We start from the raw sequence: 144179 nt of genomic DNA on the forward strand, positions 1-144179 counted from the left end.
TCACTGAAATTGCCAAAGCCCAGGTTCGCCAACAAGAGAACCAAGAACCTCAACTACATATTGGTGCACACGAGACCAAAAACAACAATTAAAATCAACAGCATAACGACAGCATGGAACCTCAGCCCCATTGTCGGACATTACCCCTGTGGAGGATGCTCCGTTTGCAAACTAACCAAAGTAACAAAGAACCTCCAACTACTACCCATCTTCAATTGGGAATTACGCAACCACACAAACTGCAAAACTACACATGTAGTGTACATGATCCTCTGCCCCTGCAACTTAAAGTATATAGGGACGACCTGCCGCAAGGTGAAACATCGGATAATTGAGCACAGAAGTAACATCTTGTGCAAAAAAGCCACAACAAAGATGAGCATACATTTCATTGAGAAAAATCATTCCACGGAGGACATCAACTGGGTGGTCATTGAAACCCTCGGAGTCAAAAACCACAATGCAGAACGAATACTTTTTGAAAGAGAACAACGTTGGATACACCCTCTGAAGACTGATAAAGAGGGAATGAATGATAACATTCCCTGGCACTCATTGGCCAAGGACACAGGAACTAAAGACAACTACACTAATGACCACCAATCAGTATAATCAGACTGAGTCGTCCCCTCAGAACGACTAAATATAGCCACGAGATATAATTTACAGCGTTGGACACACCAACGTCATGTGATTAGTCATTTGAGTTTAAAAAAATTTACTCAGGACTTCTTGGTATACCATCCGCAATGCCAACCATGAGTCTATCCTCACTGTCAACTATTTCCAAACTGGCCCCTTAATAACAATAACTATTGAAATCTATCGCATTTATTATGCAGGAAACTACACATCTGCCAGAACTCAGATAAAGATTACTCATTGCACTGGTTTAACTAGTGTAAAACCTGAGTCTATCCTCACTGTCAACTTTTTCCCCCACAATATGGGCCCCTAAGCGCAGGCAGTAGAATAAGAAAAATAACCTTCTTTTTCCGCAAATAAATCCACGAATATAAATTACAATGGTTAGAACTAGCAAGGCATTTTTTCACCTTCTTTTGCACTTCTTTTAACTTCTGCCAACCATCGTGCCAACCGCCAGTCCCTTGTTCATTTCAACTAGCGCAGCGTAACAAAAACTGGTTACAAGCGGCTGCCCGACACACGAGGAGCTGAGTCAGAACAAGTTGCCGTAAATGGCAACGCCGGTAAGAACCATGCAGATCGTTTAGAGAGAAGGCAAAAAACTGTAAGTAAACAAGAGTCTGACATATATCTGTTTCACCCTCAACAACAGAAAAAGGCATGCTGAGCTGACCCGATCCTTCGATTCCAACTTGAAAGTCAACAAACGAGGAAATCGATAACATGAACGTTACCGCGCTGACACTTGATCCAGCGCCCCTAATGAAAAACTGTCTCAACAACACTACCCAACACCACAATATTTACCATTAATAATAAATCACTCAGAAAGGCCCATAAACCAACGAGACACATTTTTGGACGACTGAATCATGTGACCTAATTGATCTGAACTACTCACAAACTATTTACATATTTATATACAACTGCAGTTTGACATTTCTCACCATGGTTTTAAACATTTATCATTTAAATTAAGTCACGTAAGCAAATGGATCTACTGATGGTAACTAGACCATGAATAAACAAGACCAGCTTGTCGTTTCAAAATCTAATTTTATTAAACTTTATTATTCAAGAAAGAGCATTTTAATTGAAATCTTTATTTTATTAGCATTAAGTAAGCAGCTTTAATAAAGGAAATTGATTTAATAGACTGACATTTCAAAGCAAATCAGTAAGCATGAATATAAAGCAAAATAACAGTTTCCATTCCCTCAAACTATTTCCCTGACTATTCTCTCTCCACCTAGAAGGGAAAAACAAATTAAGACTGCTACCCTTACGTGCTATCCTTACGTGAGTCAAAAGTCCGACAGCATGTCACGTCAATCAGGAATCGGAAAGCGAGCAGCGCCCTCCTGCCCAAGGTTTTATACCTTTCTATCTAGCTAAACTGACTACATTTTACATTTCTCCAAGCAAATCCAGACTCTCCATTGGCTGTTTTATGTCAGCCCACATTAAGTCACCTCCGTTTCATCACCAAAAACAGGCTCTTCTTAAGCCCTATTGTCCTCAGCTTTCGTGTCATTTGGCTTCCTCAAATGAGAAACATTTCTTTTGAGTTACAGTCCACAACTTCCTTGCCTTAGCAATCTTGCCGGTTTCCTGTCCTTGAGCCATTCTCCAAGAGCACGTTTAGCACCATTTAATAAACTGCATTTTTCTGACAAAAATGTCAAAGTGGCAAAAGTTTTCCACTTCTGAATATGTGCAGGGCTCCTCTCTGGACAGGATTCGTAACACCATTTCTTTAGCATGCCTTAGGCCTCACTCGGAAACTATTATTCAAACAAACACAAGACATCAATTAATTAGAGAATTGAGACCCATTCTGTTACCCACCCCCTTTGCTAAATAATAACCCATTAATTTATGTTACCTAGCTGAGCACACAAAGCAGCATTTATATCTACCTTCTTCTTTTAGGCCGCAAGGATTCTCCACGAGCTTTTGTCACAGAAAAGACATAACATAAGCACACAAATAAGCACATGCCATTAGTTATACAGCCGCATTTAATTCTGACAAAGACAATAGACAAGGTTAGTTTATTATTTTCCTTTGCATATGCAGCATAGAGCACATTAGTTCCCACGTGTTTCCAAATGAATGCATTTTAAAACTAAGTTGATAAATAATTTCACCACATGCTTGTAAATACTGTTACATATATTATGGAAGTTTAACTTTGCGAGATTGAACAAAATCTTATTCATTACCTCGCTCCGTCAACTCCCTCATCTGGTGATTTCAAAATCACCAAACACACCCAAAATTTAGTAAATTTTCAACCCTTGAACATGTTTTGGAGTTTCTTAATATTAGTATTTCTAAACTTTTGATTCAGCTGTTTGTTTGCAACTCTCATATTGAGATCTACGAATCTCTTCTAATTCTATTTCTTTTTCTTTTTCTTTTCTGAGTTGATAAATTCTGTTCTTTTCCTTTAGATAGTTCTTTCTCTTGTGTAACATGCAACTAATTGTTAACAAAAGTATCACTATGACTATGACTATTAAAGTATTTTACCTAAAATTGAACTACCAATTTCTTGAAACCAGTTTCTGATTGCTGCAAATCTTTTGCTCAAACGTTCTGAAAAAATGTCATCTTCTAAAGGTTCAATCTAAGCATGTAATTCTGTTATATTCTTAATATACATTTCTATATTCTGACTCTTGTCTGGAATATATGTACAGCAATGCTGGACATGTAAAATTCCACAAACTCCTCCTTCCTTAGCTAGCAGAATGTCTAATGCAAGACGGTTCTGCATTACCATCGTTCTCATGGCAATAAGTTCTGTATTTACTAATTGAAACCCACTAGCAGTATCAGTTGACAATCTATCAACAATTGTAGAAATTTTTCTGATTTTAACTGCATTCAGGGTTATACCCACCATAGGTATTACTGCACCAAATATGTCTCCCACTATTTCTGAAAAACGTTCCCTTTTGAATCTATTCAGGTGTTTGCCAATTTCAAATGAACCCTTTACATTTCTATCTACATGAAAAATCTTTGGAAAAACTAAACCTATATAACAAGTGCCATACCAGTGATCGGGAAGATTATAATAAGCTTTGTTCCCACACACAAAATATATTCCAGGAAAAATTGGATCTTTACCTCCCTTAAATCCCCAACCCCCCAGGATTTGATAAGTATCTTCACATTGACTGGCACCTACAAAGTAATTATCAAATAGAGTATTATCTCTTCTAATACAAAGCTTTCCACTAACAGGTTTATCTATATGAATTGCAACATTCTCAATTCTACCATTGAGCTTTTCATCTTCAATCTGCCAAAACTTAGATTTGGTTTGTTTCAGCATCTCATTTCGCTTATAAATTGCACTTCTCTCTTCAACCATATTCAGAAATGATTTTCCTTCCGAACTCAACTTACATGTTAAATTGTTTCTAAAAGCATACTCATAAGTAAGTTAATTAGTTACTATGAAAAATTCCCTCATCTGTTTAGCATGTTTATGCCTATTCAAGCTATTATCAACTTTTACATTTGCAAATATTTCATCGAAATTTGAGTAGTAATACTCTAAACGACCTGTTTGATAAAACAAACTAGCTATTACACTACATGAGATGCCATAAGTAAGAGGAAGCATATTATATGTCACCCCTTCAGAGACAGAAGTAGGTAACTTCACACAAATGTAACAATCTTTCACATCCATTACCTTAACATATTCAGATAAAAGTCTTGAAAAGGTATTACTAGAAAAATCTCCAACAGATCTATCTTGGTGAATCTCCGTTTTATGCTCAATGATTTTATTAGTCTTGCCTACTATATAATGGTTGTCTTGTTTAGCCACAGCTTTACTACTCATGTTACTTTTATATTCTTCTTTGTCAATCCCTAAAGGAAAAATTACAGCTAAAATTAACCAAACCAAGATTATTAGGATTACACATATAGAAGACATTTTACAACATCTTCTTAAAATAGAACATCTCAAATTACTATTAGTAGAACGCATCTTTACTTAGAAACAAGAGCCTTTCAAAACAAAAAACAATTTTTTTAAAATTACTATATACACCCCTTTTTTACTTTTTTTTTTTTTTAGAAAACCCTAATGTCTAACAGCTTTTCTTCGACCTTATGTCTTACCTTCAGAGCTCTCCTTAGTCGGGAGTACTAGGGCTGCGAGCCAACTTGTGTTCAGTCATCAATTCTGCTGTATTACAGAGCTGGAAATAGCGATTTTTTAACCATTTAAAACTTATATGTGCTAAATTTCTTGGGGGCTTTTAATTAGAGTGTTTTTAAAAGGGAATTGAGATTAGGCATACTGACACCTCTTCACGCTTCAATCCTCTTCTCTTTGCCTCGCCTAGCCGCTTTTGTTTTCGCGGAAGCCGGCGGCGGGCGCCATCTTGGGTGTGGGCTGGGGCTGCGCTCTAGTCGCGCCGGCCTCCCGCCCTCCCTGACTATTTAGCTGGGAAATTCTTGCCGCTCGCTGCCTTCAGAGCTCTACTTAGTCGGGAGTACTAGGGCTGCGAGCCAACTTGTGTTCAGTCATCAATTCTGCTGTATTACAGAGCTGGAAATAGCGATTTTTTAACCATTTAAAACTTTTATGTGCTAATTTTCTTGGGGGCTTTTAATTAGAGTGTTTTTAAAAGGGAATTGAGATTAGGCATACTGACACCTCTTCACGCTTCAATCCTCTTCTCTTTGCCTCGCCTAGCCGCTTTTGTTTTCGCGGAAGCCGGCGGCGGGCGCCATCTTGGGTGTGGGCTGGGGCTGCGCTCTAGTCGCGCCGGTCTCCCGCCCTCCCTGACTATTTAGCTGGGAAATTCTTGCCGCTCGCTGCCTTCAGAGCTCTCCTTAGTCGGGAGTACTAGGGCTGCGAGCCAACTTGTGTTCAGTCATCAATTCTGCTGTATTACAGAGCTGGAAATAGCGATTTTTTAACCATTTAAAACTTTTATGTGCTAATTTTCTTGGGGGCTTTTAATTAGAGTGTTTTTAAAAGGGAATTGAGATTAGGCATACTGACACTTCTTCACGCTTCAATCCTCTTCTCTTTGCCTCGCCTAGCCGCTTTTGTTTTCGCGGAAGCCGGCGGCGGGCGCCATCTTGGGTGTGGGCTGGGGCTGCGCTCTAGTCGCGCCGGCCTCCCGCCCTCCCTGACTATTTAGCTGGGAAATTCTTGCCGCTCGCTGCCTTCAGAGCTCTCCTTAGTCGGGAGTACTAGGGCTGCGAGCCAACTTGTGTTCAGTCATCAATTCTGCTGTATTACAGAGCTGGAAATAGCGATTTTTTAACCATTTAAAACTTTTATGTGCTAATTTTCTTGGGGGCTTTTAATTAGAGTGTTTTTAAAAGGGAATTGAGATTAGGCATACTGACACCTCTTCACGCTTCAATCCTCTTCTCTTTGCCTCGCCTAGCCGCTTTTGTTTTCGCGGAAGCCGGCGGCGGGCGCCATCTTGGGTGTGGGCTGGGGCTGCGCTCTAGTCGCGCCGGCCTTACCACCCTCCTCACGCTCTATATATTGAGTACCATGTCTGGACGGCGCAGCGGGCTGGCGCAGCGGGCGCGCGCCGAAGCCGCGCCAAAGCCAAGCCCGTCTGCGCCCGTCCGCGACCGGACACGGCCCAGGGCCACAACCCCTGGTCCCCGACTGCTGTACTCATCCCGGTATTTAAAAGAGCTGAATTCTGGTAAGATTTGTCAGACCTGTACTACCGCTTCTCTGACTGTTGCGATGGGCACTCGCCCCTTTACGTGCCCAGGCTGTAGCTATCAATTTCCTCAACCTTGTCTACCAGCCCACCTAGAACTAAAGTATGACACACCACATGTCTTAGAGAACACTCTTTCGCATGGCTGTCGAGCTGCGCTTATCAATACACGCTTACTCCCATGTCATAGCTTTCACATTAACGAGTTTATCGTCACCCATGATCTGGATCTATTATTTGCTACTGAGACCTGGGCAGATGCCGGGTCAGGTCCGGATTTTTGCGATGCTACCCCGGATGGATATAGCGTCGCTAGACATGATAGGCCTATAGGAAGAGGTGGGGGCCTTGCAATTATTTACAAGGATAAATATCGCACCACACTCGACCCTATAAACTCGGCCAATTGTGAATCAGCTGCCTTTGCTATTAGCATTAACCCCAAGCAGGCACTAAAGGGTACAATACTTTATCGACCCCCTGGCCCCCGTAATTCTTTTCTCTCCACTCTTTCTGACCTGAATGACAATGTCATATGTTCAGATAAATATACTATATTGGGAGATTTTAATTTTTATTTGGAAGAGCAGGACAACTCTGATACCACCCAACTTTTGGCTGACGTTTCCAATTTAGGATTGCACCAATTAGTCAAGGGTATTACACATCAAGCCGGACACACCCTTGATGGTCTGTTCACTAATGATCCTGACATCTCTGTGCTGGACATTATTCCTATCACGTGGTCAGACCACAGGGCTATTATCTTTCAGTTAGATATACGGTCCGTGGCCCCTTCACTTTCCAGGCCCCGAACTAGGATGGGGACTCGCGCTTGGAAAAACGCAGACTTTCCTCAGATGCTAGATTCCCTGGCCTCCTCCTGCCCTCGGGGAGAAAATACTCCGGCACTATCGGCTTCAGATTTTCAGGACTGGATCCGAAGTGCCGCTGATCTAGTGGCCCCAGAGAAATTCACGAAACCTAATAGAGTATCTCCTTCGCCCCCTGGTACAATGAAGATCTCCGATTACATCGCCAACACTGCAGGAATCTAGAAAGGCGCTGGAGGAAAGCCTATTGTCCTAAAGCCAGACAAATTTATAAAGATGCCCTTATGATTTACAAAAAGGCGATTTTGGCTCGAAAAACGGTCTTTTTCTCAGCACAAATTAAGACCGCTGCTAATTCTGCTAGAGAACTGTTCTCCGTTGTTACCACTTTGTCCACCCCCCCCTCTGGCCCTGGAGTTGAGCCCTCACAGACTTTCTGTAATGAATTAGCCACTTTCTTTACCACAAAGGTTGCAGATATATATGCTTCATTTGAAGATGATATCAGAACTGAACACAGAGGTGGTAATGGGAATGAAGTATTGTCCCACCACAATCATGATTCTTTTCCATGTTTTTTACCCGCCTTACATGACGATGTGATTAAAATCATTTCCACCATTAAATCGGGCTCTCCCCTGGACCCTTGCCCTCCATCTGTGATGCTAAAACTCACAGAAGTGATCTCCCGTCCCCTTATGGAGATCTGCAATAATGCATTTCTGACAGGCCAATTTCCTAGTATATGGAAGAAGGCGGTTATAAAACCCCTTTTAAAAAAACCTTCCTTAGATCCTACAGCCGTCGCAAGTTATAGACCGATTGCTTGCCTGCCCTTTCCTGCCAAAGTATGCGAATACCTGATGAACAGACAGCTCTCAGAGTTCGTCGAGACTCACCAACTTCTCGACGAAACGCAGTTTGGTTTTAGGAAAGGGCATGGAACAGAGACTGCCTTGATAAAGGCCTCTGATGAGATCAGGGCGATTATGGATCAGGGAGGGGCGGCTGTCCTTATCCTTTTGGATTTGTCAGCAGCCTTTGACACGGTCGACCATGCCACTCTAGTCGACCGTGTCACAGCTTTGGGGATAAACGGTCTGGCCAAGGACTTCATTTCATCTTTCCTGGCAAACCGTACTCAAACAGTAAGGCTGGGTGATTTCTATTCTCCCATCTCTGCACTCCCTTGTGGAGTCCCACAAGGCTCCTCGCTAAGTCCTATGCTTTTCAACATCTATGTAGCGGACTTAGCGAGGATAATAAAGGCCTATGGGATACAGCTTACATCGTATGCAGATGATACCCAGCTGGTGCTGGGTATCCACAAGGACGGCCTTACTGTAGCGGCCAACTTCCAGAAAGCTATGCTTGAGGTCAGTACCTGGATGGCCTCGAATTGTCTTAGGCTCAACTCGGACAAGACCGAGGTTATGACCTTCGGAAGACTCTCCCCTGAATGGTCTCCTGGCTGGTGGCCGGAAAAGCTTGGCCATCCACCTGTCCCAGTGGAAAAAGCCAGAAATTTGGGAGTAATTTTCGACAGCAAGCTGGTTTTTGACCTCCATACTAATAAGGTCGTGTCGTCATCATTTTTCATTCTGAAAAAAATTAAGAAGCTGCTACCTTATCTCCCTTCTTCAGCTGGGAAGACCCTGGTTTCTACCTTAGTCTTCTCTAAAATAGACTATGGGAACGCTCTCTTTCTTCATACCCAGAAGCGTGTCATAACGAAGCTGCAATCCATTCAGAATGCGGCTGCCAGGATTCTTCTTAACATCCCTCGCCGCAAATCCACCACTCTTGGTATACGTCAGCTTCACTGGCTGAGAGTTGAGAGCCGTGTTAAATTCAAGGCCCTCTGTATTGCATATAAGGCTGTACATGGCACAGGACCTAGGTTCCTGACTGAAGCCTTTCAGCTGTACACTCCCAGAAGGCAATTAAGATCGGCCAATACCAGTCTCCTCCCTGTGCCACGCACAAGATCGGTCACCTGGGGAGACAGGCGCTTTCTTGTGGCCACTCCAAAACTTTGGAACCTCTTGCCACCTGCCATTAAAGCCGCCCCGAACCTGATGAGTTTTCGCAGGCTTTTGAAAACATGGCTGTTTGACCAGTAAGAGGACGGCAGGATGGCGGACTCCAGTTGCTCCACAGCGCCGAGACACCTTCGGGTATTTGTTGCGCTATAAAAATCACGTAAATAAATAAATAAATAAATACATTAATGTGTTTTTCCAGCTAACACAAATTCTTCGACCTTGTGTCACCTAACACAGTTTCTTCAACCTTGTGTCAGAATAAAATCAATCATTATCACTTGTATCATCTAAATCTTCTTGACTACTTCTATTCACCTCCACCACTGGTGGGATGATGATGTACATCCACTCAGGTGACTTGTACTTTTGATTGGGCTTTATTACTCTCTTTGCTCTACTGCTAATCACTTCAATTTTCTTTCCTGCTTGATTTTTCTTATCTGAGTCTCCTTCATTCTGACTTGAGACCTCATTAATTTGTTCTTTTGATCTGTTCACCAATTTGAATTTTAGACTCTCATTTTCATCTGGCCAATTATCTCCTTTTCTTCATAATTTCTTCTTTGGTTCAGATTGATTACACTCCACTCTCCAAGCTCTTTTCCTTGATCTTTTTATTTTGGATTCATCATCACTTTCATCTGATTCGCTTTCTGTGATATCAGCTCTAGATCCAGGTGCTTCTTTACTCGGCAGTTTCACTCTGTTAGGAACATCATCTTTATAGCTGGTACTCGGAATTTCGTCTTCTTCTTCTTCAATTACTGCCAACTTCCCAGTTTCAGAATTTTCGTTCCTTCTTCCAGAGCTTCCAATCTGCTTTTCAATACTCTCCTGGTCTTGAATCACCTGTTTTTCAGCTTCTTTTTCTGCTACTTGATTTAGCAGATCTTCATCATTTTCAGAGTCTTGTATCACGATTTCTTCATTTTCTTCATTCAATGCCTCATTTGCAATTGAACTTTCCAGATGTCGACTCTCCTGTCGATCTTCAAGATCTGGATTTCTTTCAGGTTCTTCTTCAGAATCTGAATCAGCTGTAGTTGCACCTTCGTCAGGATTTTCAGGCACTGGCACACGTATGGTGTGACTAGCAAGAATCCATCTCTTCAATCCTCTACACTTTACTGCATTTGTTGTGACAAGTATCACCTGTCTTGCCTTCTGTCACCTGGGTACTAGGCAATTTCTTCTTCGGTGTACCTTTGTTCTCACCCAGTCTCCTGGTAACAAATCATGAGCTTGTTCCTTTTCCTTTGTTATCACTTCAGTTCCCACCTGATGGAACACAGAAGTCACCACGTCAGATAGATTCTTGCAGTACTCCAATATGATGCTATAATTAATGCTCAATAGTTTATCAACTGGAACAAATGCTTGTCTCATGACTCTGCCCATGAGGATCTCGTGGGGGCTCAAACCTGTTTTTCTATCTGGAGTACTTCTCAAAGACATCAAAACAAGTGGAAGTGCATCAGTCCACTTCATTCCTGTAGCTAAACACATTTTTGCTATTCTGTTTTTGATTGTGCCATTTACTTGCTCAACAACACCTGATGTTTCTGGTCTGTATGCACAGTGAAGCTTTTGCTTTATGTCCAGTGCTTCACAAATCAATTTTAGCAATCTGTTTTTGAAATGTGTGCCACAATCAGTCCCGACCGTCACTGGAAATCCATACCTTGGTATGATTTCTCTCATAAGCAATTTTGCCACAGTAACTGAATCATTGTGACGTGTTGGGAATGCTTCCACCCATCTCGAAAACAGACAAATTATCACCAGAACGTATCTTAACTTGTTATGAGGTGGCATGTCAATGAAATCAAGCTGTAATCTGGTAAAAGGACCACCCTCCTGTCCTATGGTTCCCATGCTCACAACTGTTTTTCTGTTTTTATTAATCTGCTGGCAGATTAAGCATCTCTGACAAAAAGATTCTGCAATTAACCTGAACTTTGGATTGTACCATGTCTGCCTAAATAATCTAATTATTGAATCTCTTCCAATGTGTCCTGGACCATGATACATTCGAGCCATATCAGCAATCATGCTGTCTGGCATTACGTAATACGGTCCTATGATATACGACACCCACACACTTAGGGTAAAATACCAGCATTATGGGACATGTTTGATCCACACTTATAGTAATCACGCACCCCGGCATCGCCTCGGCTAACATTAACGTTTTTAAAAGTCCTTTGACTTTTTTTCCTACGCCCATTGATGCTCCCCCTGTATCTAGGAATACGATTCATCTAATTTCCCTGCACTGTGCCGCATTAACTCGGTCTAGCGTCCCTCGGGCGGCGCATGCGCTCCTCACTCTCCACTGAGCCGCGCAGCAGCCAGCGGCGGCACCGCGAGGTGCTCGGTCACGCCCCTTGGAGACGCGCCCTGGATACGTCTGTTACTTCCACAGGCAGACGCGCGCTGCGAGCTGTCACTGTGGTATACACGGCAGCGGTTCCCTCAGGTAAGCTCGTTCTGCTCCCTCTGTGCTATCGATCTCCATGCTTTGAGCACCCCAGGCGGCACAACCTTGATAATTTTTTAAACAACCACTTGACAATAACCAGTCGAGGAATTACGCTATCCTGACTTTTTCTGGCACTATACCGCTGGATGTTTTTGCTCAGCCATACCCACAGGTATGTAGAAACAATCCCCGTGTGTGTAATTGATTTCCACTTCGAGGAGTCACGCTCCTAATAGCGCGACCTCGTATTTATCGATCTCCATGCTTTGAGCACCCCAGGCGGCACAACCTTGATAATTATTTAAACAACCTCTTGACATTAACCAGTCGAGGAATTACGCTATCCTGACTTTTTCTGGCACTATACCGCCGGATGTTTTTGCTCAGCCATACCCACAGGTATGCAGAAACAATCCCCGTGTGTGTAATTGATTTCCACTTCGAGGAGTCACGCTCCTAATAGCGCGACCTCGTATTTTTCCCCGCCTTTACGAGACCGACCACCATTGACGGCTGTTCAGCATTGTTTGCCTCATATACCACATAGGTGGGATGCTACCCAGGGCCGTTTATTCTTAAGCGCACGACCTCGGGCTATGGGCCCCCACCCCCTGCCTTTGTTCTAGTCTACCACATAGAGTGGTCGCACCAAGGAATACATTTTCCCTATTCCTCTATTTTTCCTTTAGATTGTGTAACTAATCTACACGTTCGACTGGACCGCCCGCTGATTGAAGGACGCTTGCCTCGCCCACAGCTAGACCGGTACCAGTATCGCCTTCCACTGCACGGGCGAACTGAGTAAGTCGCTGTTAATCTGCGTTTTCCAGATTATTAAAAGCCTGCCCTCATTATCCTTCCTAACCGTGATTCATTTTCCTCAGAAAACTACGTCACAGGCACGAGTCCCAACACAGATGGGTCATCACTCGATCGCCGGCACATGTAGGTACATCTCCACTCTGGGCCTTGTTTTTTAGATTTTAATTGACTACACCCAGTGACACACACTTTTTTGTTTTCCCAGGTGCTCACTGTCATTGTTTTTAATTGTCCTGAGGAAGACCCCGAACTGAGGACCCACTTGCCCTGTATTTGGGGGTCGAAACGTCGACATTATGACCTACACATACACACTTTACCGGAAAATGAGCCATATTCAACTAATGTGTATAGTGTATATTGTGGCAACAAATTGTGATCTATGACATGATTTGAAATGTTTTGTTGAATAAGAGTGAATTGTTTAAAGGACACAATTCCTTTTCTTTGTCCCTTATTCTTTTCCAAACACACCCTACCCTTCTTTGAATCCTTTTCTTTATCTGACAATCACCGAGCACGAATTAGTGAATATAGTTGAATTTACCATGTATTGTATGAATTTGAAATATAATACATGTACAAATGCAGTAAATCACTGCAAACGGCTGGATTAAATGCAATCTAAATGAGACTTACTCAATTGATGTACCTTTCTTCATTAGTAATGAGATGTCTAACTGTTTTGTAATCGACCACCCTTTTTATATAACAAGGTCTGGCATTACTGGTCTGTCATCTTTGTAATCCAAATCTCATCTTCCTCTCCCTGTCTGCAACCTGCTTTCAACCATGTGTCTTTCTCCTCATCATCTGCTTCATCTTGTAAATCTTTTACTCCTTTCCATGTCTCAACTACAGATGTTAGCAAAAGTGAGTTCAAAACATGTTCATTGTCTTTTTCCCGATTAATGGACTTAGTATTCTTTGCACAAAATGTTGCTATTGTGTCAGCATATGTATTTCCTCTTGTCATGTAATCATTTCCTTTTTGTGTGCTGTGCATTTTACAACAGCAATTTTCTCTGGTAGCTGAATACCATCGATCAACCTTTTAATCAATTTCGCATTTCTGATAGGAGTTCCCGCAGAAGTTAAATAACCTCTTTGAGACCAGAGCTGGCCATAGTCATGGACTACGCCATATCCATACTGACTATAAGTCACTATGGTAATTTTTAACTCTTTCCCTCTTTCACATGCACGAATCAAAGCAATCAATTCTGCTACTTGAGCAGAACGAATTCCTTTGAGACAGGAGGCTTCAATTACATCTGCAACTGTGCAAACAGAGTATGCTGCACTCAGAACACCTTCATCTGTCCTTAAGCATGAACCATCAACAAATAGAACATAATCTGATTCAGATAATGGAACATCTTTAATGTCTTGCCTGGGTTTAGTGCAATATCCTAATACATCCAAGCATTCATGATCAATATCATTTTCATTTTTGATTTCTGTTACAGCACCATCAGGTAATAATGTGGAAGGATTTAAATTCACACATCTTGCAATCGATACATTATCTGATCCAAGGATAAGTTTTTCATATTTTGTTAACCTGTTACTTGTCAAATGCTGTGTTTTGCTCCTAGTGAGGAGAATTTCAACTGAATGGGGTACATATACTTTTACAGGAAATCCCATTACTATCCCTTCACTTTGTTCCAAACCTACACTTGTTGCAGCTACTGCTTTTAAGCAGCCTGGTAATGCTTTTGCAACAGGATCAAGAACAGCTGAGAAATATGCTATTGGCTTTCTCAGTCTTCCATGTCTTTGAATCAAAACTGATAAGGCACATCCTTCTCTTTCACTGCAATATAGCTCAAAATCCTTCTCATAGTCTGGCATTCCCAATGCTGGAGCTTCACACAAACTTTTCTTTAACTGCTCAAAAGCTTCTAACTCAGTATCTGTTAGGGTAATCGGGTCTTTTATGTCTGTTTTTGTCAATCTCTGCAGTGGTTTTGCAATTACTGAAAATCCACTAATCCATTGGCGACAATAACCTACCATTCCTAGAAACATTCTGACCTGTCTGTGTTTTTGGGGGTTGCATTGCCTGAATCATTTTAATTCTCTCTGTTGTTACTTGCCTAATTCCTTTTGCAATTCTGTGACCAAGATATTTTACTTCTTGTTTGCAAAATTGTAATTTTGCAGGAGACACTTTATGTCCCTCATCTGCCAGATGATTTAAAAGAGTAATGGTATCTGTCACACAATTATCTCGAGTTTTTGCAGCCACATGGAGATCATCAATATACTGCACTAACGTTGATTTTCCAGGTAAATCTAAATTTTCCAAGGATTTCTTTAGCAACTGATTCAAACTGGATGGACTCTCAGTGTACCCTTGAGGGATACGACACCATGCTAGGATACGCTCTTGGAACCTGAACGCAAAAATTTGTTGGCTTTCTGGATGCAATGGAACAGTAAAGAATGCATTGCAAAGATCTATACCTGTATACCATTCTGCATCATGTGGAATCTGATATAAAATTACCGCTGGGTTTGGCACAACAGGGCAACATGGAACAACTATTTTGTTAATCTTTCTCAGGTCTTGAACAATTCTGAAAGTTCCATTTGGCTTTTTTATTCCCATAATCGGTGAATTACATGGACTGCTTTCAATTTCTTTTAAAACACCTTGTTTTATGAAATTTATCAATTACAGGAATGACACCTTCAATGACTTCTGCTTTCATTTTATACTGAGGAATATTTGGAAAATCTACTCCTTGTTTTACTGTTATTTTTACTGGGTCTACATTTTTCATCAAACCCATTTCATTTCCTGATAAATCCCAAATTTCAGCATTGACTGTCTCTTTTAGTTCTTCAGGTAGATTATTTTTATCAAATACAGGAAATAATTTACTTTCTTCTGCTTCAACCATTAACATTGTTAACTTGTAAAGCCCATCTTCTCTTGAGTTTGGAGCTCAATATCATCCGGTGAGCAATATATTTTACAGTTCATTTTACAAAGAATATCCCTTCCTAACAGGTTTACAGGACTGCTGTCACAGACTACAAATCTATGCATGTCCTTAAATTTGCCAATTTCAACTTCAACTGGTTCTGTTAAATCTGTTTTAATTTGTTGATTAGCTACACCAACTACTTGGATCTTTTCACCAGAGAGTGGCAGGTTTTCTATTTCCACTGATCTAACAGTAGAACGGGTAGCACCTGTGTCCACTAGAAAAGTGATTTCTACATCATTCACTTTACCATTTACAAATGGACCAGCCTGATCTACCTCAAGAGTGGCTCCAAGCACACACTCTTTCTGCTCTCTCAGGCACCGTCATAAATAATACTCTGAATCACTCCCTCCATTTTCTTTTAGCCAATACTGTTGAGAAACATTTGACACATTCACTCTTAGCGATCTGTTTACCTGTTCACCTCCGCAGAATCCTGTTTCTGTATTGTATCTCTGCACATTTACACAATTTGGAAGTGGCGGTTGTGGTATCTGACTTTGCTGATTCACTACCTGTCACTGCAGCTGTTGCTGCAGATTTATCTCATTCTGCATCTGTGGATTTAATGATGCATTTTTAAAATTTCTGGGCGGATTCTTACATTCGCGCTTCCAGTGTCCAATTTCGCCGCAATTAAAACATGGGAGTTTTTGCTTTAATTCTTCAATATTTCCCATCAATCTTGGCTTCTTAAAATTACCTTTAAATTTCCCTTGACTCTGATTAACATTTTTATTTTCTAAAGTTGCTATTTGCTGTTCAGCCACTTTCACCTGTGCCCACATAGCCTTTTCTTTTAGCTTCTTTTGTTTAGCATCTAATTCATCACTACAGTATTTTGCTTTTCTCAAAATGTCGTCTACTGAGAGCGATTGCCAGCCAACTATTCCAGATCTTATCATTTCACCAATTTCAGGTCTTAAGCCATAAACAAATCTGTATATGAAATGGCTCATGTCCTTTTCACTCAATTTTTCATAACCACTATATTGTTTAAATACCAGCAGTAATCTTTCATAAAATGAATGTACTGATTCTTTTGGTTCTTGATTTGTTCTATCTATTTTAACCCAATCTACTTCTTTTGGGGGAATCTTATTTTTCAACCACGCAATTACCTTTTCGTACAGATTCATAACATCTGATGAAGGAGTACCTGTTACTTTATCTCGAGCAGGTTCTTCTTTAGGCCAATCTATAGAAGTTTTACATTCTGTCCATAGATCTGACGGGACAACTATGTCAAAGAATCCATCAAGATCAATCCACAGAACTTTTGAAACTTTCACAAATCTGTCTACTTGTCGATACCACTCCACAGGTTTTTCTCTCAGCCGAGGAAAATCATTTTTAAACAGTAAAATGTCCTGTCTTGTCCAAGGAACATGCACATACCCTCCTCCTGGTATTTCTCTCTTTGGAAACTCATTTACTACTTCTCCTCTTTCTCTTTTGTCTTCCTCTCTTTTCTTAGTCCATTTTACTCTCCATTCACTTAATTCACCTAATCTTTTCAAAAACACAATTAAATCTTTTATATGAATAATTCTTCCTGTGGTATTCATGTTTTCAATGTCTTTTTCAGAGAAATCCACTCTGTAATATTTTTGCAAATTTTTCTGTCTACTTAAATCTACTTCTAATTCAGCAGCCATTTCCTTTAATTGATCATATTTAGATTTCGTTTTCCATTGTATGCTTTTACAAATAAATCTTAATTTATCAACCTGATATAGCTTCAAACTGTCAGTTCCAATTGTACCAATAATCAATTCCTCCAAATCTGCTTTCAATTTAGCAACATCAAGTAACTTAAATTCTGGGCTTTGTGGGGATTCTGTTAAGTCTATTTTATTTATGCTCTTTTCCGGAGTTCCAGAATCAGATTCGGCACCAAATGGAGTCTTATTTGACAAACTTTGATTAAGTGTTAAATCAGGCATCATTGTTTTCTCTCGGTGAATTTCAGATAAATCTGAATAAAAATTTGTAGCCACTTTCTGAATTTCTGCATTTAATGGAACAGTTAAAGCTGAATGTCTAACTTCTTTTTGATCAAATACTGGAAGAACAGGTCCAATCGTTACTGGTACTGTTACTGCTTCCATGCTTTTAGTTAACTGCTGTATTAATTCATCTGTTGATCAAAAATATTCTGAGGTATTTGGTAATTCCTCACATCTTTCTGTCCTCATTACATTTCTTGGAATTTCATTTCTTTGAACTGGGGTCTCAGCATAATTTCTATTCTCCCCAGATATACTATAATTAGATCTTGTATCTACTCTTTCAGGAGTTTTTTCATTATTCGGATTCAATCTAGGTGATGCCTCATCAATAATTTCTCTTGGCGGAGCACTTGGGGAAGTTCCCGGTGGAACTCTTGGGGAAGACCATGAACAAACTGGTTGATAAGGTGGCGGTTTCGGTTTTGTAATATAAATCTCTTCTAAAACTGCATCTTCTAAATCACTTTCTTCAACATTATTATTTTTCTTTTGAGCACCCTTTTGATCAGTTGCCTCACCAAATCTCGCTGGATACAGACCATCACACATTTCTGCACGTCTCCATCGACGCATTCTATCTTCATGAGTTTCCCTATTAATGTCTAATCTAGTACCTCTTGTCACACCTCTACTTTCTCGTTCCAATTCAAACATTTCATCCTCCTATTCAGCTAAAGCTTCAAATTGAGTAGGTCTTGGTCTTGGTACAAGAGTCGTCAATTTTTCTCTCAAGTTTTTCAAAACCTTAATGTTAAATGATCCATCTTCCGGCCATGCTAATACACCATCATTTTTGGTATATTCCACCCAGTTCTCAATCCAAAGACAAGTATGATAACCATATTCACCTAACATATAAGCTGCAGGTGTTTTGTACTTATGAAGTAATCTTCCACATCGCATTTCAATTTTCTTGTCAGGTTTCAATTTATTTTTCAATTTCTGAAACCAAGAAAGTTTCTTTTTTTCTTTTATATAATAATAATCCATGTTTTTAAAACAATTCCGCTTACTTCATAATAAATCGTAATTATTTCCTTGTTGTTCCGAAGAACCAACCAATCCGTGCGCGAAACTCACTAACAAGCCAATCAGGTTAAGCTTCGTCACTGCTTTGCTCAACCAATAGAATTTCTGCTTTCCTGAATATGCCAATCAGCTGTAAGCCTGCCTAGTTACACAAGCCAATCAGTGTGCGTTTACTGTGACTTATGTTAGCCAATCACAGCGCGACACTAGTGACGTATACTGCCGCTGCAGCTTCTCTGTCCTCGCTCCGCTCTGACACTAACACCTCCTTTACAATATATTTTCACAGCGCCATATTTTACAAATCTTTCAATGGAATTCAGTTAGTAACTTCACATAAACAAACCATTTATCTGTTTCGCTAAATAAAGTGAAAGCTTTTCAGTCATTCAGATATTCTTTTGCGTGAAATAGACAACACTATTTTCACAGAATATTTAAATTCATTGATAAAGTAAGGCTACTCTACCCTTCTAGCAAGTAATAACAAACTTGTTATTCTCTGAATGGACATATAGTAGCAATTCAAAGTTTTCACTCGATCGTATATTACAAAATCATTTACGCACATTCAAACGGAAAAATCCTTAACCATACATACACGAATCTTGGTAGGACTTTAACCCACCATAGAAATCCTCACTCGCCAGTAAGATAAACAAGGCTTTCTTACCCTTCACTCAAGCTTGGATAAATTCTACTACTCTTTTCACAGTGAGTTTTAAAACGGGACACCAGTCCCTATACTCGAAAGCTACAATTTCATAGACAATCCTCACTATACATTCTAACTTACACACCTAAAATCCCTAAACTCGTGCTGTACGTCCACAACACCAGTGATATATGACAATACCACTATTTTGAAACAGAACAAATGCACTGTGCAACTTCACCTGTTACACTTCTCTTGCCGGCACAACTAGGAATTTTCACACTACTGGAAAAAACCTTTCGACTACATATAACAACTGAACAAACTTAACAAATGTTAAACATCGATCCTATGTAATTACCATGTAGCATGTCAGTTACCATAGTAACCATCCCCTGCTACCAAGAAATTGATCCAGCGCCCCTAAGAAAAACTGTCTCAACAACACTACCCAACACCACAATATTTACCATTAATAATAAATCACTCAGACAGGCCCATAAACCAACGAGACACATTTTTGTACCACTGAATCATGTGACCTAATTGATCTGAACTACACACAAACTGTTTACATATTTATATACAACTGCAGTTTGACATTTCTCACCATGGTTTTAAACATTTATCATTTAAATTAAGTCACATAAGCAAATGGATCTACTGATGGGAACTAGACCATGAATAAACAAGACCAGCTTGTCGTTTCAAAATCTAATTTTATTAAACGTTATTATTCGAGAAAGAGCATTTTAATTGAAATCTTTATTTTATTAGCATTAAGTAAGCAGCTTTAATAAAGGAAATGTATTTAATAGACTGACATTTCAAAGCAAATCAGTAAGCATGAATATAAAGCAAAATAACAGTTTCCATTCCCTCAAACTATTTCCCTGACTATTCTCTCTCCACCTAGAAGGGAAAAACAAATTAAGACTGCTATCCTTATGTGCTATCCTTACGTGAGTCAAAAGTCCGACAGCATGTCATGTCAATCAGGAATCGGAAAACTAGCAGCGCCCTCCTGCCCATGAGGTCAGGTTTTATACCTTTCTATCTAGCTAAACTGACTACATTTTACATTTCTCCAAGCAAATCCAGACTCTCCATTGGCTGTTTTATGTCAGTCCACATTAAGTCATCTCCGTTTCATCACCAAGAACAGGCTCTTCTTAAGCCCTATTGTCCTCAGCTTTCGTGTCACTTGGCTTCCTCAAAAGAGAAACATTTCTTTCGAGTTACAGTCCACAACTTCCTTGCCTAAGCAATCTTGCTGGTTTCCTGTCCTTGAGCCATTCTCCAAGAGCACGTTTAGCACCATTTAATAAACTGCATTTTTCTGACAAAAATGTCAACGTGGCAAAAGTTTTCCACTTCTGAATATGTGCAAGGCTCCTCTCTGGACAGGATTCGTAATGCCGTTTCTTTAGCATGCCTTAGGCCTCACTCGGAAACTATTATTCATACAAACACAAGACATCAATTAATTAGAGAATTGAGACCCATTCTGTTACCTGCCCCCTTTGCTAAATAATAACCCATTAATTTATGTTACCTAGCTGAGCACACATAGCAGCATTTATATCTACCTTCTTCTTTTAGGCCTAAAGGATTCTCCACGAGCTTTTGTCACAGAAAAGACATAACATAAGCACACAAATAAGCACATGCCATTAGTTATACAGCCGCATTTAATTCTGACAAAGACAATAGACAAGGTTAGTGTATTATTTTCCTTCGCATATGCAACATAGAGCACATTAGTTCCCACGTGTTTCCAAATGAATGCATTTTAAAACTAAGTTGATTAATAATTTCACCACATGCTTGTAAATACTGTTACATATATTATGGAAGTTTAACTTTGCGAGTTTGAACAAAATCTTATTCAAACCTCGCTCCATCACACTTTAATAGAGTCTTCCAGCCTACCGCTGCACTTATGAAGACCCCAAATGTTAAAATAGACAGCGTCTGACTATCTCCACGACATATTGCTCTTTAACTTCCTCACCAGTAGACCTTAAATTCCCGGCACTGAAAGTAATACGCACAACATTTTTTTTTTTTAAATGATCATGAACCTCAATAATTAGACCTAACGTTTTGAAAAAACGAAAACCTAAACCGTATGATAGAAAGTATGTATTTTTATCACATCAGATTACGAAAATTTACTCCCTTCACTATGATGTATAGTTTTTAATACCTACCTTAATTCACACATTTTCCCTAACCTTAATACGCACTACATCAATAAACGTATCAAGTCACTAAACAGTATCACAATTCATATCGTACATGCTATGAGACCAATGTTACATAACTATGTAACTATTGCCACTCATCTCTTTTCCTTGCAGATCAATTATCTTCGTTTTAGATGTTAAAGTGGTGAGTGTGCCACTTCATGCAATTTTGAGAGTCAATTTTGCTCTTAAATATTCTGGTGCTGACGAAAGCCTCTAGAGATGCCAGGAGTCTGAAACATGTTGACCCCTTTTTTCACAAGTGCGGAGGCTAGTAACTAGGCCTTAACACGCACACCTCTGTTTTTATTTTTCTATACCTATACTCTACAGAATAAAAAAAATTGAGAATAGATATAAGGAATTTTAAATCACATTTACAGGGACACATTGACGCCACTCTTTCTCTTACATAAAGGCCAACCCCTCAAATTAGATTATAAAGTTTTAATTCTAATTTGTTTATTTAAAACATGCAATCACAATCAACTCTGGGATGGGGGGTTTGGGGGGAGCCGAGTGCAGGGAGGACTACCATCCCGGGCAGATTGGGGGGGGCGGGGTTAGCCTGGCCGCCCATTTTGTAGTTATTTGGGTTGTTTTGGGGTTTGGGCTGTTTTTGGGCTACAGCCCATTTATAGCCCAATTGTATAAGGGGTTCACTCTCGATTTCCCAGCCACCATTTTAGGTTTTGGTGTCCTGGTGGCTGAGAGATGGGTAGGGTTTGAAAAAAAGTTCCCGCCCTCCCGTCCCTGTGGTTTACGAAATTAGGGTTCCTGGGTGGTTTGTCTTTCTTTTTCGTGGGGCCGCATTTGTTGAGGACAGGGGTATACGTGGCAATTTATGTACGCTGTCGCTTAGAATAGGTGCTTGTGGGGTTTTGAAAAGTTGGCCAGGGTTGGCAGAGGTTTTTGGTTCAGTGTTGGAAGTTTGTGAGCAGGGGCAGGGAAAGGTAGACAGGTAGTCTAACCTTCATGGTAGACGTTTGCTAGGTACAGTTGCAGAAATGTAGGTTTGGGAGATAGTTTCCTATTGTAGAGCATACAATTTTAACTGCAATACGGTGTAATGTTGTTGTTTATGTAAATGGCAGAGTGGGGGATCGTAGTTGCGGGGTGGGAGGTATCAGGGGTCAGTTATTAAATGTATAGCAAGGTTTTAGTTTTGTAAGGCAGTTGCCAGGTTTGGAATTTGTTCTATGCACCTGTTTCAATAAAGCAGCCTTTTTCAAACACAAATTGTTGTTGTTCTAGCTTGCCCCCTCCCTCCCAATTTGCACAAAGGAGTTAAGGGCAGACAGATGAATGACCATTTTTTGTTGTTGTTGGCACGCAACATTTTAGAGTACGTTGAAGGCTGTAGCGTGGTCCCCGCTAGGCATTAAGGGGGTTCATCCTTCTTATTTAAAGGCTAACTCATCAAACCAGAATTAAAAGTTTACTTTTTACTCGTCTTATTTAACACACAACCACGAGTACCGCTGCGAATTTGCACAAACGTGTAAAGGTCAAAGGCAGATCACGAGGACGAAAACAGTGAGGGGGAGGGAAGGGGGTAGTGGGGGATTATTTTAACAATGTTTTCTCTTCTTCAATTACTGTAATGATTTTAATTAGTTGAACAGTTAATAAACTCACAAAAGTGCTAAATATTGCCTTGTATTCAATCAATCAAGCATTCAGTAGATTTGTAGAGCGCTACTTGGCACCAGTGAGGGTATCCAGGCGCTATTATATTAATAATGTGACAAAGATACCAGCAGCCTTATTTAATGAAGGTCCCCGGGGCACACACATTGGTGTAAATACCGGCACACAAACACACACTTTCAACAATCTGAGAAGCTCCGGATACGTTCGGGTCTTCGATATATCTTCATTATGTGCCCGTCCTCGGGCTTTGGCGCATCGTTGCCTCCTTGATGGCCTGACTGGGACTTGTTGGCTGACAGTATTCCCACAGACGGTAATGTCGGGCTCATCTGCTGACCGGCATCCGGCTGAAAGCGAGCGCGGAATCCCCAGTGCACCGGCCAGCAGGATGAGCAGATTGTACGGAGGCCTCAGTGGTTCAAAAAACGTCCTCACTGCTGGGCGTCAAGTGCAAAAAAAGCGCAGCAACCTAAACCCCTGCTCCCACGAACAGCTAGCTATTCGCAGCCTTGTGAAGCTGTTCATACTACAGAAAAGAACGCTGCACTTTGGAAAAGCGAACACTGTGAGCTCTCTACGCAAAAAATGTCTGCAATGAGGTGCGACTATTTCTTGATATAGGGCCGTATTTAGAGGTTGGCAGACAGCCCTCCGTGCATATGGACGGATATAAATGCCACCTTCTTCTGCGTGGTGACTAGCCCCATGTCAAACCAAGACCAATTGACGTAACTGCTGTAAATGCAGTAATTACAGTCTCTGCATATTGTACTGTAATTACAGTTTCTGCTTATTGTACCTTTATATTACATGATATGAGGTGCACAGAAAAGAGAGCAAACCATACCTGCTTTCTTCTTCTGTTTTTTATGCTATTCGAGCAGGTGCACATTCACGCTACTTTACATAATTTTAGTAGGTTAAGCTTCATGCTGTAATAATGGGTGTTTTGCTTTGTTCATATCCTAACTACCAACCTATAGACATTACAGAAGGTTTGATGCTAATTGTTGCAAAGTGTTTTTGGCACAATACTCACATTAACCTTTGGTGCTTAAACACTCCAGCATTCGAAAGTTGTTCAAAGTAGCCATTTGTACCCCCAAGCAGCATAAAGCACCACTTAGCATTGGTTAATTACCTACACTCTGCAAATTAAATCTGAAAACTAGTACCTTATACTTGAACAACTGACAATGTGATGTAAAGTTGTATTCAATGGACAAGTAGGGGCACCTCCAAAAAGAACAGTAGCAGCCAAGCATAGTGAAAGAAATCGAAGTGTTATTTAATGGAGACGAGACTCCACACCTCAAGTAATGATCACCAAACGTGTGAGACTGAACCACTACAGTCACGAAATAAACGTGCTCAACTCTCTGCTAGCGTGGCACAAAGCAGTCAGGTTCAACCTAAAGGCAATGTGTAAGGTATCTAGGCAGCACTCAAACTATAACAACATGACAACACAATGAAGAAAACCCCCAATCCAATTAAAGAAACCGAGAATATTTTAGGAAGAAAAAAACACCAAAATTACAGCAATTTAAAAAGCAGAACCAGGGATATGAATGTTTGAAATTTGAAGTAAAAAAAATCAAAAAAGAGCCTACTATGGTCATTTGGTACTGTTAAGGCTGTCCACACGTAGAGGGCACAGGTTTAGCCCGTAGAAAGTTTACACCCTGACTTAGAAACTATTATGGAGAAAAAATGATAATCGACCAATAGTTAGTGGGGCAAGCAGCAAGCTGGATCTGAACCGGGGCTTGACAACAGCGATTTGCTGAAGAGTGGGGGTCTTGGTTTAGCCATCATCGAAGGCAGTAATACTCCCAGGCAAACTTCAGACAGTGTGCCCAGCAAGGCCTCAATGTCAATCTTATGCTGCTTGGAGTCAATCTCTTTGAAGTCATTGGCAAAGGTTTTCTTCAATGTTCGGGTGCTGCTTGGCGTTGATTATGCTGAAGCTGTCAATTGGGTGCTGCTTGGCGACGATGCTTGGCATCAAATTGAGTACAGCTTGCAGTTAGGGATGGAGGAGTTACACTCTGAGGACAAACAAGGTTCCAGGACTTTGGGTACAGTACTTGGGGGTCGGGATTCATTCCCCCAGAGGCCAGCAGAGGGGACCAGGGCAGGTCAAGTGGGGACTGGACAGCTGGAAAGCAGGAAAAGGCCTCTGGAAATGTGTTGTCTCCCTGTACCTCAAACAGGAACACTGGTAGTTTAAATGCATCACGGTCAAGAAAATACCATTCTCATTCCACTGTAGCCTTTTAAAATGCATCCTTATAGAGACGCCCTTGTTTATTGAGTTGTCATCTTTTGACATCTCACGATAACACACACAGAATAAGCAGAGAATGTGCAGCAACAGAATATAACACCACAATATGATTCATTTTCACATAATCACAAAAGGTAGCAGCTAGACATAGGTAACAATAGTGGATGCTTCCTTTGCATGCATAAGCAATAAGTGCAACATAGAACACAGTATTGCATACCTCCTCAGAAACACACAACAGTTAATTCAAACTTCTGGTATAAAGTATGTATCGCATGCACAACATATGTGCAAAGTACCCTTATAGTTGTAAGCAAGGTACAGCTCGATCAGCATAGTGAAACAATCATTTGATGCATGTAAGAAATAAGTACAACACTGCCAACAGTAGCCCAAGCTTTAATCACTGACAACATTCATTTTAGCTGGTCTCCTTTGATTAATAGGTGGTGGACTAGGACAGTGTCAACAGGAAAAGGATAAGATGATTAATGATAATAATGCTTGCAGATAGTGTCACTATTTTCAGCAGAAGTCCTGCTTATTAATGGCATCACCCAATGGGTGGTGGACTACCTGCGAGGAGGCATTGCCTTTTGTCACTTTTCCTAATATGTATTCTAGATCTTTAATGTCTGGTGTCCGGGCACCTTGGCACCTCGGCCCCCAAACCTGGCACCTCGACCCCCAAACCTGGGACCAAGCACTCTTTTAGCACCTGACTCTGAGAGCAGCAAAGCAGAGCAATACAAGTATAGCTTGGGGCAGTGCTGTGGGCTAGGAACTCAGAACTCATAACACACACACCATCTTTCAATAAAGCATTGCCCAGTCAGCGGTGTTTCTTTAAAAAGTAAAAGTATTTTAATATACATTTAATTAAATATTGTGCACAGAATTACAAATATTTACAAGGTTATGGATGGAACCGCAAATTGCAATAATAAAGAGGTCTTACAGACTAATCAGGGTGCATCTCACATACCCTAAACTAGGTCTCAGGGGCCAATTAGACCCTTAAATTGAGCCTGTTCCCATTAAGGTATCAGGAAAAAAATATCAATCCCGCTCTATATGCCTATTACTAGAAACAAATACATGCCTATTAGCATCGTCAAAGACATTAAAAAACAATAGACTTTCAGCAATACAAACAGTAAACCCATGGGTCCTAACATGGAATAAAAAAACACACATTTTTCATTATACATAAGCCAAGCATAGTGGCTGTAAAATACACTTTCCATTATGCATAGACAAGCCCTACAACCTTAAATATGAACTTTCTTTTGACACATGTTGCCTAGAAACTATTCCCGATGCCCAAAAACACGAGTGATCAGCTCCTTTAACGCCTTCTAAAAGGCCCCACTTGCCACATTTCCCTTCCTATGATGTCACTGCAGGCTTTGTGTTTATTTTTTCAGGTCTCGCGCCTAGCGTTGCAGTGCGTAGCAGTGCACGCGCAGCGCGAGACCTATTGTACGAGGTTCTGAAAGCTGACCACACGCTTGTGCGTGCGGTTTTGTTTTCCCCGGCTGCCATTGGCTTTAGCGTGTTTAAAAAAACAAAAATAAGGCATAAGGAATAAAGGCCGTAAACTGAATTTTCTTTCTAAGAAATCACTGCTCTGAACCAAGACAGTAACTTGGGATTTTCCGGCATATCGCGTGCAAAAAATATTACTAAACTCCTGGAGCGCTGATTTCTAGCTGCGTTATAATTGCATGGCCATCGTCGCTGTGTAACATACTCTGCCGGGGAGAGAGTTTTTCCACAGTCCCTGGGAAGGTGTATTGTACTAGTAAACTGAAAGTGGTGCAGGAGCTCTGAGTGTTGAGGCTGCCGAAGAGGAAGTGAGCGGATACAACACCGCTGCCGGTGTCCAGGGATCAGGTGCTGCTGACGAAGAGCGGATCTGTAACAGTTAGCGGGCCAGATGTCAGGTCAACATCCATCAGGGAGGAGATGATGGTAGCTTATCCAGTTAATACGCTTTACTCAAGCTATCAGAATATATATTTTTGTTGTAGTTTTACATAGCACAAACTTTACTCGGAGGTATTGGAGTGCTTTAGATAAGCACCAACCAGTTACATCACACGAGGAAACGTACTGTGGACTCCCACTAAATCATTACTGGATTCCGAGCCCCAGCACGTGTCATTATTGTAAGCTCAGGACCCCAGACTTAGGCAATTTCTATGACTTGAACTCAAAACAATATACAACAAGCATTTTTTTTAAATCATAAGTCCCAGTCAGTTGACGTTAAGCATCCAGAGTCTGTGCATCCCATTTTCACTGTGCCTCCTTCCTCTGTGCCATCTCTCCACCCTCTCATTGCCTCGCTCTGTACCCTGCACCCCCATGCGGACACAGCTTTTTATACAGAGGCACGGTTTGATCATGGCGTCTTCGGCTCCACCACCCTTGTGCTCCAATATTGCATAATGAGGAATACGTTCCCTCTGAGGAATTACTAAGTTATTAAACCGTATCTGCGTCCCGTGCCCCACTGTCCATCTTTTGCCCCCATCTCCTCCCGCCCCTGGTTTCCTGCCTAGGCCCTCCACTCTCTCAGCCTTATCTTCTTCCCTCCCACGCTGCCTCTTTCCTCCTGGACATCTTTCCTGTGATCGCCCCTCTCACCTCTCATGCTTTTCGCCATCTACTGCTGCTTTCCGCTCAGGCTACTGCGCTACCTACCCCTCCCTGCCTTTTTCCCACCCTTCTCAGTTACCCTCTGCTTCTAGACTTCCCTCCCTCCCACCCCACTTTTCTCACTCTCTCTAACTCCCATCGCACTTGCTTTTGGCCATCTATCGTCTGAGCTTCTCGTGTGCCCCCTCCCCCTTCTAGTAGCCCACCTGTCTCTCCTTCTTAATTATCTTTGCCTCATCCAACATTGCCTTTAATTGTTTTCTAGATTCATTCTCTGCCCTCTCCACCCCGCCGCCACCTCCATTGCGCTCTAGTCCTGGAGCACACGACCCTTCAAAAACGGCAAGCCAAGCGCACGCGCAGCGGACAATCGCAGCGGGCGCGCCAAAGGCAAGCCAGTCTGCGCCCGTCCGCACCCTGCAGCGCCCAGGGACCAGTCCCCCTGCTCAATCTATGGAGGAACCACCTACTCTGATAAGGTATGCCCCTGACCTGTTAAAAAAACTTATGCCCCAACCAGAGGCTCCCTGTCGCCACTCCATATGCCCTAATTCACTCGTTAACCCCTTCGGCGCTGATGACGAGCTCAGCTCGTCATCAGTTGCGCCACTCGCACGCTGATGACGAGCTGAGCTCGTCATGTAACGCAGCTTTTTGAAAAAAGCCGCGTAGCGCAAAAATAGCCGCAGCGCGCATGCGGTTAAAAAGTGCCCCATTGTCATTATGAACTATGGCCTCCACCGGAGCAGTCCGAGACTGTCGAACCCCCTTTTAAAATGTTTCTCCTAAACTGTCGCTCTCTGACCAAACACGCGGTAGAAATGTCAATCCTCCTTGAGGATATCAACCCTGACGCAGTATTCTCAACAGAAACCTGGTTAAGGGAGGAAGTTGACCCAGACATTATCGCCATACTTCAAAAGGGATACGGACTACAAAGGGTCGACAGGGTAGAGGGTAGAGGAGGAGGATTAGGCATACTTTTTAAGGATTGCTACCAATGCAGAACCAGCCCTGCGACAATTCCTAACTGCGAAAGTATGAACTTCGCATTAGACCTATCCCCCACCTTAACCTTTTCTGGCCTACTTATTTATCGCCCCCAGGCCAAATTGGAGATTTTATGAACTTTCTTCCCTCCAAGGTCGCTGAATCAGCCATCTCTTTGCCGCATTTCACGATACTAGGCGACATAAATATCCATTTAGACGACCCCATGGATCCTTTAGCCACCACCTTTTTAAACAATCTTGCAGCTCTACAAATTGTTCAGAAGGGTTTTGAACCCACGCACAACAAAGGTCACCTGTTAGATGCAGTCTTAAGCAATGATCACAGACTTAAGACAGGGAACCCAGCTCCCCTCCCATGGACCGACCATTTTCTGGTCCCACTACTCTGGCATATTCCAAACCCCCCTTCTGCGCCCACTCGAGCTTCATTAAGAGGGAGGGACTGGGCAAAACTATCCACAGACCAGTGGGCTGTTTCCCTCTCCTCCACCCCTCGACAGACTGGGGTTGACACAGATACACTTTACAACCACTACGCCAATTGGCTACAGACCACCCTACACACAATTGCGCCTCAGAAACCCCTCAAAGGGAAAACCAAGTCCAAAGAATCACCTTGGTTTGCCCCCAAGCTAAAAGAGCTAAAACAAAACTGCCGGAAGCTTGAGAGGACTTGGAGACGCACCCTCAAGGCACAGGACAGAAGTAGCCATCGAATCAAAAAATATAAAGCTGAAATCACACTAACAAAGGCTTTATTTTACGAGGAAAAAATCAAATCGTCTGCCAATACCCCGAGAGAATTATTCCGGATAGCAAAATCCTTGATTAGTACCCCCCAACTCTGCAGGATCCCCGTGAAGCACAGACTCGCTGTGATCGACAGGCAGAGTACTTCTATCAAAAAATTCAAGCCATTTCCTCATCATTTGACCCGGTCAGTCAACTCCCAGTCGGAACAGATACCCTCCCCCCAACCACGGTCTGCCAGCTAGCTGAATTCCCACTGCTTGAAGAAGACTCTCTAAATACCCTTATGTTGAAAGTTACATCAGGTTCCCCTTCCGACCCCGCTCCCCCGCGCCATCTTTTGAAAGTTAGACCTGCAATTCTAAATATTGTAAACACGTCAATCACCACAGGGAGAGTACCAGAAACTTGGAAATGTGCACAAGTCAGGGCTTTGCTGAAAAAACCCAATCTTGACCCAGAAAAAATGACCAACTACCGCCCCATCTCACTCCTCCCCTGGGTAAGTAAGCTGCTTGGGAAACATATCAACACCAGCCTTATGCTCTATCTGGAAGCCAACCATCTGCTCCATGATTCTCAAGCCGGCTTTCGCCCAAAACTGGGGACAGAGGCGGCACTATTAACTGTCACAGAACTAGCCCGTAAGCACATGGATCAAGGCGGCACCACAGCAATCATGCTGCTGGATTTAAGTGCCGCCTTTGATACTGTAAACAGTAACATCCTTATCTCTCGCCTAAAACAGCTTGGAGTGACGGGAAGCGCCATCTCATGGTTACAGTCTTTCTTAGAAAACTGCACTTTCCAGGTGGTGGAGGGAGACATTCACTCTAAAACCTGGCCTCTCAATCAAGGTGTGCCTCAGGGCTCCTCCCTGAGCCCCACACTTTTTAACATTTATATGCAGCCATTAGCGGAGGTCGTCCACCCTTTTGGCTTTGAAATCGTGACATACGCTGATGATACCCAGCTTGTGGTGGCCTTGAATCAGCCAGGAAGCACCTCCTCCAACCTGAATAGCTGCCTAGTAGCAGTTGCAAAATGGATGGCCTCTTCCCATTTAAAACTTAATGGGGACAAAACTGAACTGATGTTCCTGGGGAACACAGCCGGTCCCAAAGCGACCCTACAATGGCCACCCTGCATGGGTCCCCCCCCAGAGCCAAAAAAACAAATCAAAAGCTTGGCCATGTGGCTGGATGAGACCCTTAGCTTTAACCACCAAGCCACAACACTCTCCGCCACTTGCTTCGGGCTGATGCGAATGTTGCGGAAAGTCCTACCACTCCTCCCTTTTCAGGCCCGCAGGATAATGGTCCAGGCCATCATCCTGTCCCGTCTTGATTATGGGAATGCTTTATATTTGGGTGCACCAACCAGCACTCTTAAAAAGCTGCAAGTCACTCAGAACGCAGCAGCACGTCTACTGCTCGGCCTGACCCGTAGGCATTCGGGCACTGCTGCCCTGAGGAACTTACACTGGCTGCCCATCCAGGCCAGAGTAAAATTCAAGGCTATGTGCATAATGCATAAGCCAGTGTGGAAAAACGCCCCCGCAATGATCTGTTCCCTCGCCACCCCTTACAATCCCCAAAGATCACTGCGTTCCAGCACGGCCTTTCTGGCAACAACACATAAGATCAAACGGGCCAGGTGTGGTGGACGCTCCTTCTCCCTGAATGCTGCCACGGCTTGGAACTCTTTACCATCCACGCTTCGCAGCGAGCCCAATCATCTAAAATTCTGCAAAACCCTTAAAACCTTCCTCTTCTCTAAATAAATCAGTAAACTCCCAGAGATACGCATCCACAGCGCTACGAGGCCTCCGGGTAGTAATGCGCTCTACAAAACTCACTACAAAACTCACTTTCATTTCATTAATTTCCTTTCTTTGTGACGTCATCTTCTCTGCCTCTCTCAGACCTCTTCCTTCCCTCAGTCCATCCCTGTCCTGTGTCTCCAACTTTACTTCTTCCATGCCATTCTTACCTCTCCACTACTATCAATCTGCCCATAGAGCTTTCTTCTCATCTCCATCTCTTCTAGCCACACTTTGAATTCGACTTCACTCTCCCTTCTCCCTGAACAAGCATTTGCGATGCAATACGTCTCGCCTCTACGCGAGTTTAAGCTATTGGCATTGTAAATGACAATGCCTTTCTATTTATTTTTTAAAAACCAAATCATAAATAAAAGGCATTCTCATTTACAATGCCAATAGCTCAAACTCAAGTAAATGCGAGACCTATTGCATTGCAAATGCTTGTTCTTCAATGAGGTGAGTTTCTCTTTTAAAGAGGATTCCTTTTCCTTCTTAGGTCAACCTGTACATACACATTTACCTTCCCTCACTGAGGCTGACTTTCACTTTGCTACTGACTTGGCCCTAAGGCAGGTCAGGAAACAGCTCTAATGAGCTGTTCAGTCCCGCTGGTCCTGCCACTCTCCCACCAGATCCACTAATTTTCCCGTAGAGTCTGCGGGCAGTCGGGGGCAGACAGTGCTATCAGTGCCCCGATGTACCCCGCCCTCAGACATCGGCCATGGTTGTGAGGCCCAAAGGCTACCCTGGAGCAGTAGGAATGATTAGACTGTGCAGTGCTACCAGCTCTAAACAAAGGGAACACTTTTTAGTTTTTTGAATAGGGCATCTAGACCCAGTCCAATGTCTGGGATAGACAGCGCCTGATACAAAACCAAAGGATTCCTGCAGAAAAACGCTTCCTTTTTTTTGCTCATCAACAGCTTAGCTCTAGTGGCCTAGACTTGCCCTCTTGTCCAACCCTGGTAATCTCCTGAGAAGTGTTCTTCCTGGCAACAGTTCCAAGGTTCGCCATAGCAGACACTCACCTGCCTTGAACTCTCCATCCACCCTTGCCTTATGCCACTTGCAAGTCAATGGTGCGCAACAAGATTCTGCAGTGCCCACACGCCAAGAAACTCCAATGAGTGCAACCAATAGGTCAAGGGACCCCCCTCCTTTGGCATACTCAGCATGTCTACCCTCTATTAGACTTGGTAGGCATTCAGGAAATGGGGGGGACCAACCCTGGCGAGAGTCTACACACTCCAGGTGTCCCCAGACTCCTGAAGTCGGTGCTTCAGTAATGCAGAGGCTTCCTCTGTTCCTACAGGCTGCTACTCAGCTTTATGAGTGTATGCAGGTACTTATAAATAATTGGTATTTACAACCACCTTTATACATCAGAATTCCTAGAGACTCACTCCAGTGACAACGGCCAGCTAGCACAATAATTCATAGAGAAAGAAATAGGGCAGGTAATTAATGCACCCCACTTCTTCAGGGTTCCTGGGGTAGATGGAAAGTACTCAGCAGAAGTTTATACAGTTAACAAGTTTTCATTGGGCCTCTAACCTGTTCAATGAGATACGTGATGACTTCATCCCACTACCGTAGGATAGCAAGGCAAGAACCAAAGTAATCCTCAAATCAGACAAGGATTCCTGCAGCTGTGCAAGATACAGAACGATCTCACTGATTAGTGTTGATCACAAGATTTTGGCTAAAGAGCCTTCTCCTTTCTCTAATCGACTCAGATCAGGTGGGATTCTTCCCACATCGAGCCTCTGCCTCACATCTATGCACCTTGACACACGCACTCTGGTAGATACGAAACAATAAGGTAGAGAGTATGGTGCTCTCACTTGAAATCGAGAAGGCTTTTGACAGAGTGGACTGAGGCTACCTGTTTTGATTCCTGGAGGCCATGGGATTAGGCTGGGGATTCCTCACCAAAGTGAGTTAGCTGTACACCAAACCAACTACAGTGGTCTCCTGTAAGGGGTCTATATCTGAACCCCTTAATATTTGCACAGGGAAGGGATATGCACTATCTCCTTTACTTTTTATTCTCACAATCAAACCCCTCGCAATAGCCATTAGAACCCACCTGGCCTTCCATGGTATCCCAAAAAAGGAAGGAGCGCTCAAAGCATTGTTTTATGCAAATGATATCCTGCTAATGCTGTCCAGTCCTGGAGTATCCCTCACACACCTCACTAACATGATCTCCCACTTTTCTAACTTCTCTGAACACTGTATCAACCGTAGAAATATATGAAGTCATGCCTCTAAACAAGACAACTACAGTAACCACATTTGAAATCCATCCATTCAAATAGAAACCAATACATTTGAAATACAGAGGAATCCAGCTTAACCCTAGATCGGTTTACATGGCGGGAAGACAATCAGACCCTCCTGGCCCATAGGCTATGCTACATTATGGAGAGGAGTTTTTTCTTAAACCTCTCCTTATAGTGTGAAATATAAGTTGAAAAGATGAATGTAATGCCTATCATCAACTTCTTATTTGCAATGCACCCCTTACTGTTAACAAGAGATACTCAGAGACCTCTCTCGCATAATTACATTTTTCCTCTAGGGTGGGGAGGAAACCAAATCGAAAATTGGGCAAGTTTCACACCAACACCGAAAACCGGTGCCTTCAACAGCCAAGATCAGACTTATACTGGCTTTCCTATCAACTAGTCGCACCTGTGCTACCTCATCCATGATATATTGCTAAAACCAAGATGGGACCGGATAGAAAACAACCTGTTAGGTACAATAGCTAGCATGGCCACTCTCTGTTCAAAAGACAAACACGAGATAGTCGACTTACATCCAGCTTTGAAGACAATTGCCTCCGTTGGAAGAAAGAAAGACAAAAACTACATAACCATAGTGCTGTACATGAAAGAGCACCACTCTGAAGCAATAGTAAACTACAGATAGGTACCTCAAACCTCAAAGCCAGACTGCTTAAAGGCCGGCCTGTCCATAATTGAACAGACACTCTGAAGGCAACATATTGATCTTAGCTGACACACACACCATGTTTACACTCACTCCTAAACAATTATGAAAATACCTGCAATTGTTGAACTGCTTTGCCTCAGTATTGGGACTACATATTATCACCCTGCCACAATCTGCCGTTAGGTTGTACTTGTGAACTTGGGGAACCTCTAAAGGGATGGTCTCTGGGTTATCCAACATTTTATTTGAAGGCATATACTCAAATCAGCTTAGGTTCCAAGTAAAAGACTGATGAACACTGCCTAGACCTAGACTATACCGATGAGTAATCTTAGAGAAGACAGGAAAAAACCAGGTTACTTCAAAATACTTCTGTTAGAAATTGGGCTTCTGGTTGGCAGAGGACCCTGTCCAAGCAGGAACAATAATTCTTGTTTGGGGGGAAGTCAGATGCACACTAAACGAAAACCTGTTTTCACCCTCTGAGAGCTTGGCTCAGACCAGTCAGGCTTATCTCAAGAGGCAATGTGTAAAGTATTTGTGCAACACACAGTAACACAAAGAAAGACACCACAAAAAGACTTCACATCAAGTTAGAAATATAGACAATCATATACATAAATCAAGACCAAACCGACAAAAATCCAATGTATAGGAGTTGACTTATGACGTTTTAAAGAATAAAAGTGTTTCTAGCACTTAGAAGCAATATGCACCAATGAGGGTTATCTGATCAATCTGGACTGCAACACAGACAATAGTTCCGGCCAACTATGATAGAGCACAAGCCATCTACAAGACCCACACAGCCCCCAGTGAATAAATTACCTTATCCTGATCGCAACAGCGAGATGCGAGGTGAAGTTGGGCAATGCTTTGAGCGATGCGTTGAGGATGATCCCTCTGTGTAGCGATGCGTTGGTTCCCTAGGCGAAGCAGCGAGATGCGTTGGTTCCAAGTGCAATGCGTCAGCTTTCTCCACACAGTGAAAGGATGCGTTGATCTCTGTAGACAGCTGCGGTGGCAATGCGCTGTTCTGTGAGTCAGTTTCTGCAGGAACTGAGGCAGTTTCTATGCAATGGGACAGGTTCTGCTCCTTCCACAGGAATAATGCATAGATTTCTGATCACGCAGTCAGCGGATGGTTGGCTCTTTTGCAGCTCCCCCTCCTGGGTAAAGCCTTTCCTAGATACTTGAAACACCTTGCAAAAATACTTAAGCTGGGCTGCAGTGTGGGATTCTAACTTGGTCAGTTCAAAATCAATTGCTGCAGGTGCTGCTTCTCCAGAGAGAGACACGGTTTAGAAAAAAATCAAAAAGCCAATTAGGGAGAATTGAAAAGGGTTTGAATTGATCTCAGTATAGAGTTGTAGTGAACAATAGGTTACTATATGGTATTGCACAAACACGAATCATATCCCACCAATGACAAGAATTTTTTGAAGTTGGGTTTCTGGTTGGCAGAAGTAAGCACCCTGCTCAAGCAGGAACCACAATGCTAGTCAAGGTAAGTCAGAAACACGGTAAAAGATAACGAGTACTCAATCTCTGGAAGCTTGAGACAGAGTAGTCAGGCTTATCTAAAGAAGCAATGTTTAAAGTGTTTGTGACACACACACACACACAGAGTAACACAATGAAAACACCACAAAAAGGCTACACAGCAGGTTAGAAAATATACAATATTTTTATAAATAAATCAAGACCAAAAGGACAAAAATCCAATATATAGAAGTTGAGTTATGAATTTTTAAAGAGTAAAAGCGTTAATATCACTTGGAAGCAATAAGCCCCAATGGGGGTTATCTGATCGCTCTGGACAAGAGAAAAGTCAATAGTTTGGGCCGACCACTGATGTATCATACAAAATAACATAAAGGACTATATCTACCAATAGTCCTAATACCATTACCAAATAATCAGTCATTTGGCAGTGAAGAAGGGTCAATAATTTATTAAGCAAAATACTCAATAGAGGAGCCTCTCCGACCCTCACCCATCAGGTGCGCAGAGAAGACTGCTGGCTTACAGTCAAAACCAAACATATATACTTTCATTTCAACACAAGAAGTCACCGTAAAAGGAAAAACACCACTCTGCCCTTGGGACCCAAGGAAGGACCATATATGGCACACATGATTGGTTCAAAGCTTTACTATCTATTATTGGGAAGGTCAGGAGGGGTGACTCCCTTTAATCCTGGTGCCTGGGAGTGTAGGCACGGCGCCTTCAGGAATGCGCTTATCGCACCCAAAGCCAGATGCGACCTTGAGTCCCGGGACAGAGGGAAAACAGTTTACCTTCAGCTGCTCTCAGTAACTCAAATGAACTGGGACTTGTCAACTACTGAAGAATAACACGTTATCACAGCTTGTGTTATGACACAGAGGAAAGGCGTCTGTATGGTTCTTGCCCTGCTCTATTAGTATGGGACATAACTCTAAAAATAAACCTTTTCCTACCGGCTAAAGCATAAATGGGTTATGTTGTGTACATATTAAGAAGAGAGGATATATAGATACAGGGATATAGATGTCATGCTAACACAATATATATATATGTCCGATATGCAAAATCTAATTTTTATCCCTCACCACAATGGAGAGCAGGCTGGCTACAACACCCATACAGGCTCCAGTGAACAAAGTGCCTTATCCTGGTCGCAACAGCAAGATGTGGGGTGCAGTTGAGCAATACATCGAGTGAGGCGTTGATGTTGATCCCGCATTGGTGGTGATGTGTCAGTTCCGTAGAGGAAGCACCAAGGCCGAGGTGCGTTTGTTCCGGGTATGATGTGCTGCGTTTCTCCACGCAGTCAAAGGATGCATCAACCTCTGTAGACTGCTGCAGGGGTGCTGTCAGTTCCATGCGTCAGTTTCTGCAGTTTAATTTTATGCATTCATGCTTATTTTAAAACGTGCACAAGTACTCATTCATGTCAGGGGCGGCACCTCCTTAACGCAGGAGAAGCATCGCCCCACTCTACGGACTCAGTCACAGAAAAATAAAATGATAATAAAACAAAATCATTTTATTTTTCTATGACTGGCTGGCATCCCTGTGTAGGGCGGGGCCAGGCCATGAAAGGGAGCGGTGTGCATGTAAGTTTGATCGGCCGTCTTAGGCAGGCCAAACGGACATTAGCTTCTATTTCTCCAACCCACCTGTGTTCACAGCTGGGTTGCAGAAAAGCTTCAGGCTCCCAGGCAGTGTCTGAGCAGCTGACCAGGTTGCGCAGGCAAATCCTGGCGCCGGTCTCATAGCATGAGAGCTGCGCCTGGATTTGCTGGGGAGCCTATGTCTTTCCAGAGACAGTTGGGATTGAAGGATCGAGGCAGCAGTCGGTGTCGGAGGCAGCAGCAGCAAAATGTACTTTTTTTAAATCATTATTTACCCTTAAATTTCCTGTCCTTCCCCGCTGCCCGTCCCCACCTTTCCACTTTAGTTTTGTGGCAGCCGTCATTGTTTATGTCACACGTGGAGGGAGCTCCAGGAAAGAAGCAACTGTTTTTACATTGAGATAACACACACATTAATCTAGTAGCTTCATTTGGGGCTATACATGGAGTCATAAAAGGCCACTTTCAATGTACTGAGAAATAGAGACATATTATTTTTAAAATGGGAATACTGGTACACATAATTAGGAACACATTCAGACATTTACATTTTAGTGTCATTAAAAGATCTGTGCAGAATGTTTATCATATGACCCTGTGCATTCTGAATCTATAATGAGAATATTGAGGATTAAAAAATATTTCAATGGTTTAAAAGCTGTTCCTTGGAACTACGAATTAATGTGCATTTTCTCAAATTAGCTAGGTTGGTAGAGAAGTGAAATTACGCTATGTGAGGTGTAATGTTTCCAGCTGTGTTTTCCAAAGTTAAAGTGCATTTAAATGTAGATGGAAAGGTTCAAATATTTACAATTGTTAGTTCATGCGTTCTTGGTGCGTACCCAGTTTGCTAGGCAACAATCGAAGTCAAGGCATCTAAAATGCCATTTTCCAGGCAATAAAGCAGACTGGTGTCAGGTGTCAGAAAAAGGTTTTGAGAGAAATGATGCTTTGTTTATTTTAAAAGAGATTTGAATGAAACTGTCTGGCTTTAGGCAAGTGCACACACGTTTCAGCAAATAAAGTTTTGTTTTTAATTTGACTAAAGGTGTATTGTTGAACTTAATTTTTGGCATAATGGGCATACATAAAACCGAACTTCCTGACTACGATTCCCGGCATGCACATAGGAGCACGTGGTAGACCCACGTTACATCCATCACAACAAGGAAGTAGAGAAATAGGGATGCGCCGACCCGCCCGGTACCTTCCCGAGATGGCCCAGAGGGACGCCCGGAGTACCGACGGGAAGGTAAGAGAGCATCTTTCCGATGTACTTTATCAAAGACTAGAGTCTTCATGTCGATCGGGGCATTGATAAAAAGATCGGTCCATTCACACGTGATTTTAAGTCACGGTCATAACCGCCATAGGCACGTAAGAAAGCTGATAACTATGGTTTTGTCAACGCCCGGACAAAAGTACCTGTGATTTGTCCATGCTTGCTCAAGTCGAGACATATAAGTCGAGACATAGAACTTGATGTGTGTCGGATTTACCTACTTTATAAAAAAATTGGAGGAACATGGCACGATTGTCCGAATGACTTACGAATGCGGACGTTTTAACTAGAGTCACCACCACCTCAGACATCTATAAAGAAGGCCATCAGTGTGACTGGGTGGTGATACTAACGGCCGCGAATGAGTGATCGCGCATTACGTATGATGTTAGCCGCAGCCCTCTTTTCCTTAGACATACAATATGTTGAAAGGTACGGATTTGACTGAGTTATATCCACCTAACATCGTATTGAGAACATCCATAAGTACCGCGGGACGTTAATGTTAGATATATGACTTTTGTTACGAGACTAAGGAATACTGTGGCTCAATTTCATGGTAATAATGAGATAGATGAGCCCTAATTAGATCAAAGGGGCAGTCCGATTGATTGGTGGCCGGAAGAGATGATACTGATATGGAGGTACAACGGCCGGTGTCACCGGCTATGTGTTTCCTCCTGATGCACTAAAGATTTGAACAACGCTGAATAGAGACAATTGATCAGAATTTAACTGGCCCTGATTAATGTTGCTTGTTTTTAATAGAGCGGTGCTCTAGCTACCTGAGCCGCAGCCAGGTGAGGCGCAGTTCTTACGTCCTACCAATAAGGTAAGTGGACGACAGCCTTAGAGTGAGGCATAGTACACTATTGCTGGGTACTGAAGGTACTGAAAGATTAATGCATGTACCTACCACTAAATGTGAAGTTACCTTACAATTACCAATGTGTCTTTGTTTCTTCTTTTTATGTGTTGTTGTGTTTGCCCGATACACTGACCTGTTCCACATGGACGCCATCTCCTTTAGAAGGACGATTACTCTACAAAGACGTCCAGGTGACATCTTTTTGTTCATTTAACGATTTAAACACACTTAACAAATTCCTTTAACCACTATGCAGTAGCGAAGTCACAATCCTGAAGAAAGCAGCGGACACTATCTGAGGTCCACCAACTGCAGAAACATGTTGACCTTTTTCATCAATATAGAAGATATTTGTTTGAAACTGCTATGATCCCGCACTGGTTTTTTAGATTTGGAAATACGAGATACACCTAATAAACTTATTTAGCTCTCTATTATCCAATTTTTATATTCCTTCACCTATTTCACTTTTTCACCCACATTTTCACGCACTGCTTTTCAGTCACCTCTAGAAGGTTACACCACCCATACATTTAGTTACATTGGGACATCCATGTTCATACTGTGCATTTACAACTAATGCAGGAGCTCTCTCCTTGGTGAAGGAGTCCCAAATGATGACAATGGCGGAACCGAGAGATGACTGATGGGTACTTTTTCACCTGAAGAAGTATCATGCACTGTTGTCATTGATTCTTTTCACTACGCTTTGACAAAAAATTAGGTCAGTGGTCAGACTTTCCTCCACACTTTACGTTTAGACCTACAGTTACTCAGTGTTTTGTGTATAGTATTAATAGGGAATGTAACTGTTTATGGTCTTTAAAAATTTTCTTTTTGTTCATTTAATGATTTAAACACACTTAACTAATTCCTTTAACCACTATGCAGTAGCGAAGTCACGGTCCTGAAGAAAGCAGCGGGTATGTCGTCACCCCAAGTGTGCTGAAAACCTGGCTTCGGGCGCTTGGAATGTCACCTCATTTTGGAACTAAAAATGGGGCCTGCATTAGCTGGAGGCCTAAATGGGGTCCTTTAGACCTAGCCATTCGAACCCATCCCAATTGGACTTGGATGAGGGAACATAGGTGCCTGTTTTTATGCACTAGTCAGAGCACCCCACCCCTTGTCAGACTGTCCTCCCCTTGGGGCATCCTGCAGGCACCCAAATGCTGAACTATGGCATGAAGTCCCGGCGGACATATCAAATGGGAGCCCGAAGTCCTTCCTGAGTGCAAGTAAAGGCTTGAGTTTTTTTCTTCTTCTAATACTGTGCCATTAGTCTTTATTGCTGGAGTGAGTTTTCTGAAGTGAGTGGGGAGGCGTGTGGTGGCCGCCCACCTCTGGCTCTGGGACTTCCACCATGTGGCCGACGAGGGCCCTACCTTGGGGTGGTATATCATGTGTTGGTGGTGCCAAGTTCCCTCAAATGGTCACTCGCTTGGGCACCATACTGGGAAACAGGTAGGGGCTTCGGTCATGGGGATGCACCGCATAGTGCCAGGCAACCTGGTCTGATCCACCTCCTCACGCGAGGAGCTGTCAAATTGCCGAGAGAGGCTGAGCTTAGTTTTCCCAGGGGTAAATGCCGTCTGTCACTACCATTGACTCTATGCACCATGGGTGGGCTCCCCACCCAGCCTCGGGGACTCAGTAGGCTTGCGCAAGTCAAAGGCCCAGATCTCTTGCCCCTTGTGTACCTTACTGACTAACAATATTTTCATCTTTTTAGGAGTTTCCACTAAGAGGTGGTGTGTGTGGCATGCCCACCGCTGAGCTAATTCACATAGCTCAAGATTTCCAGTGTACTCTAAGACCCCCTGTGAAGGGTGTCTGACTGGCTGGGGCTAACCTGGCTGGTGTCCATGTGGCATAGAAGTGTATTGCTGGTTGATGCCCTGAGGTGGGAAGTCCAGGGGAGGAGAAGGCTAGAGCCCTATTCGCAGAAAACTGGACTGACATTTTCAGTTGGGTCATTACGAATCTATCTAGAAGATTAGTCAGGGATGAGAGGTGATATAATAGTTGCCCCTTCACACAGCTGCCTCCCACGCCTACTCTAAGGTTTTCATAATGGGAACCCTCATGATTGCGCCAGAGAACTCCTGCATAAGCTTGGAATATTTGGACTGGGGAACTTAAGTATGGGCGAAATTTGCAAAGTCGCGTTCCGCGAATTCACGCGAAATCGAATTCGCAATCCGCAAAATCCGCGAATTCGTGCGAATGTTTGTTTTTTTGCGTGTTCGCGGGGTTTTTTGCATGTTCGCGGGATTTTTTGCGTGTTTGCAGGGCTTTTTGCGTGTTTGCGGGCCGCTTGCATGGCAAAGTTACCCATGCGGTTGTGTATGGGCACAGCACCCTCTGGTTCACCACTGCCACCCTCTGGTTCATCACTGCCACCCTGTGGTTCACCACTGCCACCCTCTGGTTCACCCCTGCCACCCTCTGGTTCACCCCTGCCACCCTCTGGTTCACCACTGCCACCCTCTGGTTCAGCACTGCCCCTCTCTGGTTCACCCCTGCCACCCTCTGGTTCAGCACTGTCACCCTCTGGTTCACCACTGCCACCCTCTGGTTCACGACTGCCACCCTCTGGTTCATCACAGCACCGCTGGTTCACCACTGCCACCCTCTGGTTAACCACTGTCACCCTCTGGTTCAGCACTGCTACACTCTGGTTCACCACTGCCACCCTCTACCGAGACCTTTTGTGAGGCAGCAGCAGCACAAAAAATGCGCCATGGTGCTGGGTATTAACAACTTGACGCATCTGAGAGATGCGTCACTTTGTAAAGCCCTGCGCCATCAGGAGGCGTTCCGGCATAGGCGAGGGCGTTCCTGCACAGGAACGCCTCCTAAAAGTGGCTGAGTGAAATCTACAAGATTTTACTCAGTCACTTTTAGGCTAATGCTGTGTCAAAACCCTGCGCCTGCTTGAAGCAGGAGCAAGGCTTGATGCAGCATTGGGGAGATAGGGCCCCCCAGAGCATTGCTGGAGCTGCGTCGCAAGCGCGACGCAGCTCCAGCAATGCGCTGCTTTTACGGCACAGATGCGTGATGCATCTGTGCCGTTTTTGCCACATGGTGCGCCGCATTGTAAATGCGACGCACCATGGGTGGCGGAGCTGCGGCGCACAATAATTGGCGCATCCCTGGGGATGCGCCAGTTATTGTAAATCTGCCCCTATACTTTTAGCCAACGAGGGAGCACTTACTGATTACAGTAGAAAGTACTCCAGTTGAGTAGAGGTATTGCACAAAAAGGTGGCATCTTCCTGGACAAACACGCAGGGCGGGATTCATTCTGCCCCCTGTTAGACTCGTTTTTTGTGCCCTTCTGCCCTCTGTTAGACTCGTTTTCCCTTGTTTTTCTGCCCTTCTGCCCTCTGTTAGACTCATTTTTCCCTTGTTTTTCTGCCCTTCTGCCCTCTGTTAGACTCGTTTTTTGTACCCTTCTGCCATCTGTTATTCCCTTGTTTTTGTGCCCTTCTGCCCTCTGTTAGACTCGTTTTTTGTGCACTTCTGCCATCTGCGTTTTTCCCTTGTTTTTCTGCCATTCTGTCCTCTGTTAAACTGGTTTTTTGTGCCCTTCTGCCCTCTGTTAGACTCGTTTTTCCCTTGTTTTTCTGCCCTTCTACCCTATGTTAGACTGCTTTTTGTGCCTTTCTGCCCTCTGCATCACCACATCATCACTCAGCGCTACCCCAGCAACACTCAGCTCCACCACATTATCACTCAGCACCACCACATTATCACTCAGCACCACCACATTATCACTCAGCACCACCACAGCACCACTCAGCTCCACCACAGCATCACTCAGCACCACCACAGCACCACTCAGCACTACCACAGCACCACTCAGTGCCACCACAGCATCACTCAGCACCACCACAGCACCACTCAGCACCACCACAGCACCACTCAGCACCACCACAGCATCACTCAGCACCACCACAGCATCACTCAGCACCACCACAGCACCACTCAGCACCACCACAGCATCACTCAGCACCACCACAGCACCACTCAGCACCACCACAGCACCACTCAGCATCACCACAGCATCACTCAGCGCCACCACAGCATCACTCAGCGCCACCACATTATCACTCAGCACCACCACAGCACCACTCAGCACCACCACAGCATCACTCAGCACCACCACAGCATCACTCAGCACCACCACAGCACCAATCAGCACCACTACAGCACCACTCAGCGCCACCACAGCATCACTCAGCACCACCACAGCATCACTTAGCACCACCACATTATCACTCATTACCATCACAGCACCACTCAGCACCACCACAGCATCACTCAGCACCACCACAGCATCACTCAGCACCACCACAGCACCACTCAGCACCACCCCAGCATCACTCAGCACCATCCCAATATCACTCAGCACCACCACAGCACCACTCAGCATCACCACAGCATCACTCAGCACCACCACAGCACCACTCAGCGCCACCCCAGCATCAATCTGCGCAACCATTCAACAACAACTGGTTCAAATATGTTCTCTCAATGTTTCAAACTTTATTACAAATGTCACAAAAAGATGTTAATATTTCACTTCTGTTCTTGGATTTTCGTCACAATAAAATACACTGAACATAATCTTCACAAAAGTTATTTACAAAAGTTTAAGCTATTTCCATTATAAATTAAAATCTCTTTTATTTAAGTATTAATTATTTAAAAAAATTAAAAGCCATTGTAATTTGTAATATCAATACAGCTAAGTCACGTAAATACAAAACATGTTGCATTACAAATGCTATAGGTGTCACATTTGCGAAAGTTATAACTATTGGCATTGTAAATTACAAAGCAATTTATTTAGCTATTTTCAAAACCAACACATAAATAAAAAAAATTGTCATTTACAAGACCAATAGCTCAAACTTTCCTAATGCGAGACCTATTGCATTGGAAATGCTTGTTTTTATATCTGTCAGTGCTTCCTGTTGAGGTTTAATTTTCGTGACAGGTGCCCCATTGCAACTATTCTCTGACCCAGCTTCAAGGGTCAGAGCAGGGTCAGAGAATAGTTGCAAGTAGGCAACGAGGCGCCAGGTAGCACTTACAGGCTTACAGCAGCAGGTACCCAAGTTGAAGTTAATTTCTTTGTAACCCTTTTTTAAAAGGTTACAAAAAATTAGCTTCAACTTTTGCACCTGCTGCTGTAACCCTGTAAGTGCTTGGCTGAAAATTCGTCCCCGCTGATTCACGGATTTTACCGCGATTTCACGAGATTCGCGGATTGCAAAATCGTGGAAAATCCGCAAATTCCGCGAGCGTAACGAATTTTCAGCCCATGCTTAGGAACGATCCCTTTAGTTTAGACAGGACTTTACTGCCCCTGTGTCGATCCGGAACCTGAAGAGTGTGCTATATATCAATATCCTCAGTGGGCTCCTAATCGGTTCGTCAGGTCACTAATAGCATGGGACACTGTTTCACCCGACAAGCGCAGGGCTAACCAGCATTGGTTCTGCTGCTTAACAGGTCTGTGATGGTAGGGGAGGAGGTGACTTGGTCTTGGTCTCTAGGGGGCTCTCTGCACAACTTTCTCTGATCCTGCTGCTACTTGCTAGACTTTTCCTGAAACTCTGAGGGGGCACCTTGACGCATTTCAGCTACAGCTGTTCTGGCCAGGATCACCTTATACCTGTTCAATGATACTGCAGCAGCCTCCTTGTCCCGATCCAACTTCTTTCTGCTTACTCTTTTCTCAACTTGTTTTCTCTCCCATCTTACGAGGCATTGCTGCATGTAAGGGAAATCTCAGTCGAGATTTCCTCTCCCATATCTGATGCAAAACTCTGCCACAGCCATGTCCTCTGCCTCAGAACGGCTCATCATTAGGCCAAGTCCTGCCAAATCATTTCCCCTCCTTAGTACAATCTGTTAGTAGGTCAAAGAATGGGTGGGCAAAGTCTTCCCTATTGTCTTTTGCTATTATCCCTCTTGGGGTCAGTCAGTGCTTGCCATGTGCTCAGTACCTTCAGTGGGTATTTCTGCTGTTAGATGTCGGAGGGCTAGGATTGCTTTCCCTATCACCACTGGGGTGTCGCTGTCTGGGACCGTTATAAATCTCCCAGTTACCCGGAAGCGCTCAAATAAACGGGTTGAAGTGTATGCTCGCCATGCCGCTGCGGCTTCGGGATTGCATACGATAGAGGGGGTGTCAAATTTCGGTGGATTCTTGCACCAAACTGAGGTACAGCTGAAATCGCTGAGATTTGTTGATCAGGCAACTTTCCAATCCTAGATTTGGTGGTTCGTTCCCCACTTTGGAGCCCTCTGGCCCCCTTGACCGACAGATTGGTGTAAGTTAGTGCTGGAACAGATTGAATTGCCAGCATCAGAGAGAGCCACAGTCTGCCAGGGGCTAGTGAGGGACGTGTGGACGCCCTGCTTTCAGATTCTGGGACAGAATTGTAGGTTGGGCCAATTCGAAGATGGCCAACAGTTCTAACAGTTCCTCTCTTTTAATCTTTTCCTATACTATGTATTTGGTCTGAATGTGCATCCTCATGTGTTTGATTATGTTGGTGTCGAAGGTTCCCCCCTCTGGCCAGGGGAAAGTCTGTTTCTTAGTGTGTGCGTGCCATTGATGTCTACATTTATCTAGCTTTTTAGCCTGTGTGGGGAATCTAGTCTGTATGTGGTTTAAAGGCGACTCCATGATGGGTTGGAAACTTTTTTTGTTGTTTTTTTAAGGGATTTAGTGCACTCTTAGATTTCTCTGTTTTTTTTTTTCAATGAACTTAAATTTTACTCTTCATGGGGAAAGACTATGCACATGGAGTTATCCTGGCAATAACTCCCTTTGCTATGAGCTCAACTCAGGAAAAAGATGCATCAAACAAACTTAGCACATAAAACAACACATATGAAGAATATCCTGTAAGAAAGTGCAGTAGTTAATTCAATACATTATGAATTGTTTTTAGCAACGGAAAAGCAAAATGTGACCAAATGACAACCTTTTCCTAAGCATATAGAATTGTTAACTGGATATAACATTCAACATAGAATACAGTTGCAATAATCAGCACCACACATCAAGAAAAAAATGCATCAATTGAGAACTCACAATAGGAACAAAGAGAAAAAATGACAGTGAAGAAAAAATTATGACAATGTCAAAAAATCTTAGCCTGTTCGGAGCGCATCCTGCCAGATGGCATGTAGAGACTCTGCACGGTACATGGGACTGAGTCTGATAATCTGTCACTATCAGCTCTGGGACAAATATAGCAACAAGTTACGTGGATAAGAAAGAATAACTTGACAACTACAGACCCTTCTTGGCCAAGCCCAAGCAACACCTTAATCTCCAAGATCACAATTTTCCCCTAATGCTTGAATTACACTCTATTTCACACCTAGGGGTCATGTGCATCATCTGTGTCACACACAGCAGTCTAAGGGAATAACACCTCTCACGTCTTTCAGACACCACAAGTGTTAAGAAAATGATAGCACTAAGAAAACTCCTGCATACTAAAAATAAAGATTGAGATGCTGGCTCTTTATCACATCCAGAGCCTCTGCATGCCATCTGTGTAATGCTCAGCAGTCCAAAGAGTGAGGCCACCACCCCTGTATCCCACCCAGGGACCAAGCGTACCATCTATGTGTCGCTGAGCAGTTCATGCAGTCCCTGTATCACACCCAGAGACAAGCGTGCCATCTATGTCACGCTTAACTGTCCCTGTATCACACCCAAAGACAAGGGTACCAACTATGTCATGCCCATCAGCCCAAGCGGTCCCTGTATCACACCCAGAGACAACGTATCTTCTTTACAATGGCCAACAGTCCAAGTGACTAATCTACCCTCATCTTTCCTCATGTGCTGACTATTGAAAAAGGTGACTTCCATGGGAATCCTGCAACTACTCAGCTCAGATACATAAAATAGGCAACATGTAAGGTTTCTGTTAGTGGCACGGTACTCAGGTTAGATTTCTGCTCTTTTCCTAGTTTGCCATATGTCAAATGCTGGGACTATGGATCAGACGTAGCCTCTTACCCACTAACAGAAGCTTCTGGATGGACCTCTATCCCCAGACTCAGCAGAACTTCCAATCAATTGGAGCGTCTACATGGGCGAGGCCCTGTCCCTTCGGCTGCAGTCAGGCTTTTACCTTGAAAAAATAAAAGACAAGAGGTATTTGGCAAAACACGAACAGTTGGTTTAATTAAACGCAGCCGGCATCAGAGGCAGAGTCTGAAGACTGTCTCAAAGCACATTGGTTTTGGGCGTCTTTTTCTACATTACATGAAGCATCATGAAGTAATTTGTACATTCTTTTGGAGACAGAAATCTAAGCTCAGTCACGTGGCAATAAGTCTGGTCCTTTGATTAGAAGCACAGGTTGGTCTTGACCTTGCAGTGGACAAATTGTGGGGCCAGTGGATACATGTACAGATTGGCTGAGTATTACTAACTTAGAGGTCGATTACGATGGCGAACGGAAGGACGACTGCCGGCCTGGAGTAGGCGGAAAATGCTTTTTACAGTCCGCAAGCCGCGGATAGTCCGTCCTCTATATTGGGATGGGAAGCACTGCCGAATTCCCGTATGCCGTGGAAGAACGTGATCTGCTGCGTAAATACACCCGACCCCGCGGCGGACGTAACCAATCCAGAGACACCGCCGCACGGAATGACGTCTCGACCGCCCTCAAAATCAGGATGGCGGAAACCACACAGCAAATCGCTGCGGAAAAACCACCAGCCCGAACACGGCGTAATCACCACAGCTGATAGGCAAAACATTGCAGAGAGACCCACCACTGCCAGACCAACGTCATGGAGCCAGCCCTACACGCATTCCTGGTACTCTTCGTGCTCCACCACCAGCAAGTCATGGACCGACGACGACGCAGGTATGCAAACACACAACACACACACCATGCACGTGTCGAAGCCCCTGCCCACAACAGAAATCCAGGTCTGGACAGGAACATACATACATGCACCCCCAGCAAAACAACCTGGGCACAACTGACCCCACTCACCCAGAACACACACGCACCTCGAACAAACAGCCACACCACGGACTATGCAACGTAGCGGAGCAGACGACAGAAACCATGCCCACAATGAAGTAGGCAGGCAGGCAGGCAGGAATGGCTAGGCCACACAGCTCACAGGCCCACATACACGCACAAACACACAAGGCATACCACACATAAGGAGACATGCTGTCCACCCTCAGGCCAACCCCACACCTACCCCACTAACAGACAGGGGCCCATACACCACACACCACAAAAAACAACCCTGCTTCACACACATCAACAACCAACACACACACAATGAGCCCTGACATTTTGACTGACAAAGGGCTGCGATCTGGGGGTTTGTAAAACCTGACCGCATCCAAATGGAGGAAAACACATTTTTGCGGTCTTTGCTGGGCCTACCTCAGTCAACAGCGACTTACCCTCTACACCTTGAGCTAGGACTGGAATATATCACAGACATGTTAAAACTAGCACCGATCCTGTTATGGATTAAGCTCTGGCTAAATCCGAACCTTAGTCTTAATCATAAGATCATTAAGGATTGTCTCAAATTAGATCACAGGAGGGATATTCAGTGGTTGTCCTATGTAGAGACCTTGGCTGTGAAGCTAGGACGCCCTGAGATTTTTGCTAGACCAGAATCCCTGTGTAAAGCAGATCTAGAATGGGTGAAGATTAACTTTACTAGGCTCTGTGTTGCCGAGCGTGAAGCGGATGAGCTAGATAAACCCTCAGTGAGGGCACATGTAATGGTAACCACATCTCTTTAGTTGGCTCCTTATTTGTCAGTGGTGACAAATTTTTTCTATAGATGGTTACTAACAAAATTCCGTTTCAACCAAATCTATATGGTTCTTTGGGATGTGAAAGGATGGTGTAGGCTTGAGGATTCTACTCCATGTAAATGTGATGATCAGTCCGTCCAGGACACTGCACACTTTTTGTTTTTTTGCCCCTGGTATTCCGAACCCCGGAATCGGTTTGTAAAACCAATGCTGAAAGAGATGAGATTTTCGCAGTATAAGCCCGCATTGCTATTTCTGCAAATGATGGAAACCCCCTTAATTATGTACTGTATCGCCAGTTTTCTGGCTGCATCTATAAGAATTAGGAGATCAAGATTGGACTCTTAACGCTGGAAGCTAACTATTCTGTATCATGTATTCAAATAATGGATTGTTGGGCTTGAATGGAAATGAAATTGTGTAATTATTTTTATTATTTAATGGGTTTTAACTGTCATTTTGACTGAATTCGTATTAATTGACCTTTTAAACATGTTTTAGATAGTTTTATTAATGTTTACTATACTTTTATGATTTTAACTAATCGAATAAAGTGATTTTGACTTGACTTGACTTGACTGACAAAGTCGAGACTGAACAACCTACTGGGTAGCCACAAATCATGAGTGTGACACATGCACCATGTGAAAAACATCCACATAACCTGCAGTGCCTGGGAAGCCACTGTTGTCCCAAAATAAGCTTCAGAGTGCCTCCCCCACCCTTACACACTCCACAGCCACATTGTAACGACTGTCACCCCTGCCAAACAAAAGGAAACAGTGCTGGGCAATAGTTATGTGAAAGTGGCAGACACAGCATGTACGACAGCAGCAACATATCAACAATGCAAGGAGACAACCAGGAATGACACAGATAAACCACAACACAGGATTAACTTGCTTTATTTCACAGCACAGAGGTTGACTTTGTGAGTAGCCAGGAGCATGCACACTGGATAGAACAGAGCAGGTCCATCTGAGGCAGCACACGAGAGGGGCAAAGTGCATCAACAGTTCATGGTACAGAAGAGAGCAGGTCCATCTGAGGCAGCACATGAGAGGGGCAAAGTGCATCAACAGTCCATGGTACCGAACAGAGCAGGTCCATCTGAGGTAGCACGTGAGAGGGGCAAAGTGCATCAACAGTCCATGGTACAGAACAGAGCAGGTCCATCTGAGGCAGCACATGAGAGGGCACAATGCAGTATCAGAACAGCAACAGGGCAGTGTTCACAACAGAGCAGCTACATCTGAGGCAGCACATGAGAGGGGCATAGTGCATCAACAGTCCATGGTACAGAACAGAGCAGGTACATCTGAGGCAGCACATGAGAGGGCACAATGCAGTATCAGAACAGCAACAGGGCAGTGTTCACAACAGAGCAGCTACATCTGAGGCACCACATGAGAGGGCACAATGCAGTATCCGAACAGCAACAGGGCAGTGTCCACAACAGAGCAGCTACATCTGAGGCAGCACATGAGAGGGGAAAAGTGCATCAACAGTCCATGGTACAGAACAGAGCAGGTACATCTGAGGCAGCACATGAGAGGGCACAATGCAGTATCAGAACAGAAACAGGGCAGAACATAGCAGCTACATCTGAGGCAGCACATGAGAGGGCACAATGCTGTATCAGAACAGCAACAGGGCAGTGTTCACAACAGAGCAGCTACATCTGAGGCAGCACATGAGAGGGGCAAAGTGCATCAACAGTCCATGGTACAGAACAGAGCAGGTACATCAGAGGCAGCACAAGGACGTGTGTCATACGGATAGTCCCATGGACAATAATATTGCAAGGGTGGTTACAATGGACAGTCTAGACATCAAGTACAATGAGATTTGAGTGATGGGAACTGCACCTCACAGCACAGAATCAGGTGGACTGTGGTACCTCGTAGCTTCGGACACAGTGGCAGGACCTGATACAGGAGTGTGAGAAACAGCCCCAGCTCTAGTGACTGACACATGAGTGATAGACCCAGACACACTGGCAGGACCTGATACAGGAGTGTGAGAAACAGCCACAGCTCTAGTGACTGACACATGAGCGATAGAACCAGACACACTGGCAGGACCAGATACAGGAGTGTGGGAAACAGCCACAGCTCTAGTGACTGACACATGAGAGATAGACCCAGACACACTGGCAGGACCAGATACAGGAGTGTGAGAAACAGCCTCAGCTCTAGTGACTGACACATGAGCGATAGACCCAGACACACTGGCAGGACCTGTCCCTGGTCAGTGACCAACAAATACCATGCCAGTACCTGAGACATGAGAGTGGAGGACACACACAGTAGCAGTACCTGAAACAGGAGAGCGCACAACTGCCACAGTGCTACTACATGAGGCATGACAGCGAACAACAGACACAGTGCCACTATCTGACACATGAGAGTGTACTGCAGCTGACCCACTAGGACCACTGAAATGATGAGCAACAGGGCTGTATGGGCCAGGAGGCAGGGTGGCTCTGGGAGCTGGGGACAGCTGTACTGGAACGACATTGGGGTGGTCAGGTGTTACCGGTGTGTGTTTCCGTTTCTTTGGTATTTGGAAGGGCACCTGACTGGAATGGTAAGTGGTACGGGCTCATCTGAAACATCACCCATCAAAGGTGGATCATGTGCTGGTGGGGGTCTGCTCTCTGGGGACGTGCTGGACCCTGCTTGATGCTTGCTCTGGCCCTGCCTTCTGCCCTCTGCATCTCGTGTAATGGGGGATGCAACAACAGTGTACTCCTTCCTCTGCTTCACCGGGGTGTGGATGGGAGTAGAGGTATGGGGGACTCCACCTCTGACACATGTGGTTTACGTTCCTTCACCAACACCAGCTTCAGGGGGCGCATGGGAGATGGATGTGTGTCCTTGGTGGATGTCCTGTCCATGGGAGATGCCTTGGCCCTGGGAGGTGCCTGCTCCCTGGGAGGAGCCTTTGCTGTGGGAGACACCTTGGCCCTTGGAGGTGGCTTCTCCCTGGGAGGTGCCTTGGTCATGGGAGACGCCTTGGCCTTAGGAGGTGTCCTGTCTTTGGAATGTGCCTTATCCGTGGGCAGTGCTCTGTCCCTGGGAGGTGCCCTGTCCATTGAAGGTGCCCTGTCCCTTGTAGGGGCCCGGTCCTTGGGAGTGGCCCTGTCCTTTGTAGGGGCCCGGTCCTTGGAAGTGGCCCTGTCCTTGGGAGGTGCCTTGTCCTTTGTAGTGGCCCGGTCCTTGGGAGTGTCCCTGTCCTTGGGAGGTACACTGTCCTTGGGAGGAGCATTGTCCGTGAGTGGTGTCTTGTCCTTTGCAGATGCCCAGTCCTTGGTCTGTGCCTTGTCCATGAGATGTGCCGCCATGGCCATCCATGCCACGGTGGCATTAATACACATGGCGGCACCCACCGCCCGGACCCGGCGGTGGGTAACCGCCCATGGCCAGCCATGCCACGGCGACATCAATACACATAGCGGCACCCACCACCCGGACCCGGCGGTGGGTAACCGCCCATGGCCAGCCTTGCCCCGGTGACATTAATACACATAGTGGCACCCACTGCCCGGACCCGGTGGTGGGTAACCGCCCATGGCCAGCCATGCCACGGTGACATCAATACACATAGGGGCACCCACTGCCCGGACCCGGCGGTGGGTGCCGCTATGTGACTGAATGGAGGGATACCAACTGCCATTTCCACTTGCACATTCTAATGTATCTGTTAGCCTGCCCCGCCCCCGCGGAATGCGTGCTCCGCCATTGCGTTGCCAGCGAGTGATTATTTTCAAATGATGCACCATCACGGTAGCGCGCACATGCGGGTTGCGGTGTGTGACCTTGATGGACCTTGCCCATGCAGCCAATGTTACGACACACTGCATGTCTCTGCACACATCTAATGATAATAGGTGTACATGTGTGTCAGGGTATGTCCGGAATGCCTACAAAATTATTATGTTCTGTCAATGGCCCGTGTCCACGTGTCAACAATGACCATTTATTGCATGTGTGAGTATACTATTGACATTGGCAGTGGTTGTCAAAGGACAGTTATGTGAGCTCAAGTTGCGTCAGATGTGCATGACAATGTGGTGACATCTTGGTTTTGAGGTCACACGTTTCAAAGTGTACACATCTACACAGTCCCTTAAGGCTGTGTACCCACAGTTTGATCCAGTCTGGAGTGTGTGTTTTGTGTGTGCAAGAAGCAATGATGGGGGGATACATGCATTCTGTGTATGCGTCTGTGTGTCTTCTGTTGTATGTCAAGGCCTGTCATGTGAGCATGCACAGCATTGTTGGTGGTGTCATGGGTGCATGGAGACAAGGAGGGTGTGTTCCAGGTTTGTGTTGTGAGTGCACATCCATGAGTGTCTGTGGGGATGCTTGTCCACCCATGGGCCCTCCGTCATGTGATGTTGGCTGTTCTTGCAACATGTGTGCACGTACCATTGTACAGATTTGCACACAGGATGTTGTTTGTGGTTGAACATTGTGTGTGTAGTTGGCTGTAGTGCCTTATATTTCTGTCACGTCACACATACAATCAGTGTCTGCAACTTGGATTATTTGTGGTGTGTTGGTGAAGATGTGATGGTGTGGTTCAGCTGTGCCGTGTTGTCCAATTGACATCTGCTCCCATCTACTCCAACACAGGAGGGCTCCAACTGTGCATCGACCATACACTGTGCTGGAGGACATGGTTGGAGAGGAGGTGATCTGCAAATTCCGGCTTGACCGACCGACATTGCAAGAGCTTGTAGCACAATTGGCACCGCACCTGCAGCCACGCAGGCCATATCCTGGAGCAATTACCCCACAGCAAAGGTGATGGCGGCACTTCACTTCTTCGCTATGGGCACATACCAGTACACAGTTGGTCATGCCGGGGGGATGTCCCAATCCATGTTTAGCATGGTACTGCGGGATGTGCTGGAAGCCATGATGCGTTACAAGGATGATTACATCCATTTCCCACGTCCGGCAGGGTTGTCAGCAGCGAAAGGGGACTTCTATGCCCTGGCCCAGATTCCACACGTAGTGGGTGCTATTGATGGCACACATATTGGTCTAGTTCCACCCCAGGCACGTGAACCCATCTATCGCAATCAGAAGCACTACCATTCAATCAATGCCCAAGTGGTGTGCCTGGCTGACGACAACATCTCCCATGTGTGAACCAGATTTCCGGGATCTGTACATGACTCCCACATCCTGCGGAGCAGCATTGTCCCCAACTAATGGATAATCTGCGTCAAGATCATGCGTGGCTTGTAGTTGAGTGTGCTGTGATGACTACTGTGTTGTATGTGTGCCATGCTGTTCCCGCCAGTACTGGAACTGATGTATGTGTCTGTCATCCCCCTATGACTCTGTGTATGTGACTCTGCGTACCCAAACCGCCCAGGCTGATGAGCCCCCTACGGAATCCAACTACCCCAGGTGAAATGCGCTATAATGAGGCCCATGGGAAGACACATCCGGTGGTGGAACGTACATTTGGACTGCTGAAGTCTAGGTTTCGCTGCCTGGATAAAACCGGCGGGGCCCGGCCATACTCACCCGGCAAAGTATGCAAAATCGTGGTTGCCTGCTGCATGCTCCACAACCTGGCCTTGCGCAAGAATATTGAAGTGATCCTGGACCCTGCAGACCAACAGGTTGCTCTGCCTCCCATCCCACCCATGTCTAGTGATGAGGACAGTGGGGAGGAAGAAGGTGTGGACCAGAGGCGTCAGCTCATTGACCGCTACTTTCCTTGAATGTGAGTAACTTCGTCTTGTGCTGCTGTTCAATGCGTGATGTATGTTTGGTGGTGATGGGTGGATGTGGTGTGTGAATGCTGCCTGTTCTGGTATGTTCTGTTCACAAATGGGTGTGGGACATGGTGTACAAGCAATGCTCCCTGATATGTGTCCTGTGATCCGCTTAATTTGTGAAGAGTGTGGTTTGTGAGTTGTTGCAGTACGGTGTGGTGTGATGTGTGTGATTCAGTTTCCTGACCTGTGCTCGTTGTTCTCTCATTATCCCTAGGTCACTCCCACAGAGCCATTATTCCGAACAACATTGATCCCTGCACCTGGTAATGACAACAACTAAGACAAATCTGTGTTTAATACATGGAGGTCACACAGCCTTGAGTGTTTCCGTGGTGTTTATTTACAGGGGGTGGATTTGTGTTTGTACATGTGGGGCAAGATAGTTAACATAGTGAATGCCAGGCTCAATGAAGGGTGAAGTCAGTGCCGGCTCCTCTTCGAGGGGTTGGCTGGTGCATTGCCACTGCTCTGTCCTGGATCCAGCCTCGGACGGCCCCTCCGTCTTCGAGCCGGAGTGGACCCAGCTGTGGGGGCAGCTTGTTCGGGGGATAACTCCCTGTCAGTGGCCTCAGGTGATGGTGGTGGTGGTGTCCTGTCCCGCTGGCCACTTGGGGGAGGGGGAGGTGGTGTGTTGCAGGATAACCACTCCAAACAGATGTTTGCTGCCCTATGAGGTCCACCATTTGTCCCATACGGTTGTCCATGGACCTCAACAGCTGGCGGGTCTCAAGTGAGTCTTGGCGCGCCCGATCCCCCTGTGCCTGCGACCGCTCGTACGACGCATGCACTCTTGAAATGAGATCCAGGGTCTCGGTCCCAGGATTGGGTGTGTCTTGCACCTGCCCTCCTGTCCAGAAGCTGTGTCCTCACCTGTGTCCTCACCCGTCCACTCTCCCTGCTGAATGTCTGACAAAATATCGAGATTCACAATATCGACGTACAAAAATATCGGAGCAAAAATATCGAAATCAAAAATATTGGGTTCCTATACTTAACTAGATATATACACAAATATCGATTTTTTAATATCGATATACAAAAACATCGTTTACTTTTATATCGACTACATTAACATCGGAAAACAAAAATATCGCTATCTACAAAAAATAATGACATTAACTATAATATCGACATCAAAAATATCGTGCACTTCAATATCGGATTATCATCTATATCGACTTTTTATATGCATCTGTTTGCATAATTAATTAACGTTTTATATGTTTTCACATCTAAATAAACACACAATACTTAAATTAATACTATAGACACACTATTAATTTGTCAAAAATATCCTATTGGTATAATTATATCACCTACACATATAAAAATATTCTATACTACTTTGTATAATTTTATAATTTGTTTTTGTTTTTCACTTCTATTACAAAGTAATCACAACTGAAATTCAAATATACTAACTAACCAATCACAAACCTAATTCTTTTAATGAACCAATAGCAAAATAATTACTACTGACACTCCCCTATATAAACAATTAAAATCTAAGCACAAACTACTTGCCAAAAGTCACTGAAGGAGATTCATCTCTATCCGAATTGCTGCACAACAACTAGAAGAACCAGACTATCAACCTACTATCACATCTTCTAAGTAAGTAAATAAAATAGAAAGTGCATTATTTGCTAATACTACTTACTTACCTGCTAAATACCCAGTGCCCCTTTGCTATTCATACTACTTAACATGCTAAATAATTATATGAAACTATTTTTTTTAGATACAACGAGTACTGAATATTCTACTCAAAATAACTGTGAACAAACCCTAGGAATACAGATTCTAATAACTATGTAAGTAATTTCACATTGATTCATTATGTGCACATAAATCTAAACACACAGAAATAATGACTTTTGCCCCACATATTTCTTTTTTTCTGTAGATTCTACTACTGAAAACTGCACTACTAATGAACTAAGGACATCAGTACTATTTCTCCAATACATTTTACTACGTAAGTATTATGCAACTGAAATAAATGTGGAAAAACAATACAAACATTTAGAACTGTTCTAATTATGTTCTATTATATATTGTTTATTTACAGAGCAAACACAACGAATAGATATACAGACATAATACAGAACTCCACATTCTGAATAATACAGATAATAATCACAAAGTAAGTATATTAAAGAACATAATTACCAGATAATCTATTAAAAAACATACCAACATGGTGATTATTCTAATACATATGTTCCTTTTTTATTTAAGATAACACTACAAACTACTCTCCAGAAGCTGAAGAAACAACTATACTGGCAAAGACCAACCTAAAAAAATATGTAAGTATCTTCACAATGTGAATCATGAAGATACACTTTTGTAGTACAAATGAGCTCTAACATTGCAAATGTACCGAAACATTAATTAATAATATACTACTTTCATGTTTTTCATAACAGCTACAACAACATCACAAACAATTATCCCCAACTAAAGAAGCAAGCAGCTCCTAATTTTGCTGTAAATTCAAAAACATGTAAGTGTAAACATTCCTACTTATCACTAACATAGATTATTTATCACATTTAATTTGACATTAACTATTATATATACATTTTATAGATATACAAAGTACAAAATGACCGAAGGAGCCGAATTTGTGACCAGCCAGAAAGGAAAACTATTACTATGCTACATGGGTTACACTTATACACAAGAAAAGCAATATGGCATGCAAGTTAATTGGAAATGTTGTAAATATTATTCTAACAAGTGCTATGGCAGAGCAACAACTAAAGAAGCTACAGTACTGTATACTAGGGAACACAATCATCCACCTAATGTTACTGAAATAGAAGTTAGAACAGCTTTGGAAAATATAAAAGAAGCTAGTACAGGTTCCCAAAAGCAAACAAATGTCATTTTAAAAGAAGCCATTCCTAAAATCCCAAAAACTGCCACAACTCAAATGCCAAATATCCTCTCCTTAAAAAGAACTATAGCACGAACTAAAAAAGCTACTACTTCTACAACACCATCTCCCAGAACATATCAGGATATAAATTTAACTGCTAACCAAATAATAACTTTAAATAAACAACCATTTATAGTTTACGACAACGAAAACAATGACAAAAGGCTTATAATATTTGGTACCAGTATGAATTTAGTTAAACTGCAGCAAAGCCAATATTGGATGATGGATGGAACATTTAACATCTGTCCCAAACCATTTTTCCAATTATACACAATACATGGCCTCTACCACAACTGCAACATACCTTTGCTATATGCACTATTACCAAACAAAAATAATTCCACATATATGGAATTAATAAATATAATTAAACAAAAAACTAATGATTTTTCTCCTGAAAGTATCATTCTTGATTTTGAGCAAGCAATGCTCTCAACTATCATAAAAATCCACCCCCATACCTGCATTCAAGGCTGCTATTATCATTTAAACCAGTGTTTATGGAGACACCTTCAAAAAACTACCCTAAGTGTCGAATATGCTACAAACTCATCTTTTGCTTTCCAAATTAAAAACTCATTGCACTTGCTTATGTACCTGAAACAGACGTAGCTGAACACTACAACATTCTTATAGACAGCCCCTTCTACAAACAAAATGAAGCTAAATTAAGTCCATTTCTCGACTACTTTGAAGACACCTGGGTAGGCAGACTCCACAGATCTGGCCACAGACGAAATCCCAAATTCCTCATACCCTGGTGGAACGTTTACAGAAGTACCCTTAATGGAGATTCAAAAACTAACAATGCAGTGGAAGGTTGGCACAATGCATTTGTACAATCAACTGGCAGAACCAAACCTACTCTAGAACATTTCATTAAATGCCTACAGAAAGAACAGAGCTACCAGGAATTTAGAATGGACCAATCTGTAACTGAACTTGTCCCTAAAACATCAAAGCAAAATAAACAAATGCACAAGTACCTGGAAGAACAAGTTAAACTTTACCCTAGTACAAAAGGCATAGAATACCTAAATATCATTTGCCAAAACACTACTCTAATTAATTCCCAAAATGTTATAAAACACTAAAAGTATCACCTAAGTATGGAAAAATATGTAACGTGAGCTTCTAAAGTATTTAATGTATGCAATATATAGAGATATTATTATAATATATGCACACATTAAAACTAAATAACAAGTAAAAAACTATTCCATAATAAAAATAACATTACCCACCCACACAAAATAAGAAAGCAAGGACTTACCAATCATGTTGTCAATCCAATAACCTCCTTGTCCACCAAAGTAATCCAGGTAGTGCAAAATTAACCCCAAAAAAAATGTAAAAATACAACTGTTCCAAAATAAAGACATCCACGTTGTCCAGAGCCATCGAATAAGCATAAAAAACCCGAAAAATTGGAAAAATAGAAAGAATCGCTCCAGCAAAACCGAAAAATGTAAAGAAGTGTTTGTAAAGCAGTGTTGAATTAAACAAACAAACACTTCCTTTTAAAAAAAACGGAACTTCCGATGTAGCGTACACCTATGACAAAAACATAGAAAACAGACATTCCCACCCACATTAATTAGCTAGTAATTAGGTACAAACATATTAAAATAGATGATTTCACTTGTAGATATACCGTAAAAGACTAAAATTCACTCTATATATAATGAGTTAACTAACTAACACTACGTGTATATACCATAAGTAATTATCTGTTTTCGAAATCTAAAACATACCTCCCTCACATTCAACAACACAAAATATAAGGTCAGTAGTCTCAAAACATCATTAAAATACACATAAAACATATAAAAAAAACCTTACCTGAAGCGACGTGAAGTGTCTCCCAACCGCGATCAGCCCTTCTTCCAAATAACCCAAAACGACCTAACCCGGTTACAAAATAAAGCACCCAAATGCAATAAAATAGTCCCAAGTATAAAATATAATATATATACTTCACTAAATATGCAAAAATGAACATTAAGTTTCTATTATTGTAAAGAAATATTTACTTTAATCCTACAATGATTTGATTAACAAATATGTAAATGAATGTAATAAATACATATTATGAAAAGAATAATATTTATATTAACAATGTCTAGAAATATAACTACATTGTCAAAAATTATAATAATAGAAAAATGTGTTAAAAATATGTGACTTATATAATAAATATTTTATGTATTGAAATAAAGTGTAAAAAATACTTTTGTTATTTCTACATTTCTTTATGAAATTACAATATGTAAAAGAGATAATAAATAATATTCATTTTTGTACAAAAAGTATGACAATAATAATGCTTCTGTATAGTTGCTTATCATTGTGTTTATAAAATATGTTTATAAAACCAAATGTAATAAAAAGATTTTTGTTATGAAATAACATTTTATTTGTGAAACATAAATAAAAATAATGTTTCTACAATCATGTAGAACTATTTGTATCATTATCTTACTATAATGTAACAATCTTATCAGAAATTTTGCACTGTATATTAAATGTGAGTATATGTTGGTCTCTAATAATTTAATTATTACTATACCAAATCCAGCGTACATTAAATTAAAACTAACCCTGAACCCAAAGAATACCCCTTTACCCAAAAACTGAAAACTGACCCTGAACCCTAAAAATACCCCTTTACCCAAAAACCCAAAACTGACCCTGAACCCTAAAAATTCCCCTTTACCCAAAAACTGAAAACTGACCCTGAACCCTAAAAATACCCCTTTACCCAAAAACCCAAAACTGACCCAGAACCCTAAAAATACCCCTTTACCCAAAAACTGAAAACGGACCCTGACCCCTAAAAATACCCCTTTACCCAAAAACTAAAAACTGACCCTGAACCCAAAAAATACCCCTTTACCCAAAAACGGAAAACTGACCCTGAACCCTAAAAATACCCCTTTACCCAAAAACTGAAAACTGACCCTGAACCCAAGAAATACCCCTTTACCCAAAAACTGAAAACTGACCCTGAACCCTAAAAATACCCCTTTACCCAAAAACTGAAAACTGACCCTGAACCCAAGAAATACCCCTTTACCCAAAAACTGAAAACTGACCCTGAACCCAAGAAATACCCCTTTACCCAAAAACTGAAAACTGACCCTGAACCCTAAAAATACCCCTTTACCCAAAAACTGAAAACTGACCCTGAACCCAAAAAATACCCCTTTACCCAAAAACTGAAAACTGACCCTGAACCCAAAAAATACCCCTTTACCCAAAAACTGAAAACTGTCCATGAACCCAAGAAATACCCCTTTACCCAAAAACTGAAAACTTACCCTGAACCCAAGAAATACCCCTTTACCCAAAAACTGAAAACTGACCCTGAACCCAAAAACTACACCTTTACCCAAAAACTGTAAACTAACCCTGAACCCAATAAATACCCCTTTACCCAAAAACTGAAAACTGACCATGAACCCTAAAAATACCCCTTTAACCAAGAACTGAAAACTGACCCTGAACTCTAACAATACTCCTTTACCCAAAAATAATTATTATTATGTAATTACAAATTAATTATTAATTAACAATAACAATAAAGTTAATATATTAGCACATTAGCTGTAAAGAAATAAATGTAATTATTAATATTATTTTTTCCAAATTAATTTACAATAAGTAAAAAATATATCTTAAACTAAATGAAGCTAATTAATATAATTAACTAATTTATAGTAATTAATTACCAATTAATTATTATGTAAAAATATGTAAAAAATTATATTAATTAATTAACTAATTAATAATTAATTAACAATTATTTATTATTTAAAAATATATACAAAATTATATTAATTAATTAACTAGTTAATATTAATTAATTACCAATTAATTATTATTATTTAATTACCAATTATTTATTATTTAAAATTATGTCCAAAATTATATTAATTAATTAACTAATTAATAATAATTAATTACCAATTCTTAATTTTGTACAATTATGTACGATATTATATTAATTAATTATCTAATTAATATTAATTAATTACCAATTAATTATTATATAAAATAATGTACAAAATTATATTAATTAATTAACTAATTATTATTTTTAATTATTTACCAATTAATTATTAATAATTTTTTTTTACAAATGTATATTAATTTATTAATTATTTTTAAATTACTTCCCACCCTTATCCCCTATAAACCCAATAACCCGCTCCTAAAACTATATATGTTTTTTAAAAATATTTTTATATTAAATATATTGTAATTTTTTAACATAGACCTTTTTATCAAATTTTTATTTACAATTATTATATTTTTTCCTACACTATTTATTTTTTCCATTACTGCACGATATTTTGTATTGTCGATATTTTGTCAATCAGATATTATTTTTTTTGATATTTCTACTTACTTACCTATTACGATATTTTTGTATCCGATATATTTGCTTCCCAATATTTTTTACCTTCGATATTTTAACTTCGATATTTTGTCTTTCCGATATTTTATTTTCGATATTTTGTCTGTGTACCCTCCCTGCTAGCCGGTGATGTTGATGGTCCGCCATCGTCCAATGGGTCAGGGAGGGTGGCACAGGCAGGAATGGTGGTGGTGGAGGTGGTGGTGGTGGTGGTAGCTGCACAGGTCCCAATGGCAGAAGTTGCTGTGGTTCCACTGGCCAAGGTGGTGAGGGCAGGGATGTCCTGGGAGCCTGATGGCCCTGGGAGTGTAGGCGGACCGGCTTCGCCCTGTGCATCCGAGGTGTCCAGGGAATCATCACAGGAGCATCCATGCTGTGAGGGGGGTGACTGGTGCTGGCGGTTGCTGGTTTCTCCTGCCAGTTCTCGGTTACCTGAGGGACAAGAATTTAAGAATCAATGATGTGGACATGACAGGTTTGTTGTTGTTACATTTCAAATTTCTAGGGATTCAGGACATAGTTGTTGATGTCATCACATTGGTGTGGTACACAGTACTGGGCATTATGGTGGGGTGGAGGTGGGGAGACAATACTTGGATATGTGTTGTGCTGTTCTGCTATTGGATGGTACCCCTGGACTCTGTGTAGTTTTGTAGTCATTTTGACATTGTTGCTGTGGCTCAGCAATGTGGACTAGGGCATGTTCATCAGGGCTGTGTACGACCTACCTTGCTACTGTACCTGGTCTAGTCATTGTCAAAAGAGGCATATATTGGTCTTTCATGTGGATGGTCTACCTTGTGTTAGGGACAGGCTTTGGAAATTGCATCCATGTGCCTTGTGTCAGGAAACACATTGTACTTGCTGTTGTGGGTATGTCAAGTCTCATATCATGCACAGACTGCCTACTACATGGATTGTGTGGACTGCCACCATGTCCAAGTTTCCCCATGCAGGTTCTTTGATGTGTGCAGATGTGACGCTTCACTTCCATGTGTCCAAGGGTCTGTTATTTGTGGGTCCTCCTGTGGACATATGGTCCATGTTTGTTGTTCGACGAATGCAGTATGCAGGCACTGCGTACTCACCTGTCCCATGTTTAATTTCACAATTTAACCATGGAGTTACTACGAAGCCATGTGTTGTGTTGCTCCTCACTGCAATCATGAGGCTGGAGGGTGCACATTGGAATTTGGAGTACAGACTTCCCCCTCACACCCACCCCTCCCTGTGAAGATGGCTACCTACCTGTAAGTTTGAAGAGGGAGGGGCACTGGTGAGCACTGGTGAGCACATGGTGGGGGGACTCCAGCTTGCTCTGGGGTGGGGCAAGGGTGCCTGTTGGGAATTGTGGTGCTGGCCTCTCACCCACACCCACCCTCCCTGTGGACATGGGGGGCCTGTTGGGAGTTGTAGTGCTGGCCTCTCACCCACACCCACCCTCCCTGTGGACATGGGGGGCCTGTTGGGAGTTGTAGTGCTGGCCTCTCACCCACACCCACCCTCCCTGTGGACATGGGGGCCTGTTGAGAGTTGTGGTGCTGGCCTCTCACCCACACCCACCCTCCCTATAGACATGGGGGCTTGTTGGAAGTTGTGGTGCTGGCCTCTCACCCACACCCACCGTCCCTGTATACATGGGGGCCCGTTGGGAATTGTAGTGCTGGCCTCTCACCCACACCCACACTCCCTGTAGACATGGGGGCCTGTTGGGAGTTGTGGTGCTGGCCTCTCACCCACACCCACCCTCCCTGTGGACATGGGGGGCCTGTTGGGAGTTGTAGTGCTGGCCTCTCACACACACCCACCTTCCCTGTAGACATGGGGGGCCTGTTGGGAGTTGTAGTGCTGGCCTCCCACTCACCCCCACCCTCCCTGTAGACATGGGGGCCTGTTGGGAGTTGTGGTGTTAGCTGCTTGACCACATGCAAGCCTGGGAATGTAGGAGGCTACATTTGTGGTTGATCATGGTGGGTGCATTTGAGCCCTGGGGTTCACGTTTGGGTGACTGTGTGGTCCACATGCATGGATTGGAGCCTGGGAGATGTGTCTTAGCAGTTGTGCAGACGTGAGTCCCTTGCTCACTTTGCCACTGGATTCAAGCAAACCGGGCTGAAGAAGGCTGTAATGCCAGAAACCGGTCAGGGAAGGCATGGCTTGGCAGTTCGGGCTGGACTGTTCCCATGAGGCACAGGGTCAGACTGATTTGCATATAGCCATGTCTGAACTGGGGTGGCAGAGTGGGCTAAAGAACGGTGATGGATCAAACCCAGATCTTTTGACTGGGTGTGAGTGTTAGATTGGTTCAGATGCTCCGTCCATCACCACCCCCTTTTGTACTGCTTTGGCCGCCATAAGTGTGGCAGGGTATGCTCAGACGTGAGTCCCTTGCTCACTTTGCCACTGGATTCAAGCAAGCCGGGCTGAAGACGGCTGTAATGCCAGAAACCGGTCCTCGGAAGCTTGTTTCCGGTCCAGGGAAGGCATGGCTTGGCTGTTCGGGCTGGACTGTTCCCATGAGGCACAGGGTCAGACTGATTTGCATATAGCCATGTCTGAACTGGGGTGGCAGAGTGGGCTAAAGAATGGTGATGGATCAAACCCAGATCTTTTGACTGGGTGTGAGTGTTTGATTGGTTCAGATGCTCCGTCCATCACCACCCCCTTTTGTACCGCTTTAGCAGTTGTGCAAGGCAGGACATAACAATGTGATGGTGGTCATTGGTTTGTACTTACCAGCCTCCACTCCCTCATCTATTCCTTCCAGGCTCTCAGGATGCAGTGTGGCTAGCACCTTCTCCTCCCATTGGGTGTATGGGATTGGATCCATGGGAGGGCCACCGACAGGTTGGTGTGCTCGCAGGTGGTTCTTGGCCCTGATGCCTTTCACCCCTTTCCTTGAGGTCGTGCCACCGCCTCTGGATATCGTGTTTGGTGCGTGGCACGGTCCCTGAAGCATTTACTCTGGTCACTATCCTGTCCCACATTGTGGTTTTATTTGCCAAGGTGGTCTGCTGGACTAGGGTACCGAACAGATGTGGTTCTACATGGATGATTTCATCCACCATGACCTTCAACTCACTATCTGTGAACTTGGGGTTTTTCTTGGGGGCCATGGTGTGTGATGTGCAAGGTGTTGGGGGTGTGCAGGTGTGCAGGTGTGTGGTATGTAGGGATGGTGTGGTGGGGGTTGGTGTGGTGGGTGTGCTGGTATGCAGGTTGTATGTGTGTTTGTGTGTGTCTGTTGTGTTATGTGTGCCTCTTTCTTGTAGCTGTGCTGTGATGCAAAGGATTGTGGTGTAGGGAGGGATTTCTTTTATACTCTGTGTCCCAATGTTTTTTTTCAGTCAGGTGTTCTGTGGGTGTGGAGACTTGGATGCTCTTGTTTGTGGTGTGGGGTGTGTCATTGGGGCGTGTAGTTGTTGGGGGTGGTGTTCCAGGTAGGTGTGTCCCCTGTTTTAATGGTTTACTATTTACTTCCGTCCGCCATTTTTGTTTTGGTTTGACGGCAGGGATGATGTTTGTTTGGTCCTTCCGCAGCCAAGCTCAGTTTTTCGAAGCTTTTTTTCCGCGGTGGTCGTGGACGGTGGTGAGTTCCGTTGGGATGGCGGGGTTACCCTAATCGTGCAGGCGGTCCCTCCGCAGGCCTGGCGGAGGTTGGGCCTGTTTCCGCAGGCGTTGCGTCCACGGCGGACGGTTTTTCTATGGTACTGTCCACGTGCGGGGGTCTTTGGTGTGATCGGTCCTCCGCAGTCTGTGTGTGCTGGCGGAAAAATCCTAATCGCACCAGCAGTTTATCCACGGTGCGGTCGGGAGTATATTTGCCGCGACCATGGCGGTCGGACCCATTTCCGTACGCCATCCTAATCGATCCCTTAGTGTGGCGTCTGATTTTATGGTGTTTTGGGAAAGCGATCCGTGCCGGTCAAGTGTGCTCTATTGAGGCCAATCTCCAAAAACACTTGCGGTATCCATGTCTATCTGTGGGATTGATCTGGGTTTTCCTCTTCGCGTGTTTTTCTATAGGTTACGTGTCACCCCACCTGTGACCTGTCAATCAGTTGCTTGAGGCTCAGGTTGCAAGGCCTGCGTGACCATATGCTTCTGACTCGGGGTTGAGGGGGAGGTCATCTCGGGTGAATTTGACAACGGAGATTCAAGCTCGTTGTTATACGCACTTATATCATGATGTGCATTGATGTCGTATTTTCCAATATTCCCACAGGTTTTACACTGTGAGCTGCTTGACATATGCAATAGGAAAGGGGTTGTCAATTTAAATAAATACATTTGCATGAGGTGTTTACAAAGTGAACTCTCTGATTTCAGTAGGAAAGGATTTTGCATGTGAACTCTTTGACAACTAGAGCAGAGATGGCTTTTACATTGTGAACTCTACGATAAATATAAACTTTGACAAATTCAACAGAAAGTGGTTTTACATGGCGAAACCTCTAGCAAATACAATAACATTGTGAACCCTGAATAAAAACCATGGTAATGAGCTTTATATTTTTCAGAAAATGTAATAGGAATGGGATTTACACTGTGAATAAATACAATAGGAATGAGTTTAATATATTTTTCTTGTTCTGGCACCAGAATATGTTTGATATCTCCACTGGGGCATTTACACTTCATAGTAATGTATACTTTGAGTTTTCCAAAAGTGTTTGATGGGTCTTATTAGGCAAGACTACAAGGCCATAGTTATTTATTTTTCATGATGACGCCTACTGGCTTATTTAATACTATCACTAAATTAGATGACAAGGGCAATAGCTCTCTCATATTTACATTGTGAGCAATCTGACAATGTGTGTTGGCTTAACCTTTTTTTGATTGCGAAAAATATTATGTTTTCCAAAAGGACCAAATAAAAGCATTGCTTGTATTTACGATTAAAACCTTCTGGTGCACAAATTGCCCATGGTACCTCGCAGATATTGGGAAAGGCTATATTTGCAAGTATATTTGTCCCAGATACATTTCTTTAGGGTATATATTTTGCACTCTGATTAATTTCTTCCTAAAGGAGAGGTAACAATTTGCGAAATCGGCCAATTTGAGTACGATATTTAGTTGTGTGTGTACATTAAAATACTTTTCATTTTAAAGAAAAACTATTGGTTGGACGTTGATTAATGTGAGTTCATTTTGTAGTGCCGCTCATTTCTAAGTTTCTAGTAGGCCTGTGTGAAATCTTTGCTATGCTGGCCTTCTCTCACAAACTTTCTGGAATTTTCTATTACGTATGTTACACAAAATTCCTAAAATTATGGCACTGCATCTGGTTTCATAATTTAGAACTGTTCATGGAAAATTAATGTCATGGGAGCAAGGGAATAACGTGAAAGATGAGGATGCGAGCGGCTGTTGTTCACAGCAATTGTGGTGTTTCTACACTTATTAGGGCTTAACTGTGCCGTTGCAGCAACACAATTCATACTAAAACATAGAACTAAATGCAGGAATTCAAATATGTATATTCTGCATAATTACTTAGAAATTAAGCTAAATCGCAGAAAATGAAATTTGCTAATTTTGCACACACTCCTGGTATTTAGACAGCAACACCTTTTAGTTAGCCTTGAACAGCTGTTACTCAATACCGTGTGAGCAGGTTTTGCACTGTGAAATATTTGACAAATGCACTAGGAGTTCACATTGCAAACTCGTTAACAACTGCTTGCGGAAAGGGTTTTTAGTTGAGAACTATGGGCCAGATGTAGGTAGCCCTTTACCGGTCGGTAACGGCCGAAAATCGGTATTTTCGGCCGTTACCGACCGGTATTGAGCAATTGGGATGTAGGAAAGCGAAAATCAGCAGATTCGGTAAAGTTACCGAATCAGTAAAATACCAAATCGGAAAAATTACAAAATCGGTAAATTTACCGATTCGCAACGGTTTGCGATTCGGTAAATTTACCGAATCAGTAATTTTTCCGATTCGGTAAAGTTACTGATTCGGTAAAATACCGAATCAGTAAATAAGAAGTGGTAAAAATTAATATTGAGATGTAGGGAAGCTCTTAAATACCGAATTTGCTTGAAATTTGGTATTTAAGAGTCGATATTTACCATGGATTGAAATCAGGTGGTAACCAGGCACAACCTATAAAAATGGACCCAAAATGCAATTCTACTTGCACAATGGTGGCATTTTATGTCATTGCAAGACGGCTATGGCTACAGGAGGAAGGAGAGAGGGAATGGCAGAGAGAGGAGCAGGTCTACAGACAGAGGATCACCCTGTTCATGCTCACAGAGGCAGAGATACTCCAGAGGTACAGGTTGGCCCCAGACACCATCACGGAACTCATCAGGGACCTCCACCCACTGTTGGAGCATACTACCCCAAGGGCACACGCTATTCCACCCCACGTGCAGGTGTTGTGCAGCCTACACCTGCTTGCGTCTGGGAGCTAACAGAGTGTGGTTGCTGCGGTAGGTGGGGTGACCCAGAGCAGCCTGTCAAGGTTTTTCCACAAATTCCTTGGCACCATGTTACAGAGGATGGAGCATTATATATCTTTTCCTGCAACCCATGCTGAACTGGTCCAAACAAAATCTGACTTTTACAAGATGGCACGCTTCCCCAATATAATTGGCTGCATTGATGGCACGCACATTCCCATTTGTCCCCCTGCTGCCACAGAATATATATACAGGAATAGGAAGTCAACGCACACCATCAATGTGCAGGTGATTTGCAATGCAAAGTGCGTCATCACTGACCTTGTGGCAAAATTCCCTGGGAGTACCCACGACTCCTATATATTTCAAAACAGCGGCATCTATGCACGGCTGACTGCAGGGGAATTTGGAGAAGGATACCTCCTAGGTGAGACACAGTGTGCGACCCCCATAACACCTATTGCAGTAATAAGTACAAGTATGCATGTGAGTAATGTATTCCCATTTCATTTTAGGAGACAGTGCATATGTCCTCCGCTCCTTCATACTCACCCCCTACCTCAACCCCTCAACACCCAGCCAAAGGAGATATAACCGGGCCAACAAGAGCACAAGGAATGTCGTTGAGCGTACGTTTGGTATCTGGAAAAGCAGGTTCAGATGCTTGCACAAGAGCGGAGGTGCAAGGCAGTATACCCCATCACCTGCTGTAAGATCATTGCTGCGTGTGCTATGTTGCACAACCTTGCTGTGAAGAAGGGGACTGAGGTGGAGTTGTCAGACTATGAGGATCATGACGATGACATTGCTGTGCCAGAAACACAACCTGCTGGAGTGTCAACACCAAGTGATGGCAGATACAGACGTGAGGAGATTACACGCAACTATTTCTGAGTAAGTAATGAGACACAGACAGGTTGTGTATGAGAACAACGCAATTTAATGTTGCCACAACGTTCAAGCACTGAAGTGCAACAAAATAAACATTATACACTTGGGGACTGTATGTCCCGGGTTACTGCACCCATGACCGGTAATGTCACTTGCGCCCACGCTTCCCTGAGCCACTGGGATGTTGGTCACTGCTTTCAGCATGCCCTGCAGCCTCAGCTGGGCGCCTGCTACTCCTCCGTGGCTCCACTCCAGCGCTTGCCATGCTGCTGCGGCTACTACTGTCCTCTGCCTCTGCCACATCCAGGGCAGGATTCTGTGCAGTGTGTGAAATAAGCATAGCCTCTAGCGCACTAGTGATTCTGGCCATGCCCCTGGTTACCTCGGCCGTGTTCTGTGTCAGGCTCTCCTGCATATTGATGCCTCTACGGCATAGCTGGGATGTTGCAGTGGCTGAGCGATTAATGGCCGTATTGTGGACACAGGCCTCCCTGCGCCTTGTGTGTTCCAGGCTGTCTAGTTTGGAGCAGAGCTTGTTAATGGAGTCGCTCATCTGCTGCATCCCTGCTGCAATGTCCGCATTTGTCTTTGCTACCTCCTTATTGGACTCAACGATGTCTCTGATGCCCTTCCCCATGTCTCCTATTTGGTCATTCAGGACTCGGAATTGGCGATGGCAGGCTTGAATGGATTTTCCCTGCATCCGTTGTATGCGCACCATGCTCCCCTCCAGCCCACGGAACACAGTGCCATCTCCACGTCCACCTGCACTGCTGGGTCTGCGTTGCCTTCTGCGCGAGGTGACTGGCTCATTGGTGGACTGCAGTGCAGCAGGACTCATATCTACAGTGACTGGAGCCTCACCCTCTGCTGCCTCGATTACTGGTAGTGGGGCCACGACACGCCTCCTGGCTGGTGGGGTTGCAGGAGCAGACAGGAACAGTGATGGGGAGGTTTCTGGTGAGAACACCAATGGAGGGGATTGTGAAAGGTGTGGGGAGTGAGGCAACTCTGGGGTCTTCAGTGTGTCTTCATCATGGGCGCTGCCAGTGGTGTCACCCTCCTCCTGATAGGCTTGTACTTGGCTTGGCCCTGCTTCATCACTCGCCTCCCTCGCTGGTGCAGTCCCTTCTGTCTCTGTGGGTTGACTGCCTGATTTTGCCCCTAGGTATAAATAAGCGTATATCAACTGAGTGATACTGTATCACAGTCACTACAATAAATGCTTTACACATTTCACTTTCATTTATCTGCATTACTTTCAGAGACTTGCTGATGTCTGCGCAGTTACACATGGTCTCACATTGGCTTACTACATTTCCCATAATGCATTGCTTCTGTATAGTTCTGGCAGTACTGGACTGGGTTTGGCTTGTGCACAAAGGGTAAAGGGAAGCAGGTTGGTATGGGGTGTCATGCTGCGCTTGCGTCTTACCTTTTTTTGTTGCTCTGGCTGAGCTGTCGACATCTCCAAGTCCCAGGACGCTGTCTGCCTCGATGGTTGAGGCCACCAACTCCTCCAGGTCTGTCAGGGGGCACGCAGGGTTCCTTCCTCCACTGGTGACACCAGCCTGCTTGTGTATTTCAGACATCTTCTTCTTGGTGAGGCTCCTGATGTCGTAAAATCTTTTTTTAAATCCTCAATATTCCTGCTTGTGACTCCCACTGCATTGACTTTTTCTGCAATTGCAAGCCACATTTTACTTTGGCAGACTCCGGAACAGTGAGGGAGTGCCTGCCAAATAGTTGCTTGTGCACTCTCACAACCTCCTCCACAAGTACCTGCAGCTCCATGCTGCTGAACTTAATTTTTCCCTTTCTCTCTGCCTTCTGACTCTCACTGCTGCTTGCCATTTTTCTTGTGGTAAACTTTCAACAAAACTCTCCCTGCTGCTCTGTGTCTCTGCTCAGCTCTGACTGCCTCTCCAGTACCTTCTAATTAGTTGCAGCTGCCTGGGTAGCCACTTCCTGGTAGGGAGGGGGAGGGTGGTAGCACCTGATTGGCTGTTTTCATTACTTTCACTTTTGCTTGCTTTCCGATTCGGAATTTACCGAATCAGTATTTACCGAATCGGTATTTCCAATGCATTCCTAAGGGCCTTTTGGCCCATAGGGATGAATGGGAAATACCGATTCGGTAAATACCGATTCGGTAAATTCCGAGAGTCCGATACCGAATTTTACCGATTCGGTAAAAAATACCGATTTTTTTCCTACATCTCATTTACCGATTTTTGAATACCGAATCGGTAAAATTCGGTATTTAAGAATCGGTAAATGACATTTACCTACATCTGGCCCTATCTGATTACTGCAGTTGTAAGAATATCCCTTTCCGATCTCCATGACGAACATGATATGAAAAGGCTACAAAGCTTTTGACTATGTCACTTCCATCACACATCTCTAGTTCAGGTGTTGCTAGAGAGGTCTTGTTTTCATTGTGTACATTTGTAATGGTATCTCTAGTATTTAGCTGAGTGTGAATTAAAGTACCTTTTCTTTTTAAATGGAAAAAAAAAATCAACCTTTGGTTTTTATGAACTAGAAACATTGTGCACTTTGTGTAGTTTTGTAACAGTTATTTAACTTCTTTAGTAGGTTTAATTCATTCCTTTGAGTTTACGTTTTAGAATTACACTGTTGATGTTCAATTACTGATACAAGTGTAACTCACTCCAAAATTTCCAGTAAATGCCTCGAATGCCTTCCTTCAGTTGCATTTTTGAGCGCTACATTCTTTTGACATTGAACACATATAAAATGGAGATGTTGGTTCAAGGGTATCATACTTATTCCTGGACCTAAGGTACATTTTCCCTTGCTTCTGAGATAAAGGAGAATGTTAGTAATCCAGATAGCTATCTCATCCTGTTTACATTAGAGAAGTGCAGTCTTGCTTGGCTACACTAAGGGCCAGATGTAGATTGCCCATTACCGGTTAGTAAACCCGAAATTCCGTAAATTGTAGGCTTACCGACTGGTATTGGTCTATTTCCTAAGTAGGGGATGATTCGGTAAATACCGAATCGGTATTTACCGATTCAGTATTTACCGAATCATTATTTACCCATTCGGTATTTACTGAAACGGTAAATGGCATGTAGGAAGCACTTTAAAGAGTGCTCATGTGCTTTAAGGATTTGTTATTTACCACCAACTATTAGTTGGTGGTAAATAACGAATACCTTTGAAAATGCAAATCTGTGCATTTTCAACAGTGCCATGTGGCAGACATAAATGCCCTTAGGGCATGTATGTGTGCCACATGTGCACACATGCACTATTCAGGGGTGCAACAGGGTGTCGATGTGACACCCTGCCACCCTTGAATGTTTCCCTATTTTACCGAATCAGTATTTACCGATTCGGTAATTCACATTCATTCCTATGGGTCTCTAGGCCCATAGGAATGAATGAGAATTACCGAATCGGTAAATACCGATTCGGTAAATACCGAATCGTACCGATTCGGTAATTTTTACCGAATTTTTTCCTACATTGAATTTACCGATTCTAAAATACCGAATCAGTAAAATTCGGTATTTTAGAATCGGTAAATGTACTTTACCTACATCTAGCCCCAAATATCTTATCTGTCAGCTTCTGATTGTGCAAATTCAAGTTCCCACGTCTGTTACTTAATTTACCTCAGCACACTTCTATTAAATCCCAGTTAGACTTCCTCCAAAGATTTCCAATCAATACAAGCATCTAGTTTAAGACCCTTTGGCCCTCATTGCAAGTTAGGCTGAATAGGTGAGGTATTTACCACTCATGTAAATGCCATTATTCCAGAGTTAGGTATTTACATTGTGTGGTAAACACCTCACATGACTTTTGATCTTTTTATTGAGACATAACATGTGGAATGGGTACACTGAACTCCACATACTTTGCCTTTTTATGGGCTTTCCCCTCTGATACATTTTCGGCAGGTTTGATCTGCCAGAATTTTCAGTGGAAATCTCAGATGGTGTAATAATTCTCACACAACTTGCAATTCTGATCCCTAAGCAAACACGTGAATGTACATGGATCGGAATTATGCCCTGCACTTGTAATCAGGGCCTAGGTGTGGTGTGCTAGGAAGGTGCTGGTACCTGTACTTAGTATCTTAGCTATTGGCTTCAGCCCTGCCTCCCTCTTATATACTTTGATCCTCTTCTCAAGTAGTCTTGTTTGTGCCCATCTTCCAATGCACCAGACTTGACAGATGCTCCTATTCACAGTGCACTATTGGTAGAAGACACTTCCCAAGTGACTGCAGTAAGAGCAGTGTGCTTTGCAGATTTTAGTCTGAAGCAGATTAAAGCCAGATCTAGTGGCTTTGCAAATGCTTCTTATTGTTGCTGGACCAGTAGAAGTAGAAGTCGAAACAAACTGCTGTTTATACACAGAACACTTTGGGGCATATTTACTTCTTGCCCAATGATTATTTACTGTACTGCACATCATAATGAAAGCGGTAACGCAGCAGTGATGCTGCAAGATGAAGAATCATAGGTTTGGCTCATTGAGAATTGATTAAACTCTGCCCAGTGGCGTAACTAAACTGGACGGCCCCCCTGCAAAAAACCTGGATGGAGCCCCTCATGCTCCGGACCCAGTGAGAAGCTTTCAGGCTAGTGGCCCGCTGCAAATGCACAGTGCTGGAAGGGGCTGGCGCTGCTGGGGCTGCGTGAGCTTTGGTTTCTCCCTTAACCCTGCCGTGCATGTTGTAGAGCGGAGTTGCATCATGTAAAGTGACATTTCCAACACAAATCTGCATTGCATCATGCAAGACTCTAATGCAATGTTGTTTCCCTTAAAAAATATGCCATTTCCTACACCACAAATCCTGAAATTATGGACGACAATTCCAGGCAGGAGGATGCATGTAGGCAAGAAGGTGCTGCCAGTGAAAGGACTCGATAAAGGATAGTACATGTCACAGAAAAGAAACATATGTTAAATAATGAGGTGACAAAAATTAGACATTACTGCTTGTCACTTCTAAAATACCATTATCCAAAAATGATGCCTGATGACATTCAAAACTGGACAAAGTTAAGACAGTTGAATCAAAAAAGGAATGCAGTGGAAATAAATAAAAGATACATGATTTGAAAAGACATACAGAAGAAAAACTGGCCAAGTACCTGAAGGCTGTACATTCAATAGTAGGAGTACCTGAAGAGCATAAGGATTTGAATATTATGGAGGAGCAGATGGGATCAAATATATCCATCAAGATGGTTTTTGGAGTTGAGAGGGCCTAGGCACACATGTGCTCCCATCAATAGCAATTGCTCAAGTTAAGTAAAGAAAATCATGTAAATACTTATGGTACTATAAGCGTAATGTTTAGTAAGTAACATTTGTTACTCAGTCTACATGTTACTATTTATGACTATTTATCATGTAGTTTAAAGAAAGGATAAAGGTGTATGTACATGTTATCTGTAGCAAATACAACATAAGTGCTAGGAAATCAATGTTGATCTTACCTCAATTTATTTATCGCACTAAACAATTGTGATCATATGTACAACTATTAAATACTATGCAGGGTAATAAGGGAAGTAGCTGCTTGCCTTTGCGAATAGTAAAGGGTGTAATATCAAAAGTTCATTAATAACCATTCATAACTTGTCATATTTCTTTTTTTAGTTTAAACAGAAAGCTTTATTTGTATGTCCCCTTTATTCTGTCCCACGTTCCAAATGGTTGAGACCTGTTTGTTCTTCTCTGGGTACTCAGTGGAGCGCAGAAGCTTTGAGGATACTTGAATCAGATTTCTCTCCCCACTTGGCCATTGGTCTAGCTAAATTTTTATGGTGGGCCTGGATTATTCGATCACGCACTTTATTGCCAAGTACTGTTAATCTGTCATAAGGGTTTTTTGTACAGTTTCATGTTTTTAATAGGGAATTTTAATGCATCTTGGATGAATCTTTTTATACTTTTTGTAAATCGGCAGTATAAATCAGAATTTAATACAATTTTAATTATATGTAGTTTATATATTCTATTTATTGTGTATTGTCTAGTTCTGTGTACTGTATGTGCTTTTATGACTCACTGTCGAATAAAGCTTTTGAAATGAAATGAAAGCTTTATTTTGAAAAAAGAAATGCAATCAAGTAAACACAATCAAATAAAGTCACAGAATATCGGTTAACAAGAATTGAGTTAACATCATATAATAGAAAGAAAAAGTGTAGGAAGGGTCAAAATAGTTGCACTTAGAAAAAGGATTATAATAACTGTGGTAAGAAAAGAAAGAAAAACAAGAAAGGGAAATGGTACAATAATAACATGGTTAAATATGCAAAATAAACAGAGAACTTAATGCAATATAAAAAGATATCAACATTTTAAGAGGTAATAGCTGTAGTAATGCTTTACAGAGGGACAAAAGTAAGGGGAATTATATAGCAATAGCTAACTAATTACATAAGATAGCAGTGAAAAACATTTAATGGAGGTTTGGGGAATTCTTCCCTTAGGGGTTGGTGTCGAGTAGATTTTTGTGCCGACGTGTCTAGGAAGATAGTTACAGGGGACCAAATATGTTCTCTTTTCAGAAGTAAAGGCATAGGTGAGACATATGCGCGATCTAGTCGATGGTTATAGCAAACACTATAAGAATGTCTGACAAAATATCAACAAACAGAAAATCAACCTACAAAAATATCGACACAAAAATATTGAAGACAAAAAAATCGAAGTACTATCTACATAAAGGTAAGTACAAAAATATCGGAAACAAAATATCGAAAAAAACATATCGATGTTAAAAATATCATTTTTTAAAATGTTTTAATAATAATGTAAAAATAAGTAAATACTACATATAATTAAAAAATTATAGATATTAATATTAAAAAATACATAAAAAATAACTAATACATTTCATTTTAAAATTAATGAAATATCTACTTATAAATTGATATATATACTTACTCCACATACTGCAACATTAGGGAAAGCGTTGGATAGCGAAGGGGTAAAAATTACTATTCCCTCTCCAGTGAGTGCAACAGTAGGGAAAGCGTTGTATTGCGTAGGAGTTAAATTAACATATTATCAATTAAATAATTAAAACAAATATATATCAATAATACATTTATAAAACAATTATTAATAAATACCAATACATTAAAATTAATATTTACTTAAATAACATTAAATTACATCCCACACTATTCCCCCTTTAACACACTACACATACAAAAAACCCCAATTAATGTAACTATCAATTAATACCTTAATAACAATAATAAATGAAGTATAATTAATATAATTATAAATTAACTAATTAATAAATATGAATTACCAATTATTATGTAATCACCAATTAAATATTAATCAACAATACATACATTACAATAACAATAAATTAATTATAATTAAAATAATTAACTGATCAATAAAAATTAATTATCAAGTAATAATTAATTAACAATTAATTAATCATAAATACCAATAAATAAAACAATGTTATTAATTAATGTAATTACTTCCCACACTATTCCCCTATAAACCCACAGCCCTCTACACATATAAATTCACATAATTAATTTAATTATGTACAACCCAGTCCAAAACATAAAATGTGAGAGTCTTGTTCTGGAATGTTGCAGGTTTATAGAATAAAGTGAAAGTCACACCTTGGAATGATTTTTAAAAAACTTTGACATCTTGTGTATCCAAGAAACCTGGATGATTAATGAAGTACACATTATTGGTTTCCAGACATTTCAAATACCAGCAACACACTCATCGAGTGGAAGAACTAAGGGCGGAATCTGTGTTCATGTTTCAAATATGGTCAGGCCCAAAAGATTGAAACAATTAATACTGACATTTACTATCAGACTGTATTGATCCTTATAGCTGCGAAATTTATATTGGCTGTAATCAATTTATATAATAATGTTGAAAAAGGGAAATTGGGCACTATTACAAAGAAACTAAGCCAGGACATTAGCAATTTAACATCGAAAGGCAAGACTGATATAATTCCTATATGTGGTGGGGACTTTAATGTCCATTTATGCTCGATAGCTGGGCTAGGAATATGTGGACTAACAACTGATGAGGCCGACCCAATGATGGACTTCTCGCACTCCGATAGAGGAGAGATGTTTAATGAGATTTTGTATAAGCCTGATTTTGGTTTTGTAAATCGTATTGGTTCGCCAAAGGTGGACTTTGGACATACTTTATAGGTAGAGGAGCGGAGTTAACAATAGACTTCATACTTATGCCAAACTCCTATGCAAGTTACGTCACCGGTTACTATATCCACCAAAATGTAATAAGTGACCATTTGCCCCTAAGCGCAAATATAACCATTCCAACTATTGCAGTAAGGGAAGTCTGCAAACTAGTAGAGAGGGCTCAAAACGTAACAGTAGACAGACACAATGGCTATACATTATGATGGTCCAGCTTGGCCCCTTCAGAATAACTTGTTAGCAAGACATATAATAAAATTTTTACTTGTCAAGATGATAGCCCATCGCACGATAACATCCTGTCAGCATTTACCAACATAACCTATACAGTAAAAAATCTCCTGACAGTGGAGAATAAAGCTCCACGAGCGGCCAGAAAGGGATGGTTTGATAAAAACTGCACTAAAACATATAATAAGCTAAAAGAAGCCCTGCATAGGCAAGTACGAGACAAGGAGGAAATTAGGAGTTGCAGGAAGCTTTATAATGAAGCCAGGAAAACTAAGAAAAACAATTTGAAAGAGAAGGCTTGGGAGAATCTTAAAAATGCCTTGGGGAGTAAAGATAGCTCCCTATTCTGGCAGGCGGTGAATGCACCCTTCTTTTCAGTCGATAACCGAGATGTACCTTCTATTGAAGCAGCAATAGAAGAAAAAACATGGGTGGACTTCTTTGCAAATGTTTATTCCCTACAAAATGGTCTAGAGAGGGAAACAGACTGGGGGAAAGAGCTTGAGAGGGACCACCAGGACCTCCAAGAATGTTGGCCTATTAATTTTAATGTCTCTCTTGAAGAGGTAACAAGGGCAGTTAATGCCAGCAAGAGTGGTAAGGCCCCATGCCCCGATGGGGTGCCAATCGACCTTTTTAAGTCATCCCCGCAGGTATGGTCCCCAATACTAATGCGGGTCCTACAAGCATGTTGAGCAAAAGGGTTTATAGCTAAATGGTCTGAATCCATATTTGTTCCGATTTTGAATAAGGGAGATCAGGACAATCTGGCATGCTACCGCCCAATATCCTTATTAGATTTTCTTATGAAGGTGGCGGGAAGGATTGTTTTAGATAGATTACAAACATGGGCAGATGATAACAACATTTTAAGTGATGTACAGTACGGTTTTAGATCTGGGTTAGGTGTCAACGAGCAGGCTCCTAATCTTAGCATTTTAATTGGAAAGTACACGCAGGCCAAAACAGAGAAACTTTATTTGGCATTCGTCGATTTAACAGCCGCTTTTGAGTGTGTCATACATAGTACACTGTGGGACATTTTATGCGACCTTAATGTTGACCCTAATATAATCCAGTTTTTTAGACAATTATATTCTGGGGCTACAGCAAAAGTCTGATATGGGTCAAACAGAGAATGCACAGCGTCATTCAAAGTGGAGAGGGGAGTGAGGCAAGGGTGCGTTTTGGCACCATTCCTGTTCACTCTTTACACCAACGCGTTGGAACAAGAGTTGGTGTGTAATGCTAGGGACCCACCATACATACATAAGCGCCAGATAGTCTCCCTTCTCTATGCTGATGATGCTGTGCTTATGGCAAGTACCCAGATTGGTCTACAGCGGGCTCTTACTTTTTATACAAATTTTATGGACTTCCTGCGTCTAAAAATGAATACAAAGAAAAGTTTTATTATGACCTGTGGGAGAAGCAAACAAAAATGCAGAAGTTTCCAAGCTGGGGGCAGTAGGGTAGCATCTATAAAATTATTTACATACCTGGGTGTTTTATTTAATTATACTGGGACCTGGATATAAGCAATTAAAACCATGAGTCTCCTGTTCATGAAGTCTATAGCGGCATTGATAAAGTTTGGGAAAAAGGCCGATGATGCTGTGCTTATGGCACGTACCCAGATTGGTCTACAGTGGGCTCTTACTTTTTATACAAATTTTATGGACTTCCTGGGTCTAAAAATGAATACAAAGAAAAGTTTTATTATGACCTGTGGGAGAGGCAAACAAAAATGCAGATGTTTCCAAGCAGGGGGCAGTAGGGTAGCATCTATAAAATTATTTACATACCTGGGTGTTTTATTTAATTATACTGGGACCTGGATATAAGCAATTAAAACCAGAAGTCTCCTGTTCATGAAGTCTGTAGCGGCATTGATAAAGTTTTCAAAAAAATTGGGAAAAAGGCCGCCAGAAATCCTCTTGTAGATTTACAATGCCAAAAGCGTGAGTATAGCTATCTTTGGGGCAGGTATATGGGGACCCCACAATTGTACATCAATTCAGCAAGCTGAAAACGCTTTGTTAAAATTCACATTGGCAGCTCGTGCGAGTGTCTCAGTTTTTAATTGCCAGAGCGAGCTAGGTGTCCCATACATTTCAGATCAAATTAAGGCACAACCCGTGCTGCTTTGGCACAGAATTTGGACCTCTACGGGCACAGGGTTAAATAAGGAAATATTAACCGATACGATGATATTAGACCATGCAAACAAGATTATGTGGTTAAGATACGTGAAAAATGTTATGCAAGACATGGGGCACCCAGAGTATTTCTCCCAACCAGAAATGATGAATTCAATTAACCGGAAGGAGTTTAAAAAAGTTTGCATGAATGTCTTGGAGGACAACAGGTTAGCCCTGGAAATGAACAAACCCACGGTGGTCCAGCACTTAATAATTACAATAACATGTACTATTCAACCGTATCTATTGTGCTGCATGGGGGTGTATGATAGATACGTGTTAACACGCTTTAGATTTGGGTCTTTTCATCGGCTGGTCAGTTACCCTGACATGAATAACTGGTCACGGGATCTAGGCCTGTGTACATATGACAATGTTTCTTCGCATACTACGATCCATGTAATCCTATTCTGCAAATTCTATGCAAACAAAAGACGTAGATGGATTACATCCTTATTAAAAGAGAGAGGCTGGAGACAATGTCCTCCAGCTCTACTGTATCTAAAGATGTTGGATAGTTACTATTGCATAGTGTTTTGAGAGTGAGGAAAATTACAAATGTCTAGAAGCTGTGGGGACATACACAAGCAGTTTATATATTGTGAGGTACTGTCTCGGCACTAAGGCCATCTGCCAAAACTGTTTACATGGTACATGGTAGAAAAAAGTGCAGCGAATATAAAGGTTTTAATGAATTTGTACATATTTTTATGTCTTTTTAGAATTGTAATGAGATGATTGTATTGCCTGCTTGTATGGCCTGCTTTTATGGTTTTATATGCCTAAAATCGAATAAAGCTCGTTTTGACTTTGACTTTGACTAATTTTCAATGAATCACTTAATAAACATTAATCACCAATTAATTATTAATTAACAATAAATTAATTAACAATAAAAATAAATAAAAGTGAATACATTAAATATAATTCATATAATTAATTAATTAATAAAAACAAATTACCAATTAATAATTAATTACCAATTAATTAATAATCAATACCAATTAATTAAAACATAATAATGAATGAATTATAATTAAATTACTTCCCACCCTATTCCCCTATAAACCCACAACCCGCTCTGATACTAAAGCGCAAAATTTCTGAACATTTATTCTAAAAATTATGAAAATATATTAAAATAATATTTAACATACATATAAAATACATACTAAAATACATAACACTAAAAAAATCGATAATATTAACAACAATATTTTTGCTTACGATATTACTGACTTCGATATTACTTACTTCGATATTATGTAAATCGATATTTCTTGGGGTCGATATTCTGGTCAACGATATTCTTGATTGCGATATTCTGACCCTTCGATATCAAAAACTCGATATTAATGTAGGTCGTTATTAAAAAAACGATATTTTGACTGCTCACCCACTATACCACCAAGCCTGAAAAGAAAGATTGTTTCCAATTTTTTGTTTATTTGTTGGAAAGCAATTGCAATTAATAAGTCAACAACATCCGAGTTGCAAGAAAGGGAGTGCCAATGTTCAGATAGTGTTCCTCGAAAAATGTTGATAAGTTAAAAAGAGAAGTGGGTATGAAAAATGATATTGATCTGAGACCATACCTTCAACCAAAATTGATGAGTTAAAAGGCAAGAAAAAAGCATGTGGAATAAGTCAGCATGCGGAGTGTTACAAGACCAGCAATTTGGAGAAGCTGTGGAGTTAAATTTATGTAAGGTTATTGGGGTAAACATAAGTCAGTTATATATAAAGAAAAGTGTTTGTGTCGCACTTGCTGATCTCGAATTCTTACAGATTTTTTTGCCATAATTTATCCCAAAAAGCAGTGAACCATGTTGTGTGAAAGTCACGTTCCCACTGCAGTTCTATGTTAGTTTTAGGTCTACCTTCGGGAGGGGCATTGAGAATCTTATCTATTGATGAAGCATTAGGTTGGGTATGTAAAATAGGGAGAATATTACGGTAAGTTAGTAAAGAAGGTGGTGGTGAAGATATTGAAAATAAGGAAGAAGAAAGATTTTGAATCAATAACTTAAATTTGGTGGAGTAAGATTTTGGCAATTTGTAAAGAGATAGCGCATCAGAAAAAGTGAGGAAAGTATCATTTAAATAACGTTGGTGAATCCAAAGCAGTCCTATGTCTCGCCAAGTTTTCCAAAAGATAGGGTTGTTGTTCATTTTAAGAAGACTATTATGCCAGATGGAGGAATTAAGAAATTGAGAGGTATGAAATCAAAAAGGAGTGAAATAACCTATAGGAGGTTTTATAAATAGGTGAAGATAAAAATTTGGTTTTGTGAGTGAAGGTAAGAGATTTGGTAATAGAGAAGGGAGACAGGAAAGAAAGTTCAATGTCTTTCCACAGTGAAGAGGGGTTGGATATGGATTGGTTTAAGGATTTGGAAAGTTGTTTAAGAAGAAAAGCATTGTGATAGAGTTGGAAATCAAGGACCTTGTGGTTTAGGACATTTAAGGAAGTTAGGGAAAGATGTGCTTCCTTTTTATGCCATAAAAAAGTAGATTAAATAGAATTATTTTCTTGAAGAAGTAAGAAGGAAAACTAAGAGGGGTAGCAGAGATCAAATAAAAAATAACAGGGGCAAGCATCATTTAAATAGTGTCAAATCTCCCTCACCAAGATAAATATAGAGGATGCCATTTAGAAATAGATGCAGATATTGTGCAGAGTACATGAGTCATATTTAGGGATAAGGTTTGTTTGATAGAGGGAGAAAACCAGAGACCTAAGTATTTAATCTTTTGGAGATCCCATGAAAAATTAGTGAATACTAAGTCTTGCTTAAAACATAAATTATTAAGAGGGAGAACTTTGCATTTATCATGATTCAATTAATATCCACAAATTAAAGCGAAAGTATTCACCTCAGCTGTGAAAGCTGGGATAGATTGTTCTGGGTTAGACAAATACAACAACATTTCATCTGCATAGACACTCATTTTAATACGAAGGTTATCATATTGAAAGCCATGTATTTTAAGATTTTATTTAATTTTAGCAAGAAAGAGTTCCAGAGCTAGAATAAATAGAAGAGGGGAAAAGGGACATCCCTGTCGAACTCCTCTCTGCAACGGAAAGGAGGTAGAGATGGAACCATTGGCAAAAATAGAAGCTTTTGGTGAGGTATATAATAAGGAGGCATAAAGGATAAACTTGGGACCAAAGCCAAACCAGGATAATGTATGGAAAATAAAAGACCAATCCATACGCTTAAAAGCTTTTTCTGGATCTAGAGAAATAGCAGCACGTGAATGAGGATATTTATTAGATTTGTGTAATATGTTAAAGAAAGTTTTTTTTAATTGAAATCAGATATCTTATATATAACTTATAACATCATTTCATAATGGCCAGAATAACACAATCAGCAATTGCAGTTATTTCAACTGTTCATGTCTCATTATTGCTATACAGCCTAATTAAATGTTGCTATACTTGTCCTCATCCAACCCCTTGTCTATCATTTCTTTCCATCCAGGCTATCAAAGGTTCCCATATATTCATGCCTTTTCTCATAGCCCTTACACCTTTACATTTGTACACAGAAATTTCCTGGCGTCCTGTGAATATTAGCTTATGTAGCCATTGATAATATGTGGGTGGCTCACTATCCTTCTAGACGGTGGCAACCAATAAGCGAGCTATCGGCATTGTTGAAAACAGAAAGTCTCTCTCCCTTGGATCTAAGTATGTATGTAACATCAGAGTTGGAGTGATCTTTAGCTCTTTATTCAGTAGCTGAAACCAAAACTTTTCTATACCCTCTTTTAACAAACCCAACTTTTCACAGGAATAAAACATAAGTATACTATCTGCTGGGCCCAACAGACATCTTGGGCATTTATCGGTCTGCCTCTTTCCCCACTCGTATAATTTGTCGGGCGTGTAACAGAGATTGTATACAGTTTTATTTTGTTGGGTTTTAAGGTTAGCTGACATGAAGACCTTTATCCCGATCTCTAGACCCATGTCTATATCTACCTCTCCATCCTCAAGCTTACCGGCCCACTTTGTTTCTATTTTAGTTATATCATCTGGCTTCTTTTTTAAGAGCTCTTTATAAAAATCCTTGATTTTGCTTTTTGGGTTTCTCATCATTTCTAATAGAGGGAGCGATTCCTTTCTAATACTCCCTTTAGCAAGCCATTTTATTTGATTCGGTATTTGCAAGTACTTAAAACATGAGCTCTGATGTATATCAAACCCATGAACTAGTTCCATGAAAGCCCTTCTCTCTTCATTAGAATATAGATCAGCCAAAAATACAATCCCGCTTGTTGCCACTTCTTGGCCATTCCATCATAAAATGCTGGTGCCAAGAGATCAGAATGCCAGAATGATGTATATTTATTATACCTACTAATTCGATAAGTTTTCCCAACTTTTTTCCAGATTTTTAACGCACTCTCAATGCATTTGTAACGAGGTTTCTTAAGATAGTTTGGGTCGTTTGTCGTTGCAATAGTCCCACAGCAGCATCTACCATAGCTAGTATATATATAATAGGTATTCTCGGCTGCTGCGTCTTTTCCGTTTGAAAGAAATACAGAGTTTGAAACTGTTGCAGGGCGGTAGCCCAATAACATAGCTGTATGCTGGGAGCTCCCTAGCCACCTCGTTCTTTAGGGATTGTCAGATATTTATACGCTTGTCGTACCTTTTGATATCCCCAAATAAATTTGGCAAACATAGCCTTCATTCTATGTATTTTAGTGACAGCAAGTTCCAGTGGTATTACACATATTAGATACAGAATCTTGGGAAATATCTTCATCTTAATTACATTGACTCTGCCGATTATTGTAAGGTAGAAATTATTCATGTGCCTAAGCTCGCAATGTATTGTTTCCAGCACTGGGTCAATATTGACAGCCCAAAGACTGTTGATTCCCGCTGTTATTTTAACCTCTAAATATGTGGCTATATTAGTTACCCGAGAATCTTGTAACCGGCATTTAGAGGAGCATACAATTTGTGTTTTGGGTTTATTTAAAAGATATCCTGATTTCTCCCCAACTTTATCCGCCATATTTTCAATCTCTTTGATAGCCACATGAGGTTCTACTGTAATTATTGCAACGTCATCTGCGTATGCGAGAATTTTTGTCTCATGACCATGCATCATGACCAGTTTTATCGATTGGTTATGCAAAAGGCGAGTAATGAAGGGGTCTAGATTAAATGCAAATAATATAGAATAACAAGGGCAACCTTGGCGTGTGCCTCTGGCGATCTCCACCCTCCTAGAAGTGTACCCCATAATTTGAATCTGAGCAAATGGCTTTTAATACATAGCCTGAAGGGCTCCTATAATTCCAGAGGGGAATCCCCTATCTACCAAGTTGCCCCATAGATATTGCCAGGCCACTCTATCAAAGGCTTTTTCCGCGTCCAAGAGGACCACAGCCATCTCTCTATCCTCATCCTCTGCAATATCCAAAAGATTGAAATAAGTTATCCTTTATGGTCTGTGGTCCCCCTGCCGGGAACAAAACTGTGTTGCCAAGGTGATATAAGTGCAATTATAGTCTTTTGTAGCCGGGTGGCCATTATTTTGGAATAGACTTTCGCATCCGCGTTCATAAGTGATATTGGACAGTATGAGGAAAGACCACCATATCCGGACCTTGCCACGATACAGGTGGAACCCTCTGAATTGAATACCCATAAATAAGTCTTGCATAATAGGAAGTATTTGAGATGATAGCATTTTGTAGACTTCTATCGAAATTTTATCGGGACCTGTAGCTTTCGCCAGAGATGGGGATCCCAATGGTGCCTGCACTTCTTCTATGGTTATCTCTTGTTCTAGTTCTAAAGCAGCTTCAGTATCTACTCTTGGTAGCATAAGTCGCTCATCTCCTATTTCATCGTGGTCCTCCAATCTTTCCTCCGGCTGATACAGCCTTCTAAAGAATTCCTCAAACAACTCCGTAATTTATTGTGGACTGGATATTAAGTGGTTGTTACCGTCCCTAATTTTCAAGATATTGTTCTTGGCGACTTTCTGTCTTGTTCTTAAAGCTAGAAGCCGCACGTCGCCTCCCCATACTCATATAGCCCCCCCCCCCGGTAAGCTTGAAACATCTGGGCCCCTTTACTCTGAAAATAAACATTTATTTCCGTTTGGCTATTGCTAATTTGGGGCTAGATGTAGGTAAGTTCAATTTACCGACTCATAAATACCGAGTGTTAACGATTCGGTATTTATGAATTTGTAAATTAGAAGGAGGGAGATGTAGGTAAATTTTTTTTTTGAATTACCGATTCTGTAAAATTCCTATGGGCCTTGAAGCCCATAGGAATCAATGCGCAATACAGAATCGGTATTTACCGATTCGGTAAATACTGATTTCTGCAAGGGTGCAGGGGGTGTCACTTTGACACCCTCTACCACCCCAAATACAGGCACGTGTAACAAGGGCATGTCTGTGTGTCACATTGCACAGGTGTGCATGCAATAGGATTGGGTGGTAAAATACCGACTCTTAAGGGCTTGTGGCACTCTGTGAAGTGCCACCTACATCTCATTTACAGAATTGGTAAATTTACAGATTCTGTAAATGAGATGCCCCCTACATGCCAATTCCTAAATACCGGTCGGTAACGGCCGAAATCGGCCGTTACCGACCGGTATTTGGGCTCCTACATGTGGCCCTTAATTATTTGTTCATCCAATTAGCTCTCAGAGTCACCTTTATTTATTATTTGAACATGCTCTGCCTCAAGTTCAGATAGTTTACTAATTAATAAATCAGATTATGCTTTACGTTGTTTCGAGGTACGAGCTACAAACCCAATTCTCTCAAGGCACTATATCTATTGCAGTCAAAGAATTCTTGAACCCATTGCTTGATATATGTGCAAAATTCCTCATCCATTAGTAGCTTTTTATCAAATGACCATGAAGTCCTTTGCCTAGCAGCCGTCCCTCCCCTTACCTCCAAGATCAGAGGATTATAATCAGAATATAATTGGGGAAGTTTTATAATATCTAGATTACCTATCAGTAAGTGTGAAGCTAAAAAGTAATCCAGTCGTACGAATTTCCTATGTGGATGAGAAAAATATGTAAATCTTAGATGAGTAAATCATGAAATTATTCATATTTTGCGGTGCTTTCCATCTTATCTGGCCATTCCTGAGCTAACATATTGTTATTGTTGTTTTCATTAAAAATCTTCCACCCCCCAACACCCGACCAAACCCCCACCTACCACCATACCCAATGCTACCCCCACCCAACCCTGTGTCCCCTATCTCCCCACCCATTACCCCCTACCCAGGCAAAAGGGCAAATAGCCCTTGCGATGGTGAGAGACTTGTGCCTCTGTGGCCCCCGTCTTCTCGTTACAGTAATACTGACCGGAAATATATATTTGTTCCCCTTATTCTTGAATGACCATATGTCTATCTATACAGTATCATGCCAATTAATTCCTAGCGACCTCTTTTCCTTGTTACTCATATAGAATCTAGGCATTCTTTTGCTTATATTTATGATACAAAAAATCTTGTTTGACCGTTGTTAACTACTTTTAGTGTCGCTTGGTTCCCCAAAAATGCTTGTGCCCCCATATTCTGGAAAGGGGTTATGAGTTGGCGCAGCTGCCATCTTTTTTCTACAGTGTGGTGACGGTAGTCGGGTCTTACAAAAAACTGAAACCCTTTTCCCGGCCGCTTCCTATCCGGTCGTGCTAGATGATATAGGGCTTGGTGTGCTAGAAAATTGTTTAAACAAATCAAAATAGCCCTTGGCCTGATATCAGTTGGACCTCTTTTAGCCATCGGCTGTCTAAACGGAAACCTGTGGGCTCTTTGGATCTCAATAGACCAGTTCCACATTGTTAAGTCCAGGAAGGCTTCAGAAAAAAGGTCAATTATACATTTCCGAACATCTGGACCCTCAATACCTTCCGGGATAACTAATACTCTAAGATTGTTGTGGCGTAATCGGTTCTCTAAATCAACTAATTTCAATTGAGTATCATCTTTATGAGATGTAATAGCTTTTCAAGTGGTTTTTTGTGCTACCATTTCATCTTCTAGAGTCGATATTCTCCCCTCCACCTCATTCATTCTGTAAGTAAATTCATTGCAGGTTTTTGCTATTCTCCTGACAGTGTTTTGTAGTTTTCGGCAAGCAGGGTGTGTCTTAAGATTCTCTGTTCGGGTTTCAAGCCTATGGTCTACTATAGGTTGCATCCATAATGTCCAGAGAAGGATCCTCCCTTTCTGTGCCAGGGAAGTTAGGCTTGAGACTGTTCTCAGGGACAGGGAAATTTCCCACATCAAATTTTTGACTGATCCAGGGTGGGGTGTCTTTCTCTTTGTTTGTCACTTCTTTGTGCACCATAGTAATGTCCAGACTATTTTCATCCACGTTTGAAGTGTTCAATTCATTCCACAAGCTGGGTGCTGACCCACCTTGCTTCTCATGCCCAGCTTGTTCCTCCTCTGATGAATCCGAGGGCTCTGAGAGTGAGTAGAAATTCTCACCCGAATCCCCCTCTCTTCTGATCTTCCTGTTAATTTTTACTACACTTCCCTCTTCAGATCATACTCCATAGAGAGGTCCAATATAGATACCTTTTGGAGGTACTCCGTGTCTATGATTGGCTCACCGTGCCTTGCCTCTGGTGTATTCTGTCGTGATTCTGGAGTAGTCTGATTAAGAATCAGAGAGAGGTCTTTTTCCTTATTGGGATGTGCTTTGTCTTTCCGTGTATCCACGGCACCCCCAGGATTTTCACGTAATGAGATGTTAGCTGGTACGTAGATGTTGTCCGAAATACCGGCCTCAACGCCAGCATTTGAGATCTTTTCTTGTGTACCAATGGCATTATCCTTTATCTGCTTTGTAAACATTTGCGGGATTTTTTCCCTAAATCTATCTTATGTTTCTCCCCCTGCGCATGACTGCTCAGATCGCCTATTGTGCCCTCCAAAGCCGTTTTCATGTTAATTCCAGCCTTGGTCGTGGCCTCTATTTTCCTCCCGGCCTGAGAGTCCATCTTACCTCGAGTCTTGCCGCCACTAGCTGATTTTGGGGGCATGATGACATATATTACGATCCTGCTGTTCAGTTCCATTTGACAATAGAGATTACACCCTTAGTTTCTTTTAGCTTTTCACAAGCGTTCTCCAAGTGCTGTCCTTTTATGTTCCTGGCGCTTAAACCCCAAACACGAGGCTTCTCCCAGAGCCTTACTGGTTTCCTTGCCTTTCCTACCAACCGTCCCCGTGTGCGGCTGTATCACGGCATCCTGCATATTCCACTGCCCATCCTCACAGCATATCGCCAAATGGTGCGCTTACTGGCAGGGTCCCTCCTGTGTATCTCCCCCAGGAACTTGAGAGTGCCTTCTGCTATCCGCAACTGCCTCGGAGCTTCGCGCACCTCTGCTGTCTCGCCGCCGTGGTTACCAGTGGATTGGATATCTGCCTCTCAAATGCCGGGGACGTCTCCAATCCAAGATGAGTGGTTAGACAGGTTGGTAGAGCGCAATCGCTGGTGCCGCCGCTATTGCCGAATGCCTAGCATTCCTGCAGCAACTATCGCTTTGGGGGTCACCAGCTTTCCTTTGAGTTTCAATTCTTTTCAAATTCGAAGTTCTCGATTTACTGCCATATCCCGGTGTTGCCCCGGAGTATTCAGCTCATAAAGACTATGAAGAAGGAGGGCTCAGCGAGGAGGTCATCTCTCGCATGTCCGACTAGCGGTTGCCATCTTTGTCAATATGTTAAAGAAAGTTCTGGTGTTAATTGCAATATTTCATCCCTTAATGAAGCCAGATTGTCCTTACAAATAAGGGACTGTAAAGGGGCTCTAGACGAACAACAAGAATTTTGGCAAATATTTTGTAATCAGAATTAACTAATGATATTGGTCTGTAGTTTTTACAAAGATGGGGATCTCTTCCTTCTTTAGGGATTAGGGATTAGGCAGATAAGAGCATCTTGAAAGGAACCATTGAAGGTATTAGAGGAAATAAAGTGTGAAAATAAAAAAAGAAGATACGGAACCAGGGATTTGGAGAAATAAGAATAAATTTCCACAGGAAATCAGTCTGGGCCAGGTGCCTTCCCTGTTTTTCAAAGTTTTAATGCATGAGAAATAACTTTTGTAGAGATATCGCGCTCTAGTGATGAGAAATCAGTATCTAATGGAAATTGTTTTTCTATTGAGGTAAGATAATTTTCTATGTCCATAGACTGGGATAGTTTCTGGGCTATACAGAGAGGTATAGTATTTTTTTAATTCTCCCAAAAACTCTAAATTTTTGGTTACTGTAGAAGAGTTAGAATTTAAAACATACTCAATGTTAGTACGTTCTTTCTTAATTTTAAGATATGAGGCAAGGAGTTTGCCTGCCTTCTTTTGGCCACCATAAATGCTACCCCGTAGGAGATAAGCAGTAGCGTTTTCTGAGGATAACTTATTAAATTTGAATTTCTCTTTAATAAGGTTATTAAGATCAGCTTTAGAATTAGTAACTGTATACATTGATTCTAGTAATTTAATATTGTTAAGAACTTCATTTGCTTTTTTTGGGAATTTTGATGTTTCTTGTGTGCAACATATGAGAACTTCTGAAGCAATTAAATGGGATTCTTGTAAAAATACAATATCTGATTTAAGATTAGACAAAAGGGTAAGAACTCTTTGCCTTTTAATAGGCGCACCCAAACCTTTAAATTCCATGAAATAACACGTAACATCATTAATCAAGTGTATAAAATAAGAATAAAACATTGTATCTTATTACAGCAAAACAAAAGTACAGTAGAGAACTTACAATATCTATAAACATGAAAAACAAGCAATCCAACAATAAGAAAGCAAAATATGAATAGAGAATAATGAAAAGGAGAGAAAAAAGGAAAAGAAGAAAAGGAAAAACAGAAGAAGAAAAGAGTAGAAAAGAAAGAAGAAGAGTTAGAGAGAATAAACAGAACAACAATAAAACATACCAAAGACTCAAACATGGATGGAGGGTGTTGAGGCTACAGGGGAAAGATGAACAGCGAGTCACAAACCTCCTGGAGAGATCACGGAAGGACATCAATGGATAACGGACTAAATAACAAACTGTGGAGCAGGGAGACAGCACCTGGAGGGAAAAAAAACATAAGGAGATTAGTTACTCAGAATATATCATAGGAACATTGTAAAATTACAATTATCTGCAGTAAGAGAGAAGAAAAATTTCAAAGAGACGACGATCCTGCCAATTCTGGGGAGTCTTCTCTATATTCATCAAGAAATTGTTGAAGCAAGGCTGGATCCTCGTATGTTTTTTGTAAGTCACTTTAAAGAGGCATGGGTGAATTAGATCATATCTAGCATTCAAATAACATAAAGCTGGGCACATGATTTGGAAAGCTTTTCTTTTGTCTCCTGTGACTTTCGCATTGTCCTGGGAAAAGAATAGTTGGGAGCCTTGCTATGTGATGTGACGTTTTTGGCTGCTTGCAAGACTTTCAGCAAATCTGTATATTCTAAAAAATATAATATTACACCTCTACGTTTGCATTGGATTGATGGATTCTGAGGAGAACGTCCAAGTCTGCGAGCTTGTTGTATGTTTAGCATTGGAGATTCTGGAAATTCAAGAATCTGCTGCAAAAAAGATCCCAAAAATGAGATGGGATTGGATCCTTCCAAGCCTTCAGCTTGACCATAAATATGGAGGTTGTTACGTCTACTTTGATTCTTGAGGTTTTCCACTTGTTTCTGCAATTGCAGAATTTCTGATTTCATAGGATGAAGTTGCTGAGAGAAAATTTGTGAAGACTCTATTTGGTGTTCCATTACATTGATGTTTGTTTGTTCCATATGGGGTTTGAGTGCTCTGATCTCATCCAATAGTAATTCTAAAGAGGTTGGTGGTGGAGATGTGGCCAGAGAAGGAGGATCCTTTTTAATTCTTTTAGTAGATGTTCATACAGAGGAGCTAGACACTTTAGACACATTTTTCCCATTTGATGAAGTGGACTGCGGAAGATGAGCAGTATATGAGGGGATAACAGTCGCTGAGTCAGTAAAAGGAGAAGGTGTGGTTTGATCTGATTCCTCCATGTCATCTTGCAGTACTGAAAAAGGGTTCGGGTGAGTATTGTATTAGGTTTAGGACGTGGAGTTGGAATGGACGTAGAAGCTGCACCTCTGCCGGATTTAATTCTCCCCATAGACATGTGTATTGTGTTTAGTATGGAAGACAATTGCGCAGATAATGTTGTTAATTGAGTAGCAACGATGAGAGAATATATATTGTTGATGGATTGTCTAGTCTCAAAGAATTATAACCTTAACAATGTTCGCATATGATCTCATGAAGAAAAATGAAGAAAGTAAGAAAAGCTCAAAGAATAGTTGTTGTCTATAAATCCAGAATAAATATTATTTAAAGACGAGGTGACAGAGGCATCAGTGGCAGCAAGCAGTAAGAAGAGTATCAATGGTAGCAGTAGTAATAATACAACAATCCACTGTTTACTGAGCAAGAGATACAAAACGCCTCTACCAGGAGAGGGTATGCAGCAGTGCCGACAATGCTTTGAAAAAGTCAGGAAAGTAAAATGGCGGCCGCGAAACCAGCCTTGGGGACACACCGTACATTTAAATGAGGTGAAGCGTTATACTGACTTACCGTGGCTGCAAGACATGACTGAGTGGCAAGAGGCAACAAAAATACCAGTGGCATCAGGAATTAACAAAAGCATCAATGATAGCAGGCGGTAACAGAAGCATCAATGGTAGCAGTAGTAATAAAGCAAAAGTCCATTGTTGAATGAATAAGAAATACAAAATACAAAAAAGCCTCTAAAAGGAGAGAGTATGCAGGAGCGCCAATAACGCTTTGAAAAGGTTAAGCAGGTAAAATGGCGGTCGCGAATCCAGTCATGGAGACGCGCCGCACATTTTAATTAGATAAAGCACTATACGGGCTTACCGCGACTGCAAGACGGTCCAGGTGATCAAGAGGCAATATAAATACCGTTGGCATAAGGAATAGTGGAGTGAAAGTTCATTGCAGGGTTATGGAATTACAACATGTTTCTGCCAGGAGAAGGAGAATGCAGCGTTGCTGGTAACGCTCAGGGTTTGTCAGGTAAAACAAAATTGGGGTCGCAAATCCAGTCACAGAGGCGCGCCACACATTTTGAGTTAAATTAATTTTTTCAATGGCTTACCGCTGCCATAAAAGGTGTCAATATGAAAGTCCTCAAGTCTCCGAGGGGAACGACGCTAGCTAGCCGCCATCTTTCCTACGTCAAACCACGCCCCCACTTGTCATGTTTCTTAGCACAATTGCACACTGTGTGTCCCGAGCCAACACATGCATCCTTGCACCTTAATGGAAGTCTACAGTTGTGATCTACAGAAGGTATCTTGGTGCTGCAAATAACACCAGCCACCTAAACAATTGGAGGATAACACACATGTACATTCTTAATATATGTGGTGCTCAATCCATCTCACATGAGACAAGTCTGAATTTAAAATAATTATGATGTTTACACTCTTTCTGTGTGTCACTGGGAAGGGCTACCATTTGGAAGGATAGCCATGTGTACAACAAAGAAATGTGTGAATGCAACACAATTCATTTGTTGATGCATGGGAATGGGCATGGTCAACCCATGGAACTCCTACAAAGTAAATAAATGCACAAGCAATTGACGCCTGAGGCTTGAGCCGGGCGGTCACTCTTTTCTCTTGTTACTTGATTTTAAAAACTTACAGCGATCACTTGCCCTTTGTGTCCTCCCCCCCCCTGCACCAGCGCGCGGATTTAGTGCGACGCTTGTTGTCTCCACCGATTTTAGGGTGAAGGCTTTATTTTATTTCTCTTTTTAAAATAAACAGATTCCACTCACCGAACTTAGCGCTGCCTTCCCCCAGAGTGTCCGGCCGATTTCAGACCTGTTCTACCTGGGGCACGGGCGGAGTTACAGCGGCGGCCATCTTGGGTAGGGCTATCCTCCCTTGGGGCGAGAGTCACCAGTATAAAAACAGTAGAATTTTCTACCCGCGAGAATACTGCAATTGACGCCTGAGGCTTGAGCCGGGCGGTCACTCTTTTCTCTTGTTACTTGATTTTAAAAACTTACAGCGATCACTTGCCCTTTGTGTCCTCTCCCCCCCTGCACCAGCGCGCGGATTTAGCGCGACGCTTGTTGTCTCCACCGATTTTAGGGTGAAGGCTTTATTTTATTTCTCTTTTTAAAATAAACAGATTCCACTCACCGAACTTAGCGCTGCTTTCCCCCAGAGTGTCCGGCCGATTTCAGGGCTGTTCTACCTAGGGCACGGGCGGAGTTACAGCGGCGGCCATCTTGGGTAGGGCTATCCTCCCTTGGGGCGAGAGTCACCAGTATAAAAACAGTAGAATTTTCTACCCGCGAGAATACTGCAATTGACGCCTGAGGCTTGAGCCGGGCGGTCACTCTTTTCTCTTGTTACTTGATTTTAAAAACTTACAGCGATCACTTGCCCTTTGTGTCCTCTCCCCCCCTGCACCAGCGTGCGGATTTAGCGCGACGCTTGTTGTCTCCCCTGATTTTAGGGTGAAGGCTTTATTTTATTTCTCTTTTTAAAATAAACAGATTCCACTCACCGAACTTAGCGCTGCCTTCCCCCAGAGTGTCCGGACGATTTCAGGGCTGTTCTACCTGGGGCACGGGCGGAGTTACAGCGGTGGCCATCTTGGGTAGGGCTATCCTCCCTTGGGGCGAGAGTCACCAGTATAAAAACATACGGCTATGGCTCCGCGCAGTGGACGCGTTCAGCGGGCGCGCCGGAGTCAAGCCAGAGTCCAGCCCGTCTGCGCCCGTCCGCGACAGACCGGGGCGCGGGGCGAGTCCTACTAGTCCTTCGGTGCCGTCTGACGCGTTAGGACCGCCCAGGTGCAATCTACAATGTACTAAACAGGAGCTACTGTTCCTAGGCCCAAGCGTGGCATACAGCTGTGGCCACTCTTTTCAAGCTGATTTACTACCCCAGTCATGCGCTATCTGTGATCAGACCTTTCAACTCCCTAGGAAGAACAAACATGAAATACTCAAATCGAACATGCTATTGTTAAACTGTAGGTCGTTGGAAAAACATAATCTTGAAATACATGATCTATTAACTAAAAATAGCCCATATGTGCTTTTTCTCACCGAGACATGGATGGACGCAGACTCGTCTCCTGAAGCGCTCGAGGCCACTCCTCCTGGTTATTGTCTACTTCGACCAGATAGACATAAACAAAGAGGGGGGGGGGCTAGCTCTCATTCATAAGTCTAGGTTAGAATGCACCTTAGTGAAAGCCACGTTACCTAACAGCGAAAGTGGCATATTCACTATCAAAATAGGACCGAGAAACGTCATTAATGGTCTGCTGGTGTACCGCCCGCCTGGTGTGGCGGGACAGTTTGGTAACCAGCTTTTAGATTATATCACTCAGCCGGCACTCCGATGCAAAAAACTCATCATCCTAGGCAATTTAAATCTCCATTTTGATGACAGGGAATGCAGGGAGGCACAGGATGTGGCTGCAGCATTGACATCTTTGGGACTCAATCTACAATCTACTGCCCCCTCACATCAACTTGGCCATCTCCTGGATCCCATCTTTGCTAACTGGGAGGGCATTAAAGTCTCCTCTCCTGTTAGAATAATATGGTCAGATCATTATATCATCCTGTTCTCTGTAGGAAACACCCCTCCAGAAAATAGACTCTTTAAACCCCCCCCTCCTGAAACGGAGAAAATGGAAAACTTTTAATCAAGAAGCATTTAGAATTGCACTACAAAAAAAACCCTCTCCACAAAGCAACTCTCTTCTGGAGGCTTGGAATAGCTATGAAAAATGGGTGTCCACTGCAGCTAGCTCCTTGGACATCCAAGCCCCCTGCTAGGCAATCTAAAACCGCCCCCTGGTTCTCGGAAAAACTTAAACTTGCCAGAGCCAGATGTAAAAACTTAGAGCGTAGCTGGAGAAAACACTATAATCCTGAGGATAAATTACACTATAAAAGGGAACTGAACAAATACTATAAACTGGTGAGATCCGAAAAAAGCTGGCACCTCAAAAGCAGAATTGACTTAGCGGATAACCCCACCAGAGAACTTTTCACCATCTATAGAGAGCTTACGGTCCCAACCAGACTGGAAGCTCAAGACACCTACTCGAAAGAACTGTGTGACTCTATTGCCGATTTTTTTGTAAGCAAGATCGATAAAATCCATGCCACCTTCACGGTGGATGAGATCCACCCTAGTAAAGATATAGAAACCAAAAACACCTATACGGGGAATTCTTGTCTCACTAGTTTTATTACACCTGAGAGGCAAGAGTTACTAAGCATCGTCAACAGCATACAATCTGGCTCGCCTTGCGATGTTTGCCCGCCGGCTCGCTGTAAAGGAGTCATGGAGACTACAATAATCGACCAGATCAGTCTTATTGTGTCGCTCTCCTTCCAAGAATGTCAGGTACTGGATGCGTGGAAAACTGCACAGGTAATCCCCCTTAAAAAGAAACCCAACATCCACATCTCCCAATTCCAAAACCTTCGTCCTATTTCCCTCCTCCCCTTTTGTGCAAAGATTGTGGAAAAGGTGGTGAATAGGCAGCTCATGAGTTATTTGGAAGAACACCCCACACAATCGGGATTCAGAGCTGGATACTCCACAGAGTCAGCCCTACTCTTTTCCACCGAGGGCCTAAGGCGTATAGTGGATGAAGGAGAGACAGCAGCGTTGGTTTTATTAGATCTTAGTGCAGCCTTTGACACCGTGCTGCACTCAACGCTGCTGTCTCGGCTGTCTAATATGGGAGTGGAGGGACGGGCTCTAGCCTGGATAGAGTCCTTCTTGGTCAACAGGAGCTTTCAGATGCACTGCCCCCCCTTCAAATCCTCTCTCAGGAAGGCAAGCCATGGGGTTCCTCAGGGCTCGAGTTTGAGCCCTACCTTGTTCAATATCTATATGGAACCCCTGGCTCGCATAGTTGAGACATTTGGGTTGAGACATTTGGGGTGGGCATTGTCAGCTATGCTGATGACACCCAATTGATGTTCAAGCTCACGCCCGACCACAGAGAAGATGCCACCAATTTTTCTAACTGTCTTTCATCAGTGCAGCTTGGATGAACAGCAATTGCCTACGCCTTAATGGCGATAAAACCGAGCTGCTGGTGGTAGGGAAATCAGCTTCAGCATGGTCACATATGTGGTGGCCTGCGGAACTAGGCAGTCCACCTCGCCCTGTGGATTCGGTGCGTAATCTGGGCATAATACTCGACTCAGATCTTTCTTATAAGTCTCATGTCAGTAAAGTGACAGGCAGGTGCTTCAGCATACTGAAAGTTCTCCATAAGGTTTTAGATCTCCTTCCCATCGATTCCAGAAGGACCATAGTCCACGCCCTAGTAACCCCCCACCTTGACTACGGGAATGCCCTGCTTTTGGGTTTGAGCAAAAAAGGTCTACACCAACTCCAGTGTGCTCAGAATGCCGCAGCTCGCCTTGTGCTCAAGCTCCCCCGCAGAGCATCAGGGAAATCCGCTCTGTCTAAAGGAGCGAATTAAATTTAAGTCCCTTTGCTTTGCTCATCGAATCGCCCATGGTATAGGTCCGGACTATTTACAAAGTCTTCTTACGATCCATCGCCCCATTAGGGATCTGAGATCATCCGGAACCATGTTGTTCAAACTCCCCAAAATTACTAGAGCTAGGATGGGTGGATGTTCGTTCAGATACCTAGCTGCCAAGTGCTGGAACGAACTCCCGCTCGATCTCAGGATGGAACCCTCTGAAAATAGGTTCCGGGGAAAACTTAAAACTCTTCTCTTTCCCCGGGCATAACCCCTGTTCCTTCTTCCGCTCCCTCTAGGCTCAACCTTGTTCTTCCTTTGAGCAATTTTGCAGTATTTAGCGCGGGGACACACTGTTTTTGCGTAACCAGGCGCTTTAAAAATGGTTTTATTATTATTATTATTAATTGTTGGACATGTTAATAACAAGCCATCCGAGGCAATTAAAAACAGGACTTGTGTGTCATAGCAAACCTAATTATTAGAGTTGGATGGCCTGCAATGCCATTCAAGTTGCCAAGGCGAGGCACACATTGCCCAAATGAAAGTGCAGTTATCGTAGTTACTAGCTAGTAATATAAACCATGAAAATGATCTACTTTTACTATACACAGTTAAAATTGGAGGTGATAATATACAACTTGACATCAATGTAAATGTCAGAAAAAGCATAAATGTTGTACTGCTGTCATGTGCATGCCTAATTGTCAAAGTCAATGTCCACAATACTTATAATGGAATTAGTACAGCATCTTAATGATAAACTATTCATTCATCTTTTCCAGATGAACCTCAATTTTCACCTGTGTTGGAACTTGCCACTGATGTGTCTGCAGAAGAACTGCTACCTACCCTACTTAGAAGAATACGCCTTTAGTCAAATCTTTCAACGCTAAATGATTCTCCTTCCGACTTGCCAAGGGTACAAGACGTGATGTTTTTTCCAGATGAATGCCCCAGACTTCATCCCATCCATTACATATTCCATCTGCTGTGGATCAATACAAAGATCAAAATGTTACCTTTGACCATAAAGTAGATTGCCGTCAGCATGGTGATGGATATTGTCCAGTCAGGAATGAAGACATAGGTAGGCACTCTTGAAGTACTCTAGAAGTATCTTCTCCATGACAAGGGCCTGAAAAGTGCCATTAGAGACACCCAGGATTGGTTTCAGGGAATGGATGAAACTTTAGCTGATATATCTGAGGTGATGAAGGCCAAGAGTCAACAAGATCAACCTCAGACCCAATGTCAACAAGATCTCATCATGTAGCTAGGGAATATCAGTTCCTCAATCCATGCCTTCCATCATGGTGTGGAGTCCAAGATGGACTCCTTCAATGCAACAATGAGTACCGTCTTACAGACTCAGCAGATGCTTGCCAGTCTTCACTACCCTCACTAATGTTACCTCACACTTTTGTTTGACATCTTCCTCTTCATCTGTTCCTTTATTTCCAATGCTGGGTACTACATCTTCTCTACAGTCTTTAGCCTCTAAACAAGATGAGGAGCATGCTGAATCAGCTAAGGTAGATGATAATTATTTTTCCATTTGGCAGCGCAAGTCAAGGAGATCAGCACTAGTGAGATGTTCCTGCCCAATTAAAAATGTGACCTGGTGTGCAAGCTATCCTGTTTTTGTACCCTTGCAGGTGAATCATGTGCCAATTACGTTGTATAGTACATATAAAGCAGCTGCAAATCATACTTTTTAGATAATTATATTTTTTGTATTGCAATTGTTTACACATAAACAAAAACATGTAAAACAACCTTTATGTTTTGTGAAATGTACCAACATTCTTGGTGCCATGAAGTTTATTTACAGACTAGGGCATCATGACAGTGTCATATAATCACTTCCAAAAAATTAAATACATTATTTTGTCTTTGACGAAGAAAGAGTTGTTGAGTGATTACTTCCATAATCTGTGTCTAAATATATAAATATCAGATTTTAAATAGGAGAATTCATCAATCGAAAGGAAACACAAAATATTGTATCAGAAACAAGGGCACAGGGCATGGTAAATGTTACTTTGCATGTGCACATTTTCTTTCACATATGCCTAAAAGTAGAAAAAACAATTCTGCAAATTGAAACCGCTAAAACTATCTGCCATGTACAAACAGATTGCATTACAGTAAAGAAATGTGTTTTTTTGTATAGTATGTATTTGGTACAATTCAGACATGGTGGAATGACGGGATAGTAAAGGAGTAAAACATTTCAGGTATCTATCTATTAAAGATTGTAACTATTGTATATCACTTTCACACTATAAATGTTGAGGCTGATGTGAGGTGACAATATTTTTCATGAAAGGCATCTTATGTTTGTTGTATGGGTGGTAACTGAACCATTCTGCACTGATAGACTATCCACATTAGAAAGACACTGGTGAAGTTATCACACTGGGGCAGGTAAGATAAGAGAATTCATATTTAATGACCGGTTGCCTTCACAGCTCCCAGGAACTGACAACTTCCTACCATTCAAAAAGATACATTCCATAGCCATGGCAATGACATCAAAAATGCCACTAGGAAGATGGATGAGACTACTACAACATCTCCCCTCTTCCCAATGACAACATAACTGAGTACAAAAGGAAAGAAAACATGGAAGAAGAAGAAAACAATATGGGCATGAACAAAAAGAGCATGCACTTGAAGAGAGGAAAGTAAAAGAAAACACAGAATAAAAAGATGAAAATAACAGTGCATTAATACCAGCGATTTAAGCAATTCCCAAAAACAAAGGAAATTAAACAAAGTACACAAATCCATGCGATTAAGAATACAGTTTGCAAATCCATTAAAAAGATGTAAATAACAGTACATTAGTACCTGCAATTTAAACGATTCTCAGAGGTATTGGAGATGAAGTAAAACACACAAAGCCATGCAATAAGGAATAGAGTTTACAAATCCATGCGATTAGGCTGTAGACTAATCCTACCACTCCTCCGTCACGGGACATATTTCAAAGATGTCTCGTCAAAACCAGAAGTCACATCTCCAGACTCAAGGTCTAATTGGGAAACAGTCCTCTTAGGAATCTTGTAAATCCTCGATAGGTTCCACCAATTCCTTCCCATTGATCCGTACAGCAAAACGAGAAATAGCATCTACCTTCAATCAATCAATCAGAACATTTGTAAAGCGCACTACTTACCCGTGAGGGTCTCAAGGCACAGGAGGACCATACTTTGATAGCCCTTTAGGGACACCGAGAGGGAACTTGATTCTCACCCAATCTCCTAAAGAGACATTAGATTTGAAACTCTTAGGAATAGGGAGAACAAATTGATTAATCGACTTGACACTCCCCACACTTAATCAGTGAACCCAATTTCTTCATCCAAGTATGACACATACGGAAGGAAGCTTCTCTACCCCAGAGAAGTTTGAAGGGGCTGGAACCTGTGATGGAACTGGGAGTTGTACGATGTGCCCAGAGCTTACTTTGAACAGCTTCCTTAAGATCAGTCATGAAGAAACGGCCAACTGAACACATTCAACTAGAATACGGTTGGTGCGCTCAATAAAACCATTGGCTTGTGGGTGATAGAGAGCCACACGCTTGTGAGCAATACCAAACTGGCTCAGAAAATCAGACATTTCCTTTGAGGTAAATTGTACTCCATTGTCAGAGACAATTTCTTTGGGAAAACCCTCTCTTGCAAAGAGACTTTGAAGAAACTTGATGACCTGTTGAGAAGGGGGATCGGTCATGAATTGCACCTCCCACCATTTGCTGAAATAGTCAGCCACAACCAAAGCAAATTTATACTTTCTCGGTAGAATGTTAAACGGTCCCACAAAATCAATAGCTAGCTTCAACCAAGGACCATTGGGAACAATTACTTCTTGCACAGGAGGAGATACAATTTTTATAACTTTGTCACTAGTACAACATGTCACACAACCTTCCACAACATCATTAATTTGTCCGTACATGGAGGGCCACCAATAGACGGCACAGATCCTTCTTTTGGTATTAGTTTGACCGAGATGGCCCTCATGGCCATACTCAATAATGCGACTTCTCAAAGACTCAGGAGAAACCCATTTTTCTCACCGCATGATCATTTCTCCGCCCTCCAAAAGTGAGTTCATCAGCAATTTTGGCAAAAGGATGAAGATGACAATCTAGATGTTTTTCCTTGGGCCACCCAGACATGATGAACTCTTTAACAATCTTGAGTACATTATCTGACTCCGTACCCCAAAACCACTCCTGTTCTGAAAAAGAACCTAAGCAGCAAGCATCAACAGCAGCAATAAGACACTCCTCCTCAGCATGATCATCAAGTTCTTGTTTAGACAGAGGCAAGGGAAACCTTGAGAGAAAATCAACCCTGATGTTTCTTCCGCAGGATATGTGCACAACCTCAAAATTATATTGTAGCAACTTGGAACTTAACCTGGCAATCCTTGGAGTATGATCTTTTGCAATTTTACCCTCATAAGTAGGAATGAGAGGTTTGTGGTGAGTCAGTAAGATAAAAGTCTTAACCCACAACAAACATTTGAATCTATTCACCGCCCAACAATACACCTACAGCTCACACTCGATGACAGAATAGTTATTTTCACTAGGGCGTAAAGCTTGTGAGGCAAAGCCTACAGTGTACTCTTTGCCCTGCTTGACTTGAGAAATCATCCCTCCTAGACCATACAAACTGGTGTCAACAGACACGGAACACTGATAGCAAGGATCAAAAAGTGTCAGGATCTTGAAAGACCCCAATTCTTTCTTTATCTGTGAAAACTCATTCTGACAGACATCGTTCCAACAAACTTGACCTTCTTCGTTAGTAATTGTCTCAAGTGTACAGTCTTAGCCGCAAAATTAGGAATAAATTTAGTGTAGAATTCACACATCCCCAAGAATGAAGACACAAGTTCCTTTGAAGTGAGACAAGGAGCATTCACAATGGACTGAATAAGACCTTCTCTAGGAATTATACCTTCTCCAGAGATGCAATGCCCCAAATACTCAATAGACTCCACACCGAAAACACACTTGAGTTTATTAGCCACAATGCCTTTAGCTTCCAACTTCTCCAAAAACAAAGAGAGATTTTTGTTGTGAGATTCTTTACATTTACCAGCAACCAAAATGTCATCTTGGGGCACTACCGTGTCGGTGACACCTTCCAACACCTTTTCCATGATTCGTTGAAAAACAACGCTCCCAAGGCTAACCCGTGAGACATCCTCCGAAACTGAAATGTCCCTATGGGTGATACAAAAGTGGTCAAGTGTTTATTGGTAGGGTCTAGTTCAACTTGATGATATCCCGACGCGAGGTTGATTTTGGAAAAACATTTCATCCAGCATAAGTGGAAAGAACATTCATCAATACGAGGAAGGTGATGTGAGTCTACCCAAATCTCCTTGTTCAAACTGTGCAAGTCTATGTAGACTCTGAGATTCCCATCTTCTTTTCACACAACGACCAAAGGGGGCAACCAAAGAGAGGTTTCAAAAGGTTCTTAAGTTCTGCTGACAGATCATCTCTGACACTGAACGGTATATTGCGCAACTTGTGCTTAATTGGAATAGCACCATCTTTGACTTTAATAAAATGCTTAAAACCTTTAATGCATCCCAAGCTGTCTCCAAAAACCTTTGAAAATCTGTTGGACGAAGAGACAAGAGTCTCACCTTGAGAATGGTCATCAACCACAGAAACTTGCTCTGAAGTCCCAGGCCTAAGTGTCATGCCGAACAAGCCCTGATGGTACCATCCGAGAATATTAAGACATTTCTTTGCCACAGAGATCGTCCCTTGAATATGTCGGTCCTTAAAAACAAGAGAGGTTTAAAAAAAAAACTATAACTCAATTTTCCTCCCTTCATAAGAAACAGGACTTCTGTCCAGTGGATTGAGATATCTGTCCCCTCAGGACTTCTCAAATAACTCCTCAGTGATCATAGTCATATGTGCACCTGAGTCCACCAGCAGATAAAGTGGTTTACTATCGACCACAACCACAGGATCAACATAATCCTCAAAATCATCCTTAATGACAACTACTAAATCTTTTAACAAACTCACTACCTCACGCACCATACTGGATTTATCTTCTTCAGCATATACCACATTAACACTGCCCCGAAAACCACACATCTTTGCAAAATGCCCTTGTTTCTCACATTTGCGGCACGATCCATTCCTGGCAGGACATATCTTAAAATTGGGAAAATGAGAAGGATACCCACATTTTGTACAAACATTCTTTGAGTACACACCTTTCTTATCGGTTTTGGTAGGGATGTACCTAACTCCTTTTTGTTCAGGTTTGTCTTTTCCAGCCTGTGCTTTGTCAATTTTATCTTTACTGTACTTCAAGACACCTACAGCATTCTTTTCTGGCTTGAGTTCTCTCGATGCTTTTTGCGAAAACTCAAGACTTTTAACTATGGAGATTGTTTCTTGTAAAGAAGGATTCTTTAGTGGGAGTAACTTTTCCTGAACTTTTTTATCACTACAGTGAACAACGATTTAATCGCGAATGAGTTGTGAGGTGAAATGTTCAAACTCACACTCAGACGCCAGAATGCATAAAGCTTCTACATAAGACACAATGCTCTCGTCATTGTCTTCTTCCCTTGTAAAAAATGTATGTCTAGCTACGACAAGACTACTTTCTACATCAAACTGCTTCTGCAGCATGCTAACTGCTTGGTCATATTCATTTAACTCCTCCTCTTAAAACTATGTCCAAAGGAGGAAGACGTTCTAACACAGCTTGTCCCTCAAATCTCAGATTATGCTCCAAAATGGATCGTATTCTCGTGCACTGAATCTACTACACCCCCGGGTGCCAAAATATTTCTCAAACGCTCTGTACCAAACCTTCCAACTTACTGGTGGATCACCTGGAAGCTGAAAAAAGGGGAAGGAGGTTGTACATTTTGCATTTGTGGTATACAATGCTGAAAGTTCACCTGCAAAGCAAAGGTTAGTTGTCACAGACGTAAACTGTAAAGTGTTCAAAACGAACATCAGAGCTTTTGCTAACAGCCTAAAAGTCCACCTGCAAAACAAAAGTTAACTGTCACAAACTTGCTTTTCATCTCCAAAACAAACTGCAGAGCGTCCACTCATAGACTGAACGTCCACCTGCAAAGCAAAACTAAGTAGACATAAATCCCCCTTTTTTTTAAGAAAGAAGAAAAAAAATAAGAACAAACTGCAGTGCGTCCGCTTTAAGACAATTTATTGAATGAAGAAAACACTCACGCTACACTTAATACTAGAAAAACAGGCTGGGATGAAGTGCTTTCTGAACCACACCGCTTCCGCTTTCCTTCCGTTCACGAAAGTGAACCCCAGGAAAAACGCCGCTGTTGCTTCACTGCTTCCTGACACACTACTTCTGCTTCCAGAAATATGGCTTCACTGCTTCCTGACACACTACTTTGGCTACCCTTCACAAACGCTGCTTCCAGAAATGTGGCTTCACTGCTGAAATGCATACGTGTCCTTGGAGCGCAACACTGCAAGAAGCTGACATGCGTTGTCACGAAATTGCGGACTGATGCGCGATGACAAAGACACAGATGCGCAACTCGCCCTCACTGACACAATGCACAGCCGCGTAGCCAGGGGGAGGGGTGGGGGGTGCGGTTTGCCCCAGGCGGCACTTTTTTTAGGCGGCTGCGGCCGCACGGGCCGGTGCTGACTGACCGCGGCACTGACTACGTCCGCGGCGGCCTGTGACTGTAGGACGGCGGCGCTTTACACATAATAAAAACACATCACATCATGCAGTCATGAAGAGTTGTGCTGGGGCTTGAAGATTTAAATGTTACTTCTTTGGAGTAATTCCAATCAATCGCGTTAATTTGTACAAAGCATATTTATTGACACATCAGATGAACATCATGCAGTCATCACTTTGATAAACCCGTCGGTTACACAGCCATCTCCCATCTGAAGTTAGCACTAAGTACAGACAATTTGGGATTGCATGGCATATCTAAATACATTGATGCATGCAATTGAATAAATCGGTTCGAAATCGAATCAATCAACTCAGTGAACCCGACCGTTTTGGATCTAATATGATGCACCACTTCTAAAACCCATATTACTTCAGAATTCCCCAAGCTGCAGAAAAATCAACATTGAAATGATAGTGTAGTGACACTATTGCATGCATGTGCAATAGGACAATAAGAGTAGAAAAAGTGCTACCTAAAAACCCTGTAACTATCAGTTGGTTAGAAACGTGGACAAAAGCAGTGCCATGACTAAGAATATGAATGGCAAACATCTTGATTACATTTAGGGAGCGCCAAGGATGATAAAAAACCAAAGGGCAGTATGTCTGTGAGACACAGTGATGGGTCGACAAGCCACTGTTCATCGCATGTTGTTCCTTGCTAATTTTTTAGAATGGGATGTCATATTGTGTCTCATTTCATGTGGCTACTGTGTCGCCTAAAACTGTTCTCTCTAATAAGCAAGAAATCCTGTGAAATCCAGAGCACACCAGTCTCTCCACGACAATCCAGAGGAAAAGCTAGATAGTTTCTGTCCTCTCCATTCACCAGCCCCATGCTCCCATGTTGCCTTGAGTACCGTACCAGCCACTGCTTGGTTTTGCCAAGTCCTGTTGAGGTGGGAGACTGGTGGCTTCCACGTTTGCTGGTTGTAGTGGTGGGCGTTGTAAGGGTGAGGGATGCATTAATGTTGTGCTAGTTTAGTTGTGCAGTGTTAGATTGTTAATTAACCGGGTGGCAGTGTGATGCTGGGGCTCAGTGGTGGACTTTCCTGGAAGTTATTGGAGTGGTGGGGTAGGTGTGTGGTACTCTGAGCTGGGAGTCAGGTGGCAGTGTAACAGGGATAGTGTGGTTGTAAGAGGTGACGTGGTTGTAATGTGAGGGGGTGCTGCTGCTTGTGATATGACAAGGTAATAGAAAGGGATTATGTAGTGGAGTGATGGGGAATCGTAGTTTGGTAGTGACAGATGGTAATGTGGGTCTCTCAGGTGGTATTGCTATGGTATTGGTGATAGCGCTGTGGTTGAATAGAGGAAGGTGGTATTGTTAGACCAGTTTTACTGCAGTCGGGGTTAGCAGGGCATTTATTTTGCGACTGTGCCATGCTGTAATGTGGTTTGGTTGGATTATATTGTTGGAGAAATGTAGTGCTTGGCTTACTTATGATTTGCATTGGGTGGTAGTGAATAGTGTTGTGGTGCTGGAAGGTGCTAACGTGGTAGTGCTGAGGTGGTTGTGTGTTGATTGGGGAGTGTCTAGGGCTGAGGTGGGGTTGCCAGTGTGGTGGTTTGGGAGAGTATTGAGATGATATAGTGGTAAAGTATTTTAAGGCGAGTCCCCAGATAGATCATGCAGTCTGTTTGTTCTCTTTTGTACTGCCAGTCACTGGTGTATTCAACTGTCTAGCCTTTGACCGTGTCATGTATGTGCATGTAACTTGCATGATCGAGGTAACTGTTAGCAGCAATACTACGTGTCTCTCCTCGGAGATTCGGACATCTTTCAAGTGCTCACTGACCTTTTTCCCCAGCCCCCCCCTCCAAGGGGCGGCAATCTGAGGGGTAGCCCCGGGCGCCACAAGCTCTAGCTACACCCCTGACAATGCAGTGATGTGGGATCGCCTTCACTAGCTCTGCCTGTGGGTTCTACCACGTCATCACAAAGAGGTAGCTGTGAGAGTGTGCAGATCTCCATCCTTCCAGACACCCGTGCACACCAGCATAACAGAGGGAGCCGACAGAGTCTCAGAGAACTCCGGCACTTGCGATTACTGGCAAGAAAAACGATCACAAATCACCCAAATGTGCTATAGAAAGGATGTAACTTCATTCCTATGGGCTTCAAAGCCCATAGGAATGAATGGGCATTTACCGGTCGGTATTTACCGAATCGGTAAATACCGAATTTTACCGATTCGGTAAATGCACATCTGTATTTACCTACATCTCGGTACTTATATTTTACCACTTCTTAAATACCGAATCGGTATGATTCGGTATTTAAGAGGTGGTAAAATAAATTTACCTACATCTGGCCCTTCATGTTTAATGACCGTTTGCCTCCACAGCTCCCAGGAACTGACACGTTCCTAACATTCAAACTGCTACATTCCATAGCCATGGCAATGACATCACAAATGCCACTAGGAAGATGGATGAGACTATTACAACTGGTTATTTTAAATGATCAATTGGTATGTAAAACACACACTTTAAACACACACCTGAGCCTTAATTTGCCATTGTCCAAGTATACATGAATGTAATCCAGTGATAGGTCAGACTGTAGCTATATTCATCGCAGGGAAGTGCCCTTATATGTAAAACCAGATAGCAAAGCATAAGGTTTGCCATGTTTGCATACCATTGCACTGTGAGGATGAGTACAGCAATACTTCAATCAATTGATTATATTTTGTGTAAGGATGTTCCTTTACCAATAATATATGTTATGTAAGGTATCAATGCCAGGTACACAAGTTGGCGAGACACACAACATACCACTTTATTACCTCTCCCAGAGCATTGCTGTACCTGTTAAAAACAGAAGATGGAGTCAGTTGCACAATTGACCTATGTAGGTGATATCCAAGGCCTGGACCTGTTCACACTGTATGGCGAATGTGCGAACATCGAAAATATTTTTCATAAAATGTTGATTGTAATTATATCTTAATTGTATTATTTTATGATGTGCTAATTCTATGTCACTATGCAATATGCACCATCTATTTATATGCAGCATCCTAAATGTAAGGATTGTGTGGGTTTGTGCAGGTAAAACAACACCTTACCACACAAAACATGATGACTCAAGATGCTCATGATACAAACATTAGGTAATAGAGGAACCTCGTTTTTCATATATTACTTTCACTTTCTCCTTAGTGTGCTAGTGAGTTGGAAGAGCTTGTGTTGCTAGGTGGATTCAGAAGATGTCGGTTGAAGAGGAGCAGTGTTTGTAGCAGTGTTTTGATGTGGATGATGTGTATACTGGTATTTAGTTTCTTGTATAAGTGTTAATTGTCTGTCTCCATTGTTTATTAATGAATATTTGTGAATATTTTCTTGTTTGTTGTGAAGTTTTGTTCCCTCAATTATTTGTGCATTGTTTGGGGTATTAGGGGTGTACATGCAGGGCCTGTGTTGAGGATTACATCGTTTTTGTCATAGAGCATGTATAATTGTGGGGAGGCAAGATGGCGACCGCTGCGGACGCTTGAGCGGACCTTGTAGCAGTCTAGTGCTTCACGGGTCTCGGCTGAGACCCTGAAGCACCACCACACTTTGTATCACCTTCTGGCCACGCGTGATCAGAAGGCTGTAAATAAATGTGAGGAGGTCGCTCGAGGCTGCCGGTACACCCAAACCACTACAGTGTGTGCGTGTCCAATTATTTAGAAAAGGCTCCCACATGTCCCTTACCGTTAGCCCCCTTGATCTACCATCTGCTCCCTGACACTGGCGACGATGGTGGTGCCAAGGCGTACGAACCCTGGTGACGGGGTGGAGCGGTCTGCTGCTTCGGCGCGGTCCGTGCGCCGCGTGGTGTTCGACGTGGTGCCCTCGAAGAAGCCGCCTCTGTGTCCAGCGTTCCGGTAAGCAGCGTAGGCTGGGCTGCATTAGGGACCGGAATTTGGGGAGATGAAGCTGGCGGAGAGTATGCGTGCGGAGGCCGGTCTGAGGCCCGACAGCCACAACCGGATGCGTGCGCATGCGCAGTGCACCCGAGGCCTGTCCTGGATCTGAGGCCGCGTTAGGAGACGGTGCGCTTGGCAGGAAGCAGCGCCGAGGCCCCCAAAAAGCAGACGAGGTGACCGGAGCGGGGTGGAGGCTCGACGAGGTGGTCGGCCGAGTGAGCTGCTAGTCATCAAGCATTGGCAGCATCAAAAAAGAGGAGGAGAAGAAAACACAAAAGTCTTCGTGCACAAGAGTGAATATAGGGGCAAGTGTGAGACATGACACATAAAGATAGGAGCTGGCACACCACTAGCAGGAACACGTGCATCGAGCCATTTGCACACAGGACAGAGAGAATAGGCGTGGTACGACACGGAGAATGTCAGTGCAACAAGGCACAGCAGCCGCAGGTGGGGCACAACAAGCTGCAGCCCCAGCACAACAAGCGGCCCCGGCACAACAGGTGGGACCGGTGGTGCAGCCAGGTCCAGGCGCTATTATTCAGCCATCGCCTCATGCCCAAATCAATCCCATTCCTCCATTCAGTGCACTGGCGGATCCAGGCACGGCAGCACCACGCTGGGTGGTATGGCTGAGCTGTTTGAACAATTACTTCACGGCAATGAGGGAAAAGGACAATGAAGTGAAGAGGTCCCTATTGTTACACTTTGGAGGAGCTGAACTCTACAAGATATTTGTACATCTACCAAACACTGGGGCGGCTACAGACTACGATGGCGCAGTCCAAGCGCTAAATGCGCATTTTGACCCGCAACTAAACCCCCATTATGAAAGGTTCAAGTTCAGACAATCCAGACAACGGGAGGGAGAGACCATGGACGCGTTCCATGCCCGACTAAGGGAGCTGATAAGCACATGCCCGGATGATAACCAGGAGAAAGAGGTAACGGCGCAATTGATTCAGGGGTGCAAGAACAAACACCTGAGGACACTAATCTTGAGGCAACCCCGCATAACGCTGGAAGAGATCCTACTGCTGGCTCGCTCACATGAACTGTCAGATGTGCGGGCCGCCGCTATGGAATCAGCTATCAACCCATCAGCTAGCTCTGAAGCAACTGTCAAGACGGAGAGAGTAGATGCCGTACGGAGCACCAACCGCGGGGGAAGAGGAAGATGGCCGTCCAGGACACAGTGACGTCCTCAATGTGGCTCCTGCGGATACGAAGAACACAATCGAGACAGATGCCCAGCACGTGGCAAAACATGTGACAAATGTGGAGGAAACAACCATTTTGCCAGCATATGCAGAGGAGGAGCGAGAGGTACGTCGCGAGGACAAAGACCAGAAGGGAGGAAAGTGCCAACCAAAGCAGTTCGACAGCTGGCCCTAGACGACACACGGGAGGGATACCCAGCTAGAGGAAACAGAGCACCATCCCGTCACCCAAACCGACTGGATGACTCGTCAACAGACGATGAAGACGAATGCTACTATGTCTCGTTCGTAAATGAACTCAAGAGAAGGCGCAGGCCACAACCTAAGTGTCGAATCCAAATTGACGGGTCTACGGTGACAGGAGTCATACAGGAGTCATAGACACCGGAGCGACGATCAACGTCATGGGCATCCAGCACTACAAAGCACTAAGACCAAGACCTCAACTAGTACCATCGAGGGCACGCATCCTCACCTATGGGAGCAAGACCCCGCTACCCGTAAGAGGAAAAATGACAGTGCAAGTGAAAGCTGAGGATCAAGAGGTGACGACGACCTTTCATGTGATTGATAAAGAAGCGGACCTGCTTGTTGGCAGTCACACGGCGGAAGACCTCAAACTAATTGCGTTCGCAAATGCAGTGAAGTTGCTCAACACGGAGGAGATCCTTCAGTCGTTTCCATCGCTGTTTCAAGGTCTAGGCACCATCAAGAGGCCACCAGTCAAATTACATATAGACAAAGCCATACGACCAATCGCTCTGAGACATCGGAGGATACTGTTTCACTTGAGGACGGCGGTGGAACAGGAACTTGTTAAACTAGAAGAGCAGGGGGTCATCGAAAAGGTGACGGGACCGACACCATGGGTGTCGCCCATGGTGATTGCTGAGAAGCCTCGACAGCCTGGAAAGATCCGAATATGCATAGACATGAGGATGCCTAACAAAGCAATCAAAAGGGAAAGGCATCTCACTCCCACAGTGGATGACATCCTAACAGACTTAAATGGGGCACAATGGTTTTCCAAGTTGGATCTAAATGCTGGATACCATCAACTTAAACTAGCAGAGGAGAGTCGGTACATCATGACGTTCTCCACGCATCTCGGCCTACGGAGGTACAAGAGGCTCAATTTTGGCATCACGTCGGCAGCTGAGATTTTTCAAAACACAATCAAAGAGAGTCTTTCAGGACTGAGTGGAGTGTTAAATGTCAGTGATGACATCCTCATCCATGCTAAGACCAGTGAGGAACATCACAAAAGGCTGAAGGCAATGCTGAAAAGACTGGCAGAGTTCGGGGTCACGCTGCACAAAGAGAAATGTCAATTTTTCAGGCAATCAATAGAGTTCTTTGGCTATGTATTCGGCACGGAAGGAGTCAAGGTAGACCCCCGGAAATCAACTGCCATCAAGAATGCTCCAGCCCCAACCACAGCGTCGGAGGTGAGAAGCTTTATGGGAATGGCACAATATTGTGCCCGATTCATTCCGCAACTAGCCACGATAGCTGAACCGCTGAGAAATCTGACGAAAAAGGAGAACCCATGGCGGTGGTCCCCGACAGAGGAAGAAGCTTTCAACAGGATCAAGGCAGCGCTGCTGGACAGCACAACGATGGCCTACTTTGACACGGCCTGCCAGACGGAAATATTAGTAGACGCAAGCCCGGTGGGACTAGGGGCAATATTGACGCAGGAAGCGGAACCTGGGACGTGGGTACCTTTGGCGTTTGCCAGCAAGGCGCTAACGGCAACGGAGGCCAGGTACTCACAGATCGAGAGAGAAGCGTTGGCTGTGAAGTGGGCCTGCAATCACTTCCACTTATACATCACAGGAAAACCCTTCAGGATGGTTACTGACCATCAGCCTCTAGTGCCTCTGTTCAAAGGCACTGCCCCACATCCACCGCCGAGGATTGAAAAATGGGCCATCCAGGTTCAACATTACCAAGTGGACCTAGTCTATAGACCAGGAGCTAAGAACCCGGCGGATTTCCTGTCGCGAGATCCCCAGGCAGAAGCCAGTGAATCCCTGGATCAAGAAGCGCGGACTGAAGAACATGTAGACATGGTGTCCCAGCTGTCGTGTCCCCAGGCCCTGGCACTAGAAGAGATCATAGCTCAGTATGGGGAAGATGCTGCCATCACCAGAGTTAAAGCGGCAATGGACACCGGGTCGTGGGAGAATTTTCTGCGGAACGTGAGTGACTGGGACGAAGCCGATAGGACGCGGTTGTCCCAGTTTTGGAAGATACACAACGAACTCAGTAGAGCGGGCAATGGACTGTTACTTCAGGGAACGAGAGTAGTGATCCCACGCACTCTTCAAGATCGAGCAACCTCACTTGCTCATGAAGGACATCAAGGAACGAAGAGGATGAAGGCCCGAATGAGAGAGAAGGTGTGGTTTCCTCACATGGAAGAAAAAAGAAAAAGTAATGCTAGTAAGGAACTGTAGATCTTGCCAATTGATCAGCCTTCCAGAAGCGCCTGCCTCCATCATAACGGAAGAACCACCCCCAGCGCCATGGACATGGGTCAGTCTAGACTTTGGGAGCTTCCCCGATGGGAGGGTGACAGTAGTGCTGATTGACAGCTACACGAAATACCCAGTGGTGGAAATAGCACCATCCACCAGTTTCACAAATGTACAACCAATACTCAGCAAGATATTCGCAATGTTTGGTATCCCACAGGTAGTCAAAACGGACAATGGGCCCCCGTTTCAGGGGCATGAGTTCAAAGAGTTCCTGCAAGGACTGGGAATAACACACCGGAGGATCACGCCTCAATGGCCCAAAGCCAATGGTGAGGTGGAAAGATTTATGAGAACAATTAATAAGACTCTAAGAAACGCGCTGGTAGAGGGATCAGATCCGGAGGCAGCGCTACAGTTATTCTTGAGAGAGTACAGAAGCACTCCCCACAGTACCACCCAAAAATCCCCGTGGGCGCTGATGTTTGCAGGACCTCGGCGTGACCTGCTACCTACTGCTGAAAATTGGAGCCCTGAACCCTACTCACCAGCTGCATCCTACGAGAGAAGGAGAAGAACGAATGAAAAGGCCAGCCGCAAAAGGCGAGCGCAAGACAAAGAGTTAGCTCCAGGGGATGAGGTGCTGGTGAGGGCAAGGCGACCAGGAGGAAAATTCAAGACCCCGTATGAAGCTGAACCATGGATAGTCAAGGCCACAAAAGGAACGGCGGTGACTGCACAGAAGCCGGGGGAAGAAATTACCAGGAATGTATCGTGGTTCAAGCGGATCTCATGGAGACAGGAAAACGCAGAGGCAAATGAAGGACCAGTATCTGAAATCGCCAGCTCACCCGACACCAGGTGTGAGCCCCAAGAGGACGAGGAGATCACCAACACATCCTCATCTACCAGGAGAGGAGAGCTTGAACCTCCAACTACCGGAGGGCGGAGCTCTCACAACCTGAGACCAAATCCAAGACCTAGTCGGATGCTGGCAGACTTTGAGTGGTGACTTTGCAAAGTGATGATGAAGAAAAGAAAATTGAACACTAACTTGGGAAGGGATGTAGCAGTCTAGTGCTTCACGGGTCTCGGCTGAGACCCGGAAGCACCACCACACTTTGTATCACCTTCTGGCCAGGCGTGGCCAGAAGGCTATAAATAAATGTGAGGAGGTCGCTCGAGGCTTCCGGTACACCCAAACCACTACAGTGTGTGCGTGTCCAATTATTTAGATAAGGCTCCCACAGGTCCCTTACCGTTAGCCCCCTTGATCTACCATCTGCTCCCTGACAGACCTCTCTTGCTGGAACCTGCCAACGAGTCCTTTATTTGGAGTGGAGAAAGGATTTCTTTCACTGCCGGTGCTTTTCCGAATTTGAGGGGCTTTTTTGGCTGATTACTATCCCAAAAATATGGAGCATACCTGGGTTTTTCTCCCCGTCCCGGATCTACGCTGTTGAATTCCCCCGGGCGCTGGACACAGATGCTGGAGTTCCCCTCGCTGTTTTTTTCAGCCGCGGAGTGGGTGCAGAGCCGGCGTGGTCCGTGGGTGTTGCTCTCGGCTAGTGTTACCGAACTTTGCTGCTAAATTTCGACTTTCTCTCTCGATACCACCAAAAGGCACTCGCGGCAAGCCCCGCAGACAAGAGGAGGGAGCAGCTGAGGCAGCCGAGGCAGTAGAAAGCTCTGTGGTGGCTGCACAGGTGAGGGTGAAGAACATTCAGAGTGGCAATAATTCAAGTTTAAATAAATCAAGAATCTGCAAGAATCTGCTCCTGCCCCCGGGACTAAAGTAAAGGGCAGTCAGGTCGAGAAGAAAATACCTGCACTTTTTTCTGGTATAAAAAAAAGGATAAACGGAAAGATAAAGGAACGGAAGTTGTTGAGAACGTAAGTGCTACGAATACTGAGATGACGCCCGGTGCTGCTAGTGTTTCTGCTTATGGGGATCCAGCTAATGCTTTTAATAATGGCCACACTGATAACTGTCTAAATTCTGGGCTGGATAATACGATTAATACGCAGCATTTGGATCTCCCGGTGACACCTGCACTTGAGCGGGGAGCGTGGTGATAATATCAGCGATACTGTAGGGCTGTCTTTAGGCATCAACAGAAACTCAGAGGAGCCAGATGAAAGGAGCGCTCACAGCGGTCTCCCTGGGGAGGATAGAGGGCAGGGTACTCAAACCCCTGAAGCAGATTCAGGCAATTTGTATTCTCTCTTGGAGCAATCTACTTCGGCTTGCGGAGATTTGGCACTGCAATACTCTGCTCAACTCTCAATGGTGGATGGCAGTGATCATAGTAGTCTACTGCTGGAAGAATCCGAAGAGTTAGAGGATGGACAACTTAAAACTGTGAGGAAACTCGATTTTTTTGCCTATAAGGATGCTGTGATAAAGCCTTTGCTCCAAGGGAACAAGGAGTACCTGAGGGGGAGGAAGTTTCTTTATCATTGATATATCGCTCCATCATGTCCCATTGCGATGAAACGAGAGAGGAAAGCCAAGGAGTCCAAAACTCTTGTCGTAAATTACAGAACTCAGTAAGACAGCTGGTTAAATCACTTGCTGACTTTGTGTCCAGATTCAATGAGGCAGAGGCCCAGATATACACTTTAGAAGACAAGCTGGCTCAACACAAGGCGGCCACTGAATTAAGTTTGGCCACTAAGGAAGACACTATCTGGAAATAAACTGATATTGAAAATTGGGTTTGTCGTAATAACTTGAGGGTCCTTCAGATTCCTGAGGGGAAGGAGGGGCAAGATCCATGGGGGTTTATTGTTGATCTGTTTAAAAAAGCTTTCCCCGATTTGACCCGGTGGGACTGGGACCGTGAAATAGAACGTGTGCATAGGTTTCCTTTCAATATTCGTTTGAGACCTGGTCAGGATTCTAAACCTCGGGCTTTTTTGGTATTGTTCAATAGTTTTCTGGCACGAGAAGAACCTTTTACACTTGCTCGACCTGATAACAAATGAAGAGGGGGCGATGTTGAGTTTTATGTGCGGCCAGACTTGTGCCAACGCTCGGTTGAGCTTCGTTGGCAATTTCGGCAACTGATTCCTGAATTGCAGTCAAAAGGGCGTCAGTTTATCTAATGTTCTCTGCTAAGTTAAAAGTTGTGTTTCAGGAGCGTACTCGCTTTTTTACTGCCATTGCCCCCGCTAAAGAGTTTTCAAGCGCTATTTAGGTTAGTCATATACTATTAGGTCGATTTATAGTGAAGATAGGTAGTTTGCACACCTCTCTTTTTTTTCTTTGTCTCCACTTCATTTTGCTTGGTTTATGTAATGTTACTATTGGTGTAAAATGACTCTGCAGGGGAAGGCAAGGAGTTTTGGCGAGCTTGCATCTACAGGACTATGTGTCCTAAAGCCTCGTTAAAGGGGGGGGTTGAGGGTGAGGGGTTGGAATGGGGTCACTAGGCTAGGAAGGTGTGGGGGGTTAGGTGGGGTGGGGTAACACTTATGTGGGGGTAAAAAGGGAAAAAAATTCACAGCAGCAAAATATTGTTTAAAGGTTAGGGAACAAATAAAGATAACATTGTGGTGCCAAAGGGCAGATGAATGCTTAAAGCCGATTAACTGTGTACCCATTGGGTTGTTTTCTTTAGGGTTAGTATTGTTTGTTTCAGAAGGATTGCTATACCATAATAATGGCACATAAAGGATTGAAAATCTGTTCACAAATGTGTCAGGTCTTAATAATTGGGCAAAGTGACAGAGAGTGGCTGCGGAACTACGTCATATTCAGCCAGATTTACCTTGCATACAGGAGACCCATATACCCTGGGTTAAGCATGATATTATGAAAGGGTTGGGATTTTCTTTAATATCTGCCTCTCGACAAACTGGCATGATCCAAGGTGTTGCCATTTTAGCTAAATTTGATTTTGTAACCACTGGACATATTTTGGCAGATAAATATGGGCGGTGGATTACAATGGAATGTGGGTTTTGGGCATATAAATTTACGCTCTGTACTATATATGGGTCTAATCTTTCCGATCCCGGGATTTTGGTTGAATTAAATATTGAATTAGCCACATGGGAACATCCTTTGGTAATCTGTGGCGATATTAATATTAATTTAACCAATCAGGCACTACAGGAGGGCCCCCAGAAATATAGTGGACGAAAACCAAAAGTTTTTAAAGCACTTTATAATTTAATTTGCGATCATGGTTTAGTGGATGTTTGGGGCAAATTAAAGGATTTCCAAATGGGTTTTACCTTTTATTCCTACCCACATAAAAAATGTGTTAGATTGGATTATTTTTTTGCTCCTGTTTCTTTGCTAACTGATGCTTCTATTCAGTAAGCATGGGCTGAAAATTGGTTCCGCTCGCATAATTTACGGATTTTGGGCAATTTTGAGTTCCGCGAATCACGCGAAAATGCCAAACAATCCGCAATTCGCAAGTTCGTGAATTTTTTTGGCTTGTTCGAGTTTCAAAAATACAATCTTGCGCGCGCTGCGTTGACTTACCTTGATTCTCAGTTTGCCGAGTTGTTTTCCTCCCGCAAAGAAGATGGTCGCGCCCAAACATGACTGCATGGGTAAGTTCGCGGTAGCCGCGCTGAAAAAAAACTCTGTAACACGCCAAAATAACAAAAATTGCAAGTTCGCACAAATTCGCGGATTACGCGGACCTTGAATTCGCTTTCGCGTGAATTCGCAGAACGCGAATTCGCACATTTCGCCCATACTTACTATTCAGCTGTATCAGAGGATCTCATCGGAGCATGCCCCTATAGTCCTAGAATTAGCTATTTCAAGGAGGAGGATTTCATTTAAGTCTTTCTCATTTGATCGGAAGCTCTGTTTAAATGAAGAATTTAAGGAATACATGAACCATTGCATTTGTCTGCTCATACTACTATTATTTGGGATACCTTTAAGGCTTGTTTTTGGGGGGAAGTCCTCAGTTTTAGTCTATATCAACAAAAGAAACTTAAGTTGAACCTATCTCGGCATTATGAGGCTTTGAGAGAGGCGGAAGGCGCTTTAACTACAGGGATTGCTACATTTAAGAAGGACATTTCTGTACTAGAAAATAATGTTGCTAAACATCATGCAAATGTTTTGGGGTTTTGGAATGTCGAGAACGCTAGAATTTTTTTAATATTTAAACAGCAAAACCATGAATTTGGGGAAACTATTGGAGTACGGTTGGCTTTGCGACTTCGTATGAAAGAATCCGCTCGAATTATTCAATCATTTAAGGTTCAGAGTGGTTTGGTGCACTCTGATCCACAACAGATACTTTCTATTTTCCATCGGTTTTACACTACTCTTTATACTCAGCAGGGAGGATCGGCTGGGGGTGATAGTGTATTTTTACAGGAGGGATTGGTGCAATTAGACTCTCTTCTTACGGGGCAACTTGACTCCCCGATTTCTATGTTTGAATTAGAAAGCGCAGTAAATAGTTTAGCGTTAGAGAAAGCAGCAGGACCTGATAGGATTCCAGCTGAGGTTTATAGGCTTTTTTTTCATCAGATTAAGGATGAGATGTTGAAGGTTTTTCATATGGCAAAATTAGCACATCCGCCTAAATCTTAGTCAGAAGCCACGATTGCGGTGTTTTGTAAAAAGGGCAAATCACCGGAGTTGGTGGGATCAAATCGTCCAATCTTGCTTTTAAATTTCTGATAATAAAATGTATTCTAAAATCCTGGCCAATCGATTATCCAAAGATATCACCTCTTTGGTTTCTTTAAATCAACACGGTTTTATCCCTCAATGCGGAACTGTCGCACATGTGAATAAAGTTATAACATTATTTGATATTGCTTGTACGGAAAAGAGGGATTTAGCTTTGATTTTATTGGACGCAGAGAAAGCTTTTGATCGTGTGGAATGGGACTATCTGTGGCAATTGTTGGATCGAAGTGGCTTTGGCAACACATTTATTATAGCTTTGCAAGCCTTGTACAATGCCCCCGCTGCTAAAATTTCTGCTATGGGTTTTTTATTGGAGGCAGTGTCTATTATTCGGGGCACCAGGCAAGGCTGCCCCTGTTTCCCCCTTGTATTTGCTCTTTACATGAATCCTTTTGTAGAACAATTATCTCACAATGCTTATCCCTCCATTTGTGTTTTACGATTATCAATTCTCCGTTTTTGCCTATGCGGATGACATAGCCATGGCCACTGTGGATCCTTCACTTGCGAAAGTCGAGATTGAGGGGCTAGCGACAGAATTCAGATTAATTGCTGGGTATAAGCTTAATGTTGCAAAAACGCAAATTTTGTGTTCAGATAATATTGTATGGATTGACGAGTGGGTAGTCAAAGAGGTGACATATCTGAGTATCCAAATACAATCCTATATGTCTGAAGTGATGGATGTGAATTGGAATTTATTGATACGCAATCTTATAGATTCTTTGGATAGATGGGGGCATCTACACTTCACTCTAATTGGGTGCAGCAATGTCAATAAAGTGAATGTTCTACCTAAGGTTCTATATTTATTTCGCTCATTGCCTTTGGACGTGACAAATGCTAGACTACAACATCTTCAATCGATTTGTGGGAAATTTATTTGGAGTCCTGGTAGGCCTAGACTTGCGATGCGCTTTATGACGTTACCTGTTGAGAGAGGAGGCTTAGCGGTACCTGATTTTTGCTTTATATTTTTACACATGTTTTTTGTCAAAAATGCGGGTATTAATTACTGGGGAAGGAGCTGTGAATAGTGCTACCGCACCCACAATTTTTGAAACTCTTATGGGCCCAATTGCTAGACAATGCTTATTTAAAGAAGTGGATGGAAGTTACTACAAACAAACACGGTTTAAAGTCTTGCATACTGCTTATAAAGTTTGGAAATGATTACGAATGTTTGACTCAATAGGGAAAATTTCATACTACACGCCCTTGAATGCAGTAATGATTTTACCTTCCATATTTGGGGATAATATTGCTCAAAGTTGGAGAAAGAAAGGTATTAGGCATTTAGGGGATTTTTTTCTCCTGATGGGGTGTGTAAATCTTTTGATGAATTAGTTTTACAATACGGCTTGCCTAAAGCGCAGTTTTTCAAATTTCTTCAGATGAGGGATTTCTTATTTCGGACCAATGTTAATATTGTACCCCACTCTTTTATAGAGACGGTTAAACGACAGGAGAAAATTGGTGTGCTATATCAGTTACTACTATCAGAGAGACCAGATGAGTGTTGGGAGAACCGGATATTTTGGTTGAGAAACTTATTGCAACTTCTAGGAAGACTCAATTGTCAGCAAATCTGAAGGTTCAGTATATTATACCCCCGCTCGTCTGACAATTACTCCCGCTATGATGCTTTCAGGGAAGTTCCCTGTTAATAGTCACCTGAATGTACTACACCAACATCGACAGCTGTTTTTTTTTTCAATGACTGTCGCTCGTTTTTGTATTGCTGGGGAGTGGCTGCAGAAAGATCTCCCACCATTTGTACTCTGGCGGGCAAAAATGTATAATTTGTATAAGTTAGAATGGAGTTTATTTTCTGTTAAAGGGCTTAAAAAATGTCAGATTGGTATTAGTATCTGGGGATCTTTTCGTGAATATTTTGAAGGTTGAATTATTCATTCGTATGTGTATGTTTTTTTTTCTTTTTTGCTTATTGTTGCTTATTGTATATTGTTATGTGATATCTTGCTGCTGTGAAGTTATAAATAATAATTAAAAAAAAGAGAGTGTATAATTGTGGAAGCTTGTGCACTGCATCCTTAGGGTTTTTGTTCAGGAAGTGACCACTGCATTACCTTTTCTTCTCATACTAAGTTAGTTGTCTATGATGAATCCAAGGTCTAACAGTTGTGAACAAGTTGTGGGAACATGTACATCGTCTTTGGTTCAAAAGGTGGAATCCCATGGTCAGAAGACTACCACATCAATGTTGTCCAAGTGCTAATTGAGGCAGTGAGATATATATCAACTATGTCTTTCATACACATATAGAATTTCTTCCTTGAGTTGGTTGTCATATTTGAGAGTTTCAGACTTGTCAGCCTAAGGCTGGCCTTTCCCCAAATGTTTTCCCTTTACCATCCACTTTTTACTTAAATTCACTTTTGTTGACTCTAGGGCTATGTGCACTTTAACACTGCTAACAAGTGTTAAACTGTTTGTGCCCTCACCCTTAATTATGGTAAAATTGACTTACACCTGATTGGCATATTTAATTTACTTATAAGTCCCTTGTAAATTGGTATACCATATAGCCAGGGTCTGTATATTAAATTCTACTAGTGGGCTTGCAGCACTTATTGTGCCACCAGTTAAGTAGCCACTTAACACATGCCCCATGTCTGTCATTGCAGCCTGAATGCAGTTTTAAATGGCCAAATCGACTTGACAATGCAACCTCCTTGTCAACCCCTAAACCTCCCTTTTATTGCATATAAGTCAACCCTAAGGAAGGCCCTAGGTAACCCAAAGAACAGAGTTCATTTCCACTAAAAGGTTGGGCGTGTACTTCTACGTTTGACATGTTCTGGTAGTGAAAATCTCAGAAATTTGTTTTTTGCTGCTGTGAAGCCTACCTCTCCTGTAGGATAACATTGGTCTGGCTTGATATATTTAATAAGTGCTATTGTTTGATTGGGAACAGGTAAACTTTTTATGTTTGATGTTTGAGAAATTGTAATAAAAAATCCTCTTTACTGGTAAAGTCGGATTTTAAGTTACAATTTTGAAACTGCCACTTTTAGAAAGTTGCCATTCTACTGCACTATTTGGTAAATGCAGCCTGTTCTGAGGTCACATTACTGGGTTTAGTTGGAAGTTGAACTTTGTTTATTCCTACCAGACAACCACACAATTGAGGGATTAGGGGCCCGATGTAGGTAAATTAGATTTACCGATTCATAAATACCGAATTTTACCGATTCGGTATTCATGAATCGGTAAATCTAATGTAGGTAATTATTCGGTAACAAATACCGAATCGGTAGGATTCGGTATTTACCGATTCTGTAATTACAGAATCGGTATTTGTCATTGATTCCTATGGGCCTTGAAGCCCATAGGTTTCAATGGCAAATACCGATTCGGTAATTACCAAATCGGTAAAAATACTGAATTGCCAAGGGGGACAGGGTGTCACTTTGACACCCTGTTGCACCCCTGTTTCTGGCTTGTGTGCCATGTGACACACAGACATGCCCTTAGGGCATGTCTGTGTGACACATGGCACAGGTGTACATGCACAGGTGTGCATGTACACAGGAATTCGTTATTTACCATGGAATAGTATTCCATGGTAAATAACGATTCGGTAAGGGCCTGTGGCACTGATTACAGTGCCACCTACATATTGATGTACAGAATCGGTATATTTACCGATTCGGTGTTTTACCAACTCTGTATATTTACCGAATCGGTAAATTTACAGATTCTGTAAATCAAAGGCCCCCTACATTACAAAACCCAAATACCGGTTGGTAACGGCCGAATTCGGCCGTTACCGACCGGCATTCGGTCTCCTACATCTGGCCCTAAGTGCCTACCTGGATGGGCCATTTATTTATTTAAGAAATGTTTTGAGCGCACAAATACCCGTAGGTTTCTCGGCGCTGCAGGATGGTAGGGCGGAGTTGTGCACAGCCCATCTTGCAACAGAATAAGATAAGCTGCACCCGGCCTTCACACAAAGGACTTGTCACCCTTGCTTCTTCAGGCATACAGCTAGGAGCCAGGGCAGGGGAAGAATGAAACTTCAAGCACTTCAAAGGAGATTCTCCAGAAGCTTCTTCTGCTTCAATGACTGCACTCAGTATAAAAATCGGACATTCAGACCCACTCTTGAATTCACTTTATGTGGAAGGACTCTCAGAGGACTGCCAGCTGCTGTGGTTGGCTGAGCACTCTACAAGACTGCTTTGCTGCATTTGTAGGGACTGCTTTGCTGCCTGGAGCCTGCCATGAACTGAGCCTGCCATGCTGCTTGAGCCCTCTTCCACTGATTAAACAAAGAACTATCAGAATGACTCCAAGGGCTAGTTGGCTGACCTTCTGATAAAAGCCTCCGGAATATAAAAGGCTCCAACTGCCTTGAACCCACACCTGGGCACAGCCTGAGTGAGTCCGAACCCCCCAAGTAGTGCCTCTCATCTATGGACCCTTGGTTGTGGTGTTAAAGGTGCCCAGATAGGTACAGACCAGTGACTAAAACAGTTTTTGTCTAAAAACTGCTCTGAGAGCCTAGAGAAGACCGGGACCATCCTGCTAGTCTAGATACTGTAAGTGCATCAGCCATAAGCTAGACTTCATGGCAGCCCTGCACGTTCTTCTCTGCAGCATCAAATCCCATTCAGTGGTTCTTTGCCAAAAGGGTATCCAGCCATGTGGATCTCTAGTCATCTACAGCCTTTTCAAATAAAAGGAGGAGGGGAGCAAGCTGACTCATATCCAGGCACTCAATTTGCACCCATGCATCATGGTAAATGCAGTGCATGATAGCACTTACTTTAGTAGTAGTCTTTAATTGTTCGCCCTTGTCATTGCAGCATGTGCTGTTTAACTGTAGACATGTGTTACCACATTAATTCCTTCAACAGTAGACAGCAACAAGTCATTTTGGGGTGCTGGAAATGCTTCTCAATGTCTTCTCAGGTCTCTGTACCACTCAACGGATACAGGTGCATCAACACAATCTCTGCAATTCAGTAGCTCAATGCAGCATTTTTAAACAGAAGGAGGGTGGAAGCATACTGCCTCACATCCCAGAGCTCAATTTGCCCCAGTGCATAATGGTAAATGCAGTGCATTATAACATTTAATTCGGTAGTTATCTCTAATATCTTGCCCTTGTTGGTGCAGCCTGTGCTGTGTAACTCTAGACACATGTTTCTGGATTAATACTTTTATCAGTAGAGAGCAACAAGTCATTTTGGGGGTACTGGAAATGTTGCCCAAAGTCTTCTCAGGTCTTTGTACCACTCAATGAGTGCAGGTGCAACAACGCAAGCTAGTCAACTCAGTTGCTCTAGGGAGACTTTTCAAACAGAAAGAGGGTGAGAGCACACTGACTCTCATCCCGGCACTTCATTTGCCCCAGTGCATCAATCCTCCAGCCTTATCCCGCCGGAGACTTTTGACTTCCAAAAATAGACTTGGGGCTTGACTTGAATCTTGGCAAATCTGGACCTGCTGTCACTTTTCTGTTGGTTTATCCATCCGCCTACTAGGCAGCCTGCCCACTCAATTTAGATGCTGGTGGGTTTATGAACTGCAGTCTGTCCAAGTCCCACTGTCTCTGACAAACCTTTTCTCCCGCATCAATGGCATCATAGGCAAAAGTAGCGGTTCGTGGGAGTTCAGCCAATATTTCCACAGGGTAAATTATGATGTGCCTTCCCGTCGACATAACTGTGGTGGGTAAACATCCACATCTGAGTTGGCAGTTCCAAAGGATTTTAATGTGGAAATGTACCTTTTCTTTCTTTTTCCCACTTCCCTTTCCATCATGAGCCCCATCGTCCTTTCTTTGCTGCTGTTACTCATCGTCTCCGGAATCGAAGGTAAATTTCTTTCTTACTAGTCTTATTTTAAATTGTCTTTTTACTTTGGACTTGTGAATTGTTTAATTTCTCTTGCATGCAATTTTCTTTCTAGTGTGCAATGCATATGTGTATATTGTTACTGTTTAAGAACTTTAAAGAAACACACTTGTATTACTATTTTTTTTTTTATTTGTTGCAATCTTCCGTCATTATAATGGACATATACACCAAATGTACATTAATCATAATTCATAATGTGTTTATATAGGTGTGTTTAATTATTTTTCGCAAACTATAAAATTATAAACATATGCATTACACATCTTTTGAATAATTTAAATTTAACACAATTCAGTAATTGCACTGGACAAGGTAAACTTATTTAGTATTTATTTAAGTAACATTTCCCCTTGTCTTGTGCATTTTATGTATTTTTTTAATTGTATTTCTTTTTTTAATTAAGGTGTAATGTATAAGAGTGTATTTTTCACTTATTTAGTCAACATAAATACACATATATTACCACTTAAACATAGAGGGGTCCATTAGAATCTTGGGTGGATCGCCACCGCCCACATGGCGGTGGCGATCCGCCTGAGATCCTTCCCCACCCGCCATCCATTTCCCCCCACCCTCTTACCATGGGCGGGGGGGACCGCTGCGGACGGGAAGTCCGTCTGCCTCTTTTCCGCCCGGTCAGCAAGTCGGCCGGGCAGAAAAGAGTTTACCATGGTGGCGGAGTCTGTTAGACACCGCCAGCCATATTATGATGGGGGCGGAAACATGTCTTTCCGTACACACCGAAGGTGGAGGTGTGGGTGTAGGAAGTGAAGTGATTGGTAGAAACTTGAGGTTCTTGTGTGTTTTTGTAGTTATTTGTTATGACAGAACAGAATGCATATTCATACACTGTTGACCACATTTAAAGAATAATAAATACTCCGGTGCTCTTTTCCTCAATCCCATTAAGTACCACTGCTAAACAACTCAATGAAATGGACAAACTTACTCGGTTGAACTGAATTTACTGGACATTTCCTTTTAGAACATTTTAAGGCGGGAACAATCCCTGGAGGGTTACAGATACGTAATATTCCAGTGATTTTCACTGAAGACCCCATATATAAGAAGGGATACAGTTGGATAGGCACCAAATGTACCAGGGATCTAATGGTGCTCACAGTTGAAACAGCACAAAGGCTTTAACTAGAACAACTAAGAGAAATAGCAGCCTTAGAGCAAGAAATAAATGACAATCAATCTCTAGCGGACGCTAAAACATTGCTTGAAAAAGTCAATAAAGAGATTTTGACATTCAAGAACTTTTCAATCAATCAAAAATCCTTCAAATTCGAGAAATATAAAAAAAACTTTTCATTAGAAAGTGTCTATCTGTATCTGCAACTGGATTTTCATTCACGACCAGATTCAAGAAGATTCTTACTGGATTACTGGTCGCAAAATATGTTGATTTTTTCCTGAAAACTTTTTGGGAGCAAGTTCCATTGTATCTAAGGGATACTATGTATTTTTTAAATGAGATTGAAGGTACTGCCTTTAATGAGGCATCACATATACTGGTTACGGATGTGTGATTAAACAACTACTACTCAAAGCCCGAATGCCTAAACCATGTAGGCTAAACCACAAACTAAGACAAACCATTACATTCTTTGCCACGACTTCCTTAACCACGAAAAATAATTAATTGCCACATTACCCAAATTTACAACTATGTTTTTAAAACAACACGTCTTTTTTAATCAACAATTATCAAATTATCAATTTAATAATCGTTTTTAAGAAATACGGGTGAACTTACAAAAAGACGGTAATAAACACTTGAAAACAATAAAATATAAGTCCTTCATATGTTTTTACATACTATAATATTTTATAATTCCAAAATACATTTGAATGGCCTACCTAAGAACCTTCAGCTTCTGCCTCTTTGGCCAGGGCTGGCAGGAGATATTGGACACAATCTCCCTCTGAAACGGAATATTCTTGATAATTATTTCAGGATGATTTCCATCTACTTTCCTGTTTTCTTTGGCATTGCAATTGACAGGCAGACAAGTAATTACAGCCTGAATGGAGAGTGACTCCTTAACCTCTCCTCTCCTTTTAGAAAACTTTCAATATCCTGTATTTTTAAGTTTCTCAGTGGGGAATCTTCACTTCTCGCCACTTGGATCCTGTGCTGCTGCTCGCCTGTCCATGCCACTTCCCTCAAAACCACGATGCAGCAAAACGAAGATGCATAACTTGACGGCATACAAAACTGGCAGGTACCTTACTCGTGCCCTTCCTAAATCGTGGATTGCAGTGCCATCTATTGGCCAGTTTCATGAGAACATGAGGAGGTCGTTGTTCGTGTACATCGTGGTTTAGGAAGTCGTGGTTCATGGAAACGTCATTGTGTAAGACTCGTTGTTTACTACACTCGTTGTTAAAGGTTCATTAATAAGGTTATTTACCACTGGTTACGTTTGATGTGGTTTCCTTGTACACTGAAAGTCTCCAGGAAATGGACTGGAGGCAATAGAGGCATATTTGGATTCAAGATCAAAACCTGAGCAAGCGCCCACTAGCTTTATTGTGAATTTGGCTAAAATCTGCCCAAAGCGTAACTATTTCAAATTCGGTGATGACTATTATTGCCAAGTGAATGGGTTGTCCCTTCTGAATTTGCTGTACTCTATATGACCAAACATGAAGAAAAATTTGTGTTCAATAACAACCCATTCTTCCAACAAATTTCAAGATAGCTTTGTTATATTGACGATATATTTTTTATCTGGACAGGAACCAAGGAGATGTTACTAATGTTTTACAATTGGCTGAATGAACGTACACCCTACATTCAATTTAGTATTCATCAAGATAACAAATGCATCACATTCCTAGATGTGAAAGTCTACGAATCTGGAGGAAAACTTAAAACCACATTGTTTGTAAAACCAACAGACAGGAATAAGGCCTTGCATTATAAAAGCCATCATCCTAGAAGTTTGAGGGAATGTCTTCAGATGAATCAATTAGTCTGTGTATCCACCTTTTGTACAAAATCTAATGAATTCAAAAGTTTATAACTCAAAAGTGGCATTTAATTTATAATTGGGACAATTCCTTCAAACGAGCTCTATTTGCCTTCAAAAAAGAAAGTAGTCTTAAAAATCAATTGGTTAGAGCCTCCCTTCCAAAACAACCATCAGGAATGGATATGCGTGGCTTCTTGAGATTACCACAGATTCAAGGTCATCGGAATTGTGGGACTTGTGTATGCTGTAGCCAAACGATGGAAGGCAATCTGTTTTCTCATGGATCAATAAATTGGAAACCTTCACAACGGTATAATCTGCCCTTGCAATAAACTCTATATCGGTAAGACAAATCATGAGATACAACAACAAATTTATCAACTTAAATCAAGAATACAGAAACATATATTGACAGCACCTATGGTGACCCATTGTTTAGAACAGAAACATCTAGAAATGGATTTAAGATTGACCCGTGATGTCCTCGATTGAAGAGGGTGAACTGGGAGACGATCTAGAGCTCAGATTGAATCATCGAGAGGCATTCCTTATTGTGAAATTCAATACAGTACAAAATGGGCTAAATGAACAAATAGAAGTCCAAATCCTATGAGGACCTATATAGGCCTGTTACTTTTGCTGCCGTGCACTTTTATCTGTGAAATAGGAACATCATTTTATGATCCCACCTTTCATTATTTAGCTTGAATCATTTTTCTATTGAACCCAAAACATTGCCCTCATTAAGTTTATGATAATATTGTCAAAATGAAGACTCCCGGTCCGAGTAAAAATATATTGTTACCGTAACCCCAACTTAAAATCTTCTTGACAGATAGATACAAAGATCGTAGAATCAGAGATTTAAATAAGGTTGATTGTAAATTCAAGGTTTGAAGTGCTTTGTTGCATTTCAATAATTAAAATTTCGGAATCATCAAAGGTTATTTTTATTGCTCCGTAAGCGTTCTTATTTCTATATTGTATTTTCAGAAATTATGGTCCACTTGCCCAGCAGTGGGAATGATTTTCCCTGTTTTCAATAAAGTTTTCGGATTGTCAAAAAAAACAGGCTGAAATTTCACCACGTAAGGCATGCGCGACAAATGAACTGGAAGTGGAGTAGTGTGGCTCACTGGTTAGAGGCGGCAGACCCGAGAGCAGAAGTCGGCCCGGGACCAGGGTTCGATTCCCGACGCGGCAGGGTCGTGGACCTTGGTCAGCGGACTCGATAATTCTCGCTCTGGTGCTTACTCTAATCAGGGATCACACTCGGCAACTCTGGGCATTAGCTTGCCTAATCTCCACAACGGCCCCACCAATTCCGGGGATGCCTGGCTCCACCTTGGGGACTCCCAGCAGGGACCATCCCACAGGGAAAGCCAGGACGGGTTCCCCAGAGTTATACAGCGCCGGGACGCCCCGTTGCTGGGGCAGCTGTGCGCTTTACAAGTATACTACATTTACATTTACATTTACATCTCGCGGTTGAGGCTTTGTTTAATTCCGTACACCGAGGGCCTAAAAGAAAAGAAAACAAGTACGTTTAAAAGCACTAGGGTGCTGCACTGCTTCGAATGAAGATCCCCCACAAGCTCATTCAAATAGAGCAGGTATACCCATAGCAGATAAACTGGATAAGCCGCAAATTATTGAGTTTCGGATGCATTTTTCAAACGAAGAGACTCAACCAAACAATTTGGAAGTTCTACTGGCTACTACTCATAGATAGGATAGGGCACTTCGTACGACATTACTAGTACAATATCACTCAGACTTGCAGTGTGTGAGAAACCTTTGAGGAGCCACACACAAATATATTGCTATTAATGGGGAAGTTTCAGAACTTATTGTCTTTTTTATTAAAATCACCATTTTGGCTACATCAGGCGAAGGTCATTTCTGGCGACAAGATCTCCCTGACGTTATGGAAAAATTAAGTTGTTTTTCAGCACTTTGGGCTATACTAAAATTGGTGCAATTAAATTTGTTTTTTAACTGAACACTAACACACAGCATTTTTACCAACAGAGACTGTGATTTATAATATCACCCATGAAATATAAGTGAATGCAGGAAGGAGTTCCTCTTTCAACGAACACACAAGTAAGCATTTACATTTTCAGATTGAGCTTAACAGCATTTTGATTGACTAGATGGCGTGTTATAATGCATATTTTGCTATGGGTTTTTTCTTGAAGGTTGCTTATTGTGACTTGGTTTATAGGCTGGTGAATAAGGAGACTGATCTCCATTCAAGAAGAGATTGAGGTAAAAGGGAGCAAAACTTTTTTTGAGAGCCAATGGAATAAATATAATTTGAACGTTTGAATTATTCCGACAGTATGATTTTTATTTTTACCTTCAGCTTGATGTTCTACGTCCTGAGGAGAATCTGACAATAATGTCCTAAGGGTTCGAAACGCGTCGACTGCTTTCATTTTGAACCAAATAGGTGCCCACTTAGATGGGTAGACCACATGTTGCTCACCATTAATTAACTGTATAAAAAAAGTTTGAAATTATTGAGTGAGATCTCTAGGTCCACCATTTTGAACTGACCTCTGAAGTATTACGCAAAAAGGCTATGTAAATAATAGAAAAGTTTCGGAGGCATTGTGTGTTTTGAAACTTGAAATAAATCTCCTTAGAACAAGAGCTGTACTGATAATTTGTAGACTGTATATATATTTATATATTCCATTTGCACCACATTTGTGTGTCTTTTTGTGTCTAGTTTTGTTGTGTCTTCAGTGTATGTCCACAATTTCACTAAATTTGTATTGTTTAAATGTATAAACAATGGTTCATCAACAAAAAGATAACTAATAAAAAAGAAAGAATATTTGAAAAAGAAAAAGAAAATTAAACGTTTTCCAGTGTTTAGGTCATCTGGAGTGTGGGACAATTGCTGAGGTGAATTGTTTCAGTATTGGCATTTTTGTGTTTGTTATTGGTATATTGGTCCGGCCATACTGAATAAGGGCCAAACCCTTTCTTGTTTTACCAGTCAGGTATGGCATCATGACACTGGCCCCACCAGCCCAGGGTCTGTACCCTGCGGCCAGACAAGAGACTGGGGTGGGCTCACCCACACCCTGTCTTCCTACCTGGGGCTCTGCACCCTCCCACCTGGAGCGGCACCCCCAGAAGACATCTTGGTAGGGGCACTGTTAGCAGTGGACCCTTCCTCCAGGTCAGTGGGGACACCCTGAACCTGGCCCTCCAACCTAGGGTCTTTACCCTTAAGCTGGACCTGTGCTTGGCAACCATGGACTTCCGGGGGAGTTCACCAACCCCCTCAAAGGAAACACACTCCTCATGAGTTGTATGAGAATCTGTCTGGCGCAGGTCTCCAGCCTCATGTCCACTTGACAGAGCATGAAGACCCCCAGGCCAGAAGTGGGCTCACCAGGGTCAGTCCTGTGGTGCCTTGACCTCAGAGCAGGCAAACCCTGACCCACTGGTACTTCCACTTGGGACTGCGTTCCCCCTTGCCCTTTTCTCTGGACTCATGCACCCTCCCCAGTCGCGCGATGCTGCCAGACACCAGAACTGGTGGGATGCTGGTTACAACAGTCCTCTCCAGTTTACCTGACACTTTGGGATACCCCTCAGGAAATGGCCTCCCAGTACACATTAGGCCCCCCATCCTGGTGATCCCTCATGGAACCAACCAGGTCCTGGGACTGGGTTTCCGGCACCTTGGGACACAGCTCACTCCCACTCCTTCACCTCTGAGACAGGACGTGGGACCCTACACCCCTCCCATTACACTGGGCCCTATCTGGGCTACCACAAACCACCCCCACCTCACTTGGGTGGGGAAAACCTGAGCCACCCCCTTCAGTATCACTCCCAAAAGCTTCTTTAGACCCTCTGGAATCCACCAAAAGGTCTGCCTCTAGCGCAAGCTCCCTGGAATCAGAGAACTCACACTCCACCGGGTTTTGGCATAGCTCTGGAAAACAGGGACTTAAAATATGCTCTCCAACAACTGCATCACATAGCCCCCCACAATTGTTAACCAAGCTGCCCTTTGCCTCACCATCCAGTGCCTTCACAAGTACCCCACAACACTCTCCTGAAATTGGCAAGACAGGGTCTGACTGTCTCTGTCACTCAACCCACACTCTTCTGGGTGGTCTCCACAGATCCATACCAGGACTTCTACCATGGGGGAACCCCTCTCCCTTCACCTCTCATCTAGAGTCAGAAAAGTGTCCCTCCCACCATTAGAAATATGATCCTGTGTCAGTTCCCCATCCAGTTAAGGGACACTGCACACTGAAGCTACCTCATAAACCTGAACCCCCTGGTGTCTGTTAAGCACCTCCCTCAAGTCGGATGCCACATATCCCAGTCAGTGTACTTCTCCCTCAGCACTAGATAATACAATTTTGTTGCTGCCATCTGACCTGGACTCCACCTCCACCTCCAACCCAGCCAAGCCCACTTTCTGAGCTACACACATCTCTTTTTGCTTGGTTGAGACACTCAGGGCCACACGCCTTGTGAACTCCTCATCGAGCTCTCTCTTTCTCAGTTAATATGCCAAGATACATTTCATTTCTTCCGAGGCATAAGCTCCCTTGCTCTCCTCTGCCTTGGCCTGGATTTCCATTTCCATCTGCTATGTTTTTATCCTCAGGACTTCTAGCTCCTGCTCCCGGACCCTTTGGTTCTTCTCTAGTTCCTCTGGGGAATAACTGCTGAGAAATGATTGCTGCCAGCCCTAGAGGCTGCTCTTCCCACAGGAAGATCCTGTGATCTGAAACCATCCCCTTGCACATCCTCATCCACCTCTGCATCCTCTGCCTCCTCAGCCTCTCTGTAGCCTCCCACCGGGCCTTTAAGACCTTCTGTAGCTCATCCAGCTCCTCCTTCCTGGAACTGCTCTTCATGGGATATCCAAAGTTCCTGCAGAACTGCTTGAGTTGACCTACTTTGTAACTACTTAACATTTTGATATCAAACTCCAGTTCTGCTGGTTTACCCTTCGGAGACATGATGCGTGGATACTTTAAGGGTTACTCAAAAAAAGAACCAAAAACAAAACACAGTATGTGGTTGCATAGTGGTCTGCACTAAACTAGTGATGTACGCCAATCACTGTGGGTCATGTACAAATACAGGTTCAAAACCCACCACTGACCACCAATGTTAGAAATGGGGTCTCTAGTTGGCAGACGTAGGCACCTTTGTCCAAATAGCGACCCTTGCTTCTAGTCAGGGCAGGGGGGATAAACACTTTAGATAACACCTGCTCACCCCTTGATAGCTTGGCATGATTAGACAGGCTTATCCCAAAGGCAATGTGTAAAGTATTTGTACCAACACTCACAGTAGCACAGTGAAAACACCACAAAAGGACACCACACCAGTTTAGAAAAATAAAGTGACTTTATCTAAACTAAACAAGACCAAAACGGAAAAAATTCAACATACACAGTAAAAAATATGACTTTCAACAGGTTTCAAGAACTTGTACCATAGAAAACTATGGATGTATGACTTTTCACCAAAATACCTGTAGATGCGTCAAAGTTCCAAAAGCCAAACAGCCGCAAAGTCAGAAAACTAAGAGATGCGACACTCCTGAGTCCTTGGGGAGGTGATGCAACAGTTTTGCACCATGAAGAGGACGAATTGGGTCGAATCTGGTCTGTATGGGGAGTGATGCGTCAAGTCTTCATGACGGTTCCGGTTCGCAGGTGATGTATTGGGGGAGCGTGCCGCACAGGTACGATGTGTGGAAATCTGGGATGCGTCAGCAATCAATGCTGCGATGAGCGGCGCTACCTCGTCCTCCTCAGCCATGATCCCTCGATGCGTTGATTCTTGCAGAGGCAACAGGCGCAAGGACGGTTTCGCAGCGCCATGGCAATACGTGACAATTCTTCAAGCGCCCTGGAAATGAGTCAGGAAAACAGCCGTAAGAAGAGGTGGGTGAAGTCTTTGTGTCCCTGAGACATCTGAACAGGAGGCCAGCTCACGTTAGGCCCTTGGAGATCTCCTCAAAGCACGGGACACAGCAAAGTCCTTCATACCTCGACAGAAACAGCAACTTCAGGCCAACCCTAGACACACAGCAAGGGCAGTACTTTGCCTCAGTCTCTTCAGCTCTTCTCTTTAGCAAAGGTTCTTCTTGAATTCCAGGAATGATCTAAAGTTCAGGGATTTAGGTCTAACACTTATACCCCAAAATGTCTTTGTTATCTTTGTGCAGGGGGTTCTGAGCCCAGTTCAAACCAGCTCTGGGGGGCATTCTGCAAGTGCACAACAACATCCATTGTCCGTGTGATCCTTGGCTCCAGATACACCACAGAGGGGCGGAGCCAGCATTGTGGAAGGCAGGCACAGCCCTATTCGAGTACAGGTGCTACTCCTCCCACCACTCCAAATGCGTGTCAGGCCTATTCAGTCTAGTGCTGACTCATCCAGACTCCTGGAGCCACTGCACCTCCCCAACCCCTGTCACTCTAAAGCCAGACAGTCAATCCACAAACAGGTAGAGGCACACCGGATGTTTGAACAAGAAAATAGCCACCTTCTAAAGTGGTATTTTCAAACACATAATTTAAAAACCATCTTTACTGAAAGATGTGTTATTAAATCCTGAGTTCAGGGATACCACACTCCATTTTTTCAATCTTATCCCTATGGGAAGATATGCTTGTAAAATGTTATAAAGCATTCCCCATTCAGTCCTATGGGGCTAGATAGCCATTCAATGGTGAGAAAAAAAAAATTGGCAGTATTTCACTATCACGACGTGTTATACACAACAGTACATGTCCTACCTTTCACATACACTGCACCCTGCCCAGGGGGGTAACTTGGGCCTAACAGTGGGGTGCCCTATGCATAAGAAAAGGGAAGGTTAGGGCCTGTCAAGTGGGTGCACTTGCCAAGTCGACATGGCAGTTAAGAAAATGTGCACAGGCACCACAGTGGCAGGCATGAGACATCTTTTCAGGGCTACTCATGTGGTGGGGCACAATCAGTGCTGCAGGCCCACTAGTAGCATTTGATTTACCTGGTACATCAAATATGCCAATCAGAGAGAACTAATCACTGTAACAATTTACACAGAGCGCATATGCACTTTAGCACTGATCAGCAGTGGAAAAGTGCCCAGAGTCCTATAGCCAACAAACACAGGTCTGGAAAAGAAAGAATGAAGAAGCAAAATGTTTGGGGATAACCCTACAAAAAGGGCCATTTCCAACATCTACTACCAGTGGTGCAGCCCTGGACAGTTGATAAACCTTCTCAGAGATCATGTTCACATAAGAATTTAACACATGCATATGGCAAGTGTTACTCGCCACCATATTTACATTAGAACCTTCCGCATGCATATGGGCAATATGGCGCCCAACCAGAATACAAAGTCCATCAAAGAGTGATTTTGCCTTTACCTTGCTATATTTTATTACCCACTGATTGAAGGAAGTTGCATACTGAAACCATTTAAGGATTTTAGGGAGTCTGCTAGTATTTCCAAAGCCAACAAGTGGGCTATCAGTCCCCATCAACCAGACAGATAAAATACCAGGCATGCTCCAGGGAAACATCAGCGTCCAAGGCCCACAATTTAACCGCTTATTATTTTTAAAAAAAATCAAAAGTGAAATGGATATATACCAGTGAACTTTCTTTAAAGTACACACTTTGAATGAAAGCATGTGGCATTCCTGTTTGTTTTGTTTCCTCTCTCCTTTTCAAGTTGTGGTATGTGCTTGCATTAAAAACAAGTAAATAACATTTGCACAGCTTGCCATGGCTGGACCTATTTACTTTGCCATTGCTTAGTTATATGAAAGGGTACCTGTATTTTCAAAACTCGAGCGGTGCTGTTGTGAGATATCAAACTGCGTGATCAATTGTTTACATTAGGAGCAGAAAAGTGGGATACAGGGTGGTGTCTAACTCATTCCGTTTCATATATAATTCCAGTCGTCCTACAAGGCACTCCAGACGAGGCCTGAAAGTTGTCTTCTCCCCCTTTCCCAGATAGGTACAGAGGAACTTAAAGAGGGAAGGATGAAAGACACATTTAGAAGCAGGGGAGAGAGGAGGTGAAAGGGAACACGTCTGGGACATTCCAGCGACGTCCTGGCTGATGATGGCTTCTCTACCTTTTCTGGGAAAATATTACTTGGAGTGATATAACAGTGACCTGGGGAATTACGTTGCCTTTTTGAAGGAAAAAGACTGAATCATCCAGGTCTTAAACAGAGCATGAACTCTTTTGTGAAAAGGACTAGTTCATACCCTTACGACATGACCAGCATATCCAAAAGGAATGCAGGGGCATATTATCAAGGGGGTTTATCTCCGCTTTTTTGGCTTTAAAAGCCAAGAAAGCGGAGATAAAATTATCTCCCTATTACCTAGCTGTCGCTAACACCAGTTAGCGACAGCTAGTAGGAGATAGCGACCATCTTGGGCCCCACTTTGCATGTCAGTGATATTTATCACTAATGACATGCAAAGTGGGCGTGCCAAGATGTTAGCGACTGGAAACAGTCGCTAACATCGCTATCTCCTATTACCAACTTTTAACACCTGCCCTGAGCAGTTCTTAACCATGTTATCCAATGGGAGGTGGATAACATGGCTAAGAGCATTAGCTCGGTAATGCCTGAATATCGCTGACTTTTCAGCGATATTCATGCATTGCGGCCGTTTTTTATCGCATTTGCGATAAACCTTGATAGTAGCAAGGTTTATCTGCGATAATTTCTGTCGATGCTTAGCGTTAAAAAATTCGTTGCTAAGCATCGTTAGCGATAAATATCGCTTAACGTTGATAATATGCCCCGCAATCTTTCCATAATAAACCTGACATCAATTCCATATAGCCACTGTGTGCAGAGCGAGTGTTCTTACGTCATGGTACAAAATAAGGAAGCATAATCTTGTCGAAGAAGTCTTTCACCTCTATGTATATCAAGAACGTATAAAAAAAGAGGTGGCACGCAAGCGTTGCATATACCTGCACAGTAACTAATGAATGATTTGAGGCACCAATAAGTAACTCACGAGAATTTGGAAGTTTGCCCTGCTTCTGACTTGTCATGAATACTCGCAAGGAAGAACAGTGTTAAATATTTACACTTGCACACAAATGCTGAGACAGAATATTGTGAGGAAAAGCAAAGGGAAAATTGTGATTTTCATGCAGAAGCCCCCCTACACTTTAAGTCACAAACTTTGCGGTTTCGTATTTTCACTTTCTCTGCAAATTAAACAAAGTTTATGAGAAATAAATTAAACAACTTCGCACACTCCTAGTCACATCATTGCAGCCCCCTCTAATCCTGAGAATAGGGGCAAAGGAAAAAACAATGGATTTTCTTACATGCTCTAGTTATTCGCAGGTCCCACTTGAAGAATATAACTCACTATGCCTTTTCTCTTAAAGAGCGCCATCTTCATGATTCCATCCATTTAAAGCATGGGTCGGCTCAGTTACCAACCTTTTGATGGGCCTGAAGATGCCTGCCTCACCTATGCATGCAGCAGACGGCAGGCAACAAAATGTAAAGTGAGGTAACTATAGATGCATTTAGATCTGAAGGTTTAGTGTGCACAAGTTCCATGTAGATCTGGCATTCTCCTCCAGAAAAGTCGACTGCTTAGATGAAAAGTCTGCACAGAGACACTCAATTTTGTAATGAACGTTGCTTTCCTGTTCTTTCTAAACATCTGATGAGAGCTACGTTCAGGACTTCTTGATTATAAAGACACCTTAATTACACATTTTCCTGTTCAGTAGTGGCTGCTTCGGTATGGGGCAGGTAGGGGAGAAATGATAATTTTAACTTACCTTCTTCACAGCCGCTGCCACACCCTTTTCTCTGTTCTCACTCAGCAGCGCTGGAAGCACCACTTTAGTAGTGCAAAAAACACTCCTCACTGTGCTCAACCCTGCCCCACCTGGCTCCATTTGCTCGCAGAAAAATAAAATATAATAACGGCTTGTTCTTATAATTTTATTTTTATTCTTTACATAGCTCAAATAGCAGTGGGGTAACACTCCTCTGCTTTAGCGGAGGAGCTGCCACTGTTTCTGTTCTTGTTAAGAAGGTCTTCACTTGGACAGAGTGCAGCATATATATCACATAGGTGACTGGGATAAAGGTTGATGGGGGTGTAACCCTACTCAAGCACCAACCACAATCATTGTCAGGGTGAAATCACAAGCGAACACCAAATGAACCGGTGCTCAACCCTCTGGTAGCTTGGCACAGAGCAGGCTTAACTTAGAGGCACCATGTAAAGTAATTGTTTAGCACTTTAGACAGCAAGAAGGTGAAAGTACAACACAAGAAAAATCCCACACCAAATTAAAACATAGAGTAAGTTTCAATAAATAAAATAAGACCAAAACAGCCAAAATCCCATCAGTAGAACCAGAGATATTATATTTTAAAGATTTCAGTGAATATAGCGCCAAAAAGCACAAAGCCCTAATTGTGACTCTGGTCGTACTAGACCAGGACAACGTCACAGGTTCCGCTCAACTGCTATGGATCGCGTTCCTGGTACAGGGACTGACAGGAACACAATACATCAATCCTGCTTGTGAAAAGAGTCCCGTATAGAGGATGCGTAACACAGCAGAGGTAATGCGTGGTCCAGGCAAGGCGGTTCCCAGGAGCTGCGTGAGTGATGAAATGCTCTTGCATTGACATGAGTCTTGTAGCATCAGTTCCAGCAGGGTGCTGTAGGTGATAAAGAGTTCTTGCATGGAGATGCAATGGGAACATGCGGTTAAAGTGGGCTACTGTAGGCGATGCAGGTCCCTTGTGTTAGGGATGTCCATGCAGGAAAGACGATGAGTCAGTTGTGCTTGGGATTGCGCCAGGCAGCAGAGGAGATGCATTGGTTCTGCTTCACCCACAGATGGGCTGGCAGAGCACCTTCACACCCACTTTGAAGGGTTCACTATTGGGGTGACACCACTTGGAGGCGAAGGACTCACAGTTGCAGAGTCCAGGTGCTGATAACTAAAGAATAATAATTGGAGTCACTCTGAAGATCCTGGGTACAGGTTGCAGATCCAGTTCTTCTCACCCAGGCAAAAGAGCAACACGTTAGCACAGAAGAGCGCAGTCCTTCAGGGCAGCAGTCCAGCAATCCTTCTTCCTGCCAGAGTCTTCCACAGTTTATTGAAGAGTTGATGTCTGATGTCCAATATTTATCCGTGATGAAGGCAGGGCAAAGTCCATTCAGTTGCAAGTGGGGCTGTGTGCAGCTCCACCACCCCATCCTGCCAATGATGGCCCATCCAGGCACACATAAACTCTCTATTGTGTGTGACTGTCTGAGAGGAATACACAAAGACAAACTGCCAACTATACATACTCATTTGACCCAGAGATAGACTGCAGGCACTAAAATGCTAAGCCAGGAAAATGACAACTTTCTAAAAGTGCCATTTTTAAAATTGTAATTCAAAATCCAACTTTACCATAAAAGATGATTTTTCATTGCAATTCAAAAGACAGCAAACATGAACTGTTTACCTGTTACCATTTGGAGGCTATCCTTATTAAATTAAGCAAGGTAACCCGAATGTTATCCTATGGGATTGGAAGGCCTTGAAATAGCAAAAAATGAATTTGACACTTTTTTACTATCAGGACATGTAAAACATAAACGTATGTCCTACCTTTTAAATACAGAGCACCCTTCCCTGTGGGCTTTTTAGGACCTATCCTAGTGGTATGTATTAAAAACAAAGGTTTAGGAGTTGCAAAAGGTTGATTTTGCTAGGTCAAAATGGCAATTTAAAAGTGCACACACAGGCTGCAATGGCAGTCTTGAGACAGGTTTGCAAGGCATTTTAAGTGGGTGGCACAATGAGTGCTGCAGGTCCACTAGTAGCTTTTGAATTACATGCCCTGGAGACATGTAGTACCACTTTACTAGGGACATATAAGTAAGTTAAATATGTGAATATGGGATAAACCAATGTTACCATGTTTTAAGGAGTAAGCAAACACACTTTACACTGGTTAGCTTTGGTAAAGTGCACAGAGTACTAAGGCCAAGAAAAACTAGATAAGAAAAATATAGAGGAGTAAGGAAAAATGTTTGGAGAAACACCACCCTTAGGCTGACAGGTCGAGAATATCCCTTAATCATTCACAAGGCATTGATGGTCTGATTTAAAAGTGGATGGAATTTCAAAAATCTCTGAGTTGTTGAGGAATGTTCATTGTCAGGTTTTTCCCTAACCCAAAAATTGTAGGGTTGAGGATACTCCACTTGAGGATTCTCTTTTCTTTTTTTTCCAATACATAAAATATAAGATTGTTCATTATGATGGAATGCAAAACCAGGCGCTGCATAATTACAAAATGCTTGTCTGAAAGTGAGTGGAATTAATAGATACCTATGTTGGCTGTGTGATCTCTCTCGCCCTGTCCCTTCAGTTCTCTATTTTATTCTCTTGTGATCCTCTGCCCTTTCTCTTTATGACTTTTTCTTTGTTTCTCTCCCACTACCTAGTTCTTTCTTATCTTATTTTTTCTCTATCTCACTCTCGCTCTTTCTCTTTTGCTCAGTTTAGCTCTTACATCTTAATGCTCTCCCTCTTTTTTTTACCACGCACGCCTTTACCACACAATTTTGTGGTAATGGCATAATAATTAATGGGGTGTGTTTTAAAGTTCACTCCCCAGCCCCTCCACCCTGAGCCCTAAAATTCTGGACCCTGCCCTATAAACAACCCAACCCACCTGAGACCTAAAAACTACCTCATCGCTAAAACCTACAAATACCCTAACACCTCTCGCCCTGAGCCCTAAAACCCTGGCCCCTGCCCTATAAACAACCCGACCCCCAAAACATACCCGATCCCTAAAACCTAAAACTGCCCTCCCCCCAAAGCCCTAAAACCCATCCCTGCTACTCTATAAACAACCCTGACCCTGAGCCCTAAAAATTACCCCACCTCTTAACCCCCCACAAAACCTAGTCCCAGCCCCACTTACCAGTGCGTGTCCTCTCCCAAACCTTTCTCTTCCTGTGCCCACCCATTGGCGCATCTACACCGCTACTGCCTTACCTACACAAATTTGTTAAGCCAGGTGCGTGGTTAAAGCAAGCATGGGTGCGCTTGCGGCAAACGGCACGTGTGACTCTGCCCGCATTTAAAAGTCCGTTTCCCCTTTCTGTCACTTTCCGTCTCTCTTTCTTTCTCTCTGTCGCAATCTATCATATTCTTGATCTATTCTCCCCTTCACTTTAACTGTTTCATTTCATCTTGATTGAAGCAATTAGGAGATTCTCATTTTCAAGCTGCAGTTTTCGTGAAGAGGGCAGCAGAATTAAGAATCTCTCTTGAATTCTGCATCATAAATTAAATTACCCTTTAAGACCGTCATCCATCACTTGATGTTGGCCCCATTGTGACTAATAGAAATGATAGCTATGGTTGGAAAGCCCCTCTTGGATGGAAGCTGCGCAAGTGTGACTGATGGAGCTACAGAGCCGTGCAGGGTCTCAGGCGAGTGTTTATCTAACCCATCTGTCTGCAGCCACCATTGGTGTTTCAAAACTCAGACTGGGCTGGCATTTAAATCATGCTAACAAAATCACCTCTTGATCCCACCAAGCAGAACTCTGACAGGTACATATCAAATTGCCTGTATTATTAAGGTTACAAATGCCATCATGTCATAACATTTTACTTTAAATCCTTAACCACTTTCAAGACTTTTTCTGATGTAAATGAAAAGCTAATGTCTCTTGAAATTAATTGGTCATGAGCATCCCTCAGCCATGCACACATGCTTTAAAACAAGCATTCAAACTATGGGCCTTTGGAAATACTTCTTTCCATCGAAGCAGCTCTACAGAGCAGTATGTTACATGACCAGTGGACAATGCAAATGTATTACTATGAACCACATAAGACTGAAGACTTCAGACTCCAAAATGGGAAGCATAATATTTAAGATGTTTTGGAATTCTGGGTGCCTACCTGAAATAACTGCTGTGTTGAAAACCGTATCTGCGGGATTACAGTGATTTAACAGAATAAAATAGCAACACATTTTCATGACAAAGACAGAGCCATTAGTCCACCAATTGAATTGAAACGATATATGTTAGGATTTTTTTAATGCTGTAGACAAAAGCCCTTCTCAAGTCCATCACAGTTTAATATGGGGAACATCCTTTACAGCGGAACTTTTACAACGAAGTACCGTTACGACGCAGGTTTAACAACGAAAGTCATTACAATGACTTTCGCTGGAGGGCGCTCTAGGATAGGTAATAGTTTAATTTACTACCCAACACCTTCCCTACTATCCACGGGGTCTGGAGTTGGAATAGTAAATTAAACTATTCACTATCCAGCACCCCCCAACGCAAGTTGTTGTAACGACTTGCGTTGTAAAACCTGCGTCGTAACGGTACGCGTTGTAAAAGCACGCGTTCTACCGTCATACATCCGTTTAACACCTCCTACGCGGCGCGAATTTTCGCACTGTGCTGAAGGTTCTAAAAAACGGGCGGGGCCATGACGGAACGGTTCCGTCATAAGCACAGCCCAACCGGCGCTCATGACGGAACCGTTCCGTCACAAGCATCGAAGGGGTTAATATAGCCTTATATCCCGCTGTAGTGGTTTATACTGGCATTAAAGGCTCTCTCCAGTGTTATAGGACTGATCCACACGCGATGGCCTTTAACAATGGAGCAGCACTTTACTGCTGGTACAGCCCAGCTACTGGTGGGCTACAAGGATATTTCGACCCTAGGTGAAAGAATGTTCTAACAAATAAAATCGACTAGGGGACACCGTTGTTCACAGCAGCGGCAGTGAACAACAACAATGTAATGTTGGAGCTCCGGAGCACTCCATTGTTTTCAAAGGAGCTCCCAAAATATCAATAATCTAATACCAACTACAACAATCAATAACTAGTAAGTAGTTAACGTTTGGGAAGTTCCTGACACTGCATTGCCTCACATGCGCTGAGTTCCTTCTTCTAACTTTTGATCATTTGAAGCAAGAAGAATACTAATAGTGAAAACTGCAAATTATACAGCACATGCGTGGCAAATCTGATAAATTCATAATTACACTGAAATATTAGCTGCTGCGTCTGCGTCCTGTGGCCCTGGATATAATAGACAATGATGATTTCTATTTTTGGTCCTCATTTAGAAATCACAAAGATTTCAATTTGGTCTTGAGCTATTTTTCACAAATTCCAACCTAAGGGCTTATTTATAAGCCCCTTGTCTGCTGGCGAGTCACTTTTATTTATGGGGCAAAGTGACTCACTGGCAGTGCAAGGGGCTTGTAAATAGCCACATAGAATCGCTGAGGGATGAACTAGGCACTAGGTGGACTTAACCATTAATGAGATACCATAACCACAGGCCACAGATATATTAAGGAAATGGTAAGTAGGCAATTGTCCAGCCCCCCCCCGCCCCTTCCAAGGGCCCCCTGGCAGAGTTTATCTGTCTCATTATCCCACCTCTCTTTCTTCATCTCAACCACTCTCACTTTTACCTCCTACCGCCACTTCTCACTCTTTTTCTTTCTTCACAGTGTCATCCTAACGATCATTGGGTCACTGGGAAAGACATATTTCAGCTATTTTTGTGTGACCCCCACCTCTGACAGTTTAAGTATAATTTAATATTGCTCGCCTTCATGTGGGCTTGAAATAGCATAAAATGTGTATGAAATTCCCAGTTG

The 144179-nt window shown here is 42.7% G+C and overlaps 1 long non-coding RNA gene across 1 annotated transcript; it reads left to right on the forward strand.

The window, feature by feature from the left end:
- Window positions 1-38942: 38942 nt before the first annotated feature.
- Window positions 38943-100418, forward strand: LOC144783437 (uncharacterized). Its single transcript, XR_013601440.1, has 3 exons — window positions 38943-39033; window positions 39832-39895; window positions 99303-100418. It is a non-coding gene; the product is annotated as an uncharacterized LOC144783437 (long non-coding RNA).
- Window positions 100419-144179: the final 43761 nt, after the last annotated feature.

The sequence above is a fragment of the Lissotriton helveticus genome, chromosome 9 (genome assembly GCF_964261635.1).
Source record: "Lissotriton helveticus chromosome 9, aLisHel1.1, whole genome shotgun sequence".
Lineage (NCBI taxonomy): Eukaryota > Metazoa > Chordata > Amphibia > Caudata > Salamandridae > Lissotriton > Lissotriton helveticus.